The following is a 144,179-nucleotide window of genomic DNA, read 5'->3' on the forward strand; positions in this document are numbered from 1 at the left end:
ACATATTCAAGAGGATTAATGCACTATTCGATCCATTTATTGATCGGCAGTTACTTTTTTATTGTTGGTTCTCTAGTGTTTCCATCCCTTAATGGAGATGCTTCTGTAGTACTGGCTTCTCTGGTCAGCTTTGCTTTTAACTTGACTTGGTTCAAAGAAGATTGTATGACTTTGAAGTAACCTACATTTTCACATATAACTCCACATTTCATTGATAATTTCTCCCAATACAGCCATTCCTTTGAATGGACACTTTTGGTAGAGTGATTATCATATACAGTACTTCCCATAAGAAAGTGATCTTCTTTAAGTAGTGGCCATCCCTGTCATTTCTTCAGAGCAAAAGCCTGTAGATCATTTTGTTCTTTTATAATTTAACAGTGAAGTGAGTTTAATGCTTTACTAAAGAATTATGGAAACTTTTCTAAAACATGAATTTGTCAGGATAGAACTACAGTATATTTATGGGCAATTTTATTTTGAAACATAGTCCAGTGTGAATCAGCCTTCTTGATTTCAGAATTAACACCGGTGGAGCATATTCCGAAATGGTTTTAAAGCACTGTTTCTATCCACATTCACTTTTTGAGAAACTTGTAAATGCATAGAGAGTACATTTAGAAAAGGGATTAAATGCAAGTCACTTCATTTGCAAAGTCCCATAGCGACACTTCACAGGACATAGGAAGATATAGTGGTTACTTATCTTTTTATTTCTAGTTCACTTAGGTTATTTTATTCATATCTGTTACTCCTTTCTGAATTGATCCTAATTTATCACACCAAAAAGTTATCTCTTTAATAATCACAGGGCAGAGTACAGAGCTGAGTGCTTAATAGGTCATCAATGAAATCATAAATTAGGCTCTTAGGATAGGTATAAATTATCCTTACAAAATTCACTTATTCAAAAAGAAGAATGGTTAAAGCTGAGCTGAGAGAGATGATTGCTCTTTTTTGGGTCATAGATGCCTCCTATTTCAAGTTAATAAGAATTAAATGAACTGCTGCAGCCCAAATGCTCTCATGCATTTATATTACATGAATTTACACCAATATTATTTTTATATAGTCTTATGTCAAACATAGGAAAAAGTGCCAAGCAGGCGAATGATCTCCTGTGACTTCTTATAAATTAAAGTTTTGGATTTGACAAGTGTCAAAATAAACGTAAGTAGTAAACTGACTAAAATCACAAAGCAAAGAGAATTTTTAACAGTGTACAATTTATTCTTTTGAGCTCTCAGCTTTATGGCATCTAATGATATGAAAAAATATATCTTCTACTTTTTAATCAAGGTCCTGCACAAACATTTGAAAGTTGAGTTCAATGGTAATCTTCTATGAGAAATCATTAATATCACACCTTAAGATCTCAACTGGTGAACTCCTGTTAGATACTCTCCTTAACAGTGAAATATCTTCTAAAACCAAAAGCGCAGAGCCCGTATCATTCAGAGGGATCCATAAGAATATCATAAGAAACACTGTCAAGTTTGGGATTTTTGTTGTTAATACCCATACGATTATTTTCTGACTCTATGTTCTAATCTTGTCATTGTTAAATATAATATAAAGGACTAGGTGATGAGTCAGTGGAAGTTTGATTTGTGTCACTTTAGGTAAGATAAAGAGAGGAAATGTAATCGAAGGAATTAAATGGATGATAACCACTGGAAGATTCGATTTACAAATGTCTAGGAGAACCTAACCTAGATAATTTTCTTTTCGTTTTCAGGGAATCAAAGTTATCAAACTAGGAAAATGCTAATAATCGTAGATGCCTATAGCATCGGACAGGAAATTTGTAGGTTAAAAAAAAAAATAAAAGGCTAGAGGAGCTGCAGACTATTACTTTCTCAGAAGCTCATGAATCTGCCCACCTCTACTGGGATAATTGCCTTTGTTTTCTCTTTTCATTTCCAGCTTCTCACAGGACTACTTTGTATCGGTAGAGTAGAAAAAGAAATAATGCAGACTGGGAGAAGTTTAACCAATTTCTGATTGCAGCACGATTTAGCCAGAGAGAGAAAGAGAAAGAAAGAACAGAAAGAAAGAAGAAAGAAATAGAAGGAAGGAGGGAGGGAAGGGTAAGGGGAAAGGAAAAGGAAGAAGAAAAGAAGAAACCAACCACTCTTTTCTGCAGACGAGTGTTTAATACAGGGCATGTCATTCTTAAAATTCCTTTAGAGGCTGGAGTGGTCAAGGCCTGGAAAAGCCTTCCTGACTCTCAGTTTCAGTCTTAGTTTTTAGAAATGTCAGTAACTTGCAGAAATGCAAGGAAACTTGTGACAATAATAGCAATTGCCTACAGCAGCATGCAGGGAGATTTTTAAGAGAACACCAGAAGAGCTTAGCAAATTATGCCTGCCAAAGCCCAGGCTTATGCCTGAGACCACTAGGGGAGAAATATGGATTTTAATTCTCTTTACCTTCCAAGTTGGCTTTGCTTTTCTGCCTTTCAAAGTTTCTCATTGGCAAAACCTCAAGCCAGAATTGTGCTGTCAGTGATTTCTGCCCTTATTTGAGGAGCGCCAGATGATGAGGGTGATTGTTAGTTGCGATATATCATTGATATATGAAATGATATATCATTTCTTACTCATCCATACATGATCCTTCATCAAGTTCTGTTGATTCTACTTCTTAAATAGATCTCAAATGTGTGCACTTATCTCCATATTTATCATTGTCATCCTGTTACCAGCCATTGTTCTTACCTGGACTGTTATAATGATTCTTAACTAGTCTCTAAATACTTCTAATATAGAATTTGTCATCTTCAAATTTGTTCAGCTGACAGAGTCATTTTTCTCAAATGCTTATTGCATTATGTCCCACCACTACTTAAACTATTTTATGTCTGCCTTTGCATGTCAAATATAAAATCAAAATCCTTGAAATAGTGCTAGAAATAAGAACATTTGTTAAATATTTATTTGCAATATTTGATTTGTATGACACATGTTTTTATAAACATATTTAACTTTTAGAACTATCATTTCAGCTGTAGAGTATGTGCTGCATTTTTGTAGGGGATAGACCTAGAGAGGAATTAGTTCAAAAATCTCTTAGGGACTAGCTACAGAATTCATCACAGGGAAGCTTTATGGTGGTGTTTAGAAAATGAAATATCTAAATTTTCTTTTTCTGGATGGGAAACAATTATTTATTACAACAGGCTTCAGGGTATGATCCTGAGAGTGGGTGGGTAAAGTAGAGAGGCTGAATCATCAGTATTAAGATTTTAGACATCTATAAGGAAGGCAAGATTTGGGTAGAAAGAGAGATGAATGAAAACTAGGGGGGAACTGACCATAAAATTGGTAAAAAGAGGTGCAAGAGGTAAATAAGTCAAATTTCCACTCCACAAATGAACCTGGTATAAGGACAGGGTGAGGGGGCCGGGAAGGTGGGATAAGTGGTAACATTGCCAGACAATGTAGGGGAGGGGCTTCCACAGAAGCGCTTTCCTTAGGCAGAAGTCAGATCTCCATGGTATTCAGGAACAGAAAGGGAAATAATGCTGAGCAGCTTGATAACAGAGTTGATTTTTCCATGAAAAAGAGATTAAAAGGAGACTCTAGATGATTTAAATATGCCACATATGGTCCATCATCATGGATAACATGATGTGAGCTTTAAAGTAGGTGGATAAATGAGTAAATCAATAATACAGCAGCAAGGCCATCTCCTTTAATCTAATAACTTATTTATTAGATTTATTTATTCCTTTTACTCTCAAAATCGTATGAGGCTATCTCCCTGATATTTGAGCATTCTCTCTCTATTTTATTAAGTGTTATTATTGCACACATGACTGAAAGCATTTGAAAGTGGCCTGACTTTGGAAACCTTCTAAAAGTAGTACCTGGTTTGGACAGTAGCAATGTTGACTATTCATATTTAAATTGGGATTTCGATCTGAAGTTTGAAGTTTGTTAAAAGCATGATAAGAGAATTAATGAAAATGTTGTGACTTATTTAACAGGATGAGAGCATTCCTCATACCATAATATGTTATGGATACTGAAATGATTTACATTAGTGGATAGTTGCTCATATTTGTGGTGAAATGGAAAAACAGTTCAGCTGAAATTTCTCACATTCAAAAGTTTCATGCACATGAATTGCTATTTTAATTGGATAAAATGTATTGCATAAAATGCAAAGTCAACAAACATTTCTTATTTCAACAAGAGGCATTCAACAAGATGTAAATTGAAAATAATTTCATGGGCACCTGTGAAACCTCAAAGCCTGAGTGTGAGCCCAGCTCAGCAATTTCTGGCTTAACCAAGTCTGAGCCTCTCTGTGTCTCTGTTTTCTCATAGGTCGGAGGGAACTAATAATAAATATACAATCATTTAGTGCATTAATGTGTGTAAAACAAGCAATTCCTGGGGAAAAAGTAGTATTGTATGAGCCTTGGTTATTTGATGTAGTCTTAAAAAATGAGTTATGTTTAAATTCACCAATATCATGATTTTATTTGTGTATATTGTTTGATCATTGTACGTAAGGGACTATACTCCCAAATTTATTCAGCATTGGAGCATATTTCATAAACATGATTGGACTAAGTCAATTTAACCTAAATATTTATGGAGGCTAACAGCTTGAAAGAACATTCAGTTTTAATAATCTGTAAAACATATCAAAATATGGAAGCCCACATGAAAATTAATCAGAATCACTTTTTTAGTGAAAATATTATTAAAACTGAGACATGCACATAAATAAAGAGGAACTAGAAAAAACATGGGGATGGATTCTGAGCATTTTTTTCAGATCTTACAGCTATATCTCACCTGGAATATTTAATATAAAACTTTCTTAGGTTTGTAAAAAAAATATAATAAAGACAACAAACAATAACTTTTAAAAGTTGCAATATTTATCTCGTATAAAAATTTAATTGTGTTCCACTCTGAAGATACTGTCTAAATAAGCACACATTCCCTTCCTCTGAACGTGATAAATTTTGGTAGTGTTATTTAAGTATTTCTAATAAAAACTAGTAAATAATTTATGGTATAAACACTGCCAACTAGCAGTAATTGTCCTTTATCTCGAATTTATTTGCCAAGATGCTGGAAAGTTTGAAAAATTCTAACTCTGCCAAATATAAATTCAAGAAACAACAATATTAATGATTATTTTTCTTCTAATTGTGAAGAAGAGAGCCAAAACATCGTCACCAGTACCAACACGTGCAGTTTGAATCTACTTTTTAGTAGCAAGGCAGTAATAGGACAAATATCATCATGTTAAACTTTGAAGGCCGAGTGAGTTAATAAAATCCAATACCACTTGATTTGCTTAAAGGAACATTAAGTCAGGTAGGTGGGATGGCCCTTCAGATACGTAGATGCCACTGTCAGCTATCACATGCAATTTTCTCTTCAGATCAAGTGTTCTCTGCAAATTCAGTAGGTCTCTTTCTCCAATCATTTCTCACATATGAGTGTTTGATATCACTCTGACTCTCTGTAAACGAACTATGATCCTCTTTATTTATAGTGGATTGTAAAAAATGAAACATATAAAACAGATATGATCTCATGTGTGGAAGGAATAATGACAGTAGCTTCATTCTAATACAAAGATGAATGCAGGCAAAAATCATTTTTGTGTTTTTGAGTCAGAACTTATTGTCAATTATTTTGTTAAGCATTACCTCAAGTAAAAGCACTATCTGTTATTCCTGCTAGCCCACCTAAAACACGTCACATGTAGTTGTAGGGCAGTAATTGGAGGGAGTTAGAGCCATTTCTATTAATATTCTTAATATCCTCAAACATAATCCCATTTTTTTATCATTTTACTCAATATACTTTTTGGATCTCTCCAGACACCTTGTCATCTGGAAATTTTCAGTTTCTTCTTTTTGAGTAGACTATACACTAAAATTAACATGGGGGCAGTCATCGTAAAACTCTATTTTCAAATGGTATGATATTTTAGGTGGAAAAATCCTATGAAATCTACAAAAAGCTACTGAAACTAATACGTTTGGTAAAGCTATAGAATACAAGAGTAATACACACAATCAGCTATATTCTATATATTGCCCTGAAGAAACAGAAACTGTTACTAAAACAAAATAATTTACAATATTGTCAAAAATCAAATAGGAAAAATTCTGATGAGAGTGAACACTTGTATATAGAAAACTACAAATAGTACTGAGAAATACTTAAGATTATATAATTTAAGGAGATACCCTGTTAATGGATCAAAAGATCAGTACTATTAAGATGTCAAATATATTAACACTTAAGATGAGATATATGTTGGTATCTTTGTTCAGGCTGCTCTCACAAAATATCATAAATGACATGATTTCCACATGACAATAACTTCATTCTTTCAGCTCTAGAGGTTTGAGAAGTCCAAAATCAAGGTCCCAGCAGATTCAATGTCTGGTCAGTGCCTCCTTCGTAGGCAGCTATCTTATTACAATCTCACATGGCACAAGGGGCAAGCTAGTTTTCAGGGGTCTCTTACAAGGGCCCTAATTCCAATCATGAGGGTTCCACCAATAATCTAATCACCTCCCAAAGGCTCCACTTCTTCATGCCATCACCTTGAGGATTTGGATTTCAGCATAGGGATTTTTGAGGAGGCCAACATTCAGTTCTTGCCAGATGGCAATATATGTCATATTTTTTCAGTCTTGTATTTGGGGATCAAATTGCCTTGCCATTATTTATCATTAAAATAATTTTTAATTTTGATAAGATTAGAGATGAAAAATCTATGGCAACCAAAATTTTAAATAATAGAATTTGGAATTTTGGACTTTGAAGACAAGTTCATTGATTGAATGCTGTTCTGTGGCTCCATTGCCTATTCTTGCCTGACATTTATTATTATTATTATCATCATTATTTTAATTTTATTATTGTTTTGAATTTTTATGTGTAAGAAGGTTTGGTAAACCTTGAAAAGCTTGATCTCATAGCCTTATATAGTACAAGACGAAAATTTACTTTTAATTTGGCATGGCATGTGTAATTTTTTTCTTCTGCTTGCTTTCCTTCCTTTGTTTCTTCCTTCCTAATGTTGGATCCAACTTTTCTCATACTTTGAAAAAAATGCAAAAATGGCATTACTTTCTCCCAAAGGAGAAACATGTGTTCTTCTGTAGTTCATTCATATTGTTTTTTTTAAATAAATTTATTTTTATTGGTGTTCAATTTACCAACATACAGAATAACACCCAGTACTCATCCTGTCAAGTGCCCCCCTCAGTGCCCGTCACCCATTCACCCCCACCCCCTGCCCTCCTCCCCTTCCACCGCCCCTAGTTCATTTCCCAGAGTTAGGAGTCTTTATGTTCAGTCTCCCTTTCTGATGTTTCCCACACATTTCTTCTCCCTTCCCTTATATTCCCTTTCACTATTATTTATATTCCCCAAATGAATGAGAACATATAATGTTTGTCCTTCTCCGATTGACTTACTTCACTCAGCATAATACCCTCCAGTTCCATCCATGTTGAAGCAAATGGTGGGTATTTGTCGTTTCTAATGGCTGAGTAATATTGTTAAGGTCTTTAGAAAGAACAACCAGTATCGGGGATGCCTGGGTGGGTCAGTGGTTGGGCATCTGCCTTTGGCTCAGGGCATGATCCTGGGATCCAGGATCAAATGCCACATCGGGCTCCCTGCTTCTCCCTCTGCCTGTGTCTCTGCCTCTATCCCTCTGTGTCTCTCATGAATAAATAAATAAATCTTAAAAAAAAAGAACAACCAGTACTGAGGAGATGAGCTAGTCCTGAATACCTGTAAATAGGTGGCAATATACCCTACATAGGATGTCTTTTCCTCTGAAATGTTACAAGTAGAAATCATCATCTTAGAACTGGGTGACGGGCACTGAGGGGGGCATTTGATGGGATGAGCACTGGGTGTTATGCTATATGTTAGCAAATCGAACTCCAATAAAAAATATATAAAAAAAGAAACCCAAATGAGAATAGCATTTGGTGAAACTGTTATCAATATTCCATTTTATATGGAATGATACATGGCAAATATGGCATATGGCAAAAATGACTACTGAAGCTGAGCATTTAAGTTCACATAATATTCCCTTCAAATTGGAACTTAGTTGAAATAACAGTGTTTTTAAAGAGATTACTATGAAAAAAAATAGATTACTATGTCTTGTGTAGAGAAAGAAGTAAATCATTGAGAAATGATAAAGGAAGTAGTTTCTTCATGTTTGTTGTTGTTTGTATTTTAACACAAGATTAAGCCTAAGTGTACAGAAGTAATACATATTATCATTGTTTCATGGAAATATTCTTTGGTGGTCTCATTTGTTTTCTCATTTAGGACTATTCTTGTCTTTAAGTTGATCTCTGTCAAGGATTTTCTTCCGGGAGATAGTACCATGAATTAGCAGAAACATGTCTCATTCTAAATTAATTAATTAATCTTGTTTGAAATAAAAAAAAAAATCTTGGGATTTGGGTTCAATAAGTAAGTATTTTTAAACACTATCTGGGCAAAATGGGATAAGTGAAGCTGCATACATGTGAATCACACTTGATTTGAGTTTGTCCCAATAAGTGTACTTCTAATTTTTAAAATCTGTAGAAGGGGCCAAACTTTTCTCTATGGGTTTTGATATCCATTTAGTTCCAACAACACATGATGATGTAAATGAAGGAAATCCAGATATGTCTCCTCTTTCTATGTCATATTGCCTCATTCTCATACTCCTGAGTTTATTTTTGAGCTTTCTTCTCTTCTTCAGACTTAAACCTGGTCTGTATTTGTGTGGTGTGTGTGTGTGTGTAGGGGGGTGTACATGAATTTGAGAGCATGTGCATAAGGAAAAATAGTCACAAATTCTACTTTCCTTTCCAAGCTGGATGATCTTTTTTCAATGATATAAACAGAGATAATTTTTGCCTTCAATAGAAACAAAGAGGATTCCCTGTCTCTGCAGATCATAGAACAGATATTTCAACTTATTATCTTATGGGATGAGAAGGTGAAATAATAGTGTTTATTGGTACACTTAGTTTCTTTTACCCTGAATTCTGGTGCTTATTTTGCTGATCCTTAGTTCATATTTATTTTCTGTTTTCTCCCATATGATATTCCCTCCTTCAGAGCAACAAAATTTTTTTGCTAATTCCAAGAAAATTACCAGATAATTACTAACACTAGTTCCTCAATACATCTATTCGATTGGATCCCATACGATAAACAAATGAAAATATAAAATAGATGATTATATATTACTAAAAGTTGTATAGTGTTGAGTCATGGAATTCATTATTTGTAAGCAAAGTTTTATGCTATTCAGCAGGGTATATAGTTCCAAATGGTAAAATTGACGTTGACTTACACATCCTAATTCTCTCAGATGAAAACATTAATTTGAAAGAACTTATTTTGCCTCTTGAAGATTCAGCTTTTGCACTTCCTCCCCAAAACTCAAGATTTGGGGAAAAACTTTAAAATATTAGTTTAAAGTGAGGCAAGTCAATTTCAACATATTCGATAACTACCAGTCTATTCTTAGGTTTGTTTACTGAGTATATGTCTAGGACACCCAAGCCAATATGTCTTTGACCGGTTCATATTCTATGAAGAGAAAATTGAGAATATTGAAAGTACCAGATGATCTAATGCACCGTAAATATTTTGGGCTTTGTTTGTTTTGTTATTTTATTTTTCTGGCTTTGATGGTATATTTAGATTGAGACAAAATTTACATTATCACTTTCATGTGTGTGATTAATAGAAGATGAGTGCAGAAGCAAATAGTTTTGAAAGATGTGTCTTCTTCAAGCACTGTAATAACATCCTGGTTGTATTTGAAGTGTCACTTTCTAGCAGTATTCTGCTTTTCCATCCACATTCATGACTAGCCTTTCTTTTTTTATTCCTCTAGTATTGAGCACCTCAAGGATACAGACAAATGATAGACAATGCTATAGAAATGCTATTTTCAAAATCTTATGATCATTTCATATAAATCACTGGACTGAATATATGAATTGTCTCCCCTGCCTCAGGAAATCCCCTTAATGGGGTGCGCGAGTGGCCCCGTCAGTTAAGCATCTCACTCTTGATTTTTGGCTCAGGTTATGATCTCATGGTCAAGATCAAGCCCCAGGTTGGGTTCCATGCTCAGCATGGAGTCTGCTTGAGATTCTCTTCCTCCTTCTCCCTCTACCCTTCCCACTCCTTCACTGCACCTCTCTCTCTGAAATAAATAAATAAATCTTAAAAAGCAAAGGAAAATCCCCTTAAAATACAATAGTGGGATCTTTAAAGAGATGACTCCACAAAAAAAAAAATGGAGAATATAAATGAAGAAAACAATAAAATATCAAAAATGCCAGTCAGGGGGGTGGGCAGTCACCTGAGTGGCTCAGTCAGTTGAGCATCTGACTCTTGGTTTTAGGTCAAGTCATGATCTCAGGTTGTAGAATCCAACCTCCGTCAAACTTCACCTTCAACATGGATCTGCTTGGGATTCTCTCTTCCACTGCTCAACTTTCTCTCTTTCTCTCTCTAAAAATAAATAAATAAATCTTTTAAAATATATCAAAAGTTGGGAGGCAATTTAATAGTGACAAGTGACCTAGCAGATGCAAGAAAGTAGAACTCTAAATTCATAGGGAAAAAGGTCAAGATGTTACCTCATTGAACAAGAAAACCCACAAGAGACTTAGGAATTAGTGGCCTCAGGTTTCCCTAAACTTGAGCTGAAATTATGCAGAAAGATAAGGCAAATATCTATGAAGGAATAGTTCAGAGCCTCAGATCCCTTGCCCCATTTGGCACTATGAAGTCACTTCTCAATACCCTGTCTGAGAACTAGCAGGTTTTTGTTACAAAACGCAAAAAACAGTCTATGGATTGAAGCTGCCAGGATAGATGAGCACGAACTTACCATACTGCACAGAGGGCAGTGAGTTTGTAGCTATCAGTTCTGTAAGATAGGCCAACAGGCTGGAGACCTAGGGAAGAGTTGATGTTGCCATTCTAGTCTGAAGGCAATCTGCTAGTAAAATTCCCTCTTCCTCCAGACATCAGTCTTTATTGTACTAACGCCTTCAACTGATTGATGAGGTCCACTCATGTTATGGGAGATAATCTACTTTACTCAACCTATATAGAACTATCTAGAATAATGTTTGACCACATATCTGGGTACCATGGCCTGGCCAAATTGACAAATAACCATTCACATAGGGTGACTTTTTCATTTTCAATATTGTCATATCTCATTGGTTTCTTGGGAAATTATTTAAGGCATTATTCTAAAAGGAAAAGATATTAAAAACAAAAGAAAGAGAAATGTAAATACTTAAAATGAGAGGTGATTGTCTTAGGTTTCTAATAATTGTGTAGCCAGTTTGTTTCAGGTTGCTTGCAGATAGGTATATTGTGAAACTGATGAAATTTATATTCACCAATATAAATTTAATATATTTACTAACTGGCAGCAAAATAATAGTATTAAAGTTGATGAAGACTTCTTGAGTACAAATTCATTTAGAAAATTCAAAATAAATATTTAAAGTCTTCATTTTTTCCTGGCATTTTATAAATGGTATTTTGTGTAAAATTTTAATCACTATTATGTATAGCAAAGCCAAGATTCATAAAAACATAACATAATAAACAATGTTAGTTTATTTAAGTTACTTTAACCTTGATTAATAGTAGAAAAATAAATCTCTAATAAATAAAAGGCAAAATGAAGAAAACATCAATACATCTTAGCCATGACTTTCAGCAGTACTGCATGTGAGAAAATACTTTGACATTTTGTATTTATTTTTATAAATGAATCTATACCTCTAGGCTGTTTTGAATTTGTCAGTAATTATTTTTTTTTCTAAATGAAAGTGTTATATGTATTATGGCACAAATCATTTTAATAAAGAAATGCATCTTATGTATATTAATAGTTCTTGTTCCTGAATATTCCATTAAATATAATCATGAATTAATTATAACTTATAATGGGGCTTGATAAAATACTAAGATCTCATAATCAAAAGTTAATTGCTTAGAAAAGTTTTAGTTCATTTTTTCTGTAGTTTTTAGAATATTATTTTGATACAGAATTTTCCACACTATAATTCCTATCCATTAATTTTTACTCTCTCATTTGGGATATTATTTTACATATCCAATAGTTCTTATAAGAACACACTTTTGACTATTTAAACACGATCATTGTGCCCAGCCCCAAATATTTATCTTCATTAGGCAAAATTTGTTTCTCATACGTAAACTTTTGGATTCTCACAATCCTGTTCATACTCTTTGGGGCACATTCTATGTTAGCCCAACACATTGCAACCTAAAATTCCAAGAATTAATTAATTCTCAATTCTGTTCGGTCTCTCTTACCATTGAGCATGCAGGGACTAGAGGCAACAACCCTCTGTGGACTCGAAAATCCACTATAAATTTTGACTCCCCCCAAATTTAACTAATAGTTTACTTTTGCTTGGAAGCCTTACTGATAACATTGTCTATTAATACACATTTTTATGTTGTATGTATTATATACTATGTTCTTATAATAAAGTAATCTTAAGAAAAGAAAATGTTATTCAAAAAATCATAAGGAAGAGAAAATCATGTATAGTACTGCACTGTATCACAAAAATCTACATATGAATATGGACTCATGCATTTGACCATGTGTTGGTCAAAAGTCAATTGTACACATATATGAATATATGTGCACATAGCTATCTATCATATATACATATAATGATATATAGTGTATATAATGTATCATCTCTCTTAAAAAAAAAAAAAAAGATTCCCAAAGTTCATATCCAGAGCTGGAGGATGGAGAAGACCTACAATGTGATCAAAGTTCACATGCCTACTAAGTGGTAGACCTGGGGCTCAGAGAAGATTATGGTTTGACCACATACCACTGTTGATTCTTACCTAAGTTTTGCTCACTGGCCCTATCACTTCTACTTTGAAATTGTGAGATACATGGTTTGTAAGACAATATGTTGTTCTTAAGATTGGACCCCTATATTCTCTATCCTCTCTTGGCCACCATCCAATGATGAGGTCAAACCTCTGTGGGCAGAACTGAAGAAGATGCATGCACATGTCATGCACACCAAAATGACTACAGTAACTCACTAATATGAGTCATTGATGGCTTATGCAGCATGCTTGTCAGTAGACATTAATGGCTATGGAATAACAGGGAACAAGAATTATTTAAGTCTACATAAAGTAAAATTTGTTGATATAGCTGAAGGATACTCATGATTTTACTTTTAGGATATTATTTCCTTTCTATAACACCAGTAATCAATGATAATGCACTATGGAGATGATCCTAGAGGCTTGGAAATGTAATGTCTCACCTTAAATAAGAATAAAAATATTAAGAACACCCTGGGCAGAGTGTGGAGAAAACGACCAAATAATTCAGAATGTGGACATGCAAGAATGGATCTGTTGTGTAAGAGAACCCAAAAGATGACTTTGTTCCTTGAGAAAGCCAAATGGCATTGTGTTCACTGAGCTTATAAGAATTTTGCTGGTTTTGTCTGCTGATTTTGTTGTTTAGTAGGTCAGCTATGGAACAATTCTGTAAGCCACAGCTGATGATAGGGATACTGTTGTGAAACTAAACTTCCCATTCCAGTGGGGATGATGAAATTCTTAAATAAAGGATATCACGTTGTATCATTTATATTTTAGAAACAAAGTGGATATAATTACTATAAAGATGAAATGGCTATCAGAGGTTAATAAATCATGGTGTTCTGAGAGGTAAAATAGATGAAAATATTTTAAAGAATTAAAGATTTGATTTCATCTTGAGAACAACTACATAAATGTTTCACTTGCTTGAAAAGCTTATATCTGTTTTGATTGCCTGCAGAAGTGTAACAGAGTTACTGCCATTCAAATATTAAAATTAAATCTACAACGAAGATAGAGGAGTAAATCCAATACAGAAAATAAACACACTTGATGGAATTGCTTTGTATTATTATAATGGTGTAGATCACTACTTGCTAAGATAAAATGTGATTGTAATTGTACAGTTGTCTGAAGGAATTTGACAATGTGTTCACGGGGTATTCAGCCTCAACTGTTGAGGAAAGGTATAGCAGGAAGACAAGGGAAGCAAAATACAGATGAAGAACATCAACGTGACAGTTTTGCCAGAGTACTAGTAATTTATACTATGTTTAAGTGAGGAAACTTCATGATATTCTATTTGGAAGTGGCTTTCTGGATATGACGCCAAAAGTGCAGGCAACAAGAAAAAATAAACAAATTTGATTATATTGAAATTAAAAAGTTTGTATATGAAAGGATACAATAGAGTGAAAAGACAACACACAAAATGGAGAAAATATTTATAAACCACGAATATGTAAAAATTATTATCAAGAACATATAAAGAACCCCACATCTCAATAGCTCACATAAAACTGTAAGAAAAAGGAGAAAAGGCTTGAAAGCCATTTCTTCAGAGAAGATATATAAGTGGCCAATAAACACATGAAAAGATGCTCAGCATCACTAATAATTTGGGAAATGCAAATTAAAACCACAATGAGATGCCACTTCAAATTCATAAGTATCTTTTATCAAAAACAGAAAATAAGAAGCATTGCCAAGATGTGGAGAAATTGGAACTTTTGTATACTGTTGATGGGAAGACAAAATGATGAGGCTGTCATGGGATATAGTATGACAGTTCCTCAAAAAAAATTAAACATAGAATAACCATATGATTTCACTTCTGGCTGTATCTTCAAAATAACTGAAATCAGTGTATGATTAACGAGATATCTGCAAACCCATGTTGTTGCAGTGTTATTTGCAATTGCCAAAATGTGGAATTAATTAGTATCTATTGATACTTTAACAAAAATTACTATATACATGCAATTGCATACTTGCATAAATAGAGTGCATGAGTGCATAGCCAGTTACCCAATGTATATGCTGTATATGTAGTGTATACACATATGGATATATACATACACACATATAACACACAAATATACATACTCACACATATATAAGCACAAAGTCATATACATGTTGGATAAGCAAAAAGTCATCATAATTCAAGCATAGCTTCAATTGTTATTTCAGATATTAATTAGGTATAGTTACCTAATTAGATATAAATGCATATGTGTTATATATAGTTTTATAACTCAACATATGTATGTTGAGCTGTAGTTTGCACCTTTCCATATCAAAACTTAGCAAGAATTTGGACTTACCACTAGAGACAATATAAGTGGTTCTGACAGGGACAGGTAACCTTCATATTGATAGTGATTTCATACTTAAGGTAATTATGGATGCCATGCTACACCGTCAAGATTTCTCCTCTAAGACTAAGACATTTGTTTCTCTAGGTGCTGGAAGCAATGGTGTATCAAGGCTCTTAGCCAAATCATTCTGTGGGAATTTTTTCTGTTTTGTTCAAATTCATGTCTCCTTGTTAGGATAACCTGCATTCAATGATTAGTCAAGCAGAGCATACAAAGTCTCGGCCATTTTGCCTTTAGGTGGGGCAATTCTGAAGAGCTATACTATTTTATAGATCATCTGAAATCTTTGCTGCATCTACTGGGTTTTCAACAATTTCTCCCCTTCTAATTCCTTTACTGCTCCGTAGACGTTCATTACAAAGGAACTTCTCAATAAGCTTCCTGTACACACCATCTCCAAATGTTCTTTCTAGAGGATCCAACCAACCAAGATAAATGTTAATATCATGATTCTCTAGATGCTTCTACCACCATCTCCCATCTCTCCCAACTTCTTAATACATTTTCACGAAGAAATAGAAAGTTATCTAAAATACTAGAATGAACACTGGAAATTGATAAAACACAAAAACATTGACCAAAATCTAGGGGAAATTTTAATGAACTTCAATTTGAAATGATTAATTACAAAATATAATCCCACAAAACATCAAACAAAACAAGCAATAGGACTAGAAAAACGGACAGGTAAGACTTTGATTGTGAACCATTGTCCTCTTAACTCTAGCCCTAAAGAAGAGACAGATGAGAGCAACTTAGAAACTGCATTAGACTTAATTACAAGAAGATAGTGTCATTTTTTTCATTTTAGTCCCTTTTGAAGGAACTTGTTTTCCAGTTATTTGAAGATCAAAGATGCTGGTTGTTGTATAATTCCAGGGAAAGTAGTTGGAAAGGAAAGGAAGTGATATAAGGCTCTATGGGTTATGAAGTTAATTAATGACAAATACTGATGATAGAGATGGACACAAGCTCACCAATTTCTCCTCCCTCAAACAGTCAGCCAACACACAAATGACAATTAAAATCAAATATTTTATATCAGGTAAAATAATGATAAAAATATTTTTGTGTATGTTTACAATCAGTGTATTCTCAAATATTTTTTAAGATATGTAGTGAACTATGTTTATTTCCAGAAAGAGTTGGTGTAGACTTTCTGTTTGCAGCTGAGCCATGGACAATTTATTGAAAATCAAGAGAAAAGCTTTTTATAGTTGTTCCCATATGCTTACATATTTCATGCTTTTATTTGCATTTTATTTATGTTAACAGATGCTTGCCTTTAAATGTGTAGATCATTTGATACACTCGAAAAGGGCATTATTCCCACATTGCACTAGAGAATAGAAGCTCTTGAAATAATGGGTGCAACACAGTGATGCATCTTCACTTGTTTTAACTTTCTTAGTATTGTCTTTAGTTCTAACTTGGAGAACTAAAATTTAAGGTATGAGTAAATAAAAATGGCTTGTCAGTTGAACTGTGATATTAAATTTAATATTGGAGAGTGGTTACAGGAATATTTGCAGTGATTTTTGTTTGTTTGTTTGATTTTACTTTCCCTTCATGCAGCAGACCAACAGTATTTGTTGGGTGCCTTCAACTTAGACCAATATTGAAATATTTTTTCTATAATGCAATGTTTAAGGAAAGTCAGTATCCAATTCTCTGAGCTAAAACTACATGTCATAAAAATTAAGGAATATATCATAAAAATTAAGTAATTGTAAATTGGACAAGGCCAGAAAATTGAAGATATCTTTGTTTTGAGGAATACTGTGAATTTATTAAAAAAAAATTATGAAGGGGGTCATTTATATCTCCAAGACTAGAGACATTATATGAGTGCTCCAAACATACCTCAGTGCCTGGTTATGATACACACTCAACCACTATCCTTCTTGGGCTTCTTGAAGAAAAGTACCTAGATTGATCAATATTTTTGAGAACATTTAAGCTCTATTCTTTTTGCAAATTTCAATTAAATAATGTTACCAACTAGAATCAGTATATTATACATTAGATCCTCAGACTTCATTCATTTTATAAATAAAACTTTGTACCTTTTTAACAACCTCTCCCTAATTCCCCTACCTCCCAGACTCTGGCCTACTCCATCTTTCTAGAAGTTGAACTTATTTATTTTTAATTTTTTTTTTTTAGATTCTACATCTAAATGATACTATGTGGTATATATAGTATTTCTCTGTCCAGCATATTTCACTTAGCATAACTTGGTGTAACATCTTCAAGTTCCATCCTTTTGTTGCAAGTGGCAAGACTTACTTAATTTTTATGACTGAATAATATTCCATTGTATATTTATACACTTTATTTATCCATTTATCCATAGATGGACACTTAGATTGTTTCCATATATTGGCTATTGTGCATAGTGTTGCAATGAATATAGGAATGCTGGTATTTCTTGTAGATACTGATTTTATTGCCTTTGGCTACCCAGAAGTGAGGTTGCTGAATCATATGGTAGTTCTATTTCTTTAGGAACTTCCATGCTATTTTTCATAGTGACTGTGTCAATCTCCCACTATAAAAGTATTCCCTTTTCTACATCCTCACTAGCATTTATTATCTCTTATCTTTTTGATAATAGCCATTCTTAGCCAGTATGAAGTGATGTCTTATTGTAGATTTTTATTTGTGTTTCCCTGGTGATTAGTGATGTTGAACTAGGTGTTTTGGGAGCCTGTCCCCTCATTGAGAGTCTTAAAAGTTGAAGCCTGGATATGGAGTCCAAATCATCTACTCATTAAGGAGAAGCTAGGAACAAGGAGTTCCCTCCCAGTGACACAGCACTGTGTCAGCTCTGGGGTTTATGGAAAGTTGTGTCTCAGTCTTTCCTACTTTTCCAGATGAGCAATTTTTCTCATTCATGGGATGTATAGGAGGGGCTCAGTTAGATCCTAGAATCTCTTTCAGAAGGAATTCCATCTCATGTAGCTATACGTTTGGCATATTCCTGGGAGGAAGGGAGCCAAGAGTGTCTGTCACAATCCTGTTGACTCTTCATGTTATATCTAAGAGTACTTATTTAAATTAAGCTAAGAATTTACAACTTAAATTGTCTATTATCTATCTATCTATCTATCTATCTATCTATCTATCTATCTATCTATCTATCATTTTTCATGTACCTATCTTCTTTGGAGGCCCAGACACTGTCATATATGTCTCTTTGAAAAAGCTGTCATATTCTCATGTAATCCTTTATTTTTCCCTGTAAGATAATTGGTCATGGTTCAGCTCTCACTCTTCCTGTGACCTGGTAGTGAATTACCACTTTATCTGGGTCAATCTTTACTAACTTGTTTTTAGTTTGCAAATACACTTGCTTGCATACATTTTTGTTGTAGTTTATTGTGTCAGAAGTTTGTGATATGTGACCAGTGTCATGATCAAAGCAGTTACTTGATAGTAACATTTCCATCTTTTTAGGTAGTAAAATCATGTCAAGGATTTTGGCTAGCCACATTTCTTCATACCATAACCAAGATGTTGAACACATTCATAGTCTACTCCAGATCCATGCAATATACCGAGTTCACAAGGCATCCTCTGGAAGTCACTAAGGTAAGAACAGAATGAAAACATGAATGAATAATATCTATATCACTTCATTTTGACATGAATGTTTTTACATAATTAATTCAATAAAATATAGTTGGGGTTATATTCTCCCTTTCTAAGAACCTCTAATAATACATGAAATACCAAATGAGAACATTTGTCACAGTAAAAATTAAGAAAATTAATGGAGTGACAGAGCTGTTAGCTGTCTGTCAAAATTCTTCACCCACCTCTCCATAATGGACACAGAGTTGGAATTCATTCCTCAGACACCCTTTCTTGCAGGTGTGACTATTTGACAAGGAAACAGTGTGGGCAGAAGTGTTTGTTTCTGATGAAGGACATTCATGTTCATAGCATGCCCCCTTCTCACATTCCTTTCCATTTTGCCTTCTGCAGCCCAGACATGGCCACTAATCCCCAGGAGAAGATGGAATAACCAGACAGAAGGGTCCTCAGTCTTTATCCACAAATGAAACAGAATTGCCCACAGACATAGAACATTCCCCCTGAAGCATTATGTGTAAGAAAAATGAACTGCTGTTAAGCCACTAACTTGCTTGAGTATCTCATGTTGAAGTAGGTTAGTACTCCTTCACTAATATAACAGAAAAACAGCAAATTATAGGATAAACAAACAGTAAATTATCTATTTATTTTTATTTTTTTAGATTTTTATTTATTTATGAGAGTCACACAGAGAGAGAGAGAGAGAGAGAGAGGCAGAGACACAGGCAGAGGGAGAAGCAGGCTCCATGCAGGGAGCCCGACGTGGGACTCGATCCCGGGACCCCAGGATCACGCCCCGAGGCTGAAGGCGGCGCCAAACCGCTGAGCCACCCAGGGATCCCGTAAATTATCTAATATGATTATATATGTCAAACAATAGTTTCATAAGCTTGATTCTGAGGTCACTGGGTGGAGTTAGTATTAGATGAAAGAACTGATTAATCATAAGGATGCACCAAGTACAGTTCTCTAGCACAGAGCCAATTTTTAAATGCAAATTTGATCATAAACACACATTTTTATTTTGATGTGTGCCAAAAATGTTCTATAGGAACACTATGGGTATTAAAACATGGGGGAGTCCCATTTAGCCTAGAGTGAACAATGAAAACCAGAATTTGATATGGCAACCAAAGTGAAAATATATAATATTACACTTGTAAATAAACTAAAAATAGCAGTCCTTGGAGTCCTCTGTGGGAAAAAGAAATGTAACACTTGAATATCATTAAAGTTCACACTAGGAAATCCAAATAGAAAAAAACTTTCTTAAGGAGTTTTTGATTACATGGTTTTCATCTGTTCCTTGTCAATATATTTTTTTCATAGTTCTCCGAAGAAGATTTCCCTATTCATGCTATTTGAGGAACTGGTTCCTGGAACCACCTTAAAATGATTTTACTGTAATTGTTCCCTTTTTCTCTTGTAAGATTCAATTTCATGTTTCATCTGCTTCCTCAATTTCCTGTTGTTAAATAGAAAAATGTATTCTGATCTTCTAAAAAATGCATAGAAATCGACTTAGCCAAATGGATAGTTTTGCAGGATACAATCCATTTATTAAGGGGAAAAAAAGAACCTGAAGAAACTGAAGATGTTAGTAACAATTTTTTAACTGCAGTGCTTTTGTATCACATTAAAGAAACTTAGGTAATTGAATAGGTTTATTTTATATTCTAGATTATGTCATTTCCTATGTTAATTACATGCTGAAGTGAACAATTTTGTAAATATTTTATCCAATAAGTGATCCATCAGATCATTTCTTCTAAAATTCAGGACACCTGGGTGGCTCAGTGGTTGAGCTCAGGTCCTGAACCCAGGGCTTCTCCCTCTGCCTGTATCTCTGCCTCTCTCTTTCTGAGTCTCAAATAAATAAATAAATAAATAAATAAATAAATAATTCTTAAAAAATTTCTTCTGAAATTTTAAGGCTAGTTATTATTTGTGTTCAATTATTTATATTCAATAATTCATAATAATAATAGGGATATACTTTCATTCCAGGTACAGTCATAGGCATTTAGCACATAATACTCAAGCATCCCTGTCACAAATATGGAGAGTTAAGTTCCCAACTTCATAGTTAATAAAAGGCCGACTCAGACTTCAAGATCAAGAAATTTAACTTCTGAGCCCTTGATTTTAAACACCCCCCCTTGAGATTTCCCCAAACCTTACTGATCTAGTATGAGGCAAATCACTTTACACAAAGGGAAATTAAGACTGAAAAAAATATATGACTTAGTTAAGAATAAGCAAAATTAAATAATGGTTTCTTTCCTTCTCAGGGCATTTCAGTAGGTCTCAGGATCCCACAATATAATTTTAAAGTTCAGTATCCCTTTATTTAACAAAATATTTTAATAATAAAAAAATAAATAAAATAGTCATTAACATCTGCTTAGTGAAATGCAGTATGACAGATAGGATTGAAGTATAAATATGATCTAACAGCAATATTTGCATGAAAGAACTACAGTTTACCATAAAAATATGCAGTGTGGGTGTCTTAAGTTAAAGGGATTTTTAAAAATGGCATCTAGCAATCCCCATTTCACACAGTGAGTCCACAGAAAAAGCTTCATTAGTAAGATTGCATTCCAAATTATAAATGACTACACACTACATCATGTCCAGACTTGTGCATGTTTGTCTGTTGCTCAGCGTTTTCATTTATAGGTGACCAACTCAAGACTTTGATAGAAACAAGCAAAACATATTACCACGAAAAATTTAGGAAATTTCTTGGTGTTGACATAATATTTCCCTGGTCAATGTCTTTTATCCTACCCGGGAAGTGCAGGAGAGATCGGTCCAATGCCTAAACAGACAGCTTGCTGGAGATGGGCAGACAATAAATCTAGGGCACTGGGGTAACTCAGTCGGTTCAGCATCTGTCTTCTGTTCAGATCTTGATCCCTGAGTCCTGGGATCCAGCCCCACATCAGGCTCCCTGCTCAGTGGGGAGTCTGCTTATCCCTCGCCCTCAGTCCCTTCCCCAATTTCCCTTCTCTTGTGCTCTCTCACGCTATCTCTTCTCAAATAAATAAATAAAATCTTTTTTAAGAAAAAAGCACCACACTATCCACATGATTCTTTTTTTTTAATATATTTTTTTAATTTTTATTTATTTATGATAGTCACACAGAGAGAGAGAGAGGGGCAGAGACATAGGCAGAGGGAGAAGCAGGCTCCATGCACCGGGAGCACGATGTGGGATTCGATCCCGGGTCTCCAGGATCACGCCCTGGCCCAAAGGCAGGCGCCGAACCGCTGCGCCACCCAGGGATCCCTATCCACATGATTCTATTTTAACCTGACTTGTTGGAACATTCCACTTCCATTCAACAGGTGAACAGGTTGAAAGAGTTGCAATATTCTCAACTTTTCCAAGATGTATGCCTCTAATTCTGTCTGTATATCCGTTTAAGAGTCACCCCCCTCTGCAAACTAACTGCTCATATGTATGGGTCCAGGGGAAGGACTGTATAACGGACATCTGGCTGACGTTTCGGTTGGAGTAAGTGAGTTAATTGGCCTGTCAATTAATAATCCTTAGAAGACATTTTAACTATTTGCAGCTCTGTGTAGGATGTAGGGTTGTTAATGTTTTTGTTGTTGTTATTGTTGTTTTTAGCTTAGCCAGTGTCCCCTCTGCCCATTACCAAAGCCATACAAACATTCACCCTCCATAGCCTGTTATTCTATGTTAAGACATCTTGTTTTAAATTGTTTTCTAAAATCAATATTGAAGCCACTGTGGTGTTGGAGGGTGCCCCTGGCAATAATATATAAAAGATGGATGGGGGGGGGGCGGTGCACCTGGGTGGCTTAGTTGGTTAAGTGTCTGCTTTCAGGTCATGATCTCAGGGTCCTGGGATCCAGCAGCATCAGGCTCCCTGCTCAGCAGAGAGTCAGCATGCTTGCCCCTCTTTCCCACTCATGCTCACTCTCTTAAATAGATACGTAAAATTATAAATAAAAAAACAAACAAACAAAGCCTAAGGTCTCAGGTACTTGGATAGATGGGCTTTCTTGTGCCCAGGACTCTGCTACAGGGAACCTTCAGGGAAGTCCACTAGAGCAGCACTCGTCCCTGTCACAACTGCTTCTCTTTTTAACACACCACCTGCCTCTTTAACTATCTAAAAATAAAGTGGGGGAAGGAGAGAATTCATCATGTTAACATGAATTCCACCCACATATATTCCCTGAGACGTCATCATATAGATCCCAGCATGCCTCCCAAATCATCCTCTTTAGTCATGGCAGGAGCTTAAGCTTCTGTGGGCTGTCATCATCCGATGAATTTGTATGCCCATGTTGTTAGGCAATACATCAATTGGATGCCATCCCCAGTGTCTCTCTGACCTTCCCAAATCATCCACTGTTCACTCTCACACTCACAGTCTCTCATTTGCAAAATTAGCTATCACTGTATTACTTCTTTCTCATAGCCCTACAAAATGCCTTTTTATTATCCTCTGTGTTACATCCTATGCACCATGTACCAAAGGACATAGGGTCAATGTCCTACTGGTCTTCTGTGGTGTTTCAAGTGACTACATGTATTTCCTGTGCCCCACCCCATACACACACACACACACACACACACACACACACACACGTCTGGCCATATGCTGCTACCCCTCCTAGGAAGAATGATGTTTGCTGTATCAAAGATGGTAATTTTCTGTGGGTGGAAATTGACTTGATGTTTTTAAACTTTCCTTTGTCTTTTTCTTTATCCCTGATTTCCTAAATTTCCTAATAATCAACATTTTTCTCTCACAAAATCAATGCATTTATATTCTTTCAAAAATAAACCTAGTACAAACAAGCTAAATGATTAACTATGTTGTCCTTATATGTGCTCTTGAGCTCACTGGGTGCAATTTTTCATTCTGTTTTGAACATTCATTGAACAAATGAATGTTAATAGGCACAATGAAAATAAAGATTAATTGTTTTAAAACTTACTGAATCTTCGGGGAATTCACAAGTCCTGTTGATTGATCCTATGTGCTCTTTCTAAAGTTCAAAATGTAAAAGAGCCTGGCCACATTTGAAAGCTTTTTTCCCCCAATCTAATATTGTGTATATTTTGTGTTTCTCTGTCACAATCTACGTACAAAATATCACGTATGTTAACTTTTAAACTTCAATGTGCCTTATGTAAGAATATAAATATTCTAAATGTGCTCATTTTGGCAGCACATATCCTAAATATTCCAAGTATATATCTGACGGCAATGCTGTGATCAGCGTACATACAACTTAAAGTATGAGACCTGAGGCTTAATGTCTCCTGTGCTTGGCACATGGCATAAACATGTTTCACAACTGCTGGAAGAGACCCTGGCTCTTGCACCACTCTGACTGGGATAAATACACAGCTCCCAACCACTTTGCCTCTGAAGCCATCAAGCAATTTTAAAATCAATTTGGTATTTGACAGGGAGCCATTGCAGTTCCCATAGGAAAGCAGTGACATGCTGAGACCATTTAGTGTGAATAAAATTCTGACAGCAGCATTTTGCTGAAGTTGAGCTTTTGTGGCATTTTTTCCCCTAAAAGATCATTTAAAAAAGGGCATGGTGATAGTGTAACTTAGAGGTTAAAACAGCAGAATCTATTGTCTCAACATCAGCAGGAAGGCAGTTGGTAGATGCTTTCTATTTTTAAGGCAATGATAAAATTAAATTCTTGTCAGAGATCTGAAATTGTGATTCAAAGGCAAAGGTTGATTCCAAATTAGCTGCCTAATGTTTGGCATGAGCACAATGGCCACTGCCATTAAATTTAGCAAAGGCAGGAAGCTTCAGGAAATGACATATATTAAGCAGCAATTTTAATTTAACCATTCGAGCATCATTGTCTATATCATTTAATACGTATTGAAAGATAATATGAAATCAATGTATTTAATTTTACATATACTTTTAAAAATCCATATAAATTTTATTTGTATTTAAATTACCAGCTATATATTTCATGATCAATATTATCTGTTAGAACATTAATCCTACTGACTTCTAGAAATTCACCTAAGCTACCCTAACCTTCATAATTCTAGCATCTAGAATTCTTCAGAATTCTAGCATAATTCTAGCATAATTCTTTCTTTCCCACTTCTCAGAGGACAATTATATTTTGTTCATTGATGAGTACAGTAAATATTACAACAGTAAAACCTTTTTCCCTAGGCCTTCCTAACCTTTGACTTTCATTCTAAATGTTCTAAAACATTTTAGGATATAATTGTCTTTTGCAAACAATTTTGAATTTTGAATATAAATTATGTTTTCATTACACCAAACTAATGTTAATCAGTAGAATGGAATAAAGATAAATGTGATGAGTGTATGTGTGTGTGTGGTGTAGAGTGAGAGCACAAGAGGGACAGGAGAGACTTAGAAGCAATTAGAGAGAAATATCTTTTAGCTTAAAAAACTCACAAGTCAAAAGACATCTCAGAATGGATTCAATTTAGCTAATGTACATACTCTACACATAAATGATTCATTTTCTAACATTTCTGTCTCAGTAAGGCAAATGGGCCCTGGTGGGGAAAATTCAGTGAAAATAATTTATCTTTTTTTCTATTTCTGTAAGTATATAGCAGTGACATTATGATAGGGAAGGTAGCTGTGGGTAGTCACATGGTTGAATAAAAATGCATGTAGGCAAAATCAAGCTAAGATGAGCTTTTGCCAGCATGCCTAATTAGAAGGCTATTCAATTTAAAACTCTGGGTGCAGGATGACCACCCCTGAGAATATGTTACATGTTATCATTTGTAGCCACTCTGAAGAGTCTGTTTGGTTCTAAATTGTTTAGTCAAATTTTGAAGACAAATGTATTAATTTGATTTTTATTGGTATTGATTTATATCAATAAATATTTTACACCTAAAAAGAACTATTTCAAAGTGTAATTAGTACATTTCCTATATTATACAAGCCACCTATATCAGGTTTCAAAAATTTTTTCATCACCCCTCAAAATTCCCAAAGCCACTAAGCCAGCATTCTCTGTTTCATGCCTCTCTGAGCCCAGACAATCCAGTTTCTGTCTCTATTGCTTTAACTTTTCTTAATATTTCATACAAATAGGATGATATGTGACATTTTGTGTCTAGATTCTTTCACATAGTATAATGCTTCTGAGATCCATCCATGTTGTCGGACATTTCATTACTTATTTCACCTTAAGTCTGAATAATATTCCGTTGCATAAATATAACACTGTGTGTTTATCCACTCATCTGTTGATGAATATTTTTTTCTGCCTTTTGGCTACAGCCAGTACTGCTATAATGAACACTTAAACACAAAGTATTTGTTTGAGCACCGGTTCTTGATTCATGTGCTATGTGATCATTTTGTATATATTTTTGAAGAAATGTCCACTTAAGTCCCTTACCTATTTTTAATTTGATTGTGTTTTGATTGTTGAGTTTTATGTGTTCTTTATACATCCTAGATACTAAATCCTTATCAGATATTCAATTGTCAAACATTTTCTCCCATTTAATAGATTGTCTTTTTACTTTCTCATATCCCTTGATGAGCGAACCTTTTATTTAATTTTATTATTTTTTAATAAGGCATACTTTGTCCATGTTTTCCTTGAGGCTTATGTTTTTGTAGTGATATCCAAAATCCTTTACTAAAGCTAAGGTCACAAGGATGTATTCCTATATTTCTTTCCTTCTAGGAATTTCATGGTTTCAGCTCTTTCATTTAGATTTTTGATCCACTTTGAGGTAACTTTTATTTATTGTGTGAGGTATGGGTCTAACTTCACTCACTAGTAGGTCAAAATCCAGCTGGTTCAACATATCTGTTGATGAGACCATTTTTCATTCATTGAATGGTCTTGCATCCCCCATTTTAAAGAAATGAGTTGGCCATACATATATGAGTTTGTTTCTGAACTATTGATTCGATTCTATTAATATATTTATCTATCCCTATGTTAATATCATTTTATTTTTATTATGATAACTTTCTAGGAGGTTTTGAAATTAGAATATGTTAGCTCCTCAAATTTATTCTTTTCTTTCAAGATTGTTTGGTAATTTAGGGCTTCTTGAAATATAATATGAATTAAGGACTGACTTTTTTCTCTACAAAAAGTTCACTAAATTTTTTTTAAATATTTATTTCAGAGAGAGAGAGAGAGACAGAGAGTTGGGGGGAGAGGTAAAGGAAGAGACAGAGCCCCAAGCAGACTCTGCCTTGAGAGCAGAGCCCAATGCGGGCCTTGATCTCACAACCCTGAGATCAGGACCTGAGCTGAAACCAAGAGTCAGATATTCAATTGACTGTGCTACCCACTGCCTTATGGTCACAAGAATTTTGATAGGGATTTCATTGAGTCTAGATCATTCTAGATACTACTGTCATCTTAATAATATTAAGTCTTTCAATTCATGAACCTGGGCTGTTCTTCCACTTATTTGAATATTTTTAAATCTCTTTCAGCAATGTTTTATAGGTTTCAGTGTACAAATCCTTTACCTACTTGGTTAAGTTTATTTCTAGGTATTTCATGTTTTGGATGTTACTGAAAATGGAATTGTTTTGTTAGTTTTCTTTTCAGATAATTTATTGTTAGTGCCTTGAAACACAACAGGCTTTTCTATATTAATCTTTTTATCCTACTACTTTACTAGTTTTAGCTCTAATGTTTGTTGGTGGTTTCTTTAGAATTTTATATATGAGATCATGTTGCTTGCAAATAGTAACCCACAAACAGGTTAAAACAGATAATATAATTATTTGAGAATAAGACCTGTTCTGCGAGAGTATGAGGCAGGGGCAACTAAAAACACCATGAAGTTCCCTTACTTTTTAAAGTTGCTTTCTTGTTTTTGCTGTTGTTATTGTTGTTGTTGTTCAATGTACACATATGTACTGTAAATGTTTGACTATTTCCTATAGATCTTCCAAAGTTGGTACTGGCAGTTTGAGCTCAAATTTGTGATGATGTCTCTGGAGAAATATTAGTCTTTAGACTACCTACATTTGTCTTTTGTTTGTTTGTTTGTTTTCTGAAAATCCAGTTAAATTTTGATAATATAAAGCAAAATCAGATGTTTTCTAGAGTATTCTTTGGTTAATTGAAAGTATTAATCCTTAAAAAAATGGCCCTGCCAATCATGGTAGAGAGACAGAGAGGAAGTAGCTCTAGGAATCTGAAAAGCTCAAAGAAGATTCATCAGGAGGGTGCTGCAATCATAATAATTCAGACCCAACTTCTTTACATCTAAGTATATCTTTGTAATATTTAAATTCTAAGAATTAAGAATCTTTTTGAACTCTATCACCAGAGGTTTTTGGGTAGTGCTGTATGACTGAATTTCATAGTTAACATGGAGCAGAAGAGAGAAAGTTTTCTACAGGAAAGGATGTCACTTCAGAATTTTTTTTTTTTAAATGAAATGATCCTAAAATCCTAAAAAAAAAGGATAGGGAAATATAGGCTGCTCATAAATCCCCATTTCAACCCAGAAATCTTCTGAATATATGTGTATGTTAACATATTTTTCCGGTGAGTAGAGCTAAAAATCCATTCCTATTCAATTCTAGAACCTTCTTTGGGACCCCAAGAAGTGAAGGCTACTGTCCAGTTAGATTCTGAAGACAATACTATTATCATCCTGAGATTCATGTAATCACCTCAAAGCTCATGTCAAGTTCACAAAGTGATGATGCAGACTGGCAGCATTTTCCTAGTCTGCCCTAAAAACATCATTTGTGTGTATGTGTATATGTGTATAGCAGAATCCTATCTGTACCATCCTGAAAATATTATTTTAAATTTTACTCTCTAAATTTTTTTCAAAAGGATGCATTTCAACTATTTTTGTTATCAAATATAAACCTATAGTGCTACTGTAAAGTAGAAAATAAACAAGAAAATATAGTCTTATAAAATAACTGAGGGAAAATAATGTGGATTAAGGTTGAAGTGTCAGCCTTTACTTTTAATTTTCCTTCAGAATATCCATAATTATCATTTAAAATTTGTTGAATTATTCATGCTGTTCTCATGCTACTTATTTACTATTCCAGTATTTTCTTCATTATAATACATTATTTTGGAGATGTTACTATGTCTGCACATGAGGCCTTCAGATATATTTTTCTTCATTTTTAGCACATTTCTGTTTATGCTTACAACAATTCCAAAGAAAATGTTTTTCTTTTTCATGGAGAATAAATCAAGAATTTCAGTTTTTATGTGTACAAGCTACAGATTTATTATAGGGAAGAAAATACATTAGTTTCATGATATTTGGCTTCAATATTTCATAATCACATAACTCAAAATATAACTGGCAAAAAGGATATTATATTTGATTTTACACAGTATATATTTTACTATACTTTTTTTGTGTTTAGAATCATACCCACTGGGGATCCCTGGGTGGCGCAGTGGTTTGGCGCCTGCCTTTGGTCCAGGGCGCGATCCTGGAGACCCGGGATCGAATCCCACGTCGGGCTCCCGGTGCATGGAGCCTGCTTCTCCCTCTGCCTGTGTCTCTGCCTCTCTCTCTCTCTGTGACTATCATAAATAAATAAAAATTTAAAAAAAAAAAAAAAAAAAGAATCATACCCACTAATGTCTAACATCAATAATGATTATTGCAAAGATAATACAACTGGTATCAGCTATTTTTTTTTAATATTTTACATTATTTATTCATTTGAGAGAGAGAGAGATAACAAGAGAGAGAAAGCGTGAACAAGGACAGTGGGGGAAGCAGGCTCCCCACTGAGCCAGGATCCCAAAGTGGGGCTCCATCCCACAACCCCAGGATCATGACCTAAGCAAAAGGCAGATGCTTAACTGGCTGAGTGACCCAGGCACCCCTGGTATCAGTTAGTTAAGGATTGAAATATATCAGACATACTTTGCAGTTCTAGTAAATAATTAATTGACCACTCCTTAAAATAAAATTATGACTTTTATTTATGTTTAATTTACTAATGTCATAGATATTTTTATCTACTTAAAGCAATTGAGATGCAGGTATTTATCTAGAGTAATACTTTAACAATCTGATAGTAGAAGTGAATCAACTGAAACAAAATGCAAATCTAGGAGTAAGCTAATTAATCTTCTCTGCAACATGGAAATTAAATGCTACATATTTTATGTGTATTATTGTGTTAGAAAGGTAGAGAGTATAAGTTGGCCTTGTATTATTAAAGGACAGAATATCTTTTCCTGTAGTCAACTTAGGTTAAGTATCTCAGTGATGTAGGAAAGATGTTGAGGTTGAGAGCTGACAGCCAAAAAAAATTTATTGAGACATAGTTGATGTAAACAGGTGGTTTTTTTAAAGCACAAGGATAGGACCTGTGGTCAGAAAGAGCTGCAGTAGGGTCATGAGAGGTGGCCAGTTATATACTTTCAAGTTGGGAGAGGGTTAAGGATAGTGTGTTTCTAAGGAATTTTGGAAGTAAGGTTTCCAGGAACCTTGAGAAGCTAGCTATTTTTAGGAAAAGGTCATTTATTATTGTTTAATAAAACCTTAGTCATGAGACCCTTCATACATATATCAGTGGGTCATATGTTTGGGGGATGATTGACAACATATAATTTAGGGGGAAGAGATAAAGGAAGTTTCCGAAGGAATTTTTACGTGTTAAAGTAGACTTGCAGGATCCTGGGGGTTGGGCTGAAATTACTTTTTCCCCTTTGCAAAGTGTTAACATTGAGGCAGCTGAGTTCCTAGAGGAATGTCATTCTTCCTGGTTTCAAGGCCTTCTCAGTGAGCTATAGGTAGTAAGGACATTTAAATTTTCTTTTGCCTTTGTTTCCCACATCAACAGGATGGAGAGATTTTGTAAAGATAATTTTCGATACATTTCTTCATTGCATTTGCTTATTTTTCCCCCACATGTAGATATGATTTTACTGTTTGGTCAGAGAGGAAGACAGGGATCTCAACTGGCTTATACAAATTGAGTCATTGGAAGTGCATACATTTGAAGTAATAATCCCCACAACACTGAGCTCAACTCTTAAGATGCCTCACATGTGAAAGGGAGCTTTATATATCTAAAAAACAAACATACAGACAGAAACTCCTAACAAAGGCAAAAATGGAATGAATAGAAGACCTAATTCTATGAAAGGGCTTCGTGGGTGAGGACTTTGCTCTCCTGTTATTTTTTTTTTTTTTCTCCTCCATCCTAGATCATTGCCTGATTTTTCTTCTTATTAAGTCAGAAAATAACACTCCAGGTTGGGAGCAGATGAAGCAAGTAGAAGGGAACTTTTGTTCCCTGAAAATCTCTTCTGAATCCCATTCATTATTTATTCCCCATCCTTGTCAGGTGAAAGTATTCTCAGGGGAGCATCCAAAGGAGAATAAAAACATCTCTAGAAGAGCAATGTTGCCAGTTAGAACCAAGACCACGTATCATCCACCTGAATTTACAGTAGTCCACTATTTACTATCAAAAAGTTTAGCCTCGTAGCTGATACCTACTAGGAAGTATGTGATATAAGGAAATTGAAGAAAAAAACACTTAAGAAAATGGGTGCTATAGGAGCGAGGCAACAAACAGATAAAGGAAAATTAAAGAAGCAGGAACATAATCTCAGAATTAATTTATCATAAGAATAAATGTTCTGAGACAGTTGTATATTCAAGATTTATTTATTTTGAAAGAGAGAGAGAGAGCAAGCAGAGGGGAGGGGCAGAAGGAAAGGGAGAAAGAGAATCACCAGCAGACTCCCCATTGAACTTGGAGCCCCACACCAGGCTTGATCTCAGGATCCTTTTTTTTATTTTTTTTTTAATTTTTTTTTTAATTTTTATTTATTTATGATAGTCACACACAGAGAGAGAGAGAGGCAGAGACAAAGGCAGAGGGAGAAGCAGGCTCCATGCACCGGAGCCTGATGTGGGACTCGATCCCGGGTCTCCAGGATCGCGCCCTGGGCCAAAGGCAGGCGCCAAACCGCTGCGCCACCCAGGGATCCCTTGATCTCAGGATCCTGAGATTGTGACCTGAGTTGAAACCAAGAATTGGATGCTTAACTGACTAAACCACCCAGGAACTCCAGAAAGTTGTAAATTCAAAAGATAATATTGGAAACACTAATGATGTGGGATTATCAAGCACAATAGCCAAGGAAGAATTTTTAAGACATTTTACAGTGCAAAAGGTGTTTTTATTACAGCATGGGGACAGGACCTGTGGGCAGAAAGAACCAAGGAGTCTCCTCTCAGAAAGAGAGGTCCATTGGAACCTTGGAGGAGCCACTCCCTGAATGTGTGTGGAAAAGTGGATCCATGTATTACAGCCAGAATTTTCCTGCAAGAAATAATATTCCAATCAATTGTGATAAGTACAGTTAGCAGACAGCTTCCGGCTGAGGAGATTGTATTATCTATTACAGCATTTGAGCCAAGACCTTCCTCTTTCCAGTTAACCTCAGCCACTACCTGAGCATGTTCAGGTACTAAAGTTTTAGGGACATACCTAGTATGTGATCCAAACCTTTCCTCTTGAGAGATCTGCATACCTGGAAACCAGATCTTTCTTACGATAGGATCGCTGTGCATGTCCAATCATAGTCACTTGGGGACAAGGGAGGATTAGACATGCCTAAGCAGTTCATCTATATTCCACATACAGTCCTCACTGCCTTCATATGTAGCAGGAACCCTAGCTTTTTCCTGGTGATGAGTCAGTTACCCCTGCTAGGATGGTCAATTGGCAACATGACTGCTGGTCCCAGGATGCCATGAATCTAAAGGACTCTGTTAATGTTTGGTGGATTTTCTTGTTTCCTTCTATATATATATATATATATATATTCAATATAATATATGTATATTCTTTTTATTATTATTTTAAATTTTATTTATTTTTAATTGGGTTCCACATGGAACCCAATGTGGGGCTCGAACTCACAACCCTGAGATCAAGACCTAAGCTGAGATCAAGAGTCAGCTACTTAACTCACTGAGCTGCCCAGGTGCCCGGGAGCTCTAACCTAAAATGTGAAGTGTGTTACCTCCATAACCAAAGAGGCTTAACAGGTAGCCTTATATGTCCTTATATGTGATAAGGGATGCAAAAGGCAGGGGGATATCCCAGTATTCACCTACTATAAGAATTCAAAAAATATTCCCAAAATGAATGGTCCCTGGATATTGATAGGGTTTCTTCCCAGCTTCTGCAGCACATATTTTTTCTTTTTTTAAACTAAAAATCTAGCCACCAGAAAGCTAGCCACCCTACTTTTTGCCACCCTGCTCAATTAAAAAGATGCTTTCACTATAATGAATCAATACAATATTATGAATGATATCATGATAGTCATGATGTGTTCTGACAATTATGACAGAGACCTGGAGAGTTAAAGTAGCATCAGGCAAAATTCTTAAGTGTATATTTTGTCAGTTGTGTGTGAGTGCAAACTGTTTCTGTTTTTCTTTTCTCTTTGGGATAGGAAAAAATACATTTGCCCAATCAAATCATCACAAACCTGAAGTCATATTAATCAGATTCTAACTAAGACTCCATGTTCAGTGCTGCAGCTACAAGTGTTCCCACTACTTGGTTGAACTTGAGGTGGATTGCAGTCATTCTTCAGGATCCAGGAGCCAAATGGTTAATTAAATGGAGATGTAATAGTGATCATCATCTCTGCATCTTCTCCCCCCCCCCCACCCCGCTTGCTTTCAGTAGTATCTGGTCTGTATTGTGAATGGAAGCTTTCCCTAATTGCTACTACTCCTCTCCCCTTTACCATTCAGAGGAGTCAATACCAATAATCTTGTTATAAGTCTAACTGGGTTTGGCACCTGCTGACACAACTGACACAGTTGGTGCTAAAGAGGTTCAAGGCCTTAAGCATTAATATGACATTAAGATTAGTTCACTCACTTTCCATCTAGTTAGGAGAATCATGTTGAGTGACATATGAATTGTTAATATCACAGAAGGTAACATTATATGTGGCAAACTCTTTGAGCTTGGTATTTGAGTGCTGCAAAGCTACAACTTGGGTAGCCAGCAATCCTGAACTAAATCAGTCCTCAGAGGAAGTGACTCAAAGCTTTAAGTCATTTGATTGTAATATTCTGAATCATAAATATTGGATTCATATAATTATGTACGGTTCTACTTTTTCTTTCAAATACAATATCCAGGAAAACCTCAAAAGTAATGATAGAATGGTAACGAAGGACATGAAAACAATATTTTATTTCTTGCACAGGATGATAAATGAATGGACATTATTATCATTTATTAAGTTATATATCTGTTTCCCGGATTGTATTACATTTTCTTAACATGGTGTTTCAAGTAATAATAAATAAAAATGTGGAAGGAAACAATATACAACTTCCTGAAAATGTAGTGTATATTTGCCCACCAGAAAATTCTCAGTAAGTCCCCCAAACTAGAAATCCAAAAGAAAGAAAGAAAAACAAAGAATGGAAACTAAAACATAAATTTAGAAGCAACAGGTAATTTCATTGTGAAATTTAAAACCTCTGCATAAAATAAACTATATAAAGCAGAAAAACCTTAGATCTATGGGGAAATACAAATTTAGAAAGCATGATTTCCAAAATAAAAAAAAAGAATAAAGAATAAAGAATAAAGAAACACCTCATATTAGAATCTCTCAGTAGAACTAAAGCAATGCTCATAAATAAGTGACTTGAAACACGTCATTGTGTGTGTGTATAGATTTAAATAGTTTTTAAATAAAATATATTATTTATCCAAGGTAGGACATGTTTAAGAAAGCTGTTAGAAAGTAGAAGGGCGCTAGGGTGGCTTATCTTGTTAAGCATCTGCCTTTGGCTCGGGTCATGATCCCAGGGTCCTGGGATTGAATCCTGGGTTGGGCTCCTTGCTCAGCCTGCCGCTTCCCCTGCTTATGCTTGTCCTCTCTCATAAACAAACAAACAAATAAATAAATAAATAAAATTAAAAAAATAAAGTAGAAATAAATAAGAACCAAGGATTTTAAAAAGTAATTAATGGGGGCACCTGAGTGGCTCAGTAAACCTGGCTCTTGATTTCTGATCAAGCCATGATCTCAGGGTCATGGGATCAAAGCCAGCATTGGGCTCTATGCTCAGTATCGATCTGCTTGTCCCTCTTTTTCCCCTTGCTTGTGGTCTTTGTCTCACATAAATAAATAAATAAATAAATAAATAAATAAATAAATAAATAAATAAAATCTTAAAAAAATAAAAGTAATTAATGAGTTAGGAAACAGAAAAACTGTAGAGAGGAGGGGCACGATGGCGGAAGAGTAGGGTCCCCAAGTCACCTGTCCCCACCAAATTACCTAGATAACCTTCAAATCATCCTGAAAATCTAGGAATGCGGCCTGAGAATTAAAGAGAGACCAGCTGGAATGCTACAGTGAGAAGAGTTCGCACATCTATCAAGGTAGGAAGACGGGGAAAAAGAAATAAAGAAACAAAGGCCTCCAAGGGGGAGGGGCCCGCGAGGAGCCGGGCTGAGGCCGGGGCGAGTGTCCCCAGGACAGGAGAGCCCCGTCCCGGAGACGCAGGAGCTGCACCGACCTTCCCGGGGGGAAAGGGGCTCGTGGGGAGTTGGAGCAGGACCCAGGAGGGCGGGGATGCCCTCGGGTTCCCTGAGACAGTAACAGAGCAACTGCGCACCCAGGAGAGTGCGCCGAGCTCCCTAAGGGCTGCAGCGCGCACGGCGGGACCCGGAGCAGCTCGGAGGGGCTCGGGGGTGGCTCCGCGGAGGGGGCTGCGGGGCGGGAGCAGCTCGGAGGGCTCGGGGGTGGCTTCGCGGAGGGGGCTGCAGGGCGGGAGCGAATCCAGCAGCGCAGGCCCCGAGCACCGGGCGCCGGGACACAGCCCAGGATCCGGCCTCCCCCCGGGACAGGCAGAGGCCGGGAGGGCCCAGGACAGCGAGGACGCTCCTGCCCCGAGCTGAGCAGATCAGCGGCCCCGCCCCGGAGCCTCCAGGCCCTGCAGATGGAGAGCTCTGGAGCTACTGCGGGAGCTGACTCCAGGGCTCCGGAGCTGGCCGCTGCCACTGGGGCTGTTCCTCCTGGGGCCTCACGGGGTAAACAACCCCCACTGAGCCTCACAGTGGCCTCACCAGATAAACAGGATAAACATCACTCACTGAGCCCTGCACCAGGCAGGGGGCTGAGCAGCTCCCCCAAGTGCTAACACCTGAAAATCAGCACAACAGGCCCCTCCCCCAGAAGACCAGCCTGACGGACAGGGGAAAAACAAATTATTGACCAAGCAGCACTGGAAAGTTCCAAGGGAAGTCAAGTGACTTACAGTATATGGAATCAGAGGATACTCCACCTTGTTTGTTTGTTTGTTTGTTTGTTTTTATTTCTGTTGGCTTCCTTCCCCCCTTTTTTCTCTTTTTCTTCTCTTTTTCTTTTTTTTATTCCTTTTTTTCTTTTTTCTTTTTTTCTTTTTCTTTCCTTCTTTCTCTCCTCTCTTTTTCTCCTTTGCCCAATACAACTTGTTTTTGGCCACTCTGCACTGAGCAAAATGACTAGAAGGAAAACCTCACCTCAAAAGAAAGAATCAGAAACTGTCCTCTCTCCCACAGAGTTACAAAATCTGGATTACAATTCAATGTCAGAAAGCCAATTCAGAAGCACTATTATACAGCTACTGGTGGCTCTAGAAAAAAGCATAAAGGACTCAAGAGACTTCATGACTGCAGAATTTAGAGCTAATCAGGCAGAAATTAAAAATCAATTGAATGAGATGCAATCCAACTAGAAGTCTTAACGACGAGGGTTAACGAGGTGGAAGAATGAGTGAGTGACATAGAAGACAAGTTGATGGCAAAGAGGGAAACTGAGGAAAAAAGAGACAATTAAAAGACCATGAGGATAGATTAAGGGAAATAAATAACAGCCTGAGGAAGAAAACCCTACATTTAATTGGGGTTCCCGAGGGTGCCAAAAGGGACAGAGGTCCAGAATATGTATTTGAACAAATACAAATACATTAGGAAACTTTCCTAATCTGGGAAGGGAAACAGGCATTCAAATCCAGGAAATAGAGAGATTCCCCCCTAAAATCAATAAACACCGTTCAACACCTCGACATTTATTTATTTATTTATTTATTTATTTTAATTTTTATTTATTTATGATAGTCACAGAGAGAGAGAGAGAGAGGCAGAGACACAGGCAGAGGGAGAAGCAGGCTCCATGCCCCCAGAGCCCGACGTGGGATTCGATCCCGGGTCTCCAGGATCGCGCCCTGGGCCAAAGTCAGGCGCCAAACCGCTGCGCCACCCAGGGATCCCCAGCACCTCGACATTTAATAGTTAAGCTTGCAAATTCCAGAGATAAAGAGAAGATCCTTAAAGCAGCAAGAGACAAGAAATCCCTGACTTTTATGGGGAGGAGTATTAGGGTAACAGCAGACCTCTCCACAGAGACCTGGCAGGCCAGAAAGGGCTGGCAGGATATATTCAGGGTCCTAAATGAGAAGAGCATGCAACCAAGAATACTTTATCCAGCAAAGCTCTCATTCAGAATGGAAGGAGAGATAAAGAGCTTCCAAGACAGGCAGGAACTGAAAGAATATGTGACCACCAAGCCAGCTCTGAAAGAAATTTTAAGGGGAACTCTTAAAATTCCCCTTTAAGAAGAAGTCCAGTGGAACAATCCACAAAAACAGGGACTGAATATATATCATGATGACACTAAACTCATATCTCTCAATAGTAACTCTGAATGTGAACGGGCTTAATGACCCCATCAAAAGGCGCAGGGTGTCAGACTGGATAAAAAAGGACCCATCTATTTGCTGTCTACAAGAGACTCATTTTAGACAGAAGGACACCTACAGCCTGAAAATAAAAGGATGGAGAACCATTTACCATTCGAATGGTCCTCAAAAGAAAGCAGGGGTAGCCATCCTTATATCAGATAAACTAAAATTTACCCCGAAGACTGTAGTGAGAGATGAAGAGGGACAATATCTCATACTTAAAGGATCTATCCCACAAGAGGACTTAACAATCCTCAATATATATGCCCCAAATGTGGGAGCTGCCAAATATATCAATCAAGTAATAACCAAAGTTAAGACATACTAGATAATAATACACTTGGTGAATTCAATCTAGCGCTTTCTATACTCGATAGGTCTTCTAAACACAACATCTCCAAAGAAACGAGAGTTTTAAATGATACACTGGACCAGATGGATTTCACAGATATCTACAGAACTTTACATCCAAACTCAACTGAATACATGTTCTTCTCAAGTGCACATGGAACTTTCTCCAGAATAGACCACATAACGGGTCACAAATCAGGTCTGAACCGATACCAAAAGATTGAGATCGTCCCCTGCATATTCTCAGACCATAATGCCTTGAAATTAGAACTAAATCACAACAAGAGTTTGGAAGGACCTTCAAACACATGGAGGTTAAGGACCATCCTGCTAAAAGATGAAAGGGTCAACCAGGAAATTAAGGAATAATTAAAAAGATTCATGGAAACTAATGAGAATGAAGATACAACCATTCAAAGTCTTTGGGATACAGCAAAAGCAGTCCTGAGGGGGAAATACATCGCAATACAAGCATCCATCCAAAAATTGGAAAGAACTCAAATACAAAAGCTAACCTTACACCTAAAGGAGCTAGACAATAACAGCAAATAGATCCTACACCCAGCAGAAGAAGAGAGTTAATAAAGATTCGAGCAGAACTCAAGGAAATCGAGACCAGAAGAACTGTGGAACAGATCAACAAAACCAAGAGTTGGTTCTTTGAAAGAATTAATAAGATAGATAAACCATTAGCCAGTCTTATTAAAAGAAAAGAGAGAAGACTCAAATTAATAAAATCATGAATGAGAAAGGAGAGATCACTACCAACACCAAGGAAATACAAACGATTTTAAAAACATATTATGAACAGCTATATGCCAATAAATTAGGCAATCTAGAAAAAATGGACACGTTCCTGGAAAGCCACAAACTACCAAAACTGGAACAGGAAGAAATAGAAAACCTGAACAGGCCAATAACCAGGGAGGAAATTGAAGCAGTCATCAAAAAATCTCCCAAGACACAAAAGTCCAGGGCCAGATGGCTTCCCTGGGGAATTCTATCAAACGTTTAAAGAAGAAACCATACCTATTCTGCTAAAGCTGTTTGGAAAGATAGAAAGAGATGGAGTACTTCCAAATTCGTTCTATGAGGCCAGCATCAACTTAATTCCAAAACCAAAGACCCCACCAAAAAGGAGAATTACAGACAAATATCCCTGATGAACATGGATGCAAAAATTCTCAACGAGATACTAGCCAATAGGATTAAACAGTACATTAAGAAAATTATTCACCATGACCAAGTAGGATTTATTCCTAGGACACAAGCCTGGTTCAACACTCGTAAAACAATCAATGTGATTCGTCATATCAGCAAGAGAAAAACCAAAAACCATATGATCCTCTCAATAGATTCAGAGAAAGCATTTGACAAAATACAGCATCCATTCCTGATCAAAACTCTTCAGAGAGTACGGATAGAGGGAACATTCCTCAACTTCTTAAAAGCCATCTATGTGAAGCCCATAGCAAATACAATTCTCAATGGGGAAGCACTGGGAGCCTTTCCCCTAAGATCAGGAACAAGACAGGGATGTCCACTCTCACCACTGCTATTCAACATAGTACTGGAAGTCCTAGCCTCAGCAATCAGACAACAAAAAGAACTAAAGGCATTCAAGGCATTGAATTAAAGGCATTCAAATGGCAAAGAAGAAGTCAAACTCTCCCTCTTCGCCAATGACATGATACTCTGCATAGAAAACCCAAAAGACTCCACCCCAAGATTGCTAGAACTCATACAGCAATTTGGCAGTGTGACAGGATACAAAATCAATGCCCAGAAGTCAGCGGCATTTCTAAACACTAGCAATGAGACTGAAGAAAGAGAAATTAAGGAGTCACTCCCATTCACAATTGCACCCAAAAGCATAAGATACCTAGGAATAAACCTAACCAAAGAGGTAAAGGATCTATACCCTAAAAACTACAGAACACTTCTGAAAGAAATGAGGAAGACACAAAGAGATGGAAAAATATTCCATGCTCATGGATTGGCAGAATTAATATAGTGAAAATGTCAATGTTACCCAGGGCAATATACACGTTTAATGCAATCCCTATCAAAATACCATGGACTTTCTTCAGAGAGTTAGAACAAATTATTTTAAGATTTGTGTGGAATCAGAAAAGACCCCGAATAGCCAGGGGAATTAAAAAAAAAAAAAACATATCAGGGGGCATCACAATGCCAGATTTCAGGTTATACTACAAAGCTGTGGTCATCAAGACAGTGTGGTACTGGCACAAAAACAGACACATAGATCAATGGAACAGAACAGAGAATCCAAAAGTGGACCCTGAACTTTATGGTCAACTAATATTCGATAAAGGAGGAAAGACTATCCACTGGAAGAAAGTCTCTTCAATAAATGGTGCTGGGAAAATTGGACATCCACATGCAGAAGAATGAAACTAGACCACTCTCTTGCACCAGACACAAAGATAAACTCAAAATGGATGAAAGATCTAAATGTGAGACAAGATTCCATCAAAATCCTAGAGGAGAACACAGGCAACACCCTTTTTGAACTCGGCCACAGTAACTTCTTGCAAGATACATCCATGAAGGCAAATGAAACAAAAGCAAAAATGAACTATTGAGACTTCATCAAGATAAGAAGCTTTTGCACAGCAAAGGATACAGTCAACAAAACTCAAAGACAACCTACAGAATGGGAGAAGATATTTGCAAATGACATATCAGATAAAGGGCTTAGTTTCCAAGATCTATAAAGAACTTCTTAAACTCAACACCAAAGAAACAAACAATCCAATCATGAAATGGGCAAAAGACATGAAGAGAAATCTCACAGAGGAAGACATAGACATGGCCAACACGCACATGAGGAAATGCTCTGCATCATTTGCCATCAGGGAAATGCAAATCAAAACCACAATGAGATACCACCTCACACCAGTGAGAATGGTGAAAATTAACCAGGCAGGAAACCACAAATGTTGGAGAGGATGCGGAGAAAAGGGAACCCTCTTACACTATTGGTGGGAATGTGAACTGGTGCAGCCACTCTGGAAAACTGTGTGGAGGTTCCTCAAAGAGTTAAAAATAGACCTGCCCTACGACCCAGCAATTGCACTGCTGGGGATTTACCCCAAAGATCCAGATGCAATGAAACGCTGGGACCGCTGCACCCCGATGTTTCTAGCAGCAATGGCCACAATAGCCAAACTGTGGAAGGAGCCTCGGTGTCCATCGAAAGATGAATGGATAAAGAAGATGTGGTTTATGTATACAATGGAACATTACTCAGCCATTAGAAATGACAGATACCCACCATTTGCTTCAACGCGGATGGAACTGGAGGGTATTTTGCTGAGTGAAATAAGTCAATCAAAGAAGGACAAACATTACATGGTCTCATTCATTTGGGGAATATAAATAATAGTGAAAGGGAATGTAAGGGAAGGGAGAAGAAATGGGTGGCAAAGGTCAGAAAGGTAGACAGAACATGAGAGCCTCCTAACTCTGGGAAGCGAACTGGGGGTGGTGGAAGTGGAGGAGGGCGGGGGGTGGGGGTGAATGGGTGATGGGCACTGAGGGGGGCACTTGACAGGATGAGCACTGGGTGTTATTCTGTATGTTGGCAAATTGAACACCAAAAAAAAAAAAAATAAATTTATTATTAAAAAAAAGAAAGAAAAACTGTAGACTATACACATAATTATATAAGTTTTCCTCTAGGGGAAAATCAGTATAAGAGATCTGTTTCTCAATGACCTAAACTGGAGACATAGGAAAAAATATAAACACACAAAGTAAGAAGTAGCAAGGGATAAATCAACATCAAAACAGATGAAACTTTTTTTTTTTAGATGAAACTTTAAATAAAAATTAAACTTTGCATTGGTCTATGCAAATACATACGAAATCCCAGCTTAGGGCAGGCCCAGTGGCGCAGTGGTTTAATGCCGCCTGCAGCCCAGGGCGTGATCCTGGAGACCCTGGATCGAGTCCCACGTCAGGCTCTCTGTATGATGCCTGCTTCTCCCTCTACCTGTGTCTCTGCCTCTCTCTCTCTGTCTCTATGAATAAATAAATAAATAATTTTTAAAAAAGCAGCTTACAATGTAACTTACCAAAATTAATCTCAGATGAAGTAGAAAAGCTTAAGTAGATCAATTTCCATTCATTCCTAGGATAAAGTTTTCTAACACATCCCAAACTACTAAAGTCAGATAGTTCCTCAAGGGTGCTTTCCCAAAAGTTTAAAATAATATTTCAAAATTCATTACCTTAATTCATATCATATAAAAATAAGAAAAATATAATTTTAAGTAAGTAAATATAACATTGATACTAATTATTTGAAATTTGGATTATGAAGTGTCCAAACAATCATGCTTATAGATATTAAGGAAACATCAAACATATATAAACATTGTTGCATAAATCTTAAGAAAATGGGTTGGGGTGACTGGGTGACGAGCACTGAGGAGGGCACTTGATGGAATGAGCACTCGGTGATATGCTAGGTGTTGGCAAATTGAACATAATCAATCAATTAATCAATCTACCTAAGAAAATATTTGCAGATAGAATCAAATGTCATCACCAAAAAGTAACACATCATATACAAACAGAAGTGAATACATGTAAGAATGTACATGTATTATAAAAATTGGGAAACTATTAATATAACGAATCATTTAATTGTTTTTATGGGAACATCTAATCTCCATATATGATAATAACAATGAATAACAGAGGAATGGAAGAATGGTTACCTTAACAAGTTTTTTGAATATAAATATACATAAATACACATAAACATCCCAAATTCTGAATCTTCTCTATATGGGAAGGAGTAAACACATTCTTTGTATGATTAGGAACAGAAGCCATGCTTATAACCATCACAAGTATTTAATACTTAAATTGCTGTACATGTAGACATCAGTAGATAGGAATTTGAAAACAAATGGCAGATACAATGATCAATTAGAAAACTATTGCAAGCAATAATAAAATTCTTAATTAGCAAGATAAAATATTAATGCACACATAGACTTTATACCAACAAAAGACAGATACATAAAATGCTAGAGAATTACTTTAACAAATGTCTAAAATGTAATAAGAGATCTCAAGGTAACTTGTGAAAGGCTTAAAAGTAAGTTAGAACAAATGAGAAATTATACTGTGTTCTTGAAGTGAGAAACATCATTAAAATATCTCCAAGTTAATGTATAAATTTAAAGCAATTTGAGTAAAGATACAGTCTGATTTTCTTTTACTGGAATTATATAAGTTTCTAAAGTCTAAATACAAATGTTAATGAACAGAAATAATTAGGAACATTCCAAAAAGAGAGGAGTTGAGTCTAGACCACCAGATAAAAACTGTCCTAAAACTCTAATAATTAAAACAATGTGGTATTGGATTATATATAGAGTACAAGGTAAGCAATTCTGAAAAAAAAAAAAATACAGAAATTTAAAACATCATAAATGTGATGTCTATATCACGACGTATGTAAAATCGACTTTTGATAAACAATAAAGCCACAACTGAGCATCATTTCAAAAAAAATCAGAGTTGTATCCATTCCATACATGATGCCACAATAAACTCAGAATACATTGACTATTGAAATGTAGAAAGATTTCCTAAGTGTTCCAGAAGAAAATATTGGTTCATTTGGAAGTAACCTTGAAGTTAAGAAAACTAATTTTTAATTTAAAGTATTTGAAAGAGAAAAATCTTAACATATGTTACAGTCTTGTCCATAGTGATCCAATAACATGTCACAAATCATCCAAGGATACACGTGAATAGATCATAAGAGAAATCCCATGTGGAGCTGCAAATATATGTTTACCAAAATTCATAGGGCCATTTAACATGTGCATTACACAACATGTAATAACTAAGATAAAGCAATGAAATAGAAGATCAAACTTTCCCTACTTTTTGAGTTACATTCTATAATATTAAAAATTTATAACTTTAAAAATTCTATTATACATGTAACCTTTGAAGAATATGAGTTTGAACCACTTATAGGCAGACTTTTGTTGATAAACAGATATTGTCAATAATATGTCTTTTCTCTTCATTATGACTTTCTAAATATTTTCTCTTCTCTACCTCATTTTGGTGTAAAAACACAGTATATGATACATACAATGTACAAAATAGGTGTTAATCAATTGTTTATGTTATTGTTAAGATTTCTGGTCAACAATAGGCTAGTAGTAAAGTTTTGAGGAGTCAAAAGTTATACATAGATTTTCAACTGCATGGGGAGTTGGTGCTCCTTAATCCCTGCATTGTTCAAGGGTCTACTATATGTTTTTCATCATTTCATTTAGATACAGCCTTATCTATTCCTAATCATACTATGTATTAAAATTATTCTCAAATATTTATAATTTATAAACTATTTACAGTGTTGTTTAAAGTTAAACTTTGCCATATATGAGTTCAGGTAAGAGAATGCAACTATGCTGTAGAAAAAAATACCTGGCTGATAATGAAGTCTTGGAGGATTTTCAAATACGTGTGAAATAATGTATGTCAGGGTAAAAAAAAATGTGAGATCATAAGAGAATCAACAGCAGTATTTTTCAAGGGATCAGTCTCTCTCCAGAGAATGGGCTTTCATTTTAATTTCATCATGTAATGTTGCAATAAATAGAGAAAACTAGTTGGTCTGGCTCAAATATTCAGTCTGACAGTGTCAAGGCTGGCTGCTGGGGTGGAAGAAAGGAGAAAGCCTGACTGGAGCAGGAAATTGCCTAAGTGACTCAGCAGCTGCTAGAAAATCCAGGGCCAGCCACTAGCTGGAAGAATCATCCCTGTGCCACCCCACCACCTGCTTACTCACCAGCCCTGCTCACAGGGCTCTTAAACTATGATTCAAAATCTAGAATCCATTGATAAATCTGTCACCTTAAAATGAATTAAAGCAGATCTAACAAGACTACCTTGGGAGTTAAAATAGTCAAAAGACAAAATATGGACAAAATATCTGTGCTTCGTATCACAATGGCTATACCACACACAGACACACACACATGTATATTCATATACACACACAGAAATATACACATACACACCCCAAGGCCATCTAGCTGGCTCAGTCAGAAGAGCGTGCGACTCTTGATCTCAAGGTCTTGAGTTCAAACCTCATGTTTAGTGGAGACATTATTTAAATTTAAAACACCCTTACATATACACACACAGTCATGTGTATGTGATATACATATATGATGCAGAGAGCAAAAATAGGTAGTTCCTAGTCATTGAGAAGAAAAAGTTTAGAGGGAAAGTGGTGTATGTACAAAATGACTCATTTATCAATGATTACAAAAGTAAGAGATTGGAAATAACTTCATATAAAAAACTGAATAAAATTTGTAATAATGTACATTTGGAGAAAACAGGCAGTTCTGAATACATGGGAGTGCTGACACCTTCAGCTTGTACAGATAAGTGACAAAAGGAAGGGATAGTATAATGCATGTAATATAACATCATGTGTGTAAAAACTGACAACTCCATTAGGCAAAGTTTTGGTAATAGGACATCTTATGTATACTTTGTCTTAGCCTTTTGATTTTTGAAAATTTTATTTTGAAATATTTTATTAATTTAGATATATAAAATTTAGAAAGAAAAAAAGAATAAGAAAGGGAGAAAAGTCTGAAAATAGAAATGAAAGAATAGCAGTAGGTAAAACACGTATGTAGAAACAATACCATCATGAACTACTATTTACTAATAAATTAGGAAATTTAAATAGAAGTGCTAGAAAGTACTGAGAGAAATTTCTGGAAAATTTTGAATTGATAATAATGAAAACCACATAAGTGATAAAATGCAAGTATGTTAACTAAACCATATTAAATATACCACGTGTGTGTGTGACATATGGTTTTTTGGGTAAGGTATAAAAATAAGTCCAGAGACCTCTCTTAGGAAAGTTTTCAAAATAATAAAAAGGGAGTGAGATGACCAACCCATTTTGTGTGTCAAAAAAATAAACCTGATGTGGCAATTATTTTTATGTGTCAACTTGTCTGTATGAGAGGGTGCCCAGGTATTTGGCTAACCATTGTTTCTGGGCATAGGAGGATATTTCTGGATGAAATTAGCATTTGAATCCGTGGACTCAGTAAACCAGTTTGCCATCTCCTGTGTGGGTGAGCATCATCCAATTCACTGAGGGCCTAAATAAAAATAAAATATCTAAGAAAGGAAGAATTTAGCCTTAATGACTGAGACACCAACCCTCTACTGTCCACATTACTAGTTCTCAAGCCTTCAGAACTCTGACTAGATCTACATCACCCTCTCCCTGATTCTCAGGCCTTTGGATGCAGACTGAATTACACCAACTACTTTTCTGGGATCTCCAACTGGCAGACAACAGATCAGGAGACTTCTTAGCCTTCATAATTGCATGTGACAATTCCTCATAGTAAATCTCCTTTTATATATACATATATATCCTATTGATTCTATTTCTCTGGAGACCCCTGACTAATACACTGGATTTCCAGAATGAATAACAACAGTATGAGAAAATAAAATACATAACTGTTTTAATTATAATTGTTGATATATTATCTTTAAGGAAATAGTAGACCAATGTATATGTCTACATATTTACAAAAGAAGTTGTCATAATCAAGTATAGCATATCCTAGGAAGGAATTACATCAGAAAATCTGAGTAATTCACAATATGTACCAGTTAGACTATACAGCAGACAAAGCTCTCTAGTTTGTTTATGAAAACAGCTCAGTGAATTACGGGGTAGCTTGCTTTAGGTTAAGGTTCCAAGAATAGTCCTCAGAACAACATCCTAGAATCAGTCCTCTTAGGAAACTGCTCCCCCGCCCTAATCATGAGACTGGAGATCCAGGAAGTCTAACCAGTGAGTCAGAATGTCTCTACCTGGCTCACCCACAATATGGAGAGAATGAAGGAGCGGACTGCGTGCCTTCAAGACCTCCACTGTGATCCAAACCCAAAGATTAGATGTGCCGGCCCCCCTGACAGCCACACATCAGGAAGCAAATATATCTGTCTACACCTGCAGGAAAGCCACCTCACAGCTTCCTCTTCAAACCCCGTTCCATGCATCATCTGGTCGGAACCCGGTCGTGTCCCAGACACAAACCATGAGCTATACTGTGAGAGATAAGGGGACTGGGCCAATACTTTTTATATGCCCTCAGCCAGCCTTTAACTAGTCAATCTGTATAAACAAAGTCACATCATGTTTAAGCTTCTGGAATACAATAATACTGAATCTTCACCTAATATGATGCAACTACCCATTTAACAAAAACTAAGCAAATGACTGAAAAAGAGTTTCCAATGCTTCCCTAAAGGAGAGTCACACAATCTCACTAATCAATAGTATCCATTTCTGTATAATATCCTTTTCTTCTCAAGTATAGTAACTTGAGATTCCTTCTATTGCTACTGGGTCAGTTGGTTCCAATCTTGGCAGCTGCCTGGTATAACATTCACACATGTTCAAGCAGGCTGATTTTGTTTAAATTGCCTTGAATATGCATGTGTTTATACATGAAGAAATAATTGATTCTAACAAAAGCTCCTTTGGTTGATTATAACACGTGTCCCTTTTTAATTTTTTTGTGATTATTCCTTCTAAGGTCCAGACGGTTCAAGATTCCCCCTGCTGTCTGCAGAAAAATATATCTACTATTCAAAGGTTCTTAGAGAAAGTGGATTTTTTTCCAATTCAATTATTCTTGATTCTGACTCACAATTCTCCTTGCCTCATGGGAGCCTGAGGTTCAATTACCATGACTATTATTTTTCTTTTTTCTGTTAAAGATTATATCCCTAGACTTCATAGGAAGTCATGCTAGATATTTTCTTCCGTTATATTTTTCACAGTATGGGGTGTTTTGCAGTCCAAGGAAGGCTTTCTAAGCCTGGTTTCCAGTTTTTAAACCTGCTATTGTAGATTATTTTTTTTAAAGATTTTATTTATTTATTCATGAGAGACACAGAGAGAGACAGAGAGGCAGAGACACAGGCAGAGGGAGAAGCAGGCTCCATGCAGGAAGCCTGATGTGGGATTTGATCCTGGGTCTTCAGGATCAGGCCCTGGGCTGAAGACAGCGCTAAACTTCTGAGCTCCCCGGGCTGCCTATGCTATTGCAGATTAAATCATTGTCCTTTATTCCCTCCTAGCTTGTTACCTTACAAAGTAAGAAATTGTGCAGAGTATATTTCCCCATACATTGATAGTTGGCTCAACAATGGGACTTTTGTGGTCAATGGAACTGGTATACAAATTGCGATCTTACTAGTTCTGAGCCAAGACTTCAAGAGGTTACTCATGTTTCTGCCTTGTCTCCTGGTCTCCTGTGAGGAAGATGAGAGGAGTGTACACAGTTTAGCTAATCTAATCTAATTAGCTGATCCAAAGATAATGTGGAGCCAATATGGAGCAGATCTAAATGGAATTCAAAGCCTAAAGCCATGGCCAACTGACCACAGGCCTGAAACAAAGCTTCTCCACCCAATCCACAGAAGTGAAAGAAAACAAAATGCTTTCAGAGTGTTTTGTTATGCAACGTGAATTTAGCAAAACAGTCATAGAATTGGAGAAGCAAAATCACACCTTGATTCATCACTTGCAAAGGAAGGAACAACCTTTTTAGGTGAAAATTCTCAACTGTGAAAATAAGTGGCCTACTAGCAATGTTCTCAGAAGTAGTTGTTTCAGCAATAGTAAATCTCAATAGCGTAAATCAAGTTGTAGGAGAAATAATTCAAAAGAAAGTGGTTCAAAAATCACAATCATTTTTTCCATATGACTGGGTCATGTTCCCAGAAATCTGTCACCAGTGCTAGAAATTTTATGCACACGATGATTATGCACAAACTGGGAGTAACTTTCTTTTCTGCCACCGGTGACATTCTACTTTTCAAAGGCTCTTGGTTCATTCAAAAAACAGATCATGCAGCAACAAAAATGAGTTTATTCCTAAAGAAATGAGAGATGGACTGGTGAGAATAGTGGTGAAAAGCTGTCTTATGTTTCATAAAGTGGTTTGTCACAAAGATGCAATTTATTTGTATTTTTAAGTTGGAAATGGTTTGGGTCAAGATGGGAAATATTCTTGAAAGGTTTACAATTTAATTTATTCATTTGATTATTTTTTTCTGGTAGGAATTTCCTTATGGTCTGATCAAGTTCACCTAGAAATTTTAATTGTTGTTACAGGGCAATGTATACTTTTCTCACATAGTGGATATCTTCAGGAGGGTAGATGTCTGATTTAAAGAAGTTATACTTACTAAGATTTTAAGGAACTCATTAAAATTAGTAAATGCTAAGGGAAAATGAAACAGCTAATGGCAGGTGGGCAGGCTAACATTCTCAGTACTAATTAGCTTTGTAATACAATATATGTAAAACATCACTTCCTGGCGAGCTCAGTGTGGCCAAGCCAAAGGACTGGGTATGAGTCAGCTACTTGCATTCAGAGCACGTCACTTACCTGAAGGTGTGCGTATCTAGGAAAACAGAGCCTGGGAAAGAACTATAAGCAGCAGAAAGCTATCAAACAAGTATGTTTATCAGGACAACTGATAGAGCACAGAAAAAATAATTTGACTAACTTCCATTTCATCAGAAAAGAATGAGTCTACCAATTTGGAGTCTATAGTCTCAAAGAAAAATAGGCAGAAAGTCACTACTTACTGGTTTTGAAAGTCACTAGAAGGATGAGTTCAGTTGAGTTTTGTTTATTTAATACTCTACCCACCCTCTCTCTGATATGCTTCACCCAGACCCAGTTGGTCAGAAGTAGCTGACAGCCAAGATTAGTAAGGGGCCTGGAAATATTTTTCAGATATATGAATAAAATTTTACATTGTATGCAAGTTATAGGAACTTATAATATAGTCATTGTAATTTAGGATATTATACAGAATGAGAATTGAAGATAATCTGCTGAGTTTTCCTACTCATGATTTTGTGTGGCTCCAATGAGTATTTCCTGTTTTGAGTTTGTGCTCATTCTCTTTAGGGCAAAGGAGATTGCCTTGGGTAACTAAATGGCATATTCTTTACCTAACATATATATTGTAATTTAATTTCTTATTCCTCTGTGTCTGTACTCTATGATGGTAGAAAGAATGAACTTTCTTTGGGGTTGAATCCAAAAGAAATCTGTGGCTTATCAACTTTATATTGAAATCGCCTTCTCGAACATATGTTACCTTTTTACAATTTGGGGGCAGAGGTGAGGAAAGGTTCCCTTTCTACAATTTGGAGGGAGTGAACTTGACAGCAGATGTCTCTTTCTTTTTCTCTTTCTTTCTTTCTCTCTTTCTTTCTTTCTCTCTTTCTTTCTTTCTTTCTTTTCTTTCTTTCTTTCTTTCTTCTTTCTTTTTCTTTCTTTCTTTCTTTCTTTCTTTCTTCTTTCTCTTTCTTTCTTTCTTTTTCTTTCTTTCTTCTTTTCTTTTTTTCAGCATAGATTAATTAGCCTAATGTCCATTTGCTGATATGTATTTTCACACTGAAACAAGGAGATCGAAGTTTTAGAAATGCAAACAAAGTGACTTTAAGATGGATTCTCTTTTTAGGCTGTGCTCACAGTATTCAAACTTGACAACTTCCTCATTTTTTTTCCCAGAAAAGCTTTTGGGAATGCTTGACAAAATCATTTAAAACATTGGGTTTCCTAGTGTCTCTACTGCTTATTGTATCATTAGACATGCAAGAAAGTAAAATCCCAGGAACCATTTTCAGTTTTATTCACTTTCTTATATTGACAGCTCTCCCTTGATCCTGATGGTCCCACATTTTTTTCTCTTTATTATTCAAGAATGCGAATTTGAGGACCATAAATTTGGAGTCTGTTTCTTGCCTGTATTTTGACTGACAGCTTCCACGGTGATCAGTCATCTGTCTCAGACTGTGCGGAATCTCTGCGTCTCAGCTCTGCTCACTAAAGTGATTTAAAATTGCTTTTGAACTTTGAGGTGGAGGCCATGGACAAATATGGCCCCGAAGAGCATTTTCTGTGGTTTCCATTCCCAAATGGCATTCAAATACGTTAGTCATCCTCCAAAGGTACTCACCTACTCTTTCACCTCTGCTCAATTTACGAATGTTTATTTTTGTTCAGTCTGACCTACTGGGCAAAATGCAAAAACTGCATCTACCAATTTTTCTGAGACTGCCCTTACAAATTTCTGTTTTCTAGAAAATTTGGTTTATCTGTGCAGTCAGCCTGTGCATGCCGTCAGCTTGTGCATGCAGTTTACAGAGTTTAAATCCTGGCAAGACAACCCAGAAAAACGGGTTGAAATTCTACCAATCATGTTTATGACAGCTAGAAACATGGAAAACATACAGAGAATCACTGTGACTTCTCACTGGGAGGACTCTGTGACTCCTGACAGTTTTCACTTGAGTGGTTTACACCCATTTGTGAAGCTGTAGGCTACCCTATGTGCCACACTTCTGGGCTCTGCTGTAGCAGTTTCATCCAAGATGAAGCTAGAATTTGGGGCCCCATTTCTCAGTCTATGTGTGCAGGGATGAATCCCGGAGTGGAGGCCCATGACCAACTACATTGAAAGGTGGGATTCAAGGCCTTTACACATAGGTTGAGCCTTGACTCAGTTTATAATTCTTCTGAAAGATCTAGGGCTTAGATTTTTAGTTTAAGATTAAGAAAGATAGAGGGAGGGACCCCTGGGTGGCTCAGGGGTTGAGCGTCTGCCTTTGACTCAGGGCTTGATCCTGGAATCCCAGGATCGAGTTCCACATCAGGCTCCCCTGCATGGAGCCTGCTTCTCCCTTTGCCTATGTCTCTGCCTCTCTCTCTGTCTCTCATGAATAAATAAATAAAATCTTAAAAAAAAAAAAAAAGGGGGCAGCCCGGGTGGCTCAGCAGTTTAGCGTTGCCTTCACCCCAGGGTGTGATCCTGGAGACCGGGGATCAAGTCCCACGTCAGGCTCCCTGCATGGAGCCTGCTTCTCCCTCTGCTTGTGTCTCTGCCTCTGTGTGTGTGTGTGTGTGTGTGTGTGTGTGTGTGTCATATGAATAAATAAATAAAATCTTTAAAAAAAGAAAAGAAAGATAGAGGGAGAAATTATTGCTACTAGGTGCTAACACGTGCCTTTTTTAGTATAAGAACTCCAGCTTCTATAAATCTTTAACATCTCTAAATTGTAATTCTGTTTGTCTTTGACTATGTCCTTGCTGAAGAGCATTCAACCAAAATTTACAATTTTATTTGTTTGAGAGAGAGAGAATGAGAATGGGCATGGCGGGGCGTAAAGGGAGAGGGTGAGAGAGGGGCAGACTCTGCACTGAGCAGGGAGCCCAACATGAGGCTCAATCCCAGGACTGAGAGATCATGACCTGAGCCAAAGGCAGATTCTTAACAACTGAGTCACCCAGGTGCCCCCAACCAAAATTTCATATCCAGGGCTTAGGGCTTTTACAAAGCCATAGAAGTAAGTGTATTAACTTAAAGCAAGTGTGCCAATCAGTACAAACAACTGTTTTGTTTTCTATTATCCCAGGTATTACATTTTTTATTACATTTATGTGTCTTTCCTGTAACTCTGTAAGAAATCACAGGTATTGTAGAAAAAAATATTTGATGATACTTATTAAAGATGATAAGCAGATTTTATTTGGAACATTGTGCTGGGTATGGGGCACTGCAATATGAATTCACGGTTGGGGAGAGATATTTGGCTCAGCTCCAGATATAGCATGGGCAAATGTGAATTTCTACCCAACAGCAGGGTGGGGGTCAGTGGATATAAAATCACTAGGAAGGAACCTCCACGATAAAGGAGATTCTGGTTAAACTGACTTAGCAGGGTACTTGCTGAAACTGGGCTTTATAAGTGCATAGGTGGGCCTCAGAGAAGTTTCCAGGAGCCTGACTAAAGTTGAGTCTTTGATGATCTTCCCATACACAGAATTGTAATGGCTTGAGATTTATTCTGCATTTCATGTATGTTTTAATTTACGTGGCTATTATATAGAAACAATTTGAATTTCTTTTAGGACTTTAACTTGATGTCATTCTCTGCAAAAATATGTTTATACCCAAATATGCTTTCATTGACGATACTTCATCATAGACTTTTGAATTTTTCTACTTCCAGTCATAAGGACTTACAAATAATTACGTAATGACTTGTTGGCTTCCCAACCTAAAAACAATTTGAAATAAGCTATTTCTCAGTGGTCCTTAAAAACTATCTTACTATCTCTTAGAATTTTCTGTTTATAAGATGCCCCTGAATCTGAATGAATGCACAAGGCAAACACACTAGGCAAATGTATAAACTTTTATTTAAAAGAGAATCACATGGCACTTTGGAAGTAGTATCTTATGTTAAGTACCATTCATCAAAGTGCCACTACATCATAGCGTAAAGTCCTCCTTTTCTTGTACTCAGAATTTCTGAAAAAAGTCGATAATCTATTTTTGCTAGCAGTGAACACTTACAATATGAGATCATGGACTGATTAATTATAGAGGCACAACTGAAGAATCTGCATGCTCAGTTAAACCATCTGAAGTCTTGTCATTTATTGGCATCATATTGCCAAAAGAGTCAATCAACTGTGTCCTCGGGGTCCCAGATACATGATGCACTACCTTATGCAGCCAGACCTACAATATTAGATTTCACATAATAGACACAATAAAATAGACACAAAAAAATTTAGATGTCACACGATAAGACCATTAATTTACACAATACATAGTAGTACTCTCTGTAAAATCAATCTTGTCCATGATTTCATTCAAACAAGGGAGCTTGACTAGTTTCTTAAAATATTTTATACTTATCTCTCCAGAGTCATAGCATATTACACTTATGTTAAAATGCCTACTTTTTCATGAATTTGCATATCAGTAATACAGAAATGTTTCACAATCAACAATTTAAAATCACAAACGTATTAGCACAAATTAAGTAAGTGGTAACTTGGAATTGATGAAATAGGGTATGTGAATAATATTTAAATATTGCACAAATAAATTGTCGACTAAAGGACTTTGATATGGAATATATGTTGTACTGGCCAGGGAATGCTAAAAATAGATGAAAGGAAACTTCTTGGGAATCCTGAAATTTTTACTGGCACGTTAAAAACATCTCTGCTGTAGGATAGAATACTCTCTCAGGTTCCTAAATCCACTCCTTTTAGCAGTGTATATTTTGCTCAAGCATGATATACATGGCAAAATGTGAATCATAAAGCCTGCCATATCAATCACAATACCATTAACATTAAAGGTTTTTTTTTTTTGGCTGAATCATTCATCTCAATAAACTAAATAAGCTTCTCTAGGATTTCAAAATAATAAGCAGAAATATGATCTTTGGATGGCTTAGATATGTCTTCCCTGCCATTGACAAAAGCATTTTAGAGACACATAAATTCAAGAGGTAGTCTCATTTGCCTAAGGACTTTAGGGTCTGTGCTAGAGTGAAGAAAGGCCTTTGTTGGAAAAAGATCAAATGCTAATGTGATAAAATTCTATATTTGTATCAATTTTCTGGAGAGATCCAGGGAAAATCATGACCTAGTATAACAGAATATGTTTGTAGAAAAAAGGCCTGACTCTTAGTGTAGCTAACATAACAGAATCCTGCAAACTGTAAAATCAGCTTGGGCAAGGCTTCAGATATGTTTTACTGAATAGGATATTGCATCTGATTGAAGCCCCAATACTAGTAATGTACAACTAACACTAAAAATAAAAAATAGAACAGCAACAAAAGGATGTTGCTAACATTCATATATTTCAATGGAACATTGTTACTAAAAAAAATAAATTTCTCAGAAAAAAAATTACAAAACATATTACAAAAGGGTAAAAAAAGAAACAGAATCTCTATGTACATGTGTGTATATTTGTGATATTATATTTAAATTATTATAGTGTAATTTGAAACAGATTAGAGCAAATCTTTCTTCTTTATGTCATACAGTTCTTTTAATAACTGTCTGTTGGAGCTCTCCTAGCATTTGCTTGTTTGCTTTTAACTGAGTAGTAATGTATTTTTACTCTCACTATTATTTGATGGCTTGATTTTTCCTTTCTTTCTTCTAATAAAGTAGAAGGATTGCCAATTCTCATAGACCATACTGACGCTCTGTTCTGGGACTGCTAGTGGCTTGTGTATATGAATGAATTGTGGATAGAAGTGGCTTAGGGAAGAGCAGGTGTAGGAACTCACTCTCCCTTCCCACATCTACTGTCTAGACACAGAGATTCCCGTGGGCAACTCTGTGTCCCCAGGGTTTCAGAGAGTACACATGTGGAAGGAACAGGGAGCTCTGATTTACTTTAGATTACTGGGAGATTTTTGGTAGCTTACCCCAACTAATATAAACAGTAACTTTGAGTAAGGCAAAAAATGCTATTAGTTTACATATTGGTACTTTAGAGGAAACATATGGCTTCTGACTGGCAGCATTTTAAAATTTTCTTTTTGGGGGGATCCCTGGATGGCTCAGTGGTTTAGTGCTTGCCTTTGGCCCAGGGCATGGTCCTGGAGTCCTGGGATTGAGTCCCACATCGGGCTCCCTGCATGGAGCCTGCCTCTCTCTCTGCCTCCCTCTCTCCCTTTCCCCCTCTCCCCACCCCCATGTGTCTCATGAATAAATAAAATCTTTAAAAAAATTTTTCTTTTCAGTGTTGATTTTCTGATGTTACAGGGAACTCTGCGTAGGCCTAGATTAACTTTGGCATTTTTTGATAAAGTGGTCATTTGAAGTAGACTCAAAAACAGGAAGTCTTTGTAGACGTTTGAGCTACAGCAACTCAGAAGATTACACATAATTGTTTTGCATCATTTTATGAATTAATGCATAGTTCCCTCCTCCCTAAGTCGCGAATACACATTGCAAGAGTACAAAAACAGGGTAACTGTGTGAGGTGATGGATGTGTGAATTAGCTTGATTGTGGTAATCATTTCAATACGTAAGTATATATTAAGCCATCCCATTGTACATCATAAAGATATACAATTTTACTTGTCAATTATACCTTAATAAAGCTGAGGGAAAAAAAAACCAAGTCAGTAAAGGAGTTTGAAGTCAGATAACTGTGCTCTAAATCTAATACTTTTATTCATTTTTTCACCTTTATTTTAGTTTTTTTTTTCTTACCTCGGCTACTATGAATAATGCTGCAATAAATGTGGCATTACAAATATCCTTCTTTGATAGTGATCTTGGATTTTTTAGATATTCCCACAAGTCGGATTTCAAGATCATATATTAGTTCTATTTGTAACATTTTAAGGAAACTCTGTATTGTTTGCTGCAATAACTGTACCATTTTATACTCCCACCAACAGTGCACAAGGGTTCTCTTTGCTCCACATGCTTGCCAGTATTATTTATCTCTTGTCTCTTTGATAGTTTATATCATAGCAAGTGTGAGGTGACATCACGTCATGGTATAAATTTGCATTCCCCAATGACTAGTGATGTTGTGCAACTTTTCATGTATCAGTTGGTCATTTGGAAAACTGCATATTTAGATCTTTTATCCAACTTTTTAAAATATTTTATTTATTTATTCATAGAGACACAGAGAGAAAGGCAGAGACACAGACAGAGGGAGAAGCACGCTCCATGCAGAGAGCCCAACGTGGGACTCGATTCAGGGTCTCCAGGATCACACCCTGGGCTGCAGGCGGCGCTAAACCGCTGCGCCACCGGGGCTGCTCCTTTTATCCAATTTTTAATTGGGCTATTTGTAGCTTTGCTGTCGGTTGTGTGGGCTCTTTGTGTATTTTGAATATTAACCATTTATTGGACACATGGTTTGCCAATATTTTCTCCCATTTTATAAGTACCCTTTGCATTTAGTCGATGGTTTTGTTTTCTGTGCAGGAGCTTTTTAGTTTGGTGTAGCCCCATTTGTTGTTTTGCTTGTCTTGTTTCTGATGCTAAACAAAAAAAATGATAATTGCCAAGACGAATGTCAAGAAACTTATCCCCAAGAAAACTTATGTTTTCTTCTGGGAGTTTTACAGTTTCAGTCTTCTGTTGTGTATGGTGTAAGATGAGGTCAATTTCACTCTTTTTATGTGGCCGTCTATTCTTCCCAGCACAATTTTTTGAAAAGACTATCCTTTCCCCATTGTATATTCTTGACTCCTTTGTCATAAATTAATTGATTACATATGCCTGAGTTTGCCTGTGAGTCCTTTATTTTGTTCTATTAATCTATGTGCCTTCTTGTGTGTATGTGTGCTAATGCCCTACTTTCTTGATTACTATGACTTTATAATACAGTTTGAATTCAGAAACCATGATTCAGTTTTGCTCTTTCTCAAGATTACTTTGCTGTTTGGGGTCTTCATGGTTTAATTGTATTTTAGGATTTTATTTTTCATTCTTGTAAAAAAAAATGCCATTGGAATTCAATAGGAATTGTATTGAATCTATAGATTGCTTTTAGTAATATTTGGAAATAATTAACAATATTAATTCTACCATTCCATGAGCATAGAACATCTTTCCATTTTTTAATTTTTTCTTTAATTTCTTTCATCAATATTTTATAGTTTTAGTGTACAGAACTTTGGCTTCCTTGGTTACATTTATCCCTAAATATTTTATTCTTTTTGATTCTATTGTAAATGGGATTGTTTTCTTAATTTCATTTTCTAATAATTCTTTGTTAAAATAAAAATACAACAGATATTTTTGTATGTTGATTTTGTATCTTGCAAATTTACTGAAATTATTAGTTCTAATTGTTTTATTTTGGAGGAGTCCCCAGTGTTTCTACATATAAGTTAGTGTCATCTGAAAGTATCTTTTTTATTGGGGTATCTTTTATTTATTCATTTTTTCTTGACTAATTGCTCTGACTAGGGCTACCACTACTGGGGTGAATAAAAATGATTAGAGTGGGCAGCCTTGTATGTTTCCTGGTCTTAGAGCAAGATCTTTAAACTTCTTACCATAGAGTATAATGTTTGTTTCTCATATATGGTTATGTTGATGTACATCCCATTTATACTTAGTTTGTTGAAAACTTTATCATGAAAGGAAGTTATATTTTGTTAAGTGCTTTTTCTGCATCTGTCAAAATTATCATATAATTCTTATCCTTCTTTTTATTAATATGGTAAATCACATTGATTCATTTGCAGATGTTGAACCATCTCAGAATCCTTAAAGTAAATCACACTGTATAAAATCCTTTTACTGTACTATGGAATTTTGTTTGCTAGTATTTTGTTAGGGAGTTCTATACTTTTATTTGTTTTCCTATTAGTAATTGTTCTTTTATTTCAACTTGGAAAAACCTTTTATTATTTTTCATAAGGCAGGTCTAAGTGATAATAAATTCCTTCAGCTTTTTTATTTTTTATTTTGTCTGGGAAACTATCTTTCCTTCAATTCTGAGAGGTTAACTGTGCCTGGTAGAGTATTTTTGTTTGGCAGTTTTGTTTGTCTTTTTCTTTCTTTCTTTCTTTCTTTCGTTGTTGCGGTTGACTTTAGTGGAGTTGGCTGGCTTGAGGAGGGTGGAGTGAGGGAGGGAGGGCGGAGTGAGGAGGGCGAGGGATGAGGGCGGTAACAGGCCGAACAAGGAAGGAATCCATACGAACGCCGAAGTACTTAAGGATACACCGCTACATCAGCTCATCCTCTCCTCCTCCTCCTTCTTCTTCTTCTTCTTCTTCTTCTTCTTCTTCTTCTTCTTCTTCTTCTTCAGTACTTTGAATACATTTCGCTATCTCCTTCTGGACCACAAGTTTTCTGCTGAATAATTCTCTGATAGCCTTATGGGTAAATCATTAATTATTTCATAAAGATTAGATTGGAAGGTGTTTCATGTTATTTTATTTGTAACAATTTTTTCTTCCTTCCTCCTTCCTTCCTTCCCTCCTTCCCTCCTTCCCTCCTTCTTTCCTTATTTGTTTGTTGGTTTCCACACATTAAACAAACCAGCCACCTCTCCCAATCTTGGCATAGTATTCTCATCAATCTACCTGGTCCTAGCTCTTGATTATCTCTCAAATCTTCTTGATTATTCATGCTTCCATCTGTTCTTAGTGGCTCACAGTGGTAGAGAATGTGCCAAAGCCTGTCAGTTTCCCCAAGGGAAAAACAATAATCTACATCTATATGTAGTCTGATTAGAAGCTGGACTTTAAAGGAGCACATGGGAAAGTAAGCACTCAAACTTCTCCCAGTGAGATTGGGAGATGAGCATGTTGGCTTGCTTCCTCTCTGCTGAGCTCTGCAGTGACAGCTATAGTGAATGCTTCTGTGTCCATTAAAAATTGTTTCCTTGTATGCTGTAGTGTCTATGGGATTTCTAAATGCAAACCCCACTGGCTTTCAGAGCTAGGTGATTTGGGGACCCATCTCTCAGGTGGCCACCTTAAAATTGGGGTGCTAGGTGTGTGGTCTAAGCTCATTGCTCCTCAGGGAGAAGCTCAGAGGTGATGGTTCTCTCTGACTTAGATGGTGCTGAGCTGAGTATGGGCTCTATGGTGGGTATTTTGTCAATGACCTAATATGTAGGATTCATTCAGCTACTTTCTGAATTTCTTTCAGAGAGAATTGATCTATGTGTAGCTATATTTTCAATGCACCCAAAGGAGGAGGGAAATTCAGGAGTCTCCTTTGTGGTGATTTTGGTCCAAATCCCCTAATCTAAATGTAGTGTACTTGGTCATTAATCCTGTGGCAATGAGCTTCCATTTCCCAGTCTGTAATAACAGGATAGTTGAAATCTATAAAGTTATTCTGAAGATGAAGTAAGATAATACATGTAAAATGGTAAGTGCCATGCTCAATAAATAAATTTCTTTGTTTTTAAGCTTTTATTTATTTGTTCATGAGAGACACACAGAGAGAGGCAGAGACAGGCAGAAAGAGAGAAGCAGGCTCCCTACAGGTAGCCCGATGCCGGACCTGATCCCAGGATCCTGGGATGATGACCTGAGCCGAAGGGAGATGCTTAACCACTGAACCACCCAGGCATCCCTCAATAAATAAATTTCATTTAATGTATGTACCTACTTGATGTAAAACATAATCTCTCTCAAAGAATGTCATGATTAAACATAAAAGTAATGTTTCAGGCTCTAATTATGTAGTCCATTTTTCTGAATAACAGTTTTAGAATCTATTGAATCTTACCATCGTCAGTTATAATTATTATCATCTGATTCTATTTATGTCAGTGACCTTATTAATTTGGAGAGACATAGAGACACAATTGCTTCCAACATCTGTCCAAACAAGAGAAAGAAGATCCAGACTGTCTTTGGACATTGTGTATGGTTTTAGCATATAAATATAATACTTCAGATTTTGACTTTCCATAGTCTGGCATTTGCTCCTTAATCCATGTTTAAACAATGCCTCCCATAAATTATATCATTTAGAATTAAGAGAATTTCAAATTTTACACCTCACATTTTATCATATGGTTTTTTTCTCCTCCCCTGCACACCGTTCTCTCTTTCAGTGTATCTTTCATATTATTGTAAGAAATATCTGTTAATCTCTATTTAAGATGGTATTAACATATTTTTTCATAGATCTGCTTTTATGCTTGTGTTACAACAAACTAAAGTCAGTCCCTTGGTCACTTAAAGCACGATTTACTCCTTTAAAGGTTTGATATCTACTAGAATATACTGAATCATTTAAGGGCCAAAAGTTAGAAGAGACTATAGAACATGATGCTTGAGAAAGCTCCAGGAATAACACTTTGGGATTCCTGGAATGTGACAGTAAGTGGTATGAGTAAAAGCGAATGTAAGAAGGCAGAGTAGAATGTGCGGAAGAATTTTAGTGTGGGACTACATTAATGTATGAGGATGTTATCACATTTCTTGGGCATTTTTATGATCCAGAAGGCCAATAAATCTATCCCCAAAATTGATGAGTATTCTTTCTTCGCAGATTATCTAAATAGGAAGGCATTGAATGAATATTTGTAAGAATTTGCTTCAGGTAGCATTCTTCTTCCACCTTCTTATTTCTTCACTCTAGAACAGTGGGTAGAGAACCATGCTGTTTTGTGGTACTCTTTAATCTTTGCCTGTGCTATCATAGTGATTCAACAATACACATAATAAATAGCTTATCTATTCTACAGTGTGACCATAGGTCAGTTGGTCACTCATCTGAATGTCTGATATGTAAAATTACAAGGCAAGCAAAGAAATGGGGGGAAAAAAAAGACACTGAGAAGAATAATCTATGTATTGAAATCATCCCACAATTGACTCAACTTCAGAATTAGTAGACAGGAATATTAAATATTTATTATACATTAAGTGAAAACTTATGAAGATAATTGCTGTAGAAAGGATAGTTTGCCAAGAAAAAGAAGTAGATCAATTGAAAGTTCAAAAGAGGAAGAAAAAACAAACAAATTTCAATCTAATGCCTAATCAATCATAGACCTAATTATTAAATCTAATTCTGTAAATACTCTAAATGAAAAAGGATAAAAGGATAAAAAGATTAAAATGATTGTGACCTTAAGTTTGGCAATTTTTTTTTTTTAAGATATAACACTAAAAGCAATCATAAAGACTGACATCCACTTGGAATCCACTATAATATAAAAAAAAAAAGAAGAATACAAACCATAATCAGAATATAAAGTAATAAGTTAAAATCAATTAATAACAAGCACAGATATTGGAATTAGAAGTAAGGAAACTTAAAAAAATTATTATAACTGTGTTCCAGATATCCAAAAAGCAAAGACACAGTAAATATTAAAAGTTATTGAAATCAAAATTTTAAAGGATGAAAAATAAGATGTTTCAGATAAAAATTTCACTAGATATGGTCAATAGGAAATTCAATGTTTTAATTAAGAAATCAAAATAAAAATTAAAAATTATTTTAAACTTAAGGACAACAAAAGCACAATATGTCAAATTTTACTATTAGAAAAAGGGCATTTCTCAATTATTAAAGCCCAGTTTCCTCCTTAATAAATTAGAAAAGAATGTTAAATCCAAAATAAGTCAAGAAAGAAAAAAAATGAGTGGGTGGCTCAGTGGTTGAGCATCTGCCTTTGGCTCAGGCCATGATCCCAGAGTCCTGAACCCCACAAGGAACCTGCTTCTCCCTCTGCCTATGTCTCTGCCTCTGTGTCTCTTATGAATAAATAAATGAAAAATCTTTTTTTTTTTGAAAAATCTTTTATTTTAAAATTTGTTTTCATATTTTTGCTCTATGCTGGACTTTCCAAACCATTATTTTTGATACATATTTAACAATCTAAAGATTTTTTAATACAAAATCATAGTTTATGTTAACAATGTTTATTTAATTTTTTTTATTTCCTCTTGTTTTCTTTGTGTTCACGTGTTAACACAGTTCTAGTAGTTATCCACTGAATATGTGGTCTTTTTAGTCATTATGATTTCCTTGTCTCTGACTTTAGCACCCAAAAGATAAAAGGATAGCTTTCTTTGTTGGGTTATTGGGTATGATGGTTCAGGTAGTATGTCTGGTTGTTGGGCAATTTTTTGCCATAAATACTTCAATACTGTCTCAAGGATACAGATTATTCTACGTATTTGTTTGATGCACTACCAAAATTTTAGTACTCAGACAGACATGGCATGTCTTCAGTTTGGGGTAGATGTCATATTGCCTCCCTGGGTAAAAGAGTCCCAGTGTCCTGGACTATACTCTGCCCTGAGTCTGTGCTTTTATGATACCACCCACATGATTGTCAGTTCATGGCAGGTAGATTCCAGCATTCTTCTACAATTTCCTCAACAGTTAAAAGCTACAGAGGCTGAAAGTAGAACTGTTGCCTGTGTGTCTCAGCCTTGTGGCTGAGGAAAACATGCAGTTTTGAGTCTGTAGTGGTGGGAGTGAGCTACATTTACACAAATTACCTCAATTAATAGTTCTGTTTTTTTTCCACGAAAGAAATATGAACTTCCCTCACCTTTCATCCCTAAGATCTAGTATCTTATCATATGACCTGTGAAATCATCATTGTTGTTGTTTTTACAGGAATTTCTGTAGACATCCAGTACATCTACTATATTAGATTTTTGCTTCATTTCACCCCTAATCAGTTTGTTGTCTGTTTTGAAGCTGATTCTACTTTGTTTCTTTGATTAAGTTTTGGTTACATTATAGGATAAATAAATACATATGTACAAGTATATGTACAAATGACAGTATTCGAATAGGTTGCATAGGGCTTAAAATTTCTAAAAAAAATTTTGTGATACATTTTTTGATCCTTTTTACTTGACATCTAGTTTGAAAAATGTTTTCTAAGTTAAAGTTTTAGAATATTATAAACACACATTTATCAGTATTTTAATATGCAATTTTATATTTGATGCTTCTACTGCTACTTGATATCAGTCTGATTCCTGGTGAGCAGATAATATTTTTTTAATTACCCACATATCTATTTACTTATCTATCCATTATCTATCTGTATCTTTGGAATTTATATAGAATAGAATTAACATTCTGATAATTTTGAAGAAAATTTTTATTTTTCCCCCCACTCACATTTCTCTACTATCAATAGTAACATACATTTTTTTGGCTTCAGGAAATCATCCTCTCTTCTGGCTTTGGAAAAATCGATATATATATATATATATATATTCTTAGTCTCTTCTGAAATTATTAAATGGATGCTAGAACTCTGATTTTCTGTATTTTTCTGTAGCATTTTCTAACATATTGTATTTTATTTTCTGTTCTGAAAGTATTTCAACTTTCTCTTCTAGGACTTCATATTAAAGTTTTTACTATAGCAATGATATTATAATCATCATGAACTCTCTCATTTTATGATTGTTCCATTTTATATCAACTGTCTTTCTTTGTCTAAACTAATATTTATGAATATCTCACAAATTATACATTAGTGAAATATTACATTCTCAAAACACAGGATGGAAATACCATTCTTAAATCACAGATTAGACAGAGAACTCTTGAGGATCAAACTGAATTGGCCATCTCATCAAAGGTAGAGAATCTGCAGTCTGGTTAGGTAGTAGAAATAGGCTCTGACTAAAAAAAGGGAAGTACCTTATTTTCCTGGTCAAAGATCCAAAAGAAAGCAATATGCAAGAGCTTGGGGCACAAATAGTCATCCTTGACCTGTTGTTCCACTCTGAATGTTAACCTTTAAATATTCCCATCAGTCAGATTATTTGCTTTCCCTGATATCTCCTTCTGCAGGTCTGAAATAAACACATTACATAGATAAGTGATTATTAACAAATAACTGAATAATGCAATTGTCTCAATTATTTTCTGCAATTTGAAATACTATCTTTCCCATCCTAGAAAATACAGTGTGTTTTAATGATATGGTTTATATAGGGAGCCACAAGAGAATTTCATGTAATATAGTTATTATTTCTGAACTGTAAGCATTGCTTCTGACACATTTTTTTGCAGAGATGTGAACTCAAGAGTAAGACGTTGTTACTATGAGTAAAATATTCCTGAGAAGAGGGCTATAGGTAGACACATTATAGCAGTTTGATAGTTTACTATGCATAACTGCCCAGAATATTTCTGAATATGTTTCAAATCTCTGTAGATGTATCATAATCAATAATCAGTTTTGAGGAGTAGTCACAAAGAAAAATGATTGAAACATATCTATCAAGAAGTACAGGTCAACCTATTAAAATAGGCCAAGGAAATATTTGATTTCTATACTTCATGCTTGGTGCATGCAAGAACATGGGCAACTTCCAGTTATCATATCATGATGCTAACACTAATTGATAGAGGGAATATTCACAGCTGAAGTAGCAACCTGAAGATCCAATTGACTTGGATCTGACTCAGATCATATGTACCTAGAAGAAATCATACCTATGAAAGTCTTCATTATTAAAGGAGAAAGTTATATATTTCATATCATACTGTTTAAAATTTTATGATAGAGTATGTGGTAAGAGATGGCATGATACTTCCTTTAATATCTAGTGAATAATACAAGAATGATGATTAAAAATCTATCTCTCATGGAGCTACCTAAAGTCAATAGCATTGTAGAATTCACATACAGAAACTTCTTATTTTTCTTCTACATCATGGAATTTGTTTATGGTTTATATTGGAATAAAATATAAATAATCTTATAAATTGTGCCTTATATAACTCTTAATTCATTTACACATGTACATTTGACCCAAAATTTTCAGTTTGTAAATATGCAGCACTCCTTAAAACTCAATGTAACAGATTATATTTATTTTTTCTACTTTATGCTCATATAGTTCCCTGTTCTAACTCTATTTCTTCATTGGTGATGGTTAATATTTTATTAGATTTTTATTAGAAAGTCTAAACTAGTAGAAAATAATTTACAATTTACATTTAACCCTGCAAATATTATGGCTTCTCTATCAAATTTATTTTTCATGATGTCATTAATAAACTCTCATAAAAGTTTTTATTTTTTAATAACTAAAGAAAACCACAAAATGTTTAAAATATATACAAGAACCTTAGAAATGAATGTAGTGGACCTTGTGTTGTCATCAGCCAAATTAGTAAATATTAATGTTTTATTATGTTTATTTCAACTATTGTTTTTTTAAAAATATGTATCACTAGTGGTGTAACTAAAGCAATCCCCAAAGCCTTTTTCTCTCATTTCTTTCAACAAATCTAGGGATAATATGTATCTTTTATTATGTATAATTATTCTATTTCATTAGATCTGGCACTAGAATCATATAGCATTTTCCTTGGGGGCCCTACATTAGTTCCTTAATTTATACTGCTTCCTTAATTAATACTACATATAGAGATAGCTCTTTATTTCTTGTTTGTTAAATTAGACTGCCTTTTCAATTAAACTGAATCACAAATCCTACATTTGTGAGAATTATCTGAACGATTTTTACAAAAGAGTTGCCTTTCCATTACAAATGTTCAAAGTGTCTTATTGAGTAAGTACCATTGTCCTATGTCAAATTTAATAGATTTTTCTCATTGCCCCCTGGTGAATGTTTAGATGAGACAACTCTTCTTCCAGCTGTTAATCCAACTCTGATGAAAACTCGAACCAAATTGACAACCTAGTAGAAACAGAGATAGATGGTCAAACTCTAGTGATTTCTTCCTCTGAAAAAAATGACTGATAAAAAAATATAGGCTTCCTTTGGAGTTAAAGGAGAAATGATTTGGTGTTTTATTTCCCAGGGGTCAGTGTGCTATGGGCTAGTTTTTTTTCCCCTTTGAGAAACTATATTCTATTTATGAATAATATCTTTTGAAACCCTAGCATTCATTTGATATAAGAAATAAAGGCAGTGCATTTACAGAAAGGTTACAAGTGTGTCACAGAAATCTGCTGGCCTATATTCTATCCCTTTAAAATCGGCTCTAGTTGAATGAACATCACTCATCCAAGTAAGAACTTTATCCCACACTACAAATGTGCTTAAGAGCTTATTACCAAGCAGAATTCCCAATTCCCAGATATATTCTCAACATCAGAAAAGGCAGAGTCTAGCCACATTTAGTAGCTTCATTTCCCCCAAATTTTTGTAATACTAAACATTGATGATTGTTTTCCTTCCTCCCCAGCGATATGTGATATTTTCTTGCCTATTTGGTCTTGTGTATTTCTATTAAGCCTGGAAAAATTATTTTCTTAATACTGTCAACACCAGAATACTTTGAGATTACACTAAAATCCTTTAAGAAATGCTTACTGTCTATAATTTAACATTTCTTTCAAAGATCCTTTAGTAAGGTGTGTTAACATCAAAACTTAATTCCAAAAATCAATGTACATTTTTCCAATATGTGATGCCTTTAATATGATTTTTTGGGCTTCGGATTTTTTATCAGCCTACACTAAACTGTTTTCTGTCAATGTAGCAAAGTTCTATATTTCTTGAGAAATACAAGATTGTGACATAAATATCAGACTGGGAAAATATTTTAATCTTCTATTTTTAAATAGAGCTAATGATATTTAAATTAAGAAGTAAGACTCAAGAGGCACCTGGGTGGCTCAGTGGTTGAGCATCTGCCTTTGGCTCAGGTTGTGATCCCCGGGTCCTGGGATCAAGTCCTACATCAGTTCCTGCAGGGAGCCTGCTTCTCCCTCTGCCTATGTCTCTGCTTCTCTCTCTGTGTCTCTCATGAATAAACAAATGAAACAAACAAACAAACAAAAACCTCAATACCTAATGCAGGTTCAGAAGCAAACAACAATGGATACATTTAAGAAATGAATTTCAGACTGTTACTATCTAAATCTAACTGGCTGAGGGGAGGGGCACCTGGGTGGCTCAGTGGGTCCTGGGATTGAATCCCATGTCAGGCTCTCTGCTCAGTGGGGAGTCTGCTTCTCCTTTTCTCTGTCACCTTCTAAATCTTTAAAAATAGTAATAATAATAAATAATCAATTAAACTGACTGAACCTCAGCTCCTATAGGAGAGATCTATTGTACATAGAATAAAAATATAAAATTAATTCAATAGCAAGGAAGGAACACCTGGGAGAATGAAAGAGGTGGGAGGAAGTAGTAGGGTAGGAGGTGAGATTAACAACCTCACTATTGATTAAAAGAAAGACTTTGACAGAGCTCTGTGCATTTTAAAAATCAATTTCAAACTAACATCCTTCTCTACTGTGTTTTCATAACATTTTGAGCATGTATTTTAACACTCTTCACATTGAGTTGTGGCTGGGTGTGGCCTAATATCACATTAACATCTTACTTATATCTGTTCACAACAAAGCTTATGTGAGGAAGAGCCAGATGAGCAAAACTAGCTAAAGCACCCATTGTTAAGGTATACCAAACAATTTCTGGAAAAAATTAGAATTATTATCCCAGCTAACTCACCTAACCCATATGTCACCCTTCGACAATCGCACATGTATATTGGTTCTATTCCTGTGAGTCCTTTGAGAGGCCAACACCATTTCTGGTTTTGATTTTGCAGCAAACAAACAATAATTAAAGGATGTGGTTGTGGACCAGGCCACCAAAATCTAAATCTATCGGTCACGTGTATGTAACAGGTGACTTCAAAGATGAATTAGCTTGTCTTTGCTATATCCACTGCAAAAATGAAGACCACTCTCAGCAAATGGACCATGGACATTCCAGAAAATATTGACAGCACTCTGAAGGGACACACAGTTATTGTGAAGGACTCCAGAGAATTCTAATTACATCAATTAGAACTCAGTCACCTTGGAAAGAAAAAGACTGTCAGACTGACAGATGATGGGGACATAGAAAGGACTAGGCTGCAGTTCTATCTGCCATCATGTGAAGAACATAATCAGGGGGTCACACTGGGCTTCCTTTATAAGATGACATCTGTATAGGCTCACTTCCTCAGCAACATTGTTGTTCAGAAGAATGAGTCTCTTGTTCAGACCTGAAATCTCTTGGATGAAAAAGCAGGGTTCTGATGAGACTGAGCTTTGCTTGTTCAGTATCTCAAGCCTCAAAAAATGAGTTAATTCTTGAAGGAAACAATTCTGAACACACATCAAATTCAGATGCTTTCATTCAGCAGACCATAATAGTTAAAAACAAGGATTATTGAAATATTTTGATATATCTATGTCTCTGGAAAAGGAACAGTTCAACCAGGCCAATGAATAGCATCTAAGGGTTGATGGGCTATGAAAAGAGCAAGATGCCAGATAATTCTTTTCTTTAAAAAAATATTTTATTTATTTATTTATTTTAGAGAGTGCACATGAGTGAGGGGAAGGGCAGAAGGGAAGGAAGAGGAAAAGGGAGAGCCTGACACAGGGCTTGATCTCATGACCCTGAGATCATTACCTGAGCTGAAACTAAGAGTCCAAAAGTTAACTGACTGAGCTGCCCCAGTGCCCCATGATGTCCAGAAATTCTTAAGATCTAGTCATGATATGTAAAGATGTAATTAAAGCTTTCTATTGAAAAGAAAAAAGGAATCAGTATTTGATACAATGATATTTATCAAAAATAAGTTATTTATTATTTAATTTAAAGCATGTATGAGTTTGTTCCTTCAATTACTCATTTGATATTGAACACTTAATATTCTGGACAAGAATCTGGAGATATTAGAAAACAAGACATATGTAGCACATGAAACTAACTGAAAGCAAACATATGAGAAGCCTATGAAATATTTGAGAACTTATTATGTATTTGTACTATCTTGGGGATATACTTTGTAAGAAACAAAAGAAGTTTCTGAGACAAAGTTTCCTGGTATTTGGGAGGAGAAGCTTACAAAAATGAACTCCACTCCAGACCCTTGAATACTTTTCTCAAAAAACCCAAAGAGAACAGGACACCAGGGTGGCTCAGTGGTTGAGCATCTGCCTTCAGCTCAGGATGTGATCCTGGAGTTCCAGAATCAACTCCCTCGTCGGGTTCCCTGCACCCTGCATGGAGCCTGCTTCTCCTCCTTCTCCCTATGTCTCTGCCTCTCACTGTGTCTCTCATGAATAAATAAATGAAATATTAAAAAAAAAAGACCAAAGAGGGTCTGGGGCCAAAGTTTGAGAACATCTTCCTCCAAAGGTACCCTTTACTAAAATGATGGTTGATGACCATACAAGAGTATGAGCTAAAGAGAAGAAATAACTAGGAAAATGAGAGCATAACTACTATGAAAAAAACACAAATTAAATCAAGTAATCTACATCATAATAAAATGATGACCAAAAAGATGAATCAAATATGTCAAATGTGAAATATGTAAGCATTCCAACGAGATCAGATAAAATATGTTCGTTATGGAAAAACTAGTTAGGAATATATAGTTTGAAAACATAGACTGATATGAAAGATTCAATAGATCATAAGAAGTATGTAGGCAGAAAAGTAATGAAGGACTGAAAAATTGGGCCAAAGCCATAGAAAGGAGAGAAAAGAAAATAGTAGAGATGATTTTAAAGTTACAGGAAAATTAAAATATCAACATCTATATGATAAGGGTAAAAAGTGTGAACATGTTAAGGATTTAAATAAATATACTAACACCATATAAAAATTAATGAAATAAACTTTTGGAAGTTAAAAATAGAACTACCCTATGACCCAATAGCTGTATTACTAGGTATTTACCTAAAGAATACTAAAATACTGACTACAAGGAACACATTTACATCAATGTTTATAGCAGCGTTAACAGCAATCACCAAATTATGGAAAGAGCCCAAACATCCCTTGAGTAATCAATGAATAAAGAAGAGGTGGCATATACATATAAAAAGAAATATTAATCAGCCATCAAAAAGAATGAAATCCTGCCATTTGTAATGACATGGATGGAGCTAGTGTGTATTATGCTAAGCAAAACAAGTCAAAGAAAGACAAATACCATATTATTGCATTCATGTGAATTTAAGAAACAAAACATATGAATATAGGGGAAGAGAAACAAAAAAGAGAGGGACACTAACCTAAGAGACTCTTAACTGTAGAGAACAAATAGGGTTGAAGGAGGAGAGGTGGGGGGGATGGGCTAGATGGGTGATAGATATTAAGGAGGGCACTTGTGATAAGCACTGGGTGTTATATGTACATGATGAATCACTAAATTCTACTTCTGAAATAAAAATTGTACTACATGTTAACTAACTAGAATTTAAATAAAAACTTAAAAAAATAAAAATAAATTTAAAAAAAGAAGAAGAAACTGTTCCTGGGGATAAGGTCTTTTACATGACTGATAAAATTGAATGAATGCATACATTGTGGCAGTAATGACTTTCAGCTTTTTGGATAATTAATGTGCATTTAAGTATAAATCAAGTATTTTATTCCTTCATAGAAGTTCTATTTCAGAGAGTAGGAAATGAAATTACAGTGGCACACAGAACCCATGCATGTTCTGATTATTATTTATATGTGATTTTTATGATATAAGGAACATATTCAACTTGGTTTACATTCATTTTTGTCCAAAATAAATTGATCAGGTGTGCCTGGGTGGCTCAGTTGGTTAAGTATCAGACTCTTGATTTCAGCTCAGGTCATGATCTCAAGGTCATTAGATCCAGCCCTGTATTGGGTGCGGAGCCTCCTTGGGATTCTCACTCTCTTTCTCCCTCTGGTCCTCCCCTGCACTCTCTCTCTTTCTCAAAAAAAAAAAAATAATAAAAAATAATAATAATAATAATAAATTTATCAGATATTAGAGGAGAGGACTCATCTTTATTTTAAGGAATCTTTTTCTTTCAAGTTGGTGCCAATTGCCTTTGAATAAGGAGACTACATTGACAAACATAAAGAGTTTTCTATAAGGCCATAATCAGAAATAAGAAAAGTGATAGAAGGATTTTTGAAGACTTCTGAGGATGGACCTCAAGGCCAATATTGACAGAACTCTCTAAAGGATTTTATATTTCATGCCAATTTGATGCCTACTAGAATTTCCTGGTGATAAATTTCAAGATATTTTTTTGTGTATAGGGTAGAGTAGAAGCAAAGATTTTGTTTGTTTGTTTGGTTTTGTTTTCAAAGAATCATGCCCAATTGATCTAGTATTGATTAATTTCTTTCAAAGTTGCTTTGCAGTTTTACCATAAATATCACACACACACACACACACACACACACACACGAGCTTAGACTGATGATGTCAGAGTAATTGATGCTTTTGATGTTATTGTGGAGTTTTTTGTAGTTTCAAGTTTTTATTTAAATTCCAGTTAGTTAACATATGGTGTGATATTTACACACTTACATATAATACCCAGTGTTTAAATTCTCTTTTTTAAAACTTTGAATTTACAATTGCCTGCTTTTATTTTGTAGAAACACAGTAGGTTTTGCTTACTGACCTTGTATTCTGTGAAAATGCTCAATTTATTTATTAGATTTAGTAGCATTTTAATAGATTACTTGAGATTGTCCATATCGAAAGTAATATGGTCTGTGAACAGGGGAATTTTATTTTTCCTCTCTAATCTTCATATGATGTTTTTTTCACCCATTGTTATGATGGGTTTTCTAAAGAATGATGTGTCCATGTCTAGTGTCAGGATAATATTGATGTCATAAATTTAGCTGGGAAGTGTTCTCTTCAACTTTTGAAAATGTTGTTAACAACAGGTATTTTTTGCTTGAATACTTGAGAGTATTCACTAGAGAAGTTCTCTAGACCTGAGAATTTTCTTTTTAGGCATATAGAGATTTTCCCCTTTGAATATTCTTTAGAGTCTACCTTTCCTGATTTAATAAATCCTCTATTTTTATTAGTGTTACATAACATATATTTTCAGTAATTTTATTTTCAATCAGTGTATATAATTAAAAGTATGATTCTTGTAGACAGAATATAGCCAAGACCTATTTTCTTTTGTAATTTGGTATGAATAGATCACTTACACTTAATGCAATTTTAACTGATTGGATTAAATGTCTATCTTGAGAATCGTATACTATTTATTCCAATTTTTTCTTTTTTCCCCTCCTTTTATGGATTTTTCTTTAGTATCTTTATATTCACTTCATCTTGGTTTTACAATACAGTTATATAACTTATCAAAGTGGAGATTGAAATGAATATTACACATCTTCAAATGTAATATATAAATCTTACAACAATACAGTCCCAATTTTTCTTCCCCTCTTTGTTTTATTATTGCTGTTACACATTTTATTTTTCACACATTTCAAACAATGCATTGCTACTTTTTTGGTTTTAGACATGTGATTTTTGAGAGATAAAAATATATTTATATCTACCTTTAATCACTTATATTAATCATTTCTTTTTAAAGATTCATATTTCTGTTAGTGTTTTATTTCTTCTTTTGAACATTTTTGTGGTACAGATCATTTGGTAATAACTCTATCAGCTTTAATTTGTCTGAAAAAAACTCTATTTCTAGATTTTTAGTGAAATATACCTTCACTATATATATAGAATTCCGTGTTGGCAGTGATTTACTGTTATTTCAGCATTTTGGAGATGTCAATCTTATGACTTAAACAGTATTCCTTTTAATGTGTTATATATTTTATTCTCACATTACCTTTAGGGTTTTTTTAATCTTTAATAGGCAGTAATGTGAATATGTGTATGTGTGTGTGTGTATGTTGATATTTATCCTCTTTAATTCACATAGCTTCCTGGATCTATGGTTTGATTTCTTTCACTATTTTTAGAAATATCTCAACCTATCTTCTTTTTTTTTTCTACTACATTCTCTCTTTTGCTTCTAATATTCAACATATGAGTATGTTAAATCGTTTAACATACAATTTATTTTTGTATTTATTTTCTACAGTTCTTAGAGATGCTGAATTCGTTTGTTTCCATTTTTTTAAACTCTCTTTTTTTCACTTAGTGTTTGATCGTGGGTAATTTCTATTTACCTCTTTTCCTGAATTCTTTTTTTTTTTCTGCTGTGTCAGGTCTACTGATTGGTCCATGGAGGCACTTTTCATCTCTGCTATGATTCTTTTTCTCCCTTTTCCATTTGAGTCTTCTTATAGTTTCTATTTTTCTATGAAATTCCCCAACTGCTCTTGGATGCTGCACACCTTTTCTACTAGAGCCTCTAACACATTAAGCATACTTATTTTAAACTTCCTGTCTGTTCCAACACCTAGATCATATCTGAGTGGGGAATTTTTACTTTGCATTTATAACTGGAAATGTGTTTGCATATTCTGCTAGTATGTCAGCAGGCAGAGTTGAATTAATTTATTCAAGAATTGAGTTCATGTGGGTTTTATTGTTTGAATGTACCGTTGGCTTCAAATGACTCCACTGTTACCTTGTCCTTAGGGTGTTAGCTGGTTTGCTAAAGAATTTTTCTTAATAATTCTTCGCTGCTTTAGGCCTTCTCTGTACACTTATACCTTGGAATATATGTGTCTCTCTGTGCAATTGTTTCTCTCTGAGCATAGATTATTGGTGCTTGTTACTGCTTTTTTTTTTTTCCTTTTTTTTTTTTTTTTTTTTTGCTAGCCAGTTTATGGGGAAGGATACTTCTGAGTCTCAGGACTAGTCCTAGTCCTAGTAATTTACCTCCTTCACCAGTGAAAGGAAAACTGTAGGGGAGAAATAGTATTTTTTTCCTGTGCCCTTTCCAAGCTGCAGTAGGCCTTCATATATCCTGCAGGTAGTAGAGCTTACTGCCCATCCCCTAATGGTTTAATCCTCCTTTTATACCAGGTCTACACCAATTAGAATGCTTTGTTCTATCTTCAGTACCATCTCTAATAGTTCCCATGATCTCCCAGAAAAGAGCCTATGCAAAGGTACAATACCCCTTGTGTATGTGGCTCCCAGGGGTTCTATGTCTTCATTGTGATCCACACTCAGCATTTGCCACTTCGTGAACAAATTTTACTGTTACATTACTCACCTTGTTCATACTACATGCTTACTGAGAACTTACTCCATACCAAACAGGGGGCTAGGCTCAAAGGATTCAACCATAAGTAACATAGATGCTTCCAATTATAGTACCAATTTTTCTCAATTTTGTCTGCATATTAGAGTTTTCATGTCTCTAGGTGTCTCCAAATAGCATCCGAGATAAATTAAACCAGATTCTCTGGAGATGGGATCCACATAATTGTATTTTCTAAAGTTCCCCAGGTGATAACAGAATATACCCAAAGCTAACCATTAGACACTCTGCAATCCTACCTCCTGTGATCTCTGTTTCTCTTCAATTTAGCACTGAGGGCCTTATCAAAATATGGCTTACTGTGTAATAGGACAGCTTCCTCCTAGGGCAAAAAAGGCATTTGCTGAATTGAAAATGGAAAGTAATCTTTTACAAATAATTATTTCTTTTATCTGGCTGTGGGTCTGTGGTATTTACCTGATGAGTCAATTTTTATTACCTGTTTTCTATTTATTTCAAATTAGGGAAAACTCCGCTTCATGTTTTGAATCAATGGAGTGATATTTATGGGTTGGAGCGTGGCAAACAAATTACAGACATGATCTCTGATTTCCCAAGGTGAGCTCTAGGCATTTCCTGTGAGGTACATTTTAAAATGTATTGCATCTAGTTATTTGGAGACAGAAAAGTATTCCAAATCCAGACAAGATTCCCAATACTATAAACCCTGTTTTTGAGCAGTCAAATTATTTCCCTGGAGGACTTTGAGATAACACAGTTTTCAAAGACAAAAGAAAACACGGGACTGTTATTACTTGCAAAGACATTGACCTAAAAGTTCAAGGTAAAATTTTAATGAGATAGAAGACGACTCTTTTGTACTCTGTCCTATTGGACCAAATTGACCAAAAATAACAGCATCCTGATTGCGCTGCTTTGTCTGCATTAATGTCTCTGGCTTTACCATTCGATGAGGCTATAGCCAGACCTGAGGAAAAACAAAACAGCAAAGGAAATGAGAGCAAGAGACCTTATTGGCTCATCATGCATGATCTTTGTCCTTCTTTCCTCTTCTTGACTACTTTTTATCATTCGAAACACAGAAGCATTAACACACTCTATATTTAGTACATTTCAGGAAACTGGACTTTCTACCTGTTCAGATTTACACTTGTGGACAGGGCACAAAAGATCAGAAAATTCCAATTATTGAGCAAGAATAAAGGGGATTTTGATAACAAAATTTCAAAGGGAAGTCCAAGTATAAACCCAAGTACAGGTAGATGACCAGAGAGCCCTTCTCCCATCTGATTGAATCTCATCCGATATGGGGGGACTGATCCTACCTGTAGAGCAAACGCCATGGTAAGATTAAATAGCTTCACTGACTAAAGGATACCAGAGATGTGTGCACAGTCACAAAAATATAAAACTGATTTTGAACCCCTGCCCTATCCCAGTCCCCATATCCTCTATTAAGTTAGTTTTATACAGGAGAGGTTATGAAGGTCTCCAAGTGAGACTCATTTACTCTGTTAAAAAGATGCAAGATTAGCTCGTGTAAATTAAATTTATCAAATTATGGAGGTAAAATAATCCGATCAATCTTCCTATTAAATAAAAATCAATAAAAGTGCCAAGCAAGATCTTTTTTAAAGATAAATATTTTATTATTGTTGATCTGGAAAGAAAAAAAAATCCCTCAGAGGTCATAACTAGTAAAAGTAGAACTCCTATCAGTTAAGGAAGGGCTAATAAAAATAGTCAAACATGTTTTGAGACATACCCAAATACACCTTTTAAAAGTAAATACATAATTGTTGAAACTTAAAGTTAACTGGATTATTTAATAAGAAATTAAGACACAACTAACCAATCAATGAACTGAAAGTATAGCTAAAGAAGATTTCCTAAAGGCAGAGAAAAAAACACAGTAGATAGGGATTTAAAAAAAATGAAAGAAATAGTAATTTAATTAATAAGATTTTTTTTATCTTATTTGAATCCCAGATGAGAAAAGAGAGAATGCAGAAGCGGTATTTTATGAGATAATGAATGAGAATTTTAAAGAATTAGTTTTCAAAAAAACTGATAACCATATTAACAAAGCTGAACAAATCACTATTTCATCATGTTAACCCTCCACGCCCCCCCGCCAGCAGAAACACCTAGAATGATCAGTCATCTCAGATTATAAAACACAAAGAGGACATCTTAATAGCAGCTAGTAATTTCAGAGAGATTATTTATTAAAAAATAATAATATGTACACTAACAGTAAAGTTTCACATAGGAATGCAGAAGCCAGAAAAAGGGAGAGAGAATCTTTTCTTAATGTGCTAATTAAAAAAAATATGCCAGCCTGATATCAGTATAGCTACCCTTGCTATCTTATTGCTTCCATTTGCATAGAATATCTTTTTCCCTTCCTTCCCTTTGAATCAATGTGTGTCATTGAAACTGAAATATCTTAGAGGCAATATGTAGCCAGATTTTGTCTTTTCTTTCTTTCTTTCTTTCTTTCTTTCTTTCTTTCTTTCTTTCTTTCTGTCAGCCACTCTATGCCTTAATTGGATAACTTAATTCATTTATATTTAAAAGTAATTATTGATAAGTAAGGACCCACTAATACCATCTTATTAATTGTTTCCTGGCTGTTTTATAGTTCCTTTGCTCCTTTCTTCCCCTTCTGCTGTCTTCCTTTGTGAACTGGTAATTTTCCATAGTGGTGTGCTTTGAGTTCTTTTTCTTTTACCTATCAATCTGTAGGTTTGTGTACCTGAAATTTTGCTAAGAGTAAACCTTAAGCATTCTCACCCCCCACACACACACACAGAAAAAAAAATAGTACATATGTGTGATAACGGATGTGTTAACCGACCTGCTTGTGGTAATTTTTTCACACAGTGTATGTAGGTCAAAACATCACATTGTATACTTTAAATGTATACAATTTTATTTGTCAAAAAATATCTCCGTAAGTTGGAAAAAAATACACCAACAATTCTCTTTTAAATACATCAGCCTGGCATGTACACACAGTGAATTTATTTTTCAGTGAAAAAAGAAAAATAAAGATATTTTTAGATGAACAAATGTGGAGCTAGCATTTGCCAGCAATAGGTAATTGCTAAGATAGAGCAGGCCTCATAGCTCTTGAGGGTCTGGAAAGAATTGTAACTTCTCCATGACTGTGAACAGGGGCTGGGGGATTAGCTGAGGTGGGGACAAAGCTGGTATTCTGAACTGCAGGGCCCCTCGTTAAAATTGGACAGATATTAAGAAGGGTGTTCACTGTCCACCGGGGAAAATAGTTGGGGAAACAGAAAGAAACTACTTTTACTCTGAGAGGATAATTGTCAGGGTTGAAAAATGCTGGCGAGAGTAGTGGTGGAGCTTCCACTAAGCACAGCCTATAAATGCATGCTACTTTCATTAGACTTATCCAGATAAAGAGCTTAGATACCAATCCTCCCAAATTCCCCAAACCCAGTTGTGCCTGCTTCTGCTCTATGAGGCAGCTAAAGCAGAAAGAGATGGATTTTTGAACCAGATTGTGACTGAAATAGTAATCCTAAATTACCAGTCGACCACTGCATTTCAACACAGCAGAATCCACCCTGATTAATGTGTTCACCATAAAGAGGTCAGAGTATTTTTTTTAAAGATGTTTTAGCTATGAAGTTTAAGTATTACATTTATAATTCTGGGAATTTACATTTTGCAACTGCTACTGTTTTAGATAAATTCTATCAGAAAAGTCAAGATGTGGGCTTTTCTGATAAGATGGAAGGGGAAGTCTAAGGTATGGGATTGTAGGAGAGGAGACATGGCCTTTGCTTATCAAGGTGGCACTTATCAAAGTTAGATATTGATTCAAACTCCCCTCAGGGCTCTCTAGTCATGATCAACATGTGGCACAACGCTTTGCACACTGCAAGCAATCAATAAGTATAGAGGGAATGGTTGTAGGGATATATAGTGAAAAGTCTAAACATGTGATTTGATAAAATTCATAGAAGTTTTAATTGAAAAAAGGTATCAGCCAAGATTGAGGCACCCAGAATGATGTCTAGACATTTGTAATTAGCTCTCAATTGCTATTTTGTTTAAGTTTTCTCTCCCCAAAAGCTAAGAGCGGAGAAATAAAGTGAGCCATGCCAAATTTTAGGTGGATTGTGCAGTATATTTTTATCTCAAAGTTCTTTTGTTAAAATATGGACTGCTATTGACAGTGTATGAACTCTTATTTTAACTTAGGATTTATTATAACAGACTTGGCTTTTTTATTGTTGTTATACATGGAGAGCAGGCTTAACAAAGACATGGACAGTATTCTACTTAAAATTGAACATGATTGATTATTTATTTATTTAATTTATTCATGAGAGACACAGAGAGAGTGGCAGAGACACAGACAGAGGGAGAAGCAAGCTCTTCGAGGGGAGCTAGATATGGGACTTGATCCTGGGACCGGGATCACACCCTGAGCCAAAGGCAAACGCTCAACTGCTGAATCTCCCAGGAATCCCTGATTTTATTTAATAACGATTTGGTACACTATTCAAAATCTCTATTAGTGCATGTTACATTGAATATCCAAAAATTCTAAAATTTTTCTTAATTATTAGTCAAGTACATATGCTAAAACGGTAAAAATTTTGGTACTTACCCTTCTAAATACTCATAGTATTGCACAACATAGAAACTTTTGAGCCAATTAGGAAATCTCCAAATGGAAAATATATATTAGATTTTCCAGGAATTCCAGGAATGATTAAAAAAAAAAAAGTTCTCATCCTATGATAACTCAAACATTGAAATTACTTGCTTTGCAGAAGAGATTAACAAAACTTTTTTGTATGGATTTTCAACCAAATCTGTTGGCCCTTTTTAGGATCATTCCAATTGTGTCTATGCAAAATATAGTGAGGAAAAAAACTTGCTGAAGTTGAGGATAACAATTTTATGCACTCTTCCTTTACTCTGAGCACACGGCTCTTAAAGAAGCAGTAGTCTGGTTAAAACAAACAAACTAAAACTAAAGAAAATATCCACAATGTCAGCAGATTGAACTTCTTGATATACCTATAATTCATGTTGCTGTAAGATAGGACAACACAGCCAGTGGCAGTTAGAGAATTCTCTAAAGGGAGGAGTTACATCATCAACAGAAGGTCAGGAGAAATAAGGAGGGAGATGTTCTCTTGTTCAGCCCATGATTCACGCATACAAAGAATCCTGTGTTACTTGGAGCGCCTGGATGCTTGGATGCCAGTCATGATTCTAGGATCCTGGGATCAAGCCACACATTGGGCTCCCTGCTCAGTGGGGAGTCTGCTTCTCCCTCTTCCTCTGCACCTGCTCGTGTGCACTCTCTCTCTTACTCTGTCTCTCAAATAAATAAATAAAATAAAATAAATCCTGTGTTGTGTAAGCAGCCACTGACACCTAACCATCATTAGCAACATCAAGTACATTTTTAAATGAAAAATCACCGCTGACATTATTTCTCTAAACTAATTCTACTATCTTCAGAATTAAGTCTCTCTCCAATCTTGGGTCCTTAATGTTTGTTTTGTTTCTTTATTCCCACGGATGCAGCTAGAGCTTCAGCACACATTTTTGATCGTGATGCTGTTGACCTCGCATATTGTGTCTGTAATTTCCACTCAATAATAGAATGTTTGCTTCTGTTACTTTCCAAAATTGTCCAACTGCTGAGCTGGATCCACATCATTAGGTCATCAAACTGCTACGTAGAATAAATAGCAGTGCTTTAGTTTCAACTGCAACCTAATTTTACAATTTTATTCCAAACCAGCTTGTTCTAGTTGTATCTTGATTGCTTTGCAAAATGTTGTGTTCATGCTCCATTAGACAAATGCCAACACTATAATTCATCTAGCAGAGACATGGAGGTGGGGAGTGACGCCAAAAGGTGCTTCCCAGAAACATACTATTTAAATGGGTTTCACTAATTGCCATAGAGGGATTTTCTGCTGATCCCATTGATAGTTTTTATACTGAACGAGAGTTATTAAAATAAAAATGTTTTGCTCCTGAATAGCACATAGGGGTTCCTTTTGCTACCAAATACAACAAATTGTCAATGAGGAACATAAAGACAAGTGTGAAGATGATAGATAGATAGATAGATAGATAGATAGATAGATAGGTAGATTGATAGGTTGATAGATGATAGATAGATAGATTTTTTTTTTCTGGATACATTTTAAACCAAGGGAAAAACAAAGGTAAATTTAATAAAACAGGAAACATATTTATTTTTTTTTCAGGAAACATATTTAAAAGGTGCTAATTTCATCTTAGAAATCTCCCACTTCTAAAAAAAAAAAATCTCCCACTTTCAGTTGATTTATCTAAGTATTGTCTATTTTAAGAACATTGTGAATACACTAATATTTCCAGTGTATTTATTTTAATGAATGGCTAACACTCAGTCTCAGTGTGTGAATTTTGCTTGCCTATCACTTTATCCCTGTCTTACATCTGATGTCTGACATCATGTAATTTTTTTCATGTTTTACGATACTCAAATACCTCTTTCCAAAGTTCTATTTTGTTGAGTAATTAACCATTATTCAGGCTTGTAGTTGATTTACTAATTTCATATTTACATGGGATTTTTCCTTTTATCCAGACTAGCCATATGTCTCATTCTCTCATGTACCTGCCTATTTGTTGTTGCTAATATGAAATCATAGTAGTTCAAGTAGATAAAATAACTTCACCATCTGACAACAAATACCCATTTAATATTTACTTATAACCTCTAAAATACTGTATTTCTGAGTGGGGATATAGGCAAAAAGAAAAAAAAAAGTACCAATATGCTTATTAAAATTATATACAATTGCAAAAGCAAGAAGGAAAAGATCAGATATTTTAAAAGTCCCATATGAAAGGAAAATAAAGTACAACAGAAGTTCATATACAGAGCTCTTACTTTAGATGAGCTTTAAGCGCAGCTTGGCAAGATGAATCAGAGTCTGACCATAGAGATGGAGGAAGAGAATTCCAAGTGAAAATGATAGTATGAGCAAAGTTCCTGAGGCGCAAAAGCTTAAAAAGAGTTACCTAAATACCTATTAACAATTTCTGGATACATACATGATTCAGCGTATAGAAGAAAGAGTGTTTAATAAATGTTTATGGGGCACCTGGGTCGCTCAATCCATTAAGCCTCTGACTCTTGGTATAGGCACTGGTCATGATCTCAGGGTCATAGGATTGAGCCCCAAGGGGAGCACTGTATCAGGCTCCATGCTCAGCATGGAGTCTTCTTGTCTCTCTCCCTTTGCTCCTTCTCCCACTTGTGCTCTCTCGTCTCTTTCTCTCAACTAACTAGCTAACTAACTAGATAAATAAATAAATAAAATCTTTTTAAAAATGTTTACCAATTGTGTCAAATATTTCACTGATCAAGGAGGATGAAGGCTTGGAAGAATTTTAGCTATGCGCATTTTAGCTATAGCAGAGAAGGTATTTTGTGATTGAGGCTAAGGACAAAAATACCTTTAGGTTTCCTTTATGTGCAGGCTATCTTAGTATATGCTCAAGATATTTGTTCTATCTTCCTTTATCCATGTTGAACCAATAAGTATGATTATGAATGGAAATAGTACACAAGATTTAAACACAGTTATAGGAGGCAAAAATATAGATGGATATTTGAAACAGTTGTACATGGGATTTTAAAAGGTGTATCACCCCCCTTCCCCCCAAAATAAAACAAAATGTGTTTCTCTCATGTCTAAGGTATATTTATTTCATTTTCCAAACAGTAAGTTATCTGGTAGTTTTAGTAGAAGAGTAGAAACCTTGTCTCTAAAGGAGGGCAGTGCTAAATGGGCTTACGCCAAAGACACCACAGGCCACTTCCACGTATCCTTCTTGGAGGTGAATTTATTCTTACTCAAAAAACCAAATAGTTTTAACGCTGTACACAGTCTTTGTGGTCAAGAAAGACTTTTCATCCTTGACCCTACAATTAGGGTACGAGGGATGCACCAGGAATGACATAATGTTCTCTCTGGATTCATTGACTGACTCTGTCTCTTTCATCTTTTTCATCCTTCCTATTTCTACCTTGGATTTTCCAAAATTTAAATGTTAAAAAAAGGACAATATGCATATTTATAGGCATATTATTTTTACCCAGAATAATTTAGGATTGGGGGATTTTTTTTTCTTTTAGATTTTATTTATTTATTCATGAGAGATACACAGAGAGAGGTAGAGACACAGGCAGAAGGAGAAGCAGGCTCCCTGCAGGGAGTCAGATGTGGAGCTTGATCCCTGAACCCCAGGATCATGTCCTGAGCCAAAGGCAAATGCTCAACCACTGAGCCACTCAGGCACCTAGGATTGGGGGATTGTTATAAGAACCTGGAAGATGTATACTATTTCTCATTGATCAAAGATGATAAATAATACTTTATATATTCCTCGTGATGATTTAATGATTAGCACAATGACTAATAATTATTGTATGTATATTATTAATTTGGCCTACTTTTCTTCCATTTAATTTCTGTAAGTACTCCGTATGAATATGTGTAGGTATACAATTAAAATGGAAGAAACTGAGATTTTTAAGAGTAATTAATAGAAAAGTAATGTTTTGTAATGTTTTAATAGTTTTCTAAAATTGCCTCTTATTGCCTATTATGTTAATTCTTTTCATTTCCTTTAAAACTAGAAGGTACCCACATATCACTGAGATGAGCAGAGATTCTGGAATGCCAGAGCATGCCTATCCTTTGATATTTGCTTTATCTAAAGAAAATGGAGCAGACTCAAGACCACAAACTCAGCTCTTAAAAGGAAAACATTAACAATCTATCCAGATAGATCAAATCCCTGGACCAATATAAGGGTTTAGATCCCAGAAATAAGTTAGAAACTGAAAAACATAAGACTTTTTTTTACGCGGAGAGTTTACAATGGAATACATTACATCAGTAATGCCATGCAATAGATGGCCTCAAATTCTTCTCTGCTCTACAAGCCCAGAGGGGAAATAGAGTGATTTTCAATAATGCTGCAAAATAATGGACTCAATTCTCCCCTGCATCTCAGAGAATATGGGTTTCTTAAACACGAAGAAACAGATATCTGCCATTTTCATTCCAGTCCTATATCCCACAATTGAATCTTTCCAAAATTAGGTTTAGAAAAAAAACAGTGATTCACACCAAACAGAGCTACTCATTCAGTTGTAGTGTGTGTGTATCTTTGTAAAATGTAATACTGATACTTAAAAATCTACATGCAAATGTTGAATTAAAAAAACTACATTGGAACAAATTTCATAATAAATCAATAGTTAAAATATTTAATTTTAAAAGTGAAACTATCAATCATTAAAAAATATATCGGGAAGATGGAGAATAAATTTAAAAACAAAGCATACATTTGAATTTATGGCATATTTAATATAAAGATAAAAGGGTAATATCAATGTTATTGATGGCAAAGGTTATTGATTATTTCACATCTTCTAGCCAGTATATTAATTACCTTCTGGTTGTATATCATTTGATTCTTGCATAAGCTATATAGCATAGGTAACTATTATTATCCTTATTTTACAGATGAGGAAGCCAGGCTTCTAGTAATAGAATTAGAAAGGGACTCTTTTGAACCTATATGTGTTTCTAAAGTCTGGGAAGTTAAACCCTACATGATAATGGATTAGTGCATCATAAGCATGTGTGTGTGCCATATGGTTTTCTCCAAATGATTTCATCACTTCATCTCTTACATATAGATAACCATAATATGTAAATGTGTTTAGTATATTTATATTTTGTATACAACATACATTTTATCTATCTATCTATCTATCTATCTATCTATCTATCTATCTATCTACACGTACCTAAGAAGAGATGTTCAAACCAGGAAATTATAACCAGGGAAATGTAAATCAAAATAATATTGAGATACTACGGTACTATCTTATACACACTGCATTATCAAAACCATGTAGTTCGATAATACTAATTGTTTTAAAGGATTTATGCTAAGAATTTAGAAGTAATTTGAATCATATGATACAAGCATTTCAAATATATATTTTTCTTTGCATATATATATATGTACACATACACACACATGCACACACACAAATACATTGCTGATGGGAGTATAAATTGGTGTCATAACTTTGGAAAAAATATTATCTTATAAAGTGAGTATACATAACCCAAGAATATACATAAGAAACACTCTTGTAGTCATACCATAGTAGAGATATATAAAAAAAGGCCCATATACCACTGTTGATAAAAAGGGAGGAAATTGAAAACAAATTAAATATGCATTGAATGGAAGATAGTTAATCAAATATGCTATTTTGACCCAATGGACTATTATACAAAACACTGAACATAATACATGTCCATACAATGACTTAAGTGGATCTCAGTGACATAATATTTAATAAGAAAGTACAAGCCACAAAAGACAACAATGAAAATAACTTTTGAAAAATTAGGTTAATTTAAAAACAAATAAAAGTAATATTTTATTTAGTTGAATACACATATATTTGGCAGATTAATTAAATCAGGAATGAATATAAGGAAACTGGTTGCCTGATCTCAGAGTATAAATAGGGTTATGTAACTTATTGGTAAGTTTATTGTGTTGCATAATGGATCTGTCTGTCTATTGTCTTAGTAAAATAAGTAATATAAAATAGAATAAAAGTGGATAATGGCAATTCTAGGGCAACATATAATACTGTTTAATGAAGCAAGAACTATGATGCATTTTCTTTTATGCATACGACTCCACCTCTAAAAAGAGAAAAGAAGCAGCAGAAATGTTCAAATCCAAATTTCCAGTTTGGCTGGGTTTTATTTCATTCTGACCAGATTTAACAAGAGCCATCCTGCTGGGTATCTGAGCACTGCCATATAAGCAATACTAGCTTTAGCCTCAGCATACACATTACTTTCTCTTGGACTATTCCTAGATGCTCGAAATTCAGGATGTTACTTATATGTATCTCAGACTGCTCTAGGTTGGTTTCTCAAGAAACAGATTCTGAGATTAAGGTTTGTACTCAGGAAGTTGATTGGCAAGCACTTTTAGGAACAAACAAACAAAAACAAAAAACAGAAAAACATCTAACAGAGTGAGGGAAGTAGGTTTTGGCAGAGTTCATCAGAGCTGCCGGGAGCTCTCTGGACAGGTACTCCTTAGGAATAATCTAATAGAGGTAAGGACCTTAGTATTCCCCCTCAAGACCACTCATTGGGTACTGACTTCCCTGGACGAGGTTGCAAACTGTCTGAGCCGGCTTCCTTTGATGCCTGAAGAGGGCTTAGGTGTGAGCTGCCAGTAGCAGAAACTCACCTGGCTGGGGGATGAGTGCCATATCTTGAAGGGGATCTCTGGGCAGCTTACATTTCACACCAGGGCCCCACTGGATTTTTGTTCTGTGCAGAGACATGTCTCGTCTACCTCTATTTGTCAGTGTCTAGCATTGGGACTGACTCCGAGTACATAACCAACAAATGGCTATATTATTATTCATTACCAACGTACACTTTGATTGTTACAATTCTCACCCTACAGTACATCATTATAATTTTATCACACTTCTCCATCCTCAACAAATTTATTTTCCCCATTTTTGATGGCACAACCTGGATTTCTAGCCAGTAAAGTAGTTTGCCTGATGTAAAAACATTGATTGTGATGAACTATAGCCCTCATCGTGGTCTTCTATATTTAAGTCCAATGCTTCTTATCAAATAAAATAAATTTAACTTAGATTGAGCAAAAATCAAGATAGAGACTTCTGGAAAGTTCATGAGAACTAAAAGGCAAATTATCACCCACAAACTGTGGGACAAACAGCACTAGGTAAACTTTTTGCCTAAAAAAGTTAAGTTTTAAAAAGTTTAAACTAACAGCCAGGTAAACTTTTTGCAACCCAGTTAAAAGATACTCTCACAGAAGTGTCTAAGAGTTCTTGTAGAAAAAAGATAGCAAAATTCAAGGAGTCTTTTATCCTTAGTTGCCAACATGACTCACCATATCCTTATAGAAAGTTACATTCACAGGGGGAAAAGCCCCATTTTGGAAAGTAACAATATTAAATAAAAAGCAAGGAATTTAAAAAAAAACCTGCAATAAACATAAGTATATATACAGAAGGAAGCCAAAGAACAAGCAGCCCCAAACATCTATGCCAATAGAGAAGTGAATGAGAATAAAATAAAAAAAAATTATAAAACATGTTTCTTTTTTGATCAAGAGCTAAAAAAAAGAATAAAATTTCAGTGGATTACAGATAAAACTACAGACAGAGATAAAAAGTTAGCTGGCATAAATGAGGATAGAAATACGAAAAGAAATAAAATCAACACTAAAATGATTGCCTTACAATAAAACAAGGCACTCTTGAAAACATAAGACAAAGGATGAGCGATTCTATTTGGAAAAAAGCAGAATTGAAATTATGTGAGGAAAATGAAAGATATCTGTTGCAGGCAAAAGTAGAGTTGAAATAAAAGACTGTGATTTCTCACAAACAGAATTGAACAAACAGGAGATAAAAAATGTTTAAATTCCTTAAAAGTTGCATGACAGAAATCACCCGATTATTTAGATTAGAAGGACCAACATAAACAGGAGAATGCAACATAAGAAATGATGCACACCAAGTTAAGGTTTATAAATTCAAGAACACGGAAATAATTTGAAGGCTAATCAGTGCTCATCTTCTACAAATAACTTGTACTGGAAAAAATTGCTGATGAGTTTTGGACATTATTTAAGTACCAAATTAATAGCGTTAAAAGAGAAGCTGAAGCATATTCAATTTTTTAAAGATTTTACTTATTTATTCGAGAGAGAGAGAGAGAAAGAGAGGCTCCATGCAGGGAGCCAGATGCAGGACTCGATCCCAGGACTCCAGGATCAGGCCCTGGGCTGAAGGCGGCGCTAAACCGCTAATCCACCTGGGCTGCCCGCAAATTTAATTGTTAAGGATTTATTTGAACAAAAAGCAATTCCAATGGGACAGCACCACAGTGGTTAGGAGTGGTCCACCCACAGGAGCCAGGGAAAGCACATTTAAAGAGTAGAAGGAAAAGCAAAGTAAGAAAGTTATTTGTTGTAATTAAGCAGTTGCATTATTTGAGAAAGCCTGATTGGATGTTTGTAATCAGTTGTCCTTAGGTTTCAATTTCTTAACTTTGGGGCATGATCTGCACAGGTTTTGGTTTACTTACTTAGGCTCCTAAAATGTTAAAGCCACCTCAGTTGTTAAAACCTCTGGTTTTAATTGTTATTTTTTTCCCTCTGGGTTTAATTAATTTAACAACAGGATTTCTCCAATAAGTAACAATACATGCCATAACTACTTCTGAGAGATAGAAATTGAGAATTCCCTAAATCCTCAATGAAATAGCCATAAGAGTGAGAATTGAATTCATTCATCTGTTGAACTAGCCTAACTAGTGGTAGTGACTAGATATTAAAAGCAGTACAATAGTGAAATAATTTGGTTTCTTGTTTTCCAAGATCATGGGAGTTCATTTGTACATGAGGTATCTGAAGAGAGACAGGTAGAGAAACAGAGTTGCCGGCTCAATAAGGTGCTCACAGCAACAAATATCTGCTTAAATCACTAAACATTGGAGTCTCTGGGTGGTTCTGAAGGTTAAGTGTCTGACTCCTGATTTAAACTCAGGGTCCTGGGATTGAGCCCCTCATGGGGCTCCACACTTAGCACTCTGAGCTCCTCAAAAAGTCTGCTTGTTTCCCTCTTCCTCTGCCCCTCCCCCTGCTCGTGCTCACACTCTCTCTTTCTCTAATAAATGAATAACTCTTAAAAAAAAAAGTCACTAAACATGTGCAAGTGAAACCAGCAGACACCCCTGCCCTCACATATGCTGCACCACTATTAAGTATGACAATCTGTACATGCCCCTCAGATCTACTGTGCAACCAAGGGCAGCCCCCAAAATTGATCAAAACCTTATCAAAGGGCTCCTGTTCCCCAAATCTGTCCCCAGGATGGCTAGTTCTCTTTCCCTCCCCTCCATTCCCCTGTCTCCTCTCTCCTCCCTTTCTTTCTCCTTCCTCCCCCTCCTCTCCATACACATGAATGAGTAATAAAAGTTCCCACCAGGTAGATTTAATAGGTATAAATAACTTGAAGGGCATAAATGACAGTAAAATGTAGGAGAATCAGAAATAATTCAAGCATTCATTGTCTTTGTTTTAAAGTCATTTATTTTATCGTAATCTAATAAAATTTAATTTCTAATAATGGCTGTGTTTAACAAGCAGTTTGCACAAATTCTGAAAAATTAACAGTTGGTTCTCCTTAGCCTGAAGGAGCTGGCTCTGATGTGCTTCTCAGTAAAGTGGTGGGACACTGGCAAGTGGGGACACTGGGAAAAGCAGATGACCATCACAGACCAGCGATATCAAAACCACTTCTCTGATGAAGATATAATGGTGGTTTTACCACAGTTATGTCATAGACAGAGAGAGACAGCCTTATGATATATTTTTGGAAGCAAAAAATAAGAACTGTCAATACGTTAGATGAAATTAGGGAAGAGTGTATTACATCCAGTGTAAATAAGGAAATATATTTATCAATTAATTCCATAAAAACAGTCCACAATCTCTTATCCAAAATCAGTGGGATCAGATACCTTTCAGATTTTTTTTAAAGAGGTAATCTGGTTCATGTGTGTTAAATGATACCCCCTTTAGGGTAAGGATGATACACTTAAAAATGCATGAATATTCGCATGAGTTGGGTAGATAACCACCAGAAATAGGCCTCCATTAATGAAGGTCAGGTTTTGTTGCAAAAAAGAAAATACTTGTTATATAAATGGAAATATAACCTATTTTCCCGATGTAAAGATTTCAGAAATTTAAAAAAATACAATACCAATACTGTTAGAGTTCTAACAGAGATCTAGTTTTTATATATATAAAGTAAGCACTTTCAGGGTTTACATCTAAATAAAAATACAAAAAAAAGAAAAAAAAAAAACTCCACAAAATCCAATTCTTGTGAGAAAGCAAAATTTGAACCAAAGTCGTAGAGTATCAAACAAAATGGTAAGGAAGATTCATACGGGATACACTGAAGTGATACCTTTTAGAATTCAGGTAAATCTGGTCTCAGAGATATTTGTTTGACACCACAATAAAATCACCTAAAAAAATTACACAAAAATAAATCACAGACAAAAATTAATATTTTAAAAAGGAAACTATAGAAATATTAGAATAGAACACAAAATCTGTGTAATAAGATTAGCCTCACATTGCAAACAAAATAGATTCTATAAGTGAAAAGATTAATGCATCTCATTTTATAAACATTTAAAAACTTGTAGAGCAAAATATCTTATTTAGGTCTCAACACAATGTAACCTTTTGGAAAACATATTTATAATATAAATTAAGGACTAATTTCTCCAACACATCAAGAATTCCAGACATGATAAGAGTAGCAATCATTAAAAATTAAGGAAAACTTCAGAAGTTGACAAAAAATAAATAGATAAATGCACAGGGAATGTGCAAGATAAATTTGTTCTCTTCACTCTACAAAGTCTTTCCCCTTTAGTTATTTCCTTGGGCTCAAAACCTCCTGTAGGTTCCGGGCCTCAGCTGGATATACAAAGATTCCAATTTTCACCAAATCTGGAAGGAGTCTGGGCAGGCTGAGTTTCAGTCCAGTGAGAAACGATTATCATGAGAATTTACATTCCATGTTTTATCAACAAAAGCTACAGGACCATTGGTTCTTGTCAATAATGACATTAATTTAAGTATATCTTTCACGGCATACATTATTTTTTTTCTCACTGACAACATAACCTAAGACTGTATAAAAGGATCAGTGGATGCCCAGAGTTAGGGTGGAGGGAGGAATAAATAGGCAGAGCACGAGGGGTTTTAGGGCAGTAAAACTACTCCTTATGAAATCATAGCAGCAGAGACATGTCATTACACATGTCTCCAAATCATCGCTGTACAACATCTAGAGTGAATCCTAAGGTAACCGATGGTAATAATGATGTGTCAATATAGGTTCATTGATTGCAACAAATGTACTATTTAGGTGGGAGATGTTAATAGTAGGGAGACCAGACATGAGCAAGGGAAGGGGGTCTATGGGAACTCTTCATACTTTATGGTCCTTTTTGCTCTTAATCTAAAATAGCCCTACAAAATAAAATCCATTTAAAAAAATGCTTACTACCTGGCAAGCACTAATCCTTCAATAAATGGCAATTATTATTATTTCCAGTGCAATATTGTTCTACTAGATACAGACTTTATTTTGTCTAGATTTGGTGAAAAATTTTAGAACGTATGGTTACTGACATAAACTTGTATATTCCATAGAATAGGAGCTTTGCCTGGCAAGGACTCTAAATGTATAGTTGAAGCTGAATATGTCTCTTCTTTAAATACTGACATACACATTTTAAAACATGAAACAAGAGCAATCTATGTAGGAAAAATATGACTAACAGACATATGACTACTCAATATGTCTTATGAAAGGCAAGTATATTTAAAAGAGTTATATAAAATATGTGTGCTCTTTCCCCCCCCACTTTATGAGATAGTGCTTCTGTTCTTAAGCAGCAAAACAAAATACAGCAGAGTAAAAATTCTGTTGACTCTAAATTGTCAACAGGCTGAATTCCAAACTGATAGCATGACATTAAGAAGTACTTCACCATTTAAGCTTCAATCTACCTTGCCAACTTCATTTCACACAACTATCCTGTGACCTCCATGGGCCAAATGATTTGGCAGCTCTGAACTTATATTTTCTCATTTTCTCTAAAACAGGAATTATTATGTATGGGCTACTTTGGGGGGAAAAAAGAAAGATGAATAATTCAGCAAAGGGTAGCGCTATCCACCTGAAAATTAATTATTTCCTCCTCTGGGGTGCCAAAGAGTATCATATATATATATATATATATATGAATCTTTCACTAGTAACTTTTTACTGCAAAAATTATTTCTCATATACGAATATAGTTTTCACTAACACTTAAGTGTCATGCAACAGAGGAAAGAACTAAGTTTTGAACTCAAAAATGTTTTATTGGAATTTTCTCTACTAACAACCAAATCATTTCAAGCCAGAATAATGCCAGTATCCTTTAACTTGCTATTCATTAAATGTTAGCTACACAAAGATAAAACTGAAATATAAAAGCTACTGCAATTCTGAAGTGTGTTGTTGCACTTGACAGGATGAGCACTGGGTGTTATAATATATCTTGGCAAATCGAACTCTGCTAAAAAAATATACAAAAAAAAAATGAAGTGTGTTGTATCCTCTTAAATTAAAATGAACTTGATTGAATGAAAATATAATGCATATTTACAGACATTCATTACAAAAGAAATAAAGGCAATGGCAAAAAAAAATATCTAAACCAACAAGCAATCACCTAGTTAACCAAGGAATAACAATTGCTGTTTATGCTCTGGTAAATATTCTTTCATTATTTTCTGTTAAATGAATATATATTTAAAACATATGTAACGTATAGTGCCAGAAAATGACAGAAAGACAATATCGTTTTGTGATGTGCTCTGTTCTCCCTCACAAAGTATTGAATAGACAGGTTTACATAGTCATTCAGCTTAGCAAATATATAATGAGTCCCCATGATGTGCCAGATACTTTTCAGGCACTTGGGATTCAATAAGTAAACAAGATGACAATACCTCTGCTCATGGATTGTACAGTAGGCAAGAGAGTGCCACATTCTACCGGAAACTAGAGTGAGCAAATTGCCTATTTTTAAGTCTTTACTAACTAAAGATGAATCAATATGATAAATAACATCTAATGAGCCCAAAACTTTTTTCCTATCCATATACTTGGCCTTGAATTTTTATGTTTCTCTAGTAGAGTGGCTCATAGATCTAAATCTTCACATTGATTCAATATTATTTCATTAGGCTGATTTTTGTTGTTGTTGTTGACTTGCTCGGTATATGTAAAATGCATAAAACAGATCGTCCTTCAGAGAGTTTTTGCCTCTGTTTATACTTAACTTACAGACTGAAGATTGTGGGTGTCCCTATGTAATAATCCCCTCAAAAAGAGTGGTTGGCTAGAAACACATTTTTGAAGAGCAAAGTAGAGAATATTATATTCAGTTTTAAAAAGACTATCTATCATAGTTCTTGGGACTTAGTCAATGTCCCATAAATGATGGTTTTCTTCCAAATGCCTCTTTAACAAGAATGAATAAGTTCCCATGTAAATATCACCAAAAAATAAAAATAAAAATAAGCCAGACAACTCTAAGTTTAATTTATGCAAGTGTGGGAATGATTGCTTTTCTTCTCATGAGATGACCAAACCAGATAACAAAATGAAAAACAAAAATGTTTTCTAGCATTAAAAACATTGATTCTAAAATTTGTTTTGACATACACATTTTTATAATATTGGATAATTGCTTTTTAAAAATATTCGGTTTGGCTGAATAAAACTGCTTTACTGTTAGGAGTCTGTATATCATGAAATACTTTTAAACAAATAGTGTAAGAACCTTTTTCTTGTTCAGATTACTGTGCATTTCTATGCAGGCATTTGAATAGCATTATTTCTGTTGAATGATTCCAATGTTTACCATTGGGATTTAAGCATGTTCAATTAGCACAAGAAACATTCCCTTACTTGCATTATTTCATATTTTCCTGAAAACTTTTTTAATAGCAGCAATATTTCTATTGAATGGATAACATTCTTTACTGTTGGATTTTAAAAGAGTACTCAAGATGAAATCAGTCATAAACTGGTACATCAATTCTTCCTACATTAGAGGAGCCAACCAACCTTACACTTGTTGATTGAGCTAATAGTATGTTTAAAAATATTTCTATGTTGATGAGAAGTTAAAGATTTGGATCATTGAGTGGGAATTAGATAAAGAGGCTTTCAGAAAGTTTCTAAGTTTTAATTTTATTTTAAAATGATTCTCTTCTATTATCTCTTATTTGGGTACTGCTACTTGTGAAATAGCACATCAAATTCTGTTCTCTGTGTGTGTGTATTTAACTAGGTAAATTTTGTTTGTAATATCAGCCAAGGATGAATCAGAAATGGCTGAGAATTGAAGGAGCAGAACTAAATGAAACACATATAACTGGAAAAACAGTAGGAAAATAAGATAGTGAATGACTGTCAAATAAATTCATAGCTTTCCTTCAAGTTTATTTTTGTGTAAAAGTCATTCTTTAAGGTTACCTGTGGACTAAACTCATCTCGTTGTTACTCAAGCCTAAATTAAAAGAGGAAAATCACCAGATTTACATTTTTATTAATAATGTATTTTAAGTATCCCTTTGGCATTTTAATGAACTAAAACTTAAATGCTTCTCTATTTCATTACATACTTAAAATTTCCTACATGGGGTCACTGCATAGGTTTTCCACAAAGAGATAATTGAAACTTTGAATCAAACAATTTCAGGGAAGACATTTTTCTGTAATGGTTAGTGGCACTTTATTCAAAACTATATGTCCTTTAAAAATTAAAGCCATCGATCAATCTCAATCATTATCTCGGAAACAATTTCATATTCTAACTTTTTACATACTGTTATGCTTCCTAACTCACCATATCATTACTGATTTAAAAATACGAAAATTGAAGAAAGAAGATGTCAATAGGAATGTAGGTAGGGTGTATATCTAACTATGGAGATCTCTAAGAGTCAATTTAAACATGACGTTTTTAGCATTAAGTACACATTGACTTTTATTAATTCCCCCACTTCACCAGTCTTTCAATAATGCCTAGAACAAATGGAAACTCTTATTGGTCAAACTGATTTAATTTGAGTAAACAAAGAAAGACCTAAAAGGCTGAAATAAATTATTCAAGTGAAAGATCATTCTTTGGAAATAAATATCACCTAAAAAGGACTCTTTCTTCTCATTATTTTTATTTTGTCCTCATCCAAAGTGACATTTTAAAACAAAATAAGCCCAATTACATCAAAGGTATGCAACTGTCCATTCCAGTCAAGCCTAAGTTGTTGAGTTTCTATCAGCTACAGAACTAATTGCCCGAGTCCGTAGATGGGTCATTTTTATGCAGTAGCAGTGAAAACTACAATGAGGCATGATTTACTCATTATCTTACCTTCAGGAGTAGTAAAGTATTTTTCAAGAAAAACAGATGTCAGACTCTTGTGACAACTGACTGAAGATGCTTCTGTAACCACAGAAAATACTGGTGTTGAAAGGAGATCCTGTCTCGGAAATAGGAAGCTTAATTAGCCTCATCTCATGACTTAACAAAGGCATCATAAAAATTGGGTACCAAATGTTGGGGAAAAGGGAAACTCAAAAAGCTGTGTTTATATAACATCCTTCAGGCCCACATACTCATTTTTGCCTTATCATGATTGAATGCCCTCTGTGTCCAATGCAGCAAATTAAACTTAAATTTAAGAAGCAAGCATAGCAAGTAAAAGCAGGACAAAATCAACAGAACAGTATTTACAATAGCATTCTAAAAGAAATTAAATACTTGGATATAAATCTAACAAAATAGGTACAGGATGTGTATGCAGAAAACTACAATGATAAAATCGTCAAAGACAATCTAAATAAACAAAGAAAGATTATACAACTCTGCAGAGGAAGACTCACTATTGTTAAGATACCAATTCTTCCCAACTTAATCATCAGTGGTTAATTAAGCTGGATGTTGAGACCGATCCTCAGCCAGTTTGAGCTGCTCCTGCTCTGGAACTCAGGGGCAGAAGGCATCATTCTTAAGTCCTGTCCCAGTAATACTATTGGTTGATACGGTGTTGCTTCCATAGAGTAAGAGGCTATTAATATAACTCAAGAGACTCACTAGGGAGTGTCCTACTAATTCCACAATCTGATAGTAAATGTCAGTGGAGGATTAAAACAACCTTATTGGGACAGAATCTTTAAGAAGTTAACCTTTTAGGAAAGTTATCTCCCCTCAAACCCAGGTAAAATACTCCACTGCGTTGTGGATAAAACATAAAATACTTAAAAGTCTAAACTCTTTTCATGAGCTGAGCCTATCAACCACATGCCACTTTCTCTCCTTCCTGATTTTACATTTGTGTATTGAACTTCTTTCTATCCCCCAAGTTAAGTCTATTGCTGTTTTCTTTGTGTGTGCTCTCTACAGGGATTTTCTCCACCTCTTGTTCTATTTAAACTCTTACTTATTATGAAAATAAGACCTTGTTATTTATTCTCTGTGAAGGATTTCCAAACATTTGAAGTTGGTCATTATTTTTTTATAGTTGATTATTTGCATAATCAACTAATTGAGTGGCTCGCCTTCAACTTTTTTGCATACTCATTCATGCATTTCTTCTTTTATTAAATTAAGAATTATTTGCTGGTCACCTCCTGTCTTAATTCATTGTGATGGCAATATACAAATAATGCCCATTGCCAGTTTTTTCATTCCTGCTCCTAGAATGGTCCTGGAATCCACTCTGTGTCCACATCTTATTCCCAGGATAATTCCTAGAGAATGTGATTATTAATAACAGCAATCTCTCCATAAGTTCATCCTCAAGCATCCCTCACTTTGATGACTAACTCCAGTTTCCACCAATCTCTCTAGCATTAGTACTTTAAAAACCTGATTGTCTCTTTGTGTCTACAAAGCTTTCATTCTACCTCTTTTCATTTATGTTCTTACTTTCCTATTTAGCAGCTTAATTTCCACTGCTCCTATCAGTTTCACTCCTCTCCATTTTCTGCACTCTCCCTGGTGACTTGCTAGGGAGAACTGAAATTGAACTGTCTACCCAAGTAGCATGGGGCATGCCCCTAAGCAGGTCTGGAGAAAAATACAGAACCACAATGACTGGTCTCACTGGAAAATTATAAAACTGAGCCCCAGGTGTGCCCTAATTGCTTCATTTCCCAAGCCTCTTAATATCCCCAAACCTCCAGGTGGCTATTTAAGGTCTCATCGCTACTCACAACTTTAGTGTCATAGACTCCTCTAACCTCATTCTCCACTGATGTTCTTATTTACTGTTATCCTGAAAAAGGTGAACTTACATCTATTTCCACCATATTTTCTATTAAATGACCACAAGCATTTCACATACGCAATGCATCAATTCCTCTGATGAGAAGCACACTTTCCTTCTGCTGTCTGAGGCCAATACTTTAATGTATGCTCTAGTCAATCCCCCGTCAAACATCTAAGAATATTTTTTAAAGGTTTATTTATTCATGAGAGACACAGAGAGAGAGAGAGAGACAGACAGACAGACAGACAGAGACAGAGACAGAGACAGAGACACAGGAGAGGGAGAAGCAGGCTCCCTGTAGGGAGCCCGATGAGGACTCCATCCCACATCCCAGGATCACGCCCTGAGCCAAAGGCTGCTGCTCAACCCCTGAGACACCCAAGGGTCCCAAACACCTAAGAATATTGATCTAGCAGTTCTAACTTCTGAAACTGATATTATTTTTTTCCAATGGATCATTTACAGCTGCATTAAAATATGCTTTTACTGACACATTTCCTCTCTGCTGTAAGATTTGTTGAATTGATTTATTTGATGGCTTAAATTCCTCTTCCATTTTCTTTTATATGCATTTCATATCCCCTCTAATGGCCATGTTTTATGTGTCAGCTTGAGTAGGCTGAAGTCTCTAATTATTCAATTGAACACTAATTTAGACGTTGCTGTGAAGGTATTTTATAGATGTGATTCATGTTGACTTACGTAAAGGACATTATCCTGGATTATCAGGATTGGCCTAATTCAATCAGCTGAAAGGCCTTAAGAGCAGAACTGAGACTTCCCAGAAAAAAAAGAAGAAATTCGGCCCCTCAACTGCAGCTTCAGCTATTGCAGGAAGTTCCAGCCTATTCTTCCTAATAGCCCGCCCTATGTACTTCAGATTTGCTTAGTGAGCATCCTCAATTGCAGGAGCCAATACTTTGCAATTAATTCCTTCCTCTGTATCTCCTACTGGTTCTGTTTCTCTGGTTGTCACAAGTGCTACACCCATGATTCCACCACAACTGCTTTGAGATTAACATTAAGTTCAATGTCATGAAATCCAACATTTCATTGCAGTCTTTATCTTGATTGATTTATAAGTCTCATCTGTCATAGTACATTGATCCTTTTCTTTGATACAACTCCATCACTTGCCTTCAGAACTTCCACATTCCTGATTTTCTTCCTTCTATGACAGACACTTCTCTCCTTTGCAGACTCTCTCCAAATGCCTGGACAGATTGATGTCACTTTTTTTTTTTTTTTTAATTGTAGCCATTCTAATGTGTGAGCAATAATATCCATTGTAGTTTGTATTTCCCTAGTGGTAAATTATGTTTGATGTCTTTTATGTGTTTTTAAACAACTGTATATATTTGTTTATATGTCTTCATGTATTTTCCCCATTTTCTAATTGCATTTTTTTGTTGAGTTTTGAGACTTCTTATTATATTCTAGATACTGGTACTTTGTCAGCTGTGTAGTTTGCAAATATTTTTTCTCACTCTGAATGAATGTTGAATTTTATCGAATGCTTTCTTCTACATTGATAAATCAGATCATATAATTCTTCTTTTGAATTATATTGATTGGTTTTAAAATATTAATCCAGCATTGCATGTCTGGAATAAGCCTTTACTTGGTCATGGTGTATAATTACTTTTATATACTTTACTGAATTTTCTTTGATACTATGTCATTAAGGCTTGTTACCTCTATTCATCTGTCTTTGCTCCACCATTCAGCATTTCCTATATTTGTTTTATTTATAAAGGCCAAGCTTGTAAGTTTACTTAGTGGAAAGAATAAGGAAAATTGAGTCTACCTCACCTTCCCAGAAACAGAAGTCCTATTACAGAATTTTGAAATCAAAAGAAAATAAAAAGTAGAAATGTAGCTTCAATTTTATAAGTATATATCAGCAATAAAAAGAAAATATTCCTTTTGGGACACCTGGGTGGCTCAGTCAGTTAAGCATCCAACTATTGATTTTGGTTCAGGTAATGATCTCAGGGTCATGATATCAAGACCTGTGTTGAGTTCTGTAGTGAACAGGAAGCCTGTTTAAGAGCTCTCTCTCCATATATATATATATATATTTCTTTTATCTTTTATTTATCATCTCACTTACTCCAACTGATATATTCTAAAGGATATTTTTATTACTACTTTACATATTAAGAAAATGATGCTTATAAAAATTACTCTAAATCAGGTCAGTGACAACTAAAGGAGATAGGATTTGAATCTAGAGTTATTGACCTCAGAACCTGTTATATATTCACATCATGTTGTATTTTCTTATTTAAATGATGACTACATTTTAATATGTCACTTATATTTTCAATCAGAAAATTGAGCACAAAGAATCACTGCTATTTTCTTAACATACATAAGAAAATCATATATATATATATAAATACAGACATTTGTATAAAAATTCTTTGGAGACAAAAATATTTAATGAAAATATTTGTGTAATATACTTGTATTTAGGGCCATGTTAATATAATTAAGCCTGTCTTATTCCCCTAATATATATATTCCCCTAAAATATATATAATGCATTTAAATGCAAATGAGGTGATATAAGCAGGCATACAAGCTTTATATTAATGAATGGAGGTTACAATAAAGCTGTATTCTGTTAAGTTTTATAAAACACATTTATATTCTAATTAAAACATGTTGAAACCTCCAATCATGCTATATATTCTAATATTAAAATTTCATCTTTCAAAATACACTATTTTTCAATTACTCATATAATTATGTTTACTAGAAATGTCAGTGACCTGTTTTATCACTATATTTTTCTAAATTCATTTGGGTGATGAGGGTTATTATTTTCAATTTATAGGTTAAAATTATTTTTCAGCATAAGGAAATTAAATAATATAAACCACTAGAGTATAGTTCTTTAAAAATTAACTGTTAAAAAGCTGTTTTAGATTCTCTTCATATTCTGGTTATTCTGAAAAGTCAATAACTTTGGTAATTCATAACAATAATTAATAGTATTTTCACATATTTATAAGAGATCACATTAGGCCTTTAATTTTTCCCTTCATAATTTTTCTTTTTTTCTCTCATTGCACATATAATTTTGTGAGGTATATTCTTAAACTACAGAACACATAAAGGACAACATATATGTCTCATATTCTTGACACATATGTACAATTTAAACTAGAACTTAGTTGTCCTAATTTATGAAGCACCTATGATTCTAAATATGGCATACAGTAGATTTATTTTTAGAAAAGAAGAGAAATCTTAAAGAAGAATCTCATCTGAACAATAATCCTATTAATGTTATAATAATGATTAAGCATGCCCACTAATAGCTTAATATATTTACATTCATTCATGTTCATTTATCAAGGATTGATCACTGTCAACAATAAGCCTAGTCACTGGTGATATAATTATGAGTAACAAATATTTCTTTTTTTTTTATTTTTATTTTTTTTATTTATTTATGATAGTCACAGAGAGAGAGAGAGAGAGAGAGAGAGGCAGAGACACAGGCAGAGGGAGAAGCAGACTCCATGCACCAGGAGCCTGACGTGGGATTTGATCCTGGGTCTCCAGGATCGCGCCCTGGGCCAAAGGCAGGCGCCAAACCGCTGCACCACCCAGGGATCCCGTAACAAATATTTCTATCTCTAAACCTACAGAAGATTTTTAGTCAAAGGCCTACAAGTATGCAAAAATATCTTATTTAAAATATTTCTTAAAAGGTCTAGGTATGAATATATACTAAATGCAGCCTAAGGTGTTTTGTTGTTTGTCTCAACCAGGAGTAGAAAATAAAAAATAAAAAATAAAACAAAACAAAACAAAAAACACGCAATCAAATCTCTCCTTTCATCTCAGGTGTCTATCTCTCTTGAGCTTGGAATCATCCTATAAACTAAGTTTCTCTATCAGGCAGGAGAAATGGCAGACAGTATCCCAGGAACTAAATATTTTCCCATCTTAACAAATCTGCTCCCTCCCTACTACCCACTCCCCATCCCCCTGAGAAAAATACTATTTCTCCACCAATAGTCTTGCCTTAGTATTTGGCCTCAGCTTCGTGTTTTTACCCAATGATGCAAAAAGATGTCATACAGTAACTGGCAAGGCCCACATCATGCACCACTTCCTTCCAGGGTCAGGAGACATTTAGACTCATTGGTTAGCATATGAATTAGGCAATAGTAGTTGACAATCTCTTTATAACAATATGAATGAGGGATCCCTGGGTGGCGCAGCGGTTTAGCCCCTGCCTTTGGCGCAGGGCGCGATCCTGGAGACCCGGGATCGAATCCCACGTCGGGCTCCTTGTATGGAGCCTGCTTCTCCCTCTGCCTGTGTCTCTGCCTCTCTCTCTCTCTCTCTGTGACTATCATAAATAAAAAAAGAAAAAAATAACAATATGAATGGGAACCAGAAGTTCTCCACTATATATATAAAAGAAATACTAGGAAGATAAATAGTTTCTACACCATTTGTCACCATAAATATATAGAAATAAACATGTATTTCTATATATTAAAACTACAACATTACTATATTACACTGCCTCATGTAATTATCAAAAGTATAAGATACATGTTATCATGTTCAAAAAAGGAAATTTCTCGAAACAGTCTTACTCATTACGTCAAGCTCCAAGTGCAGGAGCTGGGTATAATGTATGTATTTTACTCCACTCATCTGTGCCTTGCTCATCATGTGAATTTATTATCCAGAAACCAATGACAACCTGTTTTCTAACTCCCTGACTCAAATCTCAGCTTTTTCAGAAAGTCCACTGGACATTTGATTATCTAATCTCCAGTCTAACCTGTGATAGCTGGAGGCAGATAATGAGGTCTCTTAAAAAGACATGAAAAGTCTGTCAGAAAAAGGACAGCCTAAGGGTGCCTGGGTGTCTCCGTCAGTTAAACATCTGTCTTTGGCTCAGGTCTTGATCCCACATTCTGTTATCAGGAAAGTCTCGGATTGGCCTTTCTATTACCATATGTCTGAATGCAAACTCTATAGATGGCAGAGAGCATAATTCACCCCTCCTGGTTCATAAATTATAGATACAACATAGGGGAAGAAAACGTAGTAAGACTACGAGGCTCAACACAACCATTTGAAATGAAGGGCGCTGGTACAGTACAAAAACAAGATATTGAGCAAAGAAAAAGACATAAATGAAGTATAGTAAAATATTCACATTGGAATAAGTTGAATGTTATGATAGAGGTAGAATTTTATTCATGTTTATAAATGAATAATAATGCAGTATATAAAATTAGTCTTGAAGGCTAAACATCAATTTGCCAGAAAAAGAAGGGTGGTAGGGATCCCTGGGTGGTGCAGCAGGTTAGCGCCTGCCTTTGGCCCAGGGTGCGATCCTGGAGACCTGGGATCGAATCCCACATCGGGCTCTCGTTGTATGGAGCCTGCTTCTCCTTCTGCCTGTGTCTCTGCCTCTCTCTCTCTCTCTCTCTCTCTCTGTGACTATCATTAATAAATAAAAATTTTTAAAAAAATGTTAAAAAAAAAGAAGGGTGGTAAGGGAGGGAGAGACTTAATTCCTAAGGAAAATATGTTGTTACAAAATCCCAAATTGTTAAATTATGGTGCTTTGAAGACCTCTCCAGGTTTAGATAAAGTTTCCACCCTTATGTAATTCCCTCTTCTTCCAACCCCACCTCATAGATCTACTTCATCTTACCTGTGTAGACCATACTCATTCATTTTTGGCATTTTTCCTTAGGAAATAAAACTCTTCAGGTACTTGAACATTCACATTTTAGTTGAAGATGAGTGTACTCTATAATTGTGGGATGTTCTAAGTGCTATATTAGAAATATGTAAAACAATATGTAAGAGTTATAATATAGTTGAAGATGCAGATATCCATCAAATATTTCAGATTTGGGAAAAATCACAGAGAACAAAAATTACATGAAATTATCCAGTTTGTAGCTTCATTACTTCATTAGAAAATCTGCTAAATAACCAATATCCTATCAACAGTTCCTGTGGCAGAAAGTACCAACATTCTGTACATGAAACTGAAATTTTTCTTTAACTTATTCTTCAGTAAATTTCCTTTTCATTTCCTGTTTAAGCTGTACCTGAGCTCGGTTTCATACAGTGAATTTTAGGCCATATGATAAAGACATAACCCTCTGATCAGAAATAGAACATAAAAAAAGATGTGTAGGAAAAATTAAATTATAAGCTTGACTGAACTCATGTTGTTGAAATTTCAGAAACATTTATTTGCTTGTTTGTTTGAATCAGTCTTTTTTGTAAGATTATGAAGATACTTAATATAGGCATTTCTCTCAAGCAAGAGTGGAAGGAGGACTATTTCATTAAGAAACAGAAACACGATATAAATGTTTCATTGCTTCTTCCTACAAAATTTGAATATGATTCTCAGTATTTATATCCCAGAATATTTCTTGAAATGAAAAAAAAAAAAAGGACAGCTTAAGGAAATGGAGACATGTACAAATTAATAAAATCAATTATACATTGTTAGAGTTTTTTAAAAAGATTTTATTTATTTACTCATGAGAGACACAGAGAGAGAGAGGCAGAGACACAGGCAGAGAGAGAAGTAGGCTCCATGCAGAGAGCCTGATGTAGGACTAGATCCCGGGTCTCCAGGACCACACTCTGGGCTGAAGGCAGCGCTAGACCGCTGAGCCACCCAGGCTTCCCTGTTGGAGATTTTCTTAATTGACATTTTAAGCTTTGAAGTTAGACAAATCTTTTTTGTTCTGTGTTCTTATGCTGTTCTGCTCCACGGAGCACAGTACTTCACCTCCATGAACCTCAGGCTTCTCCCATGTAAAATTTAGAAAGTAACAGCTCTCGTTGCAGGTTATTGTGAAAATAAAATGCCAGAACTCATACATTCAATCAACATTTTTTTTCAATTATTTTTCACAAAGATAACTTCTATAAACACCAATGTTTTTTTCATCTTAATATTTTCTTTCAAGCAATGTTTACAGTTAAAATTATTTAAAATAAAACCTAGAAATGTTTCACTAGTTTATAGATCTACTCATATTAGGAGGATAGAAGAGAATATGAGCATTCCTTGCCTTGAAGTAACTGAAAATCCAGTCGGGAAACAGAATTGGCACAAAAAGAAAGTAGAAGAAAGTATAGCGACATTGAAAATATTTGGTAATTAAAAGGTGAATATTGGGAGCCTGAGTAGCTCAGTGGTTGAGCATCTGCCTTTGGCTCAGGGCGTAATCCCAGGTCTGGAGATCGAGTCCCACGTCGGGCTCCCTGCATGGAGCCTGCTTCTCCTTCTGCCTGTGTCTCTGCCCCACCCCCCTCTCTCTGTGTCTCTCATGAATAAATAAATAAAATCTTTTTAAAAAATAAAAATAAAAGGTGACTGTTACGATGTATAGTGTTACAGGACTTCCGAAGGATGCTTCAGTCATTAGAGGAATATAATCGTTATCAACTAGAAGGCAAATCTATAAAAGAGGCATTTGGATATTTACAATATTTATTTGTTTTGTTTATAAATATAAAAATATTATTCAGTATCTGATATAGTTTTCATATCCATTGGAATAATCAAGATTGAAAAATGATATTTTGCTTGATATTTAATAACATAAAATGATCTGACATTTACTGATACATTCACCAGCGATGATTATAAGTGTTTTCCATAAATTATCTTATTTAATCTTTACAACTACCTTTTACATAGGTTGTATTTTATTCCTATCTCTCAAAAAAGGAAATTGAAGGGCACCTGGGTGGCTCAGTGGTTGAGTATCTGCCTTTGGTTAAGGTCATGATCCTGGGGTCCTGGGATCAAGTCCCACATCAGGCTTCCCACAGGGAGCCTACTTCTCCCTCTGACTATGTCTCTGCCTCTCTCTGTGTGTCTCTCATGAATAAATAAATAAAATCTTTAAAAAAAAAAAAGGAAATTGAAGACAGAAAATTTACATTAAACAAGGTCCTGGAGGTAGGAACTGATAAAGCCACTTATAAATATGATCAAGTAAGTTCAAGGATCTATCATGACTAGTGAATCATCTGTATATGTAATTACATGGATCAGAATGAATATGTACTACTCATGCCCCCATTTCTTTCACGGAATCACCAACAGTGGCCCACAAGTGATTTAGAAAATAATTACTGAAAAAAATCAGTGTTCTTTATTTTCTTTATTTTAATCACCACAGAACACTTCCAGCAAGTTCCTTTGGGAAAGAGACTTTGTCTTTATTCGTCAATATTTGTCAATATTCTAGTGGCTAACATAATGCCTGGCATTTAGGGCTGTGGGATAAATGTTTGTTGTTCAAATGAAGAGCTGTTTTCAGGGAGACACTTCTGAGAAGCATAGAAAAGGTAAGTACTTCAGCATTCCCTGATTACCTAACTAATATATATATATATATAACAATAGTGTACGCAGGCATACAAACTGCTGCTTTAAGTGTAAAAGGAAAAAAAATGTTTCAAATTGTTTATATAAAATATTAAAGATAATCTTAAACATACTAGTTGAAAAAATAATAGTCTATTTTATAATGATTTCCATCAATTAGGGAGCATGCTCCTCACCTCTATGTCTGCACCTAGACATATTTTCATCATAAAGAATATTTACATCATAAGAAGACATAGTTTAGAGGACAAAACTAGAAGCAAGTCAGCCTATCTTGATTCTGTAGAGTAGGTCTCCTGGCTTTATCATTCATATGAAAATAGTTGCAAAATTTAATAAAACATTAATAACAGGATAAAATGGTTGTATGTAGCTCACTTTTAATTTTGACACCAATCTATCTATAGATCTTTCTACAGTTTTAACAATAATATGAAGCATTTTCACCCCAAAGTATTGTTGACATCTTGATAGAATTAAAAAGGTATTATAAGTTTGTCTCCAGCCCCATGTTTTTTAAATATATTTTAAAAGGATAAGGGATTCATTTATCCCATATGTCATTGTCTTAAAGGCTTATGATTAAATAGCTCCATCTCTTTATTGAAGATTTTCAGATATTAAATGAAAAGAAAAGAATAAATCCTTAACGGACTAAAAATCAATGCTACTCACTATCTGGAATGGTGACTCATTCTGGTAATTACTTGTAACCTATCTATTATAGGACTGCAACAATTTTCAACTTTCCATTACATGTTACTTTGGAAAGATTTGGTCACATCAGTGAAAAACAATCCTGAAATCATGCAATTACAGAACAGCTTGAGTCATATCATCGATGTACTTGAAAACAAAGGTTTTAGCCCAAAGTGTGCTTTACTATGAGAACAATGTATCTTCTAAAGAGTAGTCACTCTCCATTGGGGTACTTAAGAATATGGCGCACTTCTCAAATTCTCCAATTCTGCTGCATAGGGTTGTGTGTTTCTCCAAACTTGATTAATTAAAATAACTTAAACACTAGATATCCAAACAGTATTAAGTTTTTATTAAGAACATGTTCCTCCAGCCCTTTTTCTAGATACTCATATTCCATGCTCTGTTCAATAGTAATCCCCAAGTAATATGATGAAAGAGAGTAGGATGGTCACACTTTGCCATGTTTATGCCACATATTGCCATAGCCTGATGTGGGACTTGATCTTGTAACTCTGAGATGATGACTTGAGCTGAAATCAAAAGCCAGATGCTTAACCATCTGAGCCACCCAGGTGCCCCTCCCTTGCCATTTCTGCATGTTACCTTTACCTGACTTTGCTTATCTACCCTACATTCATGTTTATGTCTAAGCTTAGCTATGCCTGTGTACTTCTAATATATTTCTTATCCTCTGATCATGTAAAACATTATTTAGTTCTGCTCACATATAATTTTCAACTGTTTTATCAAGGGGTAATTAACATACAATAAACTATACATATTTAAAGGATAAAATTAAATATGTTTTTATATATGTAAACCTTGCAACTGTGACTTTTCTGAGTTTCTTTCTTTGTTAGTAAAATGAATGTCATGATGCCACTTAAAGATTTCTTGGGGGTTGGTCAGGTGTTAAATGAGATTACTTTTATAAAGTGCCTACCACATGATTGGTGCCTATATTTACACACACACGCACATACACACCTACACAGAATCCACCATCACAAAAAGTGAAATAAAACATTTCCATCACCTTCCAAAGTTTCCTGGAACCCATTTATCATCCTTTCCACCTGCCTATTCTGAGTCCCCAGAAGGCAATCATTGAACTGCATTTCATCACTGTAGACTAAATAGAATTTTTCAGTAGTTTAGAGAACTAAATTACACATTGTGTACACTTTTTGGTCGATCTTCTTTCACTTTATGTACTTATTTTGTAATTCATCTATATTTTTGCATACATTCACTTCTATTTCTGTAATAATATCCCATTGAATGGGTATACCACAGCTTTAATCCATTTCCCTGTCCATGAACATTTGGATTTGATTCAAGTTTGTTTATAAGAACTTACAGCTAACTTAGTGACGGGCACTAATGAGGGCATTAGTAGGATGAGCACTAGGTGTTATTCTATATGTTGTCAAATTGAATTTAAATTAAAAATTCCAAAAAAATAAAATTAAAAAAATTAAAAATAAAATAAAATTAGTTAGCTTGAAAAAAAAATAAGAATTTATAGCTATTATAGGCAATCCTGTGAATTTCTTTTTTCTTAGATACATACCCAGGAATGGAATGTCTAAGCATGGTTAAGTACATGTTCAATTTTTAAGAAGCTGACAAACTGTTTTTCAGAGTGATTGTACCATTTTACATTTCCTCTAGCAATTCATGAGGGTTCCATACGGTCCACTAACTCAACAACACTTTTTATAGTTTAATGTTAGCCATTCTCACAGGCAAATGAAGGTATCTCCTTGTGATTGTAATATGTGTTTCCTCATGGACTAATAATATTGTGTATCTTTCCACATACTTGTCACTTGCATATCTTCTTTAGTGAAATATCTGTTCAAATAGTTTGACCATTCTATATGACCTGTTTTGTTATTTATTGTTCAGGTTTTTTACATATTTTGAATATAAGCCTCTTATCAGATATGAATTTCAGATATGTTCTCTAGTCTGTACCTTGTCTTTTTATTTTCCTAAGAGTATATTTCAAAGAACAGAAGTCATCATTATCATTACTATCATGTTTAACTTTCATGAATTTTGATTTATAAGTCCATGGATTATGCTTTTGCTATATTTAAAAATTATTTGTCTAACTCAAAAGCATAACAATTACCTCCTATGCTTACTTCTGAAAGTTTTATTTTACTTTGTATTATTTTCTTTTAGGCCTATAATATATTTTTAGTTAATTTTTTGCATATGAAGCAAGATATGGATATGAGTTTATTTTTTGTATATGGATGATGGTATATGCATCTGGATAATTGTTCTGGCAACTCTTGTTGGAAAGACTGTTCTTTCCTCACTAAATTGCCTTCAATCATTTTTTTCAGAAATCATTTATCTATACATATAAATGTCTAATATAGACCTGTGCTCTAGACTAAATCTCTGTGTCCCTTCAAGAATGCATTGTTAAAAAAAAAGGAAAAAAGAATGCATTGTTAAAACCTAATCTCCAATGTGATAGAAGGTAGGGCTTTGGGGAGTTCATTGAGTCAGGAGGGTGGAACCTTTATGAATGAAATTTATAAAAGAGACCCCAGAGAGATCCTTGGACCCTTCCACCATGTGGGATTATAGCAAGGGGACTACCATCTCTGAACCAGGAAGCAGACACTTAATCTGCCCAACACCTTGATTTGGATTTCCCAGCCTCCAGAACCATGAGAAATACATTTACATTGTTTAAAAGCTGCCCAATTTGTGGTATTTTTGTTATAGCCCACCAAAATGGACTAAGACAACTCTTTAGTGATATTGTAATTTATAATAAGAAATATGTATTCAGTTTCCTTCCCATTTCTGCCACAGAGCTCCTAAAGCTTTAGAAATTTTCTAGAAAATGAGAACAGCAAATTTAATAAATTGGCTTTTGAATTCCATGATGGCTGGTTGTCAGGGGAACCAACTTTATAAGTAGAAGATTGAAGCTTAGAGTCCCACCCCTGGCCTCCAGGGACGGAAGGGAAGCTGGATGGTGAAGCAGTTGCCATTGGCTAGTAATTTAATCAACCATACCAATTTTATGGAGACTGCCCTGTAACCCAAAAGAGGAGAATTTGGAGAACTTCTGGTTGTTGACTGTATGGAGATTTTGCAGGAAAGGGCATGGAAGTTCTCCACACTCTTTCACCTCAACTTGTTCTATTCATCTCTTCCATCTCGCCATTACTAAGTTATATCCTTTTATAATACACTGGTAATCTAGTGAGTGAAATGTTTCTCTGGGTTATGTGGGCTGCTCTAGCAAACTAATCAAACCCAAGGAGGGGGGCACTGGAAATTTCTATCTATTGGATCTATAGCTGGTGGATCAGAAGGACAGGTGATGCACTTGTGACTGGCAACTGGTGACAGAAGTATGAGAAATATGTGTGGGAGGTGCAGCTTTGTGGGATAGAGCCTAGAATTTGTGGATTCTGATGCTAGCCCAGGGTAAGGAGTGTCAAAATTGAGTTAAGTTGTAGGACATCTAGCTGGTGTAGGATAATTACTGGTTGGTGTAAAGGAAACCCTCAACTCCCACGTCGTAATTGGTGACCACAATCTTTCACCTCTCTTCTGTTCTATTTTTCTACTTGTCTATATTGACAATATCATATTGGCTTGTTTACTGTAGTTTCATAATAAGAGTGGAAATGAAGCAGTGATTGGTCACCATCATTATCATTTTTAAGAGTTGTTATGGCTCTTCTAAGTTCTTTGCATTTCCAAATTAATTCTAAAATTAGCTTTTCAATTTTCATTAAAAGTGCCCATGGAAAGTTTTTTGAGATTTTGGAAGTGGTGCTGTTGAAATTGATAAGGAATTGACAAACTACCAGGGATGAGATAAGGAATTGATGAACTAAAACTTTCTAGCCAAACTACATCAGTAGTCTATTTTTGTAAACAAAGTTTCACTGAAGCACTGCCATGGCATTTATTCACCTACCATGTATGGCTACTTTCTTGCTCCAGAGGAGTAAATTTAATTGTGATAGAGACTGAGTGATTTGAAAAAATCCCAGAAAATTTACTATCTCTATTTACACAGAAAGGTATATAGACCTCTACTAAAGAACAATTTGGAAGAAATTGGTATCTTTACAGTTTTAAGTCTTTTAACACTTCAACAAGGTATATCTCTCCATTTATGTCTTTCCTTTCTCTCAGGAGTATTTTGTACTGTTCAGTGTTGCACATATTCATTACAATTTTATTCATAATGTTTATAACTATGTTCTTTTAAAAAATTAATTATTCATTCATTTATGAGAGACATAGAGAGGCAGAGACATAGTCAGAGGGAGAAGTAGGCTCCTCATGGGGAGCCTTATGTAAACTTGATCCCAGGACCCTGAGATCACAACCCAAGCCAAAGGCAGATGCTCAACCACTGAGTCACCCAGGTTCCCCTATAGCTATGTTCTGTCAGTTAATGATCTGTTATTTCCTTTTCCTATAATATGTTTGTCTGATTTTGGTACCAGAGTAATGCTGGCCTCATAGTATAGTCCATAAATATCAGTTGGGTACAGTTGGTTTATAATGCTCAGTACTTCTATCTTCTTGCTAACTTTTTGTTTACTAGTTTTAGGCACTAGTATCAGAAATTTTATTTTCACTAATAGGTATGTAATTCCAACTATAATTTTTGTGGACTTCTGTATAATCTTTTGAAGGAAACGTATTGAAATCGTCATCTATAAATATGTATTTGTTTCTCCTTGCAGATCTGTTTTTGTTCCATATGAATATAGCCATATAAATATTTAGATTTATTATTTTCTCTTGAATTTGACTCCTTGATCACTATGAAATTATCTTCATCTCTGACAATTGTCTTTGTTCTGAAACCTACTTTGAATGATGGTAATATGACACTCAACTTTATTTAACAATTGTCAGTACGGTATGTCTTTCTCATTTTTTAAATTCAACCTATCATCTTTATTCAAGGTGTGTTTCCATAAGCAGTACATAATTAGGTCTAGTCCTCCTTCCCACCATCATTGCCTGCCAATCTAATCATACCTGTTTTTTAAATAGGGATGTTAACACCATTTATATTTAAACTGATTATTCATAAGGTTAGATTTAAGTGTGCCATTTTGCTATTTCTTTCTATTTGTTCGATCTATTCTATTTGTTCTCTTTATGATAATTTTCTGATTTGAATTGAGTATTTTTTTAATTTTTTGAATTGAGTATATTTTATGATTACATTTTATTTTTTGTATATAAATGTTTTGTTATAAAGGGACTGCTTTAATGTTTATAATACTTTTAACTTATCATAGTCTATTTTCAAATGATACATTTCACACGTAAGAATTTAAAAATATTTTTATTTCTTCCTTAACATACTTTATGCTATGATGGTCTTATAATATATATAAACTATACATATGTAATATATCTATATGACATATATACAACATATATATTGTAATCCTGACTATATATTGTTATTATTGTGTTTAAATAGTCAATATTTTAAAAATATTTAAATAGGAAGGAAATGTTTTATATTCAAACCTATATTTACTGTTTCTAATATTTTTCATGCTAATACATATTGATATGTCAGTTTCCTTCTGCCTGACAGACTACCTATACCTATGATATGGGTCTGTTGAGGATGAATTCTATAAGTTTTATATGTCTTTATTGCATCTTGAAATTTAAATAATATTTTTGTTGGAGATAGTATTACCAATCATTGGGATTTTTTCTCTTTTAATACATAACTCTTTCAGACACAGAATTCTAGGTTGATAGATTTTTTTCTTGACTTTAAAGATATTGTTCCACTTTCTTCTCATCTGTGTTCTTTCCAATATGAAATCTATAATTTTTGTCTTTGTCCTCTAGGTAACATGTCTTTTGTCCCTACTTTAAATATTTTTGTTTCTTTTCCACAGCTTTTGAGTGGTTTGATTATGATAAGATTTCGTTTAATTTTCTTCAGGCTTGGAAATGTTGAACTTTTCACATCTGCTGGTTAATGGTTTTCATCAAATTAGAAAAATTGTCACTAACTTCTCAAATATTATTATGACATCCTCTCCAGTCTCTTTTTTCCTTTGGGGACTCTATTTGCACATAGTGAAGATCTTAAAATGTTCTCACAGTTAACTCAAATTCTTTGTATTTTGCAAGTTACTTTTTGTCCTCTTTTTCTTTTCATTGCTATGCCTTCAAATTCAATTCTCTTCTTGTCCACAATATAAATTCAGCTGTTAACCACACCAGTGTATTATTAATTTCCAACATCATAGCTTCCATATCTAAGAATTCCAATTTGACACTTTTTATATATCTGTTTATTTTTGAACATTAGGGATACTATTATGATAACTTTTCATTTTACTATTCTGGTTATTTGAATATCTGTATAGATTTTGTGTCAATTGTGGTTGGTTGATGGTTGATTTTTTTCCCTCCCTAACTATGGGTTATATTTTTCTGGATTTTGCATGCCTTATAATTTTTTATCAGATGATAGACATTGTGATTTTCCATGATTGGGTATCAGATATTTTTTATTCCTATCTACTTATCTATGAATCATCCTTTCCTACCTATCCTTTGTTGGGTTTTTCCTTGAATTCAGTTAAGTCAATAAAATAATTTTGATTCTTTTAGGTTTTACTTTAAGAAATTTTGTTAGGGCAGTGCAGCATTTATATTAGAACAAATTATTCCCTAGTACTGAGGCAGGACCTCCTGAGTACCAGGTCCAGTGGTCCCTGAATTCTGAGCATAACTCATCTGCTTGGTGGGAACAAGTTCTAGCCCATGCTTGTATAAGACATAAGATGGCACTTTTAATCCTCTCAGATGATTGTTTCACCACTTGAGCTATTTTCTACGTGAACATACTGGTCAGCACTCTGTGCAATACTTGTGAAGGACTCTATACAATTCTCACAATGTATCCCTCTTGGCAGCTTTCTGCTCTCTAGTATTTTTTCTGTGAATTCTACTTGACTTTTCCTCTCAGTCTGTCAGTTTGTTCTCTTCAACTCAGGCAGTTTCACTTTTTTCCTTAGTTTAGAAAGTCCATCAAGGCTGTAGGGACAAATAATAGTAGACTTGCCATGTTAGTTTCCCATTTTTATGGGATTATTCTGTCATTACTTCTTGTCCAAGTATATTGATTTTTTTCCTCATTTTTGTTTGTTTGATCCACTTTACTCCATTTTTTCCCTAGAAGCATCAGTATCATTTTTTACTTTCCAATTTATAGGGGAATTAAAAAAAAGAGGATTTCTAGCTTGATTGAAAGTCTACCCTCAGTTGATTCAAGCTTTGTGGAATCAGGGATCAACTATTTTGCTCATATTATATTCATAGAATTTAGAAAAAAAAATCATATATAGAATATACAGACATCCATAGTTTATTTATTCATTCATCATGTATTTATGGGATGATGCTACAATGGACTTTGCATAAAGTATGCTAAATAAAATAAAAATTCTACTCTCATATTTTAAGTACTATAGAAAATAAATATTATATAATATACAGATATAGTCATCCATATATATATCCAGGCCTATATTAATGCCATGATGAATGATATAAAGATAAGTCAAATTTATAAATTTTAAACAAAATGATTCACATAATAATATGTATGCTATGTTATGACCCAATAATAGTGGGTTGCTAAAACTTCATTTTATTTGGCTTAATTCTGAAGATTAGATACAAGTAATTAACCTAAAAACATTGCCAGAATTTTTAAAAAATATTACCCACTTCTCTAATGTTCAAAATTTCTAAGAAAACACAATATGTCAATTCACTTTCTGAAAGGAAGCTGCATTATTAGAAAAATTCACATGAGAACATTAGAGATGCCAGATGCAGTCATGTTATTGCTCAAAAGATAAAATCTAACATGTTTTCCCATTCAGGAACCATGCTTTTATAATCCACAGTGCCACTCTTCATTTTCTTTCTTTTGTAAGAAAATTCTACTATCCAATTTTATTGATACACACACTAAATAGAAAGCTACAGTGATGCAGTTGGTCTTATAGACCAAATTCCAGCATTTGTCATTGATTTGGGAAGGCCTCCAGAAATTAAGCAGTAGATATAATATGTGAAGAAATTTGAACCTAAAGTTTTAATATTACATAGTTCAAGGTGGAAAATGGAAGAAATTCTGTTAGGTACACTTACGTGGGGTGGCTGGGGGCCTGAGTGGCTCAGTGAATAAAGCTTCTGCCTTAGGTTCAGGTCATGATTGCCTGAGGGTCCTAGGATCAGCCCAAGACCCACACAGCTGGCTCCCTGATGAGAAGGCAGGCTCCTTTTCCCTTTTCCTTTGTCCTTCCTTTGTCCTTTCCCCTCCCAGCTTGTACATGCTCTCTTCCTCATGCTCCCTCTCTCACATGCATGATGCACACACACACACACACTCTCTCTCTCTCTCTCAAATAAATAAATTAATCTTTAAAAAGAAATGTTTGGAGACTTGAGTGTATGATAATACTAGAGAACAAAATTTTACATCCGGGGCTTACATATGATCATCTAAAGAATACAAAGTAAGGGAGAAGAAATGTGTGGGAAATATCAGAAAGAGAGACAGAACATAAAGACTCCTAACTCTGGGAAACGAACTAGGGGTGGTGGAAGGGGAGGAGGGTGGGGGGTTGGGGGGTGAATGGGTGACGGGCACTGAGGGGGGCACTTGACGGGATGAGCACTGGGTGTTATTCTGTATGTTAGTAAATTGAACACCAATAAAAAATAAATTTATTAAAAAAAAAGAATGAGCACAGAGAAATTGTGAGAAATAATATTGAAAGGATAATTTAGACCATATAATGGAATAAATTTATTCTAAAACTTTAAAAAAAATAAAGAATATAAATTATTGTAGATTTTTTTCCTATTAAAGCTCACATATTTCTTAAATATAATTTTCTAAGTCAATATACTATTTACATACCTATTTACAAGTGAACAACAACTTTATACTATTACTCTGTGACAGAAAGTATCAATAGTAGGTGAGTTGATAGACATTTAGAATGAAAATTTTAAGTTTTTTTCTCCTAAGCATCATGATATAAGTAATACAGGGACACACTTAAAATGCACTTGTTGTATAGTATTCTCCTCTGAAGACACTCTAAGTGCAATTCAAAAGGTTATCTAGTTGCTGGTTTTCAACCGTAAAAATATCTTCCTGGTGGTAAGCATATGAAAATGCCTCCCTCTGCACTATGAAAAGCTTTCACTAAGAAACAAAGGCTACTAAAATTTATATTTACATAATAGTTTAAATAAAAAAGTCTTTTCCAAGAGAAAAACATTAATTCTTCTAAATTTATCACTCTAGGGATAGTTTATTTTTATATTTTGCATTTTCATTAAGGTATAGTTAAATTAATATTTTACAAATAGATAGTTAATGAATTTGGAAGAGGATATAAAAACTCTGATGGGTGAGCAATCAGAGAGAAATTTAATACAGAAATTTAATGTAGAGCTTATAAAAACTATTAAAAGTGGGAAAATCATGTCCTAGTCCACGTACCTTAGAATTTCCAAAAGTACAGGGACCTATTTCTCAGATCTTATGCCAGATCTCAGATCTCTCTATAGACACTGTTTCATTAAATCCAGGATATTAATCTTATTAGCATAAATTTTAGAAACTGCTGATGGAAATCCATGAGTTTGGTAGGCAATGACAACTGTTAACAGTCTTAGAATTTCTGCCTTCTAATCTGTAAATACATTTAACTGGTAGATAAGAATTCAATATCCCAAACCTTATCAACAAAGGGGCTGATGAAACATAGTATTAGTTTTTTCAGTTTCTATAAAACATGGAGGTTTTCTATAAAACATGGAGAATAAAACAATTCCAGTATGTTTCATACGGTTATTTTAGTTTACATAATATATGCAAAATAATATATTTTGGTCCATTGAGAGACTTGAGATATCCTTTACCATCTAGGACTAATATAAAATAATTTTTGATCGATAAAAATTCTTGCTAGTTATTATTAACTAATTCAAGTAATAAAATGGTGGCACTGTATTTAAAACTATGGGCAGTTCTAAGTGTAATTCTCATTTTAAGATTGAAAGCTAGAAGCAGTGCTTTCTTTTCTAATTATACATCCTTTTCCTCATCATTGTAGTGTGGATTCATATAAAACCTAAGTGAAGAACCCTCCACCAATCACAATTCCAGGGAAATTTGAATTGTAATTGCAATATAGATGTAAGATCCTACAATTACTCTGTATACAGAGTAGCTCCTAGCATACTTCGTTGTGTATTTTATTGTTTGTTACTGGTACCATAGCAAAGCAAACCTAGATTTCTTGATATATAAAGAAACATATATTTTGTCACTCTGAAATCTTTTTCACAAGTTGCCAGGCCACAATTTAGACAGTTCTACTGAACAACATAAATGCTAATGTTTCCATGGTGACTCCATTCACGTGGCAGTTACTAGATTTTTTGCTTTTAAGGTGACATTTAAGTAATTCTGAAAATATTCACACTAGAGTGAAACAGGACCTATGTAATCTGAAGTTAATTTGAGCATATATATTAACACTTACATAACCCAAAATGATTCAATATCTTCACTCCCCATTGTGGATATGCACAATTTTGTAGATTTCTGAAGCTATTTTAAAAGTATCAAAGATAACTATATGTGTTGTCACTAAAATATAAACATTATTAATAATAATTATGAAATTATTAAAGTGTATTTTTAATAATAAATGGCTATATGCATAGAGACACACACATTTACTTACAAACTCAGAAATAGCAGTGCTTTTCTATAGACATCAACTTTTAACCCAGGATTTATTTGTTTTCAATTTTTTAATTTAAATAATTATAAGTAAATAATCAGTGTTAACATTATTTGACCTGGAAAAAAACTATTTTTTAAAAAACAAGGAAGACTTTTTTCCCTAGCATATTCTGATATTTTATTATCATACTTCTTAGCAGATTTTAGGAAAATTTTCTTGAAAACAATGTAAAAAATTTATAGTAATCAGACATGTTTATAAATAAATGATTATTTTTCATATTTTAAATGTTTAAGAAGAAAATTATATATTTTCATATTTAGACCAAAAAGAAAAAAAAAAACTGGAGGGAAATGTAAGAATCAAAGGATCTTATGACAGCTCACTTAATTATCTGTATGTCCCAGAAACCTGGTTCTATCACTATCATCTTAATTTGCTTATTTATAAAATATTCAGATGAAGACCAGTTATTAATATCATCTCTAAAACCCTGTAATTTTATTCATGGTTTATTTTATACAATAAAATACCTTTTTATATACTTTTTCATCATAAATAAAATTTCATAGTATCTTACCAAAGAGCAAATATATGCTCAGATCAAGAAATAAATCTTTCCATTGCCATATAAAAATCTCACTACTTATTCTAAGTGCATAACTGTATCCTACATATCTGAGACTTAGGAAAATATCCACATGGGAAAGAGCAACACCTGAGACTTATGCACAAATCCCTATGGTACTGTGTCTGGCACATAAATGCAATAAGTAAATATTTGCAAAACAATAAGGGAATCCATTTAGGAGAAGTAAAGAGGTCATGATTCTCTTCTCAAAAACCAGTATAAAATTTGGCATATCTGGCAAAAAAACATTTTAGTACTTTAGAATACAGAAAGTTGGGCAGCCCTGGTGGCACAGCGGTTTAGCGCCGCCTGCAGCTCAGGGTGTGATCCTGGAAACGCTGGATCGAGTCCCGCGTCAGGCTCTGCTGCATGGAGCCTGCTTCTCCCTCTGCCTGTGTCTCTGCCTCTCTCTCTGTGTGTGTCTCTATGAATAAATAAAATCTTAAAAAAAAAAAAAAGCCAGAAAGTTAAGGGGTATTTGTTAATGAAAAATTTCCATTTTTGCTTAAGAACAGCAGGCATTTTCAGTGTTCTGGGACCGCTCTGTCATCCCACCCCATGACAAAATAAGTGAAAGAGACAGTCTTTACCAGAGTGGAGAAGGTCATAAAAATTAGCAATGTTGTTCATAGAGGTGGCTGGGTGAACTTAGAACAAAGGGCAAGAATTTTCCCCAACAGTGTTATTAATAACAAAATCAAATATTGTAGGAAACTGGGAAACACAGCTCTAGCCTGAGGTGGAGGTGCCTTGGTTGAGGTAGGTAGCAGACAACCAGAAATTCATTCATTGGAGAGATCTTACAAATGGGTGCATCTTAAGAGAATTAGAGAAGGTCTTTCTATTGGCCTGGCTAGCTGGTAAAGGACACATTTGCACATAGAAGACACAATACAACCTGACATAAAGTTCAAATCAAGCTACATTGAAGAATTGGCTGCATGTTAGGTCTACTTCTCAACCCACTTCTAAAGAATCAAGAGAAGGTGAAAGTCTTGCAAACTCAGTTTTAATCACTGGATATTCACTAAGAGGATGACCTCTTGTCTGGGGGGGGGGGGGTCATATGCGAGGAAGGGTTTATGCTAGGGTTTATGCTAGGAAGCAGCATAAATACAAAACACAATAAAACAAACAACAGCATAAAAAAGCAGATAGCAAATATACAACATGAGGAGAACAGATTCCAGAGTTTTAGTCCAGGCACAATATTGAAAATAAACTTTAAATGGGATGCCTTGGTGGCTCAGTGGTTGAGCAACTGCCTCTGGCTCAGGTGGTACTCCTGGGGTCCTGAGATCAAGTCCCATATTAGGCTCCCCACAGGAAGCCTGCTTCTTCCCCTGCCTGGGTCTTTGCCTCTCTCTCTGTATCTCTCATGAATAAATAAATAAAAATCCTAAAAAAAAAAAAAAAAAAAAGAAAAAAAGAAAAGAAACTTAAAAATATAGAAAGTAACCCAAAGAAGAAAAAGTTGAACCTAAGGCACTGGACCAAGCATTTTAAATTCTCACTTCCCAGCAAAAATAGGAGCTATGTCAATATATAGGGAAAAGGGATCCATATTCAAGAAATGAAAAATGAATGTAAGTTCACTCTAAATGGAAATATTGGATTCAGCAGGAAAAAAAATTCTACAAAATAGTATTAATATATTCAACAAATGAAATATAATTAGAACTAAAGATGTAAGGAAAAATAAATACAATATTTCAATAAGGGAAATATTTATAGAGAAATATAAATTGTAAAAAGAACAAAATGTAAATTCTAAAACTGAAAATCATGAAAACTAAAATAAAATTACTAAAATTTAAGAAACTTGCTTTCTACAGAAGATTTGAAATGGCAAGAAATAGTGAATTTAAAAATAATACAATAAAAACTATCCAACATGAAGAAGAGAATAGAAGATTAAAGAAAAATTAACAGAACATGAGAGACTTATGGAACAAAATCAAAGAAACGCACTTATATGTAACAGAGATATCAGTTGGTGAGGAGTGAGAGAAAGGAACAAAAACTATATTTGAAAAAAATGGTAAAAATATTCTTGAGTTGATGAAAAACTTATAATCCTTAGATTGAAGAAACTAAGAGGAACAAACAAAAAACAAAAATAGGATAAATACTAACAGGTCAACATTTAGACATATAAATGGCTGAAAACCAAAGAGAAACTTTGGAAAACAGAAAGAGGAGAAAAAACAAATAAAGAAAAGAATCCTCAGTACATGGGAACAATATACTTAACACCTTACTTTTCAACAGAAACATTGGATGCCAGTAGACAGTAAATCGTATATCCAAAATCCTAAAAGAAAAAAAAAAGCTATCTACCAAGAATTCTATGTCCATTAAAGATATCTTTCAAAAATGAAGGTGGAATAGTATGTTTCAGATAAACACAAGCTTAAATTTCATTATTAGAATACCTGTGCGACAAGAAATAAAAAAGAAGTCCTTTAGTTTTATTAATTTTTAAGATTTTATTTATTTATTCATGTGAGACACACAGAGAGAGGCAAAAACATAGGCAGAGGGAGAAGCAGGCTCCCCACAGGGAGCCTGATGTGGGACTCGATTCCACTACCCTGGGATCATGCTCTGAGCCAAAGACACATGCTCAACCACTGAGCCACTCAGGCACCCTAGAAGTCCTTTAGTTTTAAACAAAATAATACCTGAGAATAATTTAAAGCCAAGAAAGAACTAAAGAGGAGCAGAAATAATTCTGTGAAAGACTTCATAAATCTATGTTCTCATTTCTTCTATTAATTTCTTTAAAAAAATAAAACAAAACAGAGCATTGAAGTTTTATTATGGATGTGAGAGAGAAACACAGAGAGAAGTAATGCACAGAGGGAAAATGATGTTCAAGGAGGAGGAAGGAATGAAGCTACATTGGAACAAAGCTGCTACATTTGATATATGACTGAAATTAAGTCAGATTCAACCCAAAATACATTGGGATAAGTTAAGGATTTCAAATAATAAACTAAAAATATTTATTTTAATTAAAAGCCAGCACTTTAAAAAGAGCAAGAAAATATATATGAGAAAAATGGAAAACAAAAAGCCAAATGGCAAGTTTAAATAGTTTCTCTCTATAAGAGACACCCTTAAGGGCACCAGGGTGGCTCAGTTAGTTAAGCATCTGCCTTTGGCTTGGGTCACGATCTCAGGGTCCTGGGATCGAGTCCTTGCATCTGGCTCCCTCCTCAGCAGAGAGCCTGCTTCTCCCTCTCTCAGCAACCCCCACTCATGCTTGCTCTCTCTCTTTCTCTCTCAAATAAATAAAATCTTAAAAAAAAAGAGAGAGACATACTTAAATTCAAAGACACAGACAAATAAAAAGTAAAGGGATAGAAAAAAGCATATTAACCACATATTAAGTATAAGAGACTACAGCAGCTGTATTAACTTAATACAGCTGTAATAATTTAAGACAAAATATACTTTAAGATGAAACATGCCACTAGACTCCGATAGTACTTTTCATAATGTCAAAAGATTCAATAATCAAGTAGATGTAAAAATTACAAATGCTTCTTCTCCTAACAATGGAATCCCAAAATAGCTAACATGAAAATCGAGAGCATTCAAAGTAAGAAAAAAAAAAAAAAAAAGGCCCACCATTGATCTTAGAGACTTTGTCATTCTGCTATCGGTAATTGATAGAAGTAGGCACAGAATCAGTAATGATATTAAAGAATTGAAAAACACTATCAACCAACTTTGCCTTATCAACATTTATAAAATATTCTACTCCAAAGATGAAAATATTTTTTAATATTTTATTTACTTATGTGTGAGAGAGAGAGAGAGAGAGAGCACAGCAGGGGAAGGGCAGAGGGAGAAGGAGAAGCAGACTCCCCACTAAGCAGGGAACCTGACTCGTGGCTCCGTCTCAGGACCCTGGGATCATGACCTGAGCTGAAGGCAGACACTTAATGGACTAAGCCACTCAGGGACCCGAAAATATTTTATTTTTAAGTTCATAGAGGATACTTTTTAGGAGAGACCATATATACAGTGTTAGTAAAATAAAGGCCAAAACCCAATAACTTTCTTAATAAAACTTTCTAAATAAAAAAAAAAGCTAACACCTACTACTTATAAAAACACACAAACACTAAAAACACAAAGGAACATTCTTAACCTACTAAAGGGTATCTACAAAAAAGCCCAACAGCTAATATTATAGTATATGGCTAAAATAATAATCTTCCTCTAAAATTACAGACATGATAAATTACCTGTTGTCATTATTCATATTCAAATTGAATGGAGTACAATTGGGTAATAGACAAATTTAAAGACATACAGATTAGAAAGAAAAATTAAAAGTAAAATTCTATTTTCAGAAAACATGAATTTGTATGTAGAAAATATTAATAAATCTATGCATAAATTAAATAATACCTACAGAACTCATAACCTGGTTTAGGAAGTCAAAGAATATAGAATATAAGATCAATTTATAAAAATTAATCACTTCATAAACAATATTGCTAAGATAGTTCAATGGGGAAAGATTAGTTATTTACAACAAATGATTTGAGGAAAATGACATAACATGGTGCAAAAACAAACAAACAAAACCAAATTATGTCCTTACCTCACACCATACACAAAAATTAACTCTAAAAGATCACAGATCTAAAATTAAACTAAAACCACTGAGACATATTGAAAACTTGTTTGACCTTCATGTAGGTAAAGACTTCTTAGACATGACTACAAATGCATGGTTCATAAAAACAACTGAAAGATCAGAAAGTGGCTACTTGTGGGGAATAGGACTGAGAATCCAGGTGACCAGGAGGTAGAAACTGAAAACTGCAGAATTTCCTTAGAGATCTTTTATTATCATATTATTTTATACTATGGGAAGATACTAACTTTGCAAGAAATATTTTTATAAAATAAGGTGAGGAGGGCAGCCTGGGTGGCTCAGTGGTTTAGTGCAGCCTTCAGCCCAGGGCCTGATCCTGGGGACCTGAGATCGAGTCCCACATCTGGCTCCCTGTGTGGAGCCTGCTTCTCCCTTTGCCTGTGTCTCTGTCTCTCTGTCTCTCATGAAAAAATAAATAAAATCTTAAAAAAAATAAGACGAGGATATTTCAATATTATAAACTTTATGCTTTTTTTCTAATTTTAGATATTCTCAAAAATGAAATGGGAGGACTATAGCTACTCTTTAAAGCATAGAAAATTTGAGAGTAGCACTTCCACCATAACAATAACAGTCAGTTAAAGACACAAAGCTAAGTTAAATTCTCAAAATAAATGAGCTCTTCCTAGTTAGAAGAGTGTCCTCAGGGTGGATTTCATTACTGGAGGCTTGATGGATGAGGGCATGAAATCTCCATGGTGGGGGTAAAAGGAACCAGCTGGGTTTTTCATAAATGTTTACAGCTGCATGGCAGCAAATGTGATGTTCTCACATTCCAGATGCGTCTTGCTGAAAGCTGGGGACAAGGCAACAAGAAAGAGGATGTTATATCCAGGTTGTAAAGCTGAGCAATAAGCTATTATTTAGAAACTGGTGACATGCAGTCTTTGGATTGCTGGTTACTCTGCTGATGTAGATTCCTGATACTGTCTTCAAAATATCTGAGGTTGGGATAAACCGAATCTAAGTTAAAGTACAACAGCAGACCTAGCTAAGTGAGAGAAGTGATTGCCTCTGATCCCTATTACAGCATCCTGACAGAGGGTAAGTATATATGCTTAAAACTCTACTCTGCCTTTATAACCAATGTCCAAAATACAATTTTAAAAATATGAAGCATAAAAATAAGCAAGAAAATATGACTCATAATCAAGAGATTCATAGGCAGTGGAATCAGATGTGCAGATAGCCCACATATTAGAATTAGTAGACATGAGTTTCAGAGTAACAATGAAAACTATACATAGTGTATCTTTCCCATCCTTTATTTCTAAACTCACTGTATTTTTAGCTTTAAAGTGTGCAAGTTTCTTATATTGTTTGGAAAATTATTTACTGTCTGGCAGGATGCGTATCATAAACTTGTTTAGAGAAACAACTAAAAATTTAAACCAAAGGAAAATACCTAAAAATGTCAATAGTGGGAATGATATGTAACAGTAAAAAGCATACTCTAAGAAGTCAGGAAGGGAAGAACAAAGAAACAAGAAGCAGTTGGGGAAAAAAGAAAACAAATAGCAAATGGCAGACTTTAACCTAGACTTATTTATAATAAATGTAAATGCACTAAATACTCTAAAAAATGTTCAAGGTATCTTGCACTTATACCATGTAATCTATCATCTCTGACTGCATTCTCTATGATGGTTATTTATTATTCAGTGTTTTGTAAGAGGAGAAAATACCTGCCTATTGTTTTTAGGTATTATAATTTGTAGATATGTTTGACTATATAAATCTTACCACAAAAACTAAACATTTCATGTCAATTTTATGTAAGGGAAATTAAAACTATTAGCAATGATAAATTCATAAATAATAATAGATTCACCCAAGATCTTGCTCCGAGAGAGTTTGGGAGCTGGGATTTAATCTTCAGACTTTCTACCTCCAAATTTTGTATTTGTTTGTAACACAAGGACTCCTAAAAGTCAATATATTGCACTTGGATTGTGAAAGTTAGAAAAGTTATCTGCATAACATTGTAATCACTGACTTTCTAAATATAATAAATGCCCCACTCCTGAATGAAGAGCTGAAATCAGTCTAATAGTCAAATATTACAAAGCATCAATTTGAGGATTATAAAGAACTAAGAAAATTATTTTTAAAAAAGGCTGTGCATTTCCACTTTTAATTTTTCTCATTCCCCCAACTATTCATTAGGAAAATTCGAAAATATGATTAGATTTAGAGGGATGGTTATAATCAAGGTCAATTATGTAAGTGTTCCAACTATACAACACATATTGCTCCATATTAAACTATGATCCTAACATTTGCTTCAGGCCACATTCAAAACTGTGCTGAATAATCATTTCTACCTATAATGCATTTACTAATTGGTAAAGCATGTCTTTGTCAATTGGGCTTATTCTAAACTATTTTCAATTCATTAACGAAAAATATTGAGTTGATGTTCTCCAAATTATCATGGATTTTCCTTAACCTATTGAAATTTAAACATACACCTTTTCTTCCATGAATAGACATCCTCATTTGTAAGTGTTATTGAGAATACTTTCAGCCTTATTTATCTGATAATTTGGGGATTAGAATAATATATTGAATATAAAGAAAAAATGTAATTTTCAATAAGACTTGCTATTTGATAGTGAGGTACTTATTTTTAAAACTTCATACATTATTAATTTTAATGAGATTGTTTTCTGTACTAATGAGACATTTAACTTGCGTAGGGGAAGAATCAGCTAATCCAGTGTCATACAAATTTATTAGCAGAGAGTTCATAAATAATCAAAGGTGTTGTTTTCTGTGCATAGATTGAAAACATTTTTTCCTGCTATTAAATGTTAGGCACTGTTATTTTATTTTCTTTAGTCTTAATGTTGTTTTAAAATATTTGACTTTTCTAAAACTATTTTGCAATTAATGAGCACTAGTTAAGTACCAAGCACTGTCTTAAATACTTCATGTATTATCACAATTTATCCTCATAATAATAATTTACTAATTTGTACCCCTTTTTGTGGTGACAAGGATATGAAGGAAGGAAATAGTTTCTCCAAACTGACACAATTATTAAATTATGGAGTTGATATTTATATTCTGTCTATTGGAATTTTAATCAGTAAGCTAGAAAACAACGTTGCCAATGGCATTCATCTATTCATCATATATTCGCCAAATACACACTGAGCACATTTTATATAGCAGGCTCAGAACCAGAACTGGGAACAAAATTGATTATGACATGGAGGAACTCATATTTCCTGGAAAAATAGAAGACTCAATAAATGAATTAAACATTATAATTGCTCAGATAGATTTGTACAGCTATATACTATAACAGTAATTATTTTTAGAATGATTTCCACGTACTTACTAGATTCCAGACAATGAATTGAACACTATACAGATTTTAAATCCTCATGCAATATACTGTCAAATTGGAGATTTGCAAAGAAGTAAAAGATAACTAAATTAAAATTTTGGAAGCAAGAGATATTGAAACAAAGACAACTAAGCCTGGATGGTCAGATAAGACTTTCAGGCAAAATTGTGTAGAATTTAGTACAAACAGCAAGGTAAGAAGAACACCTAGAACGTTTTAGAAAGAGTTAAGAGCACATGCAAGAACATTTGACCCAAACAGAAGTTTCGCACAAAAAACAGTTTTGCATGGTTAATATACATAATACAGGATTAGTGTTGCTGGTTAGTTCAGAAATATCTCAAAAGTGACATTAGCTTGGTGGCATACCAGACATCAGGGCACATGTTCATAACATCCGAGTCAATGGAAATAGAATGAGAATAGAAACACAATCAAAGTCACAAATCCCTATTAAATAAAAAAAAAATCCTCTAAGGATTTCCTGCACCAACACTGCCCCACAGAACTTGCTGCAATAGGGGATGTTCTATACCTGGCCTCTAATACAGCAACTATTAGCCATATGTGGCTAGTAGGCCCTCACAATGTATATAACTGAATTTTTTATTTTATTTAATTTTTATGTCTACTGTATTAGACAATATAACACTGTTTACAATGTCCAGAAATCCAATGAAAAGACATCTAGTAGTCTTCTTCCTACATTTTCACATCTTTAACAAATTTCTTGTATAATTTCTCCCTTTGTAATCATAAATGGTCCCCAGAGATTATGATTAATCACAGAATGACAAATTTCATTAGGTTTGGTCTGATTACCTCCATGGGTGTAGCAGAAGTTGAATAACCAGCTATGTCTCCTTGGTTTACTTTTCAAATCATTAGCTGCACAATACTACTGAATAACTATTAAGGCCTTAGAATTGAATTATATAGAGATATTTCCATAAGAAATTTCAGATTGGAATTTTAAAAGCCTCTATTATTTGCTAGACTGTGGCTAAGAAAATCAAGCTAATAAAAATTCCTCAGTACATTTTATCTGCAGTATATATAAATGTGGATAAAGTCCTTTCCTCCTGAGACTCCCAGAATTTGACAAGTTTCCTCGTCTGACAGGAGGTGACCTTGCTTACTTTACTGGGAGCATGCAGTCCTGGAAGTTAGGTCCCATACATGTTTCCCCAGCTAGGCTCTTTATGCACTGACACACATATAAGGTCAACCTTTGTTTCTTAATAGCTTAACACACCTGTTTAAATAAGAATTACCCACAAATGTAGCACCACAGCTATGTTCTTGATTGCACAATTGCTTTATCTAATTATATCCTGGCAAAAAGAACAGATTTCTTATTGACTCTATGCAAATAATTATATTGCTACAAAAGTTAAATAGATTTATATGAGTTTCTGAATTGAGGTGGGGATATTTGTGAGAATCAAACATCATTAAAATGCTTTATTTCAATTTGCAAAAGCAGACTCGACTACATCAAAGATTAAAGATAAAGAAGACATTAAAAAAGGATTTCCTCACCTATCTATTTTTAACTTATCAGCAGTTCAAAATACTTAGTGTAGTCCCTTATTTTCCATCTCTTAGGATGCTGTAGAAAGGGTTCCTTTAATAGATGATATCTTCAAGTCTTTCTAGTTATAGGATTATGCGATATTTACTTCAATTATGTAAACTTTTTTTAATTATGTAAACATGTTGTTAGTGACCTAAGAGTTTCTGTAAATAGGACTTTTGATCAGAAGTCTAGCATATTTAAAATATTAGGAAATAGAATTCCCATTAAAATATTACAAATTCTATTTCCTTGTATTTAGTGAGTTTGGGGAATAGACTTTTTTTAAAAGATTTTATTTATTTATTTATTAATGAGAGACACCGAAAGAAAGGCAGAGACTTAGGCAGAGGGAGAAGCAGGCTACTCATAGGGAGCCTGATGTGGGACTTGACCCCAGGACCCCAGGATCACGATCTGAGCCAAAGACAGACACTCAACCACCCAGGTGCCCCAGGAATAGGTGACTTAAGAATGACTTATAGATCGCTATTAAACAATTGAAACAGAGCTGGTTTATATATGAGGGATGTTACAATCAAATTTTTATGTATTTCTTATGAAAGAAAAAGATTTGTATTCACTTATCAGGAGGGCAAAACCATTTCAATTACAGACATAAGACACAGACACATAAGGACATAGAGACTTTTTAGCTTCAGTTCTATAAATTTAGTCATTAGCTAAAATTCAACACAAAAACTGGCACAGAACCCAAAGAATTGTGTTCTTATAGAGTAAGCACAAAATAATTTAATTAAGTGCACTAGTAAATAAATAGACAAAAAATGACTAGCTAACTCGATTCTTTATTTTCTTTCACTCAACTGAGAATATATTTCTAGAATCCATCTACAAAGATGGTCAGATAGTGAAATCATAAAGCTAAATTCTTAAAAAAGGCCTGGGTCCAGATGTCTTCACTGATGGTTTCCCAAGCATTTAAAGAAGAGCTAATACCAATTATTTGCAAATTTTTACAGAAAAATAAATAAAAACGAGAATATACTTTCTAATTCATTGTATGGATCCTGTGTTACCCTGATAGGAAGGAAGGACCCCCAAACCAAAAGAAGACAAAAAACTCAAAACAGAAAAAAATTGGAAGAAAATTAAAGACAAATATCTCTTACAAATATAGACTAAAAATCCTCAGCAAAACACTAACCAAGTCCTGCAGTATGTAAAAATGATTATGTACCATGACCAAGTGAGGTCTATGCTTGGAGTACAAAGTTGGTCTGTCATCCAAAAACCAATGAATATAACATATCACATTAATAGAATATATTTTAAGCAACTCATGATTATCTTAGCATATACAGAAGGACATTTAACAAATTTAAACTCCATTCTTGATATAAAAAATCAACAACTATAAATGGAATGAGACTTCATCTATCTGATAAAAGTAATCTACCAAAATCCAATGGCTAACATAATACCTTAGTTGGAAAGCTAAATGTTTTCACAAGATATGGACAAGACAAAGATTTCTGCTCTCAGTACTTCCATTCAATATTGTACTGCAGCCTCTAGCCAGAGCAGGAAGAAAATAATACAAAAGACACATAGATTAGAAAGGAAGAGATACAACTAACTCTACTCACGTGATCTTGTATGTAGAAAATACAAGTAATTTATTTTTTAAAAACACTATTGAAATTAATTGATGAAAAGTTGTGGATTACAGAGTTAATATATTAAAAACATTTTTTGATACATTTTCAATGAACAACATGAATTTAAATCAGAATATTCAATTTACAATAGCATAAAAGTAAATAAAACACTTTAACAACATTTAACAAAGAAGGCAAAACTTAAACCCTAAATACTACAATATATCATTGGCAGAAATTCAAGAAGCTTCTAATAAATTGAAAGACTTTCTAAAATCATGGGCAGGAAACTAAGATAACTATGATCCCCAAACTGATCTACAGATTCAACACATTCCCTATCAAGCTCCCAGCAAAGTTTTTTTTCAGAAATTGATGATCTAGCCCTAAAATTCATATGAATATTCAGGGAACCCAGAATAGACAATCTTCAAAAGAGTAACAAATTTGGAGGACTCACATTTCCCAATTACAAAACCTACTGCAAAGCTACAGTAATCAAGTCCATGTGATACTTACATGAAAATGGGCATATAAATCAACAGAATAGATTTGGGAATCCAGGAATAAGCCCTCACTTACAGTCAATTTATTTTTGATGAGGGTGGCAGTACTAAGTAATGGTAAAGGAATAGTCTCAAACAATAATATCAAGAAAACTGAATCTCTATATGCAAAAGTATGAAGTTGGATTCCTAGCTTATACCAATACAAAGCTCAAAATGCTTCAAATACCTAAATGTAAAATATAGAACTATGAAATTCTTAGAAAATTGCATAGATAAATATCCATGTCATAATATTCAGCAAGAGTTCCTTAAATATTTCACCAATATTTTTTCACTGAAAAAAAAAATCAATTGGACTTCAACAAAATTAAAAACAATTGTGCTTGAATGGATGTCTTCATCAAATAAGGAAAAGGCAACAACAGTCTGGTTGGAGAAAATATTGGCAAATCATATATCTGATAAAAGACTTATTTCAATAGTAAAAAAAAAAAAACAACAAATAACGCAATAAATAGGCAAAAATCTGATTAGTTTTCCAAATAAGGTACACAAGTGGCCGAAAAGCATATGAAATGTCTAAAATCCTGAGACTTCAAACAAATGCAAATCAAAACCACAATGGGATATTTATAACTGCAGTCTCTAGAATGACTACAATGAAAACAACAGATAGTAAGAAGTGTGTACAAGAAGGTAGAGAAATTAAATCACTCATATATTATAGGTTGAAATGAAAAATGAAGCAGTGACTTTGGAAATTTAATATAGATTTACCATATGGCCCAGCAGTTTCTTCCTTGGTATATATCCAAGAAAAGTGAAAACATATATTCACACAAATCTGTATGTGATTATTCATAGCAGCATTATTCATAATAGGTAAATAGGGGTAAAAACCTACATGTTCATAAATTGACAAATGAGTAAAAAACATGGTATATCCAAATAATGAAATGTTATTTAGCAATAAAACAGGGAGAAGTGCTAGTATATTTTACAACATGGATAAATCTTGAAATCATTATGCCAAGTGAAAGAATCCAGATTAAATACTTGATAGATAAATAGTTAGGGGCAGCAGTTTAGCACCACCTTCAGCCCAGGGCATGATCCTGGAGACCGAGGATCGAGTCCCACGTTGGGCTCCCTGCATGAAGCCTGCTGCTTCCTCTGCCTGCATTTCTGCCTCTCAGTCTTTCTCTCTCTCTCTCTCTCTCTCTCTGTCTCTGTCTCTGATGAATAAATAAATAAAATATTTAAAAAATAGATTGATATAGAGATGTATAGATATATAGATAGTATGATTTCATTTATATGAAATGTCTATAACAGGCAATTCTATAGACAAAGATATTAAATTTGTAGTTATCTATGACTGAGAGGGCATTGATAGTAGAGGATTATGGAATAATGACTAAAGTGTAGTTGGTTTCTCTTAGGCGTAATAAAAAATTCAAAAGAGATTATGATAATTGTAAACTCTGTAAAATGTTTTTCAAAACTGCTGGATTGTACACTACAAGTGAGTGCATTGTATATGACAATATATCTCAATAAATTTTAAAAACTTGTATCAAAAATAAATTCAAAATGAATGAAAGATCTAAGTGTGAGACAGGAATCCATCAAAATCCTACAGGAGAACTCAGGCAGCAACCTCTTTGACCTTGGCTGTAGCAAATTCTTACTAGATTCATTTCCGGAGGCAAAAGAAACAAAAGCAAATTAAACTATCAGGACTTTATCAAGATAAGTGGCTTTTGGACAGTGAAGGAAAAAATCAACAAAATTAAAAGGCAGCCTATGGGAAGGGGGAAGATATTTGACATATCAAATGACATATCTGATAAAGGGTTAGTATCCAAAAATATAAAGAACTTATCAAACTCAATACCCCAAAACCAAATAATCCAGTTACGAAATGGGCAGAAGATGTGAACAGACATTTCTCCAAAGAAGATATACACATGGCCAGCAGACACATGAAAAGATGATCAACATCTCTCATCATCAGGGAAATACTATCAAAACCACAATGAGATACTACCTCACACCTGTTAGAATAGCTAAAATTAATATTACAGGAAACAACAGATGTTGGTAAGGAAGCAGAGAAAGGGGACCCTCTTACACTGTTGGTGGGAATGGGAACTCATGTAACCACTCTGGAACACAATATGGTAGTTTCTCAAAAAGTTAAAAATAGAACTACCTTACCACCCAGTGATTGCACTACTAGGTATTTACCAAAGGATACAAAAAATACTGATTCAAAGGGATATATGCACCACAATGTTTATAGCAGCATTATCAACAATAGCCAAATTATGGAAAGAACCCACACTCTGGTGAATGGAGGCAGAAGCACTATTTAAATTCAACAGAATATCACTCAGTCATCAAAGGGAATGAAACATTTGTAATAACAGGGATGAAACTACAGTATATTGTGTTAAGTGAAACAAGTTAAAGAAAGACAAATACTATATGATTACACTCATATGTAGAATTTAGGAAACAAAACAGATGAACATGGAGAAGGGGGGGAAAAGAGAGCAAATCATCAGAGTCTCTTAGCTATAAGAAACAAACTGAGGGTTACTGGTGGGGTGGTTGATGAAGGATAAGCTAGTGGGTGATGGGTATTAAGGAGGGCACTTGTTCTGTTGAGCATCGGGCATTATATGTAAGTGATGAATCACTAAATTGTATTCCTGACACCAATATTACACTATATGTTAACTAACTAGAATTTAAATAAAAATTCAGAAAAAAAGTAGATTCCACCCTCAATGTGGTGCTTGAATTCACACATAACACACAAAAATTCAAGAGATTATGGTGATGATTGCAAACTGTGTAAAATGTTTCTCAAAACTATTGAATTATACACTCTAAATAGATGTACTATATGTGATCATTACATCTTAATAAATCTTAAAAATGTGTATCCACAAACCCCTGTGCTGTGCATTAAGAATAAAAGGCGTGCAGAAGAGACTGTCCATAGAGAGGTTCTATTTGATACCAAAGAAACTTGCAATAGTATAAAATTTATATAGGCTTCAAGACAAGGAATTTGCTGGAAAGAAAATTATTGACAGATAACAAGAGAAAGATTATGCAACTAGAATGGCTGAATTATGATCCACACTAAATTATAGAATAATAAAACTAAGTAAAACCTTGCCTTTGAATTAAAGAAAATGATCAATTTGATGAATCAGGTTTTTTTTTTTTGTAGTTTTTTAAAACTAATCTGGTTCAGTAGAGAGACTATTTTCTCTCTGTGTGTCTATATTTTTCTTCAGTTATATTCAAAACTGACTAATAGGGATGCCTGGATAGCTCAGAGGTTGAGCATCTACCTTTGGCTCAGGTCCTGATCCCGGAATCCGGGATCGAGTCCTACATTGGGCTCCTTGCATGGAGCCTGCTTCTCCCTCTGCCTATGTCTCTGCTTCTGTCTCTGTGTCTATGAATAAATAAATAAATAAAATGTTTTAAAAAAAACTAATAATTAGTAATCAAGTTAATGAATTATATATATGAAAATTTGCAGAAATGGGCTTTAAAAAGTTTAGGGAAAATGAAGGAGTGCATCTAAGAAAATAAAAATACGAATTAGAAAAAATATATGCAACCCCATATTTACTGCAGCATTATTTACAATAGCCAAGATATGCTAGCAACTCAAGTGTCCATTGATAGATGAATGGATAAAGAAGATATGGTATATACACACAATGGAATATCATTCAGTCATGAAAAAGAATAAAATCTCTCCATTCACAACAACTCAAAGTTGTTGTGAGCTAGGTATTATGCTAAGTGAAATAAATCAGTGAGAGAAAGACAAATACCATATGATTTCACTCATATGTGGAATTTAAGAAACAAACAAATGAGCAAAGAGAAAAAAAAGACAAAAAAATCCAGGTTCTTAAACACAGAGAACAAACTGGTTGTTGTCAAAAGGAAGGTGGGTTTTGAGATGGATGAAATAGATAAAGGGAATTAAGAATGCAGTGACCTTGCTGAGTACTGAGAAATATGTAGAATTGCTGAATCATTATATTGTGCAACTGAAACTAATATAACACTGTATGTTAATTATACTTCAATTAAACAACAAAATGGTATATATGTATATATATATAAATAAACAAAAAGAAACAGAGGAAGAAAAACAAAGTTCTTTATAGCTCCAATGAGATGAGAGGGAATAGTGTCTCTAATCAAATAATGAAAAATAGGAAAAAAATGAATGTTGAAAAATTGTGAGGTGTTCAAAGAAATTTCAAAACAATAGATGCCCACCATAAACAAAACAAAACCAACCAACAAACAAAAAGTGAGTTGGAAAATCTCAGAATAGAGGGTTTTTTTAATTAAGAGAGATAAAGGCAAACTGTATTAAAAGAAAAAAGAATATGAATGAAAATAAAATCAAGGACATGATAGACATGCTTGCTAAACACCACCCTCAAAATTAAAGAATTTTAAAAACCACTGAAAATTATTGTAGATAAGCTTATGGATAAAGACAGGAAGAGATGTGGAATATTCTGATATTACTAAGGAAGAGAGTTTTGAAAAATGTGATTAGAGGGGATCCCTGGGTGGCTCAGCAGTTTGGCGCCGCCTTCAGCCCAGGGCCTAATCCTGGAGTCCCGGGATCGAGTTCCGCATCAGGCTCCCTGAATAGAGCCTGCTTCTCTCTCTGCCTGTCTCTGCCTCTCTCTCTCCATCTGTCATGAATGAATAAATAAAATCTTTAAAAAATGTGATTAGAAATAAAATTCAGTGAAAATGGAAGGAAACAAATGCAAAACAATATTTTAATATGAAGGTATAAAAGGGTTTACTATATAAGGAAAATTTAATTTAACTCAATCATAATACAACTGCATACACTCCCAAAGTGATTTCTCTTCAAGTGTAAAAGAATCTCAATCTCATTCACAAAGCAAAAGCAGGGGGAGATAAAACATTGTCTAATGGTGTATACTAGTTAGTGGTTCACCTAATGAAAAGATTGCTTTTTGCAGACTTCCTTCTAACTGTCGTGACCCATGAAATATAGTAGGCTTTATGGGGGATGTATTTGGAAGCACTTTGAGATTGCTGGGTCAGTTGGCACATAAGCCCTTTTGTCTTGTAACCCTTTCTTTCTTCCAGACATACAGACTTGGAGCTGGAAACCCAGAATTTGTCTTGGACAAAGAGATAACATTGAGGATAGAAGTCATGCAATAATTACGTTGAAAACAAAGCTAATATTTATCCTAGGTAGCCTACTTAGGTTGACCATTATTTGCAGGAGAGACAATCAAGGCTCTGCTTTGCTTAAACCACTTTTGGGGGAGGGGTTTCTATCCTATGTAGGTGAATCTCATCCTACACTGAGTACCAGTTGTGGCTGTACTGCCAAGAACAGAAAACAGATTAGAGGACTAGATAACTGGAAGAGGTGAGACTACATATGAGAGGGAATATAGTTGTGCAGGCTGCAAAGCTGGTGACCATCATTTTGCAATAGCAAAACAGTAGGTCAAATTGCTACCTTCAGTATTTTGGAAGGAAAAGCTTTGATTCCTGGGGCTGATATATTGTGAAATGTGTGAAAAATTCAGTGTGTATTGGCTCGTTCTGGATGTTTCCAACCAAACCCTATCTGTGAAAAATAAATTGAGTCTGCATCTTTCTAATCTACTAAAAGAGATAGAAGGAAATGCCATTTTGCCGAAGGAGAAACTCTCTGCCTATGGTTTACAAAAGAAGTTGCCAGGGAGTCTGTAACTTGGAACATTCTCAGGGTCAAAAATCCAATTGCTTCTATATGTATGTTGAATCACTGATGAACAGTGGTTGTGAAAATGCAGAGATAGTGGGAAATAATCCTGGTGCCTTGCCATAAAAAGGCAGTGAAGTCCTGGCAAAGATGGCAAATGCTTCTAATTGCCTCCAGGCCGTGATTGCTGAGCTTGAGAGAGGAGGGAGTTGGCAAAGCTTAAAAGCCGGTTAGTACAAGTTTAAAAACTATGACAGATTAGGTAAGTGGGTATGCTATTTTCATGAAAACAAAAACAAAACCAAAGTGGCCTCCATGTCTACCGTGTATTTCAATGAATATATCTTAATGAAAAAGTTGAACTCGGATGACTAAAAGGATGTCAGAAAGTCATTCACGCAGGATATGCAAACGAGGTAGAGGCACATAGTTTTCTAGGGCTTCTCCTTCCTTAACAACAGGCTCCAGTTTTATTCTGTGTGGCAAAAAGCATGTCTAAGGGATTTCATTTCCCACTTGCTGCCTTGCTGGCAGCTAGGGGTGATCAATTAATAGAAGTCAAACTTTTGGGATAAGCTTTTGGGAAGACTGTCTAGAGATAATTGACTTAGCTAGTTACTCTCATTTGCTCTTTTCACATTTCCACTTCTTTCTGCTAAAATTGTGGATTTTGAACTCCATCAGATATCTTTAATCATGCACCATGGGTAAGGGAACAGAAGAGAGGGGTGCTCTGCATGGCATGGCCCTGTGTGCCTGCACTGTTTAGTTTGGCTTTGTTTTATTTAGCATGAGAGAAATATAAACACAAAAAAATCAGCTGGGATGTGGTCACTTTGGCTCTTCCTCTCTTACTCTCTCTTCTTATAAAAAATTTTAACATGATAGTTGAATTTGCATTAGCTATTCTGAACTACAAGGTGAACTTGAATTTCAAAGTCATGCACCAATGTTGGTACAAGAGGAAAATAGGAAGAATCTGAGTACTTGATGACCACAGAATAGCAATTCTAGATAACCTTTTATTACCAGTTTTGCATTGGAAGTGTGCACCTCCATTTGTTGATTTCTTTTGGCTTTAGATTATATGCATCTAATCTTCATATAAAAATGGAGAAAGTAATATGTGAGAAGGACAAAATAATTTTAGCTCCCAATTTTTTCATAGCGACACTTGATGCTACAACATAGCTTGAGGAGTATTATCTTCAAAGGCTTTAGAGAAAGAAGTATATATACAAACTTCCTTGTAGAAATCAAAGCTACAGAGTCATTCTTAGTCATGAATTAACATGGATATTCTAGCACCCATGAGGTTTTCCTGTGAACAAAATTTTAATTAGAAAAAAAAATAGATGGAACAAAAAATGTGGTTTGGAAATGAAGATAAAATAAAATGGCTAGTCGTTATTAAACCTTAAGTATAGAATTAGAAAATATATGATAAAGTAAGCAATGATAAGAAAATGAATTATTAATGGAAATAAAAAATGGTATATATATTCATATATATGTACATGCATTCATTCATGCAAGATATAGTCTGTTGGAATGTGTAAAAAATGCTCAATAAGTATGAAAGGGACTTATTTCAAAGAAAATTCTAATTATACTTGTTATTAAAATAAGTATTCCATTCAACAAAATAATTGGAGAAAATGGAAACAGTAACATATGTGTAGATGGAAAGATGTCCAGAATGACATTAAGACCATAAATATTCTAAAAGTTGCATCTAATTGGAAATGGAGATTACAGAGCATAAGTATGTGCATAGAAGATCTTTTGAGAGTAATAAACGTAACTTGTTTTTGTATAATGAATACATATGATTATCTTGAAAGGGTAAGTGACCATTGACAGGACAGAAAACTAGTATAGAATTTAAAAATTGACAATGGGGAAAAAAGTAACAAATAGCAATTTAACCAAATCAGCAGCAATGAGGCAAAAAAGAATAAACAGAATAAAATGAATAATAAATTAAGGCAGTTGGAACGCATTCAATCAAATATGTCATTTATTAAACTACATGTGAACAGCTTTGATTTTTACCACTGGGACAGTGGTAAAAAACACAGACTGTTAAGAAGGGTTAAAACTCTACACCCAATTATATTTCATCTCTTAAGAAACACATTTGAAATAGAGTTTTGTGGAAATACTGAAAATAAAGAGACAGGTAAAGAGATTCAAAACTTTTTAAACATAAGAAAAAATGATAAGATGATACTAATGTGTGAAACATTAAGATAAAAGAAACACATTTTAAGAAAAAAAACTAAGGTTCATTATCCCTAGCAGAACACATATTATAAGGAATGCTAAGAAAAAAAAAATTAAAGCCAAATTAATGATAACAAATGGAATCACAAGTACCAGGAAAGAATTGAGGAAGAGTAAATATCTGATTTAAACAAACAAACAAACCATAAATGATATTTAGAGACAAAATATAAAAATATCACAAATACATATATTACATAAATAATTATATATAATTTATTCATATGTATTTAGATGTATGTGTATGTAGCCAGACAAAACCATCTAACTAAACAGCACAGATTTCTGACTTAAAAACAAGAGTCTAACCACATTTTTTGCAAAGAATAATATTTAAATAAAAAGGACTAAAGGTGACTGAATGGCTCAATTGGTTAAGCATCCAACTCTTGGTTCCAGCTCAGGTCATAGTCTCAGGGTTGTGGGATGGAGCCCTGCATAGGGCTCTGTGCTCAGTATGGAGTCTGCTTGAGTTTCTCTCTCTCCCCTCCCTTTCCCTCTTCCTACCTCCCCCTGTTTGCACATGTTCTCTCTCAAATACATAAACAAATCTTTTCAAAAGTATATATAAAAACTAGATTGTTTTAAAGTAAAATATTTGAGAAAATTACACACTGCAAACCTTAAGGGAGCTGATATGTCTGTTTTAGCCAAAACTGTTAAGACAAAGAATTTTACCAGATATGGAGAAAGACATGTAATGTTTAAATGAAGTTATTCATCAAGAATACTTAAAACTGTTTAAAGATCTAAATATTTATGCACCTAAAAGAGAGTGTTTCAAAATACACAAAACAATAATCAACATAATTAAGGGGAGAAGTACAAATATCTACAGATACAGTTGGATATTTTAAGAAACATTATTGTTAAATTACAGAAACAAGAAGAAAAATACAGAAAATCAGAAAAAATAAAAAAGAAAAGTCAGTAAAAGTTTAGAAGATTTTTAACACTATCAACCGACTTGGTCTAGTGAACATTTATAAGAGGCCACAGCCAACAACTGTAAAATATATACTTATTTGAAGTGCATTTGTAATATTTACAAATAATAATGTACAGTCACAAAACAAGTCTTAATAAAAATTGAAAATTTAAAATAATCTGGAGCATACTCTCTGACCATAATATTAAATTAGAAATTTTACGATTAAAATATGATGAAAATCCACAAATGTCTGTAATTAAAGCAACATACTTCTAAATAAACTCAGGGTCGAATAAAGGAATCCTAAAGGAAATTTAAAAATATTTCAGACCGAATGAAAATGAACACAGAACATACCACAATTTGTGGATGGACCTCCACTTCTAAGAAAATAGACTTAAAAAAAAAAAAAAAAGGTTGCCTCTAATTTGACAATGAGAAAGAAACAGATAAGCCATTTTACTAAGAGTTCATAACAACTCTTATTCCTCTTAGAAAACTGAAGTTAAAGGCATTGAAGGAATCTGAAATCCAAAGAGGTTTGAATTCTTCCAAGCAATGAAAGGACATTTTTTTTTTTTTTCATCCATGGCAATCTGGAACTGTCCTGGCCACAATACAAAGAGGTGAGATTGAACTTGGCTAAAAGTCAAGTGGGAACTAATAAATCTGAAGTTGCTGAAGGCACTTAATGACTGCCCTCACTCAGCCATATAGCACCATATCATTTGAAATCTCATTTCCCATGGGGGCTTAGTGGAGAAATTGAGTGTAGGGCAAAAGACTGTAGGGAGTAAATGTTGAGTGGCTCAGATGAGCAGGGGGTGATTAACAGCCTTTGAGGCCAGTTAGGAAAGAAACATGGCCCACTCCTCTGGGGTAGGAGCAACAATCCTTTGCCTACAGGACTCAATGGAGTTAATCACAGATAGCAGGCAAGATGCAAACACCACACTGCCTGCTTCTCTAAATGTGTTCTTGCATAAAACTAAAGGTCTCCAACACTGGGGAGTGGGAAGAAATCATTCTCTCATGCAAGGCTCCAAGGAGCATGTCACTTACTGCAAGAGAGATAGACACAAAACCCCGCCAAATAACCCCACACTTCATTCCTGCAGAGCAAAAGATCCAGAAGGAGGCACAAGACTCAAAGATGATTAGCAATTGTGAAGATGTGAAGTGATCTTATCGCTCCCTCCAAAATGGTGTTTTATACAGCAAATCTGGCATTGCTGGGAGGGACATAACAAGGCCACTCATTGGCAAGGCACAGGGAAAGACTGTGGATGAAGGAAAGTCAAAGAGAAATTCTCTACAACACACGGGGAGGCAAGAATGTAAGGTTTAACATTCTATCACATGATCTGTATGATATGATATATATTGATGTGGTTATCTGCAGCTGCAGGCAGTACATTAAACCTGCACCCAACATCAACCACAGACAGAAGGCTGAGTTTGATCAACAAGGATGAGGGTGTTGGATGCTGAGAAAGACGTCTCTAAGCACAGAAGTTTCCTAAGACTGAGAGAAGCCTGGACCAGAAAAAAAATGTGAGTTCCGCATACTCCCCCACCCATAGCAGGTGTAACACAATCTATTGCTAGAGAGGGGGAGTGCATGAAAAGATCCCTCCATGGCACAGATATTTAGGAAAGGCCGACAATGAGAATGGAGCATGAACTCCAAGAAAAACTTCCCAGCACTCCAGCCGCTACTTTAAGGCAGTTAGTCTGCCACTAGAGGTATTTGAACCTGTGACATTGGAAAGTAACCATAGCAATAAGAACCATAAACCATCACAGTAAGTATAACGAGTTAGCACTATTCTAGACGATATTGGCTCAACCGCCTACCCTAATGGCCTGACAAAAGACATGTGCACTTATCAAACTTCTATACTTCTTGCTGTGTTTTCTATCATTCCACTGCGATAACTAGCATTCAGTGAAAATTTGTAAAGAAACAACAGAGTGAAAAACTAAATGCCATTTCAGAAGATAAAGCAATCAACAAAACCAGGCTCGGTAATAATCAAGATGTTGCAACTATCAGACAAGTTTTTTTTTTTTTTTTGAATGACCCTCATTAAAATCTTAGAGTCTAGTGAAAAAGAGGCCAATATACGTGCACAGATGGAGAATTTCATCAGAGAGAAGGAATATTGATTAAAATTAAAATCCTGAGAATTAAAAGAAATGGTATCAGAGATGAGCAATTCCACTGACTGGCTCATCAGTAGACTTGAATCAGCTGTGGGAAGAATCAATAAACTTGAAGATGAGTTAATGACATTAGTCAAAATTACTGGAACAAAATGCAAAGGGCAAAGAAAGAGTTACGGATGAAGAAAACAATGAAAGACATGGGACATTATCATAGTAGTCTAACATAATGGTAGGTAAAAATGCCAGAATGAGGTAAGGGGAGTGATAATGTGGGGAAGAAAAATAATTTGAAGTATGACTGACTAATAATTTCTCCCAAAACAATAGGGGAAAATATCTTAGGTAAACATAAGAAACACAATTTTTTTAAAGAGGGAAAAATGATAAATTTGGCTTTTGTAAGATTTTTTAAATGTGTCCTTTTTAAAACACTATGACGAGAATGAAAACAAAGCAAAGACTGGAGAAAATATTTGAAATCACATATTTGATAAAGAACTTACATCCAGAAAATATAAAGAATATTAATAACACAATAATAAGAAAACATGAGGAAAGTGTTTGAATAGACACTCCACCAAAGATGATATTCAGATGATAGATAAGCACCTAAAAAGATCCTCAACACGATTCATCTTTAACATACAAATTGAGCAACAAGAACTGGCTTTATATTTTGCGGAGTAGGGTACTATGTAAAATGAAAATTCATGGCCATTTGTTAAAAAATATTAGTGAAAATGTCAAGACTGCCATAGCTGAGCGTTACACCATATAAAACCCTTCTAAATGTCCTGTCTTGTGTGATTGCCCAGGTAAGATCCACATGAACCTTTTCCTGAATACTGTCACATAGTTGTTAGAATATTCAAAATTGAAAAGACCAAAGGTTGGCCATGAGGGGGAACAACTTGAATTCTCATACATCAATGTTGGGAATTTAAAATAGCAAAACATTTTGGAAAACTCTTTGGCAGTTTCTTAACATGTTTAATATGCATGTAATTATATCTTAAAAATTATATTTTTTCCTACCTCTGCATGTGAAAACCATTATGTCCATATATTATATTGTATGACATTCTGATATGTACAGAAATAACTTTTAGTGGAAAATAACAACTAAAAAAAGCAGAGTTAGAGCAGACAGAGCAGCAGTTAGAGCATAGAAAAAAAAGGTAGATTGAGAAGCAGTACCAAAAGAACTTTCTATGTTGGGGAGGAAAAATTTCTCTGTTAGTATTAGTACTTCACCTTAATAGTGGTGTGTTTAAGACATGAGTTTAATCTGTCATAATTTCTCAGTTGTGATTTGTGCATTTAAATGTGTCCAAACTTTACCATGCCCAAATTTTACCATGCTTTTCAGAGATGAAAAGCAAAAAACAACAACACCACCTTAATTTTCAAACTGCAAACCTTTTAGGTACATTTTGTAAACCATTGACCTTGGCCAATAGGATCGTTGAATTTATGAAATAAATGTTGAGGCAAAGAGTCACAGTCACATTGATAGTATGATATGGCCCTAGGAATTAAATACTGTGAGAATGTGAATGTCCCAGTCACTGAGCAATACTCTTGGCAAATACTTTGAATTCATTGCACTCTGCATTTAGGAATTTTAAAAAAGTAGTGCAGCAGCCAACATGGGGTTAAAGACTGGGACCAAATAATGTATGGCTTACCCTCCAACCCCTCCCTTCATTGTCGGTGACAATGGGGAGAGAGAGCATTGTAGGAACACTATCAAGTCGCCAACTCACACATCTGTAATGTTTTCAACAGTCGCGTTGGTAGTACTGGTGCAGTTGCTCATGAATGCTAAAATTACATTTTTTTTTCTGGCAATGCATCACTAACATCTCCCACACCTAGTTTATTTTATTTTTTCCCACACCTATTTTAAATCACAGATCATTAGCATAAACCCAATTATTTGAAAGACTCAGAGAAGAACTTGAATTAGGAGTACAGATGTAGAATTTAGAAACATTCCTAATTATTTTAGAAGTCTATGCATAGCACTCCCTGAAAAAAAAAAATTAGGTGCATTTTCCCCAGAATTGCTGCAATAAATTATACTAAACTGTCCACAGTTAAGAGTTATATGTGTGTGTGTGCACATGCATGTGTGTATGTGTATGTACAAAAAAAGAATATTGTGGTGGATACTAGAATAACACATTAGAGTAGCTATGATAGCCTCTATCAGAGAGTCACAAAAAGTTATCGAAAGACAGGTCATGTTGGGGAGGAAAAATGATTTTCCTTCTACCTTTCTGAGTTCTTAAATGAGACCTCTATAATAAAAAATTAACAAAAGAAAAATAAATATTATTAACATGTCTACCTCGTGTGTGCATGGGAGACATGAGGGGAAACTGAGTAACTCCCTAATGTGGCTTAGAATTAGGGACTAAATATTATCTTCATGGGAGAAAGGAAGGGAGTATGTACACCTCTTGGGATAGATCGATGGGCCGTTAGAAGAGATCAGAGGTAGGAGAGTGTTTAAAGATAAACTGATGCATATTAAAATTTTTAAGAATTTATATAAGCCAAATTCAATTCCAAACAGCAATGCCAAACCAACATGGTCAGGAGCCACTCCGCAGACAAAACGCAGGGGGAGACTTAGATGAAGAAAGTGCAGAAAAAAGGGAAACTTTTGACTGGCTGTAGCTTAAAGCCAAGTTGGCTGTTTGTGATTGGTTTTCCTTAGTGTTTTGACTTCATAACCTTGAGGAATTTAAGGGCTTCAGATTTGGGGTTCGTGCTGCAGGCTTCTTGCAGCATTAGAGCCACATTCATGTAAATGGCTCCCCTGTTTAACAAATGTTTGTGACAAAGTTTGTCCAGCTGTGATGTAGACTTCTACTCCCCTTTCCTGTGATAAGAGTCAATCTTCCCTGGTTGAGGAAGCTTTTCTGGGGAGATTTATGATCATTCAGTTCTTTTTGGAGGATCTGTCTTTAGGCAGATAAAGAGAAATCAGAGAAAGCCTCTCTCTGCTTTTACTTTTTCCAAGGGCTTTCAGCTCAAAATAATCAATATACCAAAGCAGCATATTTTGAGGTGGCATATTCTGCTACTCTACAGCCATTAGTAAAAGGTAATTGTTTTCTTAAACTAGGCCACTGGTACTGCTTATCCCATCTGACAATTTTCTATATGAAACATAAGGTTGGACTTAATTATAAGTGGAAAAATAGTCACTAAGAGTGTTTGATTCTTATTCTTAATTATGTAAAAAAAAACTTATTTCTGTCAAAAATGAAACAAATTAGGTGTTTCGCCCATATCCAATTCAGAGAAGATATATAGAGAGCAATAGGGATTCATTCATCTATTTGTGCAATTAAGAGCTTTGTGCCCCTATTGTGTGCCTGTTGGGCTAAAGACACATGACAAAAGGAAGAAAAGGGGAAGATTCCTGCCAGCCTGGAACTTACAGCCTAGAAGAGGAAATAAATATTAAGCACAGTAGGAAAAAAGTAATGCATAATTATATTTACAAAAAATAATATGGATAAAAAATAGATGGTGCCAATGACAATATAATGTCACCTCATTTGGGTGACAGGTAACCAATGACATTCAGGCTGAAATTTGACAGATGAGTTAGTGTGAGCTGTGCAGTCAGTTGAGGGGGAAGGGGAAGGGACAGGCACATGGAAAGCCTAACAGAGGAGGTGGAAATTATTCTGTTTGGAGATGAAAGAGAATGGGAAGATTTGCAGGCAATCTGAGAGTTAGGTTTACCTTTTTATATGTTGAATAAGTAGATTGTTTGGCCAGTTAGATATGGCACATTAGAGAGAAAACCATCAGAACGCTGAGATTCATTGCATTGCCACCATCTCCTTTGACCAAAAACACAATGCGTGAACTTCACAAAACTATGATACAATGTCAATAAATACTAGTTTATTGGCTGGACATCACGGAAGTGACTCTTTTTGCCCTTTCAAATTCCCCTAAGGAAATTGCAGCCTTGAAAGTGGTAATGAAAGCATATTAGCCTTCAATGCTAAAATAGTTTTGAATTAATTCATTAGTATCTTGACATTCAAAACAAACGGACTTATTTTCC

General features: G+C 34.7%; 1 long non-coding RNA gene across 4 annotated transcripts; it reads right to left on the bottom strand.

The window, feature by feature from the left end:
- Nucleotides 1–16,022: 16,022 nt before the first annotated feature.
- On the bottom strand, nt 16,023–115,445 carry LOC102154255. Of its 4 annotated transcripts, none has more exons than XR_005353356.1 (6): nt 115,275–115,445; nt 94,677–94,785; nt 89,630–89,690; nt 66,073–66,193; nt 64,179–64,333; nt 16,023–18,923 (listed from the first exon to the last, which is right to left on the bottom strand). It is a non-coding gene; the product is annotated as an uncharacterized LOC102154255 (long non-coding RNA). The 4 variants fall into 4 exon arrangements; XR_005353355.1 differs by lacking the exon at nt 89,630–89,690 and adding an exon at nt 74,760–74,842 and having other exon boundaries at nt 16,024–18,923; XR_005353354.1 differs by lacking the exon at nt 89,630–89,690 and having other exon boundaries at nt 16,028–18,923.
- Between the last annotated feature and the right edge of the window lie 28,734 nt (nt 115,446–144,179).

Source organism: Canis lupus, chromosome 1 (assembly GCF_011100685.1).
Source record: "Canis lupus familiaris isolate Mischka breed German Shepherd chromosome 1, alternate assembly UU_Cfam_GSD_1.0, whole genome shotgun sequence".
NCBI classification, from domain to species: Eukaryota; Metazoa; Chordata; class Mammalia; order Carnivora; family Canidae; genus Canis; species Canis lupus.